At 45.6% G+C, this 117511-nt stretch overlaps 3 protein-coding genes, 1 long non-coding RNA gene and 1 pseudogene across 15 annotated transcripts; 2 read left to right on the top strand and 3 right to left on the bottom strand.

Annotated features, from left to right (window-relative positions):
- Positions 1–18337: 18337 nt before the first annotated feature.
- Positions 18338–19384, bottom strand: LOC127058509 (uncharacterized). Its single transcript, XR_007776392.1, has 3 exons — positions 19319–19384; positions 18806–18904; positions 18338–18518 (listed from the first exon to the last, which is right to left on the bottom strand). It is a non-coding gene; the product is annotated as an uncharacterized LOC127058509 (long non-coding RNA).
- Positions 19385–20075: 691 nt separating this feature from the next.
- Positions 20076–35918, top strand: KDM8 (lysine demethylase 8). Of its 5 annotated transcripts, none has more exons than XM_050967650.1 (8): positions 20076–20221; positions 21025–21634; positions 22658–22824; positions 24659–24791; positions 26892–26933; positions 30517–30666; positions 35260–35352; positions 35449–35918. In XM_050967650.1, exons 2-8 carry the CDS (start codon positions 21098–21100, stop codon positions 35611–35613), a joined length of 1287 nt encoding a protein of 428 aa, XP_050823607.1. In that variant the 5' UTR covers positions 20076–20221; positions 21025–21097; the 3' UTR covers positions 35614–35918. The 5 variants fall into 5 exon arrangements, with proteins under 5 accessions (XP_050823607.1, XP_050823609.1, XP_050823610.1 ...); XM_050967652.1 differs by having other exon boundaries at positions 20076–20263; XM_050967653.1 differs by lacking the exon at positions 26892–26933.
- Positions 35919–37557: 1639 nt separating this feature from the next.
- On the bottom strand, positions 37558–65073 carry NSMCE1 (NSE1 homolog, SMC5-SMC6 complex component). Of its 4 annotated transcripts, none has more exons than XM_050967667.1 (8): positions 64960–65073; positions 58398–58541; positions 43659–43780; positions 42288–42365; positions 40642–40806; positions 39333–39449; positions 38315–38435; positions 37558–37844 (listed from the first exon to the last, which is right to left on the bottom strand). In XM_050967667.1, exons 2-8 carry the CDS (start codon positions 58513–58515, stop codon positions 37759–37761), a joined length of 807 nt encoding a protein of 268 aa, XP_050823624.1. In that variant the 5' UTR covers positions 58516–58541; positions 64960–65073; the 3' UTR covers positions 37558–37758. The 4 variants fall into 4 exon arrangements, with proteins under 4 accessions (XP_050823624.1, XP_050823622.1, XP_050823626.1 ...); XM_050967665.1 differs by lacking the exon at positions 64960–65073 and adding an exon at positions 63675–63815; XM_050967669.1 differs by lacking the exon at positions 64960–65073 and adding an exon at positions 63675–63813 and having other exon boundaries at positions 40642–40788.
- On the bottom strand, positions 45902–46049 carry LOC127058670 (uncharacterized; annotated as a pseudogene).
- Positions 65074–65100: 27 nt separating the features above from the next.
- Positions 65101–92252, top strand: IL4R (interleukin 4 receptor). Of its 5 annotated transcripts, XM_050967636.1 has the most exons (11): positions 65101–65208; positions 66175–66306; positions 75160–75273; positions 83205–83346; positions 84240–84409; positions 85314–85471; positions 86496–86655; positions 88036–88135; positions 89035–89113; positions 89904–89989; positions 90087–92252. In XM_050967636.1, exons 3-11 carry the CDS (start codon positions 75201–75203, stop codon positions 91480–91482), a joined length of 2364 nt encoding a protein of 787 aa, XP_050823593.1. In that variant the 5' UTR covers positions 65101–65208; positions 66175–66306; positions 75160–75200; the 3' UTR covers positions 91483–92252. The 5 variants fall into 5 exon arrangements, with proteins under 5 accessions (XP_050823593.1, XP_050823594.1, XP_050823591.1 ...); XM_050967637.1 differs by lacking the exon at positions 66175–66306; XM_050967635.1 differs by lacking the exon at positions 65101–65208 and having other exon boundaries at positions 65784–66306.
- Positions 92253–117511: the final 25259 nt, after the last annotated feature.

The following is a 117511-nucleotide window of genomic DNA, read 5'->3' as shown; positions in this document are numbered from 1 at the left end:
TTACATTGGAATTATCAACTATTGACAAATGTGGCTTAACAAAAGAAGTGTCCCTTTCCAAGGCAATAAATGTTCAAATAGCAGTCTGCATACAAAGCATCAGCACACATTTAACATTCAATGACTGAAAGTGGTCAGCCAAGTTCTAGATAAATGGGCCAGAATGAAAACAGCAAAAGCTCCAATCCTTTCGAGGAGACTCAGAGACAGAGAAAGGGAGAGGGGAAACCAAGAATGGACCACCAAAACAAGCAAGTGAACCAAATCTACAGAGTACTGAAAAAAGATCAATTTTGTATTGGATTTTACAAATGGATAGATAGGGAGCCAGTCAAGGTAGAACAGGAGTGGGAGGGATAACCATGGCAAGGCTGGCTCACAGGCAAGCAAAGAGAACAAAATGAGGAGATGCTTCCAGAGTAGTCAGGGAATGGCATTTTTAGGAAAAAATTGTGACTGAGTGAGCTTGTTGACAACAAGAGAATGAATCAATCTTACAAGGGGTCTCTTCCTGGGTTCATTCCTGGTATCACCTGATGGCTCCCCCCCTTAAAAATAAAGTTATTGTTCAATTGTTAAAAAGAAGGGGATTGGCATTTAAGCAGAGGTATCTGACTCAGGATTTGGGATCCCCTTTATCAACCCGGAGAGCCCCTACCTGACACAAGGTATCTATTTATCTTAGGGGTTTGTACTGGTACGGTCAACCACAGTATCTGAGCAACTCCCATATTAATTAGATTAGCATAGGAAGGTCCATAGTAGACTTTGCTTTATTGCTGCACATGATAGTCTGCAATCCAAAAATAGCTAAGCCTTTCAGCACTCATCTGTAGTTTTTATCAATATATTAACCCATTTTCAAAACAAAAAAAAGGTTCAAAGTGCAGAATAGCCATCTGTCATAAACAGATAGCTAAGGGTTAATGTCTCTTTCACCTGGAAAGGGTTAACAAACACCTGACCAGAGGACCAATCAGGAAACAAGACTTTTTCAAATCTGGGTGGAGGGAAGTTTGGGTGTGAGTCCTTTGTTCTTGGGCTGTTCTCTCTCTGGCCTCTGAGAGGGACCACACGAATCTCCGGGCTCTCCAATCTTCTGTTTCCAATTTGTAAGTACAATGGTAGAAAGACAATATAGGCTTTTACATTGTTTTTCTGTATTTGCAAATGTGTAGTCTGCTGGAAATAGTTTAAATTGTATTTTTTCTGGATAAGGCTGTTTATCCATTTTCTATAAGCTAAAAGACCCTGTACTGTTTACCATCTAAACTGCAGAGATAAACCTTTTACATTTTTCTTTCTTTTTTTATTAAAAGCTTTGCTTTAAGACCTGTTTGGTTTTTTTTCTCCTAGTTAAGGCTCAAAGGACTTGAGTCTGTGTACTCACCAGGGAATTGGTGGGAGAAAGGAAAGGGAGGAGGGAAGAAAAGCCTGCTCTCGGCTTTTATCTGTGTATCTCTCTCCGGGGAAGAAGGGAGGGGAAGTGGTGATTCAAGAATTTGAATCACGGTGGTCTCCTAGTGTAACCAGGGAGGAAGAAAGGAGGGGGGAAGGGAAATGGCTTATTCCCCTTTGTTGTGAGACTCAAGGAATCTGGGTCTTGGGGTCCCCAGGGAAGGTTTTGGGGACACCAGAGTCTATCAGGCGCTCTACTTAAGTCCTGATTGGTGGCAGCCTATCAGATCTAAGCTGGTAATTAAGCTTAGGGGAATTCATGCTAGTACCCATATTTTGGACGCTAAGGTCCAGATTTCGGAATTATACTATGACACCATCTTCTTCATATCATCATTCTACTCCACCACTACTATTCACATGTAATCAAGTCACCCCTTAACCTTGTTAAGCTAAATAGATTGAGCTCCTCGAGTCAATCACCATAAGGCAGGTTTTCCAATCCTTTAATTATTCTTGTGGCTGTTCCTTGAATCCTCTCTAATTTACCAACATCCTTCTTGAACTGTGGACACCACAACTGGATACAGTATTTCTGGTTGCACCAGTTCCAGTACAGAAGTAATATAGTCTACTTTTAATCAAGATTCTCCTCTTTTATGCATGCCAGGGTCACATTAGCTCTTTTTGACACTGCATTGCACTGGGAGCTCACGTTCAGCTGATTATCCACCATGATCCCCAGTCTTTTTCAAGTCACTGCTTCCCAGGATAGAGTCTCTCATCCTATAAATATGGCCGACATTATTTGTCATTAGTGCATATGGATGTAGATATAGTTTATGAGTAGATAAGGCTTCCCTACTGGTTCCTTTATTTCTCTCTCCAGATGTTCAGTTTCTTTTTGGTTTACTCAAATGGGCCAGTTCTGTGCATGTTGAATTTTGAGAGAATATAATCAAAGATTCTGGAGGTAACAGAATGCATCGTGAAAATCTAGTCTGAAATGTTATCATAAAATTAATGTAAGACGACGTCTGGTAATCACCTTATTAGCTGGTAAGGCTGAAGGAAGAAAAAGAATAAGAGGCATTAAAGGAAAATCAAGACCTGCATCTCTGAAATGCTTCAAGGAGTCAAAGTCCTCTACCAACATCATATTCTTTTGTCTTGTGTCAAAGCCCTAATGAGGATCCAGGAAGACTGTAACTTGCAATTTCCACTTACTGATATCCAGGCTGGGGGTGGCATCCAATGTGAAAGGTGCCTACTGGTGGAATCTCTCAGGCAGCAGGTAGGAGAGCTACAGGAGGAGGTGGCTAGGCTGAGGAACATCCGTATCCATGAGCAATTCCTGGACAGTATCCATGTGGAGACAGCTGACGTAGCTGTCCCAGGTCACAGGACTACTGACACACCAGTGGAGGAGGAGATGGCTAAGGGTGGACACTGGAAGCTGGTTACTTCTGGCAGCAGGCAGTGCTCCACCCCTGCTGCAAACCCTCCTGCTGTGGTAATAGATAACCGTTATGCTCTTCTTGATACAGGAGAGAAGGAATCACCCCCAACAGTTAAGGAGGCAAAGCCTCGTACCCCTAAGGCTGGGAGGTCTGCTGCCACCACTGATAATAAGAAACGTAGGGTAGTGGTGGTTGGGGACTCTCTGCTGAGGGGGACGGAGACATCCATCTGTCGCCCTGACCGTTCATCCCGGGAGGTATGCTGCCTGCCAGGGGCCCGTATCCAAGATGTTACAGAGGCATTGTCGAGGATTATCCGGCCTTCTGACTACTACCCCATGCTACTCATTCATGTGGGCACAAGTGATACTGTGAGGTGTGACACTGAGCAGATCAAGAGTGACTACAGGGCTCTGGGAGTACGGGTTAAGGAGTTTGGAGCGCAGGTGGTATTCTCTTCAATTCTTCCTGTCGAAGGTAGGGGCCCGGGCAGAGACAGATGCATCGTGGAGGTGAATGCCTGGCTGCGAAGATGGTGTCGCCAGGAGGGCTTTGGCTTCCTCGACCACGGGATGCTATTCGAGGAAGGACTGCTAGGCACAGATGGCGTTCACCTTTCGAGAAGGGGAAAGGCCTTATTTGCGCACAGACTGGCTAACCTAGTAAAGAGGGCTTTAAACTAGGTTAGCCGGGGACAGGTGAGCAAACCCCACAGGTAAGTGGGGAACAAGACCTGGGAGATGGGTTGGAAACAGGAGGGAGCACAGGCTATAATGGCAGAGAGAAAGGAGGGTCAGGGCAAAGCTGGGAGGCAAGATCAAACCAGTATCTTAGATGCCTATATACAAATGCAAGAAGTATGGGTAATAAGCAGGAAGAACTGGAAGTGCTAATAAATAAATACAACTATGACATTGTTGGCATTATTGAAACTTGGTGGGATAATACACACGACTGGAATGTTGGTATGGATGGGTACAGTTTGCTCAGGAAGGATAGACAGGGGAAAAAGGGAGGAGGTGTTGCCTTATATATTAAAAACGCACACACTTGGACTGAGGTGGAGATGGACATAGGAGACGGAAGTGTTGAGAGTCTCTGGGTTAGGCTAAAAGGGGTAAAAAACACAGGTGATGTCGTGCTGGGAGTCTACTACAGGCCACCTAATCAGGTGGAAGAGGTGGATGCGGCTTTTTTCAAACAACTAACAAAATCATCCAAAGCCCAAGATTTGGTGGCGATGGGGGACTTCAACTATCCAGATATATGTTGGGAAAATAACACCACGGGGCACAGACTATCCAATAAGTTCCTGGACTGCATTGCAGACAACTTTTTATTTCAGAAAGTTGAAAAAGCTACTAGGGGGGAAGCTGTTCTAGACTTGATTTTAACAAATAGGGAGGAACTTGTTGAGAATTTGAAAGTAGAAGGAAGCTTGGGTGAAAGTGATCATGAAATCATAGAGTTTGCAATTCTAAGGAAGGGTAGAAGGGAGTACAGCAAAATAGAGACAATGGATTTCAGGAAGGCGGATTTTGGTAAGCTCAGAGAGCTGATAGGTAAGGTCCCATGGGAATCAAGACTGAGGAGAAAAACAACTGAGGAGAGTTGGCAGTTTTTCAAAGGGACGCTATTAAGGGCCCAAAAGCAAGCTATTCCGATGGTTAGGAAAGATAGAAAATGTGGCAAAAGACCATCTTGGCTTAACCACGAGATCTTGCGTGACCTACAAAATAAAAAGGCGTCATATAAAAAATGGAAATTAGGTCAGATCACAAAGGACGAATATAGGCAAATAACACAGGAATGCAGAGGCAAGATTAGAAAGGCAAAGGCACAAAATGAGCTCAAACTAGCTATGGGAATAAAGGGAAACAAGAAGACTTTTTATCAATACATTAGAAGCAAGAGGAAGACCAAGGACAGGGTAGGCCCACTGCTCAGTGAGGAGGGGGAAACAGTAACGGGAGACTTGGAAATGGCAGAGATGCTTAATGACTTCTTTGTTTCGGTCTTCACTGAGAAGTCTGAAGGAATGTCTAGTATAGTGAATGCTTACGGGAAGAGGGTAGGATTAGAAGATAAAATAAAAAAAGAGCAAGTAAAAAAATCACTTAGAAAAGTTAGATGCCTGCAAGTCACCAGGGCCTGATGAAATGCATCCTAGAATACTCAAGGAGTTAATAGAGGAGGTATCTGAGCCTCTAGCTATTATCTTTGGGAAATCATGGGAGACGGGGAGATTCCAGAAGACTGGAAGGGGGCAAATATAGTGCCCATCTATAAAAAGGGAAATAAAAACAACCCAGGAAACTACAGACCAGTTAGTTTAACTTCTGTGCCAGGGAAGATAATGGAGCAGGTAATTAAAGAAATCATCTGCAAACACTTGGAAGGTGGTAAGGTGATAGGGAATAGCCAGCATGGATTTGTAAAGAACAAATCGTGTCAAACTAATCTGATAACATTCTTTGATAGGATAACGAGCCTTGTGGATAAGGGAGAAGCGGTGGATGTGATATACCTAGACTTTAGTAAGGCATTTGATACGGTCTCGCATGATATTCTTATAGATAAACTAGGAAAGTACAATTTAGATGGGGCTACTATAAGGTAGGTGCATAACTGGCTGGATAACCGTACTCAGAGAGTAGTTATTAATGGCTCCCAATCCTCCTGGAAAGGTATAACAAGTGGGGTTCCGCAGGGCTCTGTTTTGGGACTGGCTCTGTTCAATATCTTCATCAACGATTTAGATGTTGGCATAGAAAGTACGCTTATTAAGTTTGCGGACGATACCAAACTGGGAGGGATTGCAACTGCTTTGGAGGACAGGGTCAAAATTCAAAATGATCTGGACAAATTGGAGAAATGGTCTGAGGTAAACAGGATGAAGTTCAATAAAGATAAATGCAAAGTGCTCCACTTAGGAAGGAACAATCAGTTTCACACATACAGAATGGGAAGAGACTGTCTAGGAAGGAGTATGGCAGAAAGAGATCTAGGGGTCATAGTAGACCACAAGCTTAATATGAGTCAACAGTGTGATACTGTTGCAAAAAAAGCAAACGTGATTCTGGGATGCATTAACAGGTGTGTTGTAAACAAGACACGAGAAGTCATTCTTCCGCTTTACTCTGCGCTGGTTAGGCCTCAACTGGAGTATTGTGTCCAGTTCTGGGCACCGCATTTCAAGAAAGATGTGCAAAAATTGGAGAGGGTCCAGAGAAGAGCAACAAGAATGATTAAAGGTCTTGAGAACATGACCTATGCAGGAAGGCTGAAGGAATTGGGTTTGTTTAGTTTGGAAAAGAGAAGACTGAGAGGGGACATGATAGCAGTTTTCAGGTATCTAAAAGGGTGTCATCAAGAGGAGAGAGAAAACTTGTTCACCTTAGCCTCCAATGATAGAACAAGAAGCAATAGACAAACTGCAGCAAGGGAGATTCAGGTTGGACATTAGGAAAAAGTTCCTAACTGTCAGGGTAGTTAAACATTGGAATAGATTGCCTAGGGAAGTTGTGGAATCTCCATCTCTGGAGATATTTAAGAGTAGGTTAGATAAATATCTATTAGGGATGGTCTAGACAGTATTTGGTCCTGCCATGAGGGCAGGGGACTGGACTCGATGACCTCTCGAGGTTCCTTCCAGTCCTAGAGTCTATGAGTCTATAAGGTGCTCAGTAGATAAATGCTGTATATTGTGCCACTTTCAACCTCCTGTGTGTGTGTCTCTCTCTCTGACACACAAGCAACATCACATAATGATACTCAGTTTTATCGGAAAGTTTCCTCAGCATGGTCATATTAAGTGACAAATGAATAAGAGGAAGGACCTGACTCAGAACAAATTGTATCAGAAGATGTAGCTGTCTCAAAGAAAATGAGAATGAGGCAGATGAATCCCAATACTGTGCTCTGCCCAGCAACTAGTGTATCTATCCCTGTATTCTTACATTATGAGCACTAATTATGATGGATTTCTTCAGCATATAAGGTTGGGTCTATGCTACAGCCTGAATCATTTTTTAAATCAGTTACTAGATCCAGCTCCACCCCAAACTCCCCATCCAATACTAGTTGAACAGCGATGAACCCGTTTTGTGCAGCACCAAGTTCTGTTCATGTCAAATGTGAGAAGTGTTGACATTCATATCAGTTTCCATACTATAAATGCAGACAAAAGGGATTCTTTTCATCTTTTTCACACCTCTCATTTCAGCTGCTGGTGTGGCAAATAGTCACTGTGCTGAAATTAAGGTGAACTGTGATCTAGGGATTTTGCTTAGAAATAAATATAGTTCAGTATTATTTTACAATACCCACAAGGCATACTATATCACAAGAGCAAGTCAGTCTTATATAGAGATATTTCCCATCACACATGGATTTAATGAGATTAACCTTGGACAATTGTAAGTTCTGCTCTTTAATATGTACGGTAATTTATGTCCCTATTACTTAAAATACGAAGAGCCTACTTCTTATGCAATGTACTATTTCTGAGCTATGCCACATTTTAGAGACAAGCTATATTCAGCACGTATTTGGTAACAACTTGATTTTTCCCAACAGTAACTTTGTATAGACTGGAATAAATACAAAGTAAAAAGATTCTTGTTTTATCTATTTTCTAAACCATTTCATGTATATTGATGAGGAGGAGAATGGAAAAGAAACAAAGATGTCATACATATTTCAATGGAATGTGCTTCAGTGAGTTGTACAAAAGAGCAAAGATGCCTGTGAGTAGGAGGAAGGTAGGGGACTATCCATGATGACTCCTGACTTGTTGTAGCTAAATTAGCCCCCATCATATTGTACGTACAGTTGAGGTTATTTTTTCCAATGTGCATTACTTTACATTTATTCACATTACATTTCATTTGCCATTTTGTTGCCCAATCACTTAGTTTTGTGAGATCTTTTTGAAGTTCTTCACAGTCTGCTCTGGTCTTAACTATCTTGAGCAGTTTAGTATCATCTGCAAACTTTGCCACCTCACTTTTTACCCCTTGCTCCAGATCATTTATGAATAAGTTGAATAGGATTGGTCCTAGGACTGACCCTTGGGGAATACCACTAGTTACTCCTCTCCATTCTGAGAATTTACCATTAATTCCTACCCTTTGATCCCTGTCTTTTAACCAGTTCTCAATCCATGAAAGGACCTTCTCTGTTATCCCATGACAACTTAATTTATGTAAGAGCCTTTGGTGAGGGATCTTGTCAAAGGCTTTCTGGAAATCTAAGTACACTATGTCCACTGGATCCCCCTTGTCCACATGTTTGTTGACCCGTTCAAAGAACTCTAATAGATTAGTAAGACACGATTTCTCTTTACAGAAAACATGATGACTTTTGCCCAACAATTTATGTTCTTCTATGTGTCTGACAATTTTATTCTTTACTACTGTTTCAACAAATTTGCCCAGTACCAATGTTAAACTTATCAGTCTGTAATTGCCAGGATCACCTCTAGAGCCTTTTTTAAATATTGGCGTTACATTAGCTATCTTCCAGTTGTTGGGTACAGAGGCCGATTTAAAGGACAGGTTACAAATCCTAGTTAATAGTTCCACAACTTTACATTTGAGTTATGTCAGAACTCTTGGGTGAATGCCATCCGGTCCTGGTGACTTGTTAATGTTAAGCTTATCAATTAATTCCAAAACCTCCTCTAGTGACACTTGAATCGGTGACAGTTCCTCAGATTTGTGACCTACAAAAGCCTGCTCAGGTTTGGGACTCTCCCTAACATCCTCAGCCATGAAGACTGAAGCAAAGAATCCATTTAGTTTCTCCACAATGACTTTATCGCCCCTTTTGTATGTCAATCATCGCGGGGCCCACTGGTTGTTTAGCAGGCTTCCTGCTTCTGATGTACTTAAAAAACATTTTATTACCTTTTGAGTTTTTGGCTAGCCATTCTTCAAACTCCTCTTTGGCTTTTCTTATTACATTTTCACACTCAATTTGGCAGTGTTATGCTCCTTTCTATTTACCTCACTAGGATTTCACTTCCACTTTTTAAAGGAAGTCTTCTATCTCTCACTCCTTCTTTTATATGCTTGTTAAGCCACGGTGGCTCTTTTAGTTCTTTTACTGTGTTTCTTAATTTGGGGTAAACATTTAAGTTGGGCCTCTATTATGGTGTCTTTAAAAAGCACCCATGCAGCTTGCAGGGATTTCACTTTAGTCACTGTACCTTTCACTAAACATCTGAAAGGTAACAGTCATGAGACATAAACAGCACTGGGGGATTATAAAATATAAATGTTGCCAGACAAATGTGATTGCTCTTTTCTGACAGAATTGCAAAAATTAATGGTTGATGGGATCAGAGATGACGTAATATATTTGGATTTTAGAAAAGAATTTGGGACTGTGCCTCATAAAATCTTAATAGAAAAATAATTGGAATCAGTTTGGATATTTCAAACATGAAGACTGAAAACTTACAGAACTATAAACACAAGGAAATAATAAATGGTCATGTATGAAGTATGAAGCAGATATCTGGTGATTCTACCAGGATGAGTGCCAGGTCTCATTTTGTTTAACATTTTCACTGCTGATCTGGAAGATGGAGAAATCAGCACATTACTAAAAGTCACAGCTATATTGGAAGAGCTGCAAATACAATACAGGCACACAGAGGAACCTACTACTTTCTTCATGGCCACATCATAAGCAAAATCATGGCCATAGCCTATTAATCTATTCTGAGTGACAAAATAGTTTTCCAAACCAAAATGCCTTCTACCAAATCCAGATCCCAGTACAACTTGTGGCAAACAGCTCTCTTTATATTTTGCAGAAATGATTTTCCAGATCAGAGGTGGTGGTGTCTTCTCCAAACAATCCTACATCAAAGGGATACAAAGGAGATTAAGAAAAAGCTGGATTTTTCTTTTTTTGCAAACCCAGTGACTTCTTTTGGTTTTTTTACGTGGTTTGAATTTCTCTGTTGCTCTAAAGTATTTACATGGACATAATATGCATGTCAGTTTTTTTTAATTCTACAGCATTATGTTCAAATTTCAATCTGTAAATGCGTATTTTAACTATTCCAATGGCTAAAAGGGAAGTGATGACACATCAAGGTTCTGCTAGTGCCTTTTAGGGAACATTACCATATGGCACAGCCCATAAGGGGGATGGAAATAAGTGGTTATTAGTGCCTGGAGAGAAGGGCATGGCTAATGAAATTTTGGAGGTACTTGATTGATTATGGACTAATGCCATTATTATTATTATTATTATTTATATTGCTCTAAAATCTAGAGGCCTGCAGTCCCTGAAAATTAGGCCTGATATAAATAACTAACTGAAACCACACAAGGATAAATATGTGAAATAATTCAGAGAAGGTATGGATCCTTTCTATTACTTAACCAAGATAACTGATCCTCCACAGATATCATAGACTGAGCTCAGAAAGAGAGGCCAAAACATGGCTGATGGAAGCAATCCCAAGCTCCTTCCTACTCTTCTAACATTTAAAATGGTCAGAATTCTACCCAAAACCTGTTTAGGATGTTGTGTCACACACAGTGTGTTACACTGAGAAGATAAAATCATAGGGCAGGAAAGGCCCTCACGCTGTTGTCATAAACAGATAGCTAAGGGTTAATGTCTCTTTCACCTGAAAAAGTAACCTGAAGCACCTGAACAGAGGACCAATCAGGAAACAGGAGTTTTTTCAACTCTGGGTGGAGGGAAGTTTGTGTCTGAGTTCTTTGTCTTCTGCCAGTATGCTCTCTCAGATGAGGAGTGATTTCTATTTCCTGCTTTCTAATCTTCTGTTTCCCAGTTGTGAGTACAAAAGATCAGATAGGATTTATATGTTTTTTTTTGTATTTACATGTCTATACTTGCTGGAGTGCTTTGAATTGTATTCTTTTGAATAAGGCTGTTTATTCATATTTCTTTTAAGCAATTGACCCTGTATTTGTCACCTTAATACAGAGAGACCATTTGTATGTATTTTTCTTTCTTTTTTATATAAAGCTTTCTTTTAAGACCTGTTGGAGTTTTTCTTTAGTGAGGAACTCCAGGGAACTGGGTCTGCAGCTCACCAGGGAATTGGTGGGAGGAAGAAGTCAGGGGAAAACCTGTGTGTGTTAGATGTACTAGCCTGACTTTGCATTCACTCAGGGTGAGGGGGGAAGAGAGATTGACTCTCGGTAATTCTGTTCTCCAGGCTGGGAACGGGGAGGGTGGAATCCCTCTGTTTAGATTCACGGAGGTTGCTTCTGTGTATCTCTCCAGGAACACCTGGAGGGGGGGAAGGGAAAAGGTTTATTTCCCTTTGTTGTGAGACTCAAGGGATTTGGGTCTTGGGGTCCCCAGGGAAGGTTTTTGGGGGGATCAAAGTGCCCCAAAACACTCTAATTTTTTGGGTGATGGCAGCAGTACCAGGTCCAAGCTGGTAACTAAGCTTGCAGGTTTTTCATGCTAACCCCCATATTTTGGACGCTAAGGTCCAAATCTGGGACTAGGTTATTGACATGGTGGCAGTAGTGGGATAGATAGAATCCAGAAGCCAGTAGGAATATTATATTTTTCTTTTCTCTGCTAGGGGCTTTTTAGCAGAGAGGGTTTGGTTTTAAAGGGAACCAGAGAGAATTTTTTTTTCTGCTCTCTCTGGCAGTTGTGGCTTGCATATTAAGCAAGAAACCATTAAGAGACTATTTCGGGTCTTTTGTCAGACAACAGAACTCCCATTAGGAGGCAAATACCAGCACTATATACATGCAAATAAAGTGGTTTTTCTGGTTTACTTAACATTGAAAAGATTAGCTAAAGGAAGAAAGGGAAAAAGGCACTGTTGCTAGGCAGACCCCAGGAGGCAACAGAGAACCTGCAGTTCAGACAATAAACACCGGAGGGCACCCCAATACAAGGAAACAAGATGTCACGAAAACCAGAGGCAGTACAGCTCGAGGCCATGGAAAAACAGATAGAACTGCTCAGAACACAGATGGCCAGAGATGAGGCAACTCACAAACAAGTGATGGAAAGGCTACAAAAACAAGAAGAAGCCAAAAATGCAGCCCACCACAGAAAACTACAAGAAGAAGAAGTGGCCCACAAAATGAAACAAGCAGAGGAAGAGGTAGCCTACCGCCGAGAAATGGAAAAACAACAAAAAGAAATGGAGAAACAACAAAAAGAAAGTGAAGAGAAGGAAAAACAGAGAAAACATGAACTGGACTTAGCGCAAGCTGGGCTGAATGCGCCAGCCAATCCTAACAACCCTTCGCCAATTATGGTTCCACATCACAGAAAATTTCCCACCTACAAGGCAGGTGATGACACCGAGGCCTTCTTGGAAAATTTTGAAAGAGCCTGTCTTGGGTACAGCATCCCTGAAGACCAGTACATGGTAGAATTGAGGCCACAGCTCAGTGAGGTGGCAGCTGAAATGCCTAAGCAGCAAATGAATGACTATAAACTTTTTCAAACCAAAGCCAGATACAGAATGGGGATAACCCCAGATCATGCCCGTCGGCGTTTCAGAACCCAAAAGTGGAAACCAGATGAGTCATTTCCCAAACACGCCTACTATGTTGGGAAAAATTATGAGGCCTGGATATCAGGACACAATGTTAAAACCTTGGAAGAACTGCACCTCCTCATACAAATGGAGCAGCTCTTGGATGGTGTTCCTGAGGACATCACCCGATACATACAAGATGGAAAACCCAAAAATCTCGCTGAGGCGGGGGAGATTGGAGCCAGATGGATGGAAGTGGCAGAAAGCAAGAAAGCTACTGTCAAGGGGAACGAATACCCCAGGGGGCACACCGACCATAAACCCTACAACCGAGGACAGCCAAAGACCCCACATACAACCCAAGGAAAGCCACAGATGCCCTATTCTTCCACCTCACCAGTCTCCAGTAACTCACCTCGGCCCAGTGACCCATCAGATGGAAGATGCTTTAAGTGTAATGAACTGGGACATATCAAGGCCAACTGTCCAAAAAACGCCATCCGAGTGCAGTTCATTACACCACCATCACCCACAAGATCCCCAGGCCCAAATGCCTCTCAAATACCCTTGGAGCGAAGGGAAAATTTGAGAGTGGGCGGAAAGAAGGTTACTGCGTGGAGAGACATGGGGGCACAAGTGTCAGCTATCCACCAATCCTTTGTAGACCCCAAATTCATCAACCCAAAGGCCAAAGTGACAATTTACCCCTTCATGTCACAAGCTGTAGACTTGCCTACAGCTGAACTGCCTGTCCAGTACAAAGGCTGGTCAGGAATGTGTACTTTTGCAGTCTATGACAATTACCCTATCCCCATGCTACTGGGGGAAGACTTGGCCAACCAGGTGAAGCGGGCCAAGCGAGTGGGAATGGTTACACGTAGCCAAACCAGGCAAGCTTCCAGACCCATTCCTGTTCCTGAGCCGTCCACAGATGCCCCGTCTGTGTTACCAGAGACCCAGACAGAGGTAGTGGACCCGGATTCCATGCCAACCACTGAAGCAGCCACAGCACCTCCAGTCCCAGGCCCGGAACTGGAACAGCAACCAGCACCAGCAAGTGCAACCACATCTTCAAACTCAATGCCAGAGGGCGCCAGCGAGCCAGAACTGGCAGAAGCAACAGACAGCCATACCCAAAAGGCTCAGCCCGAGCCTGAAATACCCTCAGGTGCACCAGCGGAGAGCGGTTCACCAGCAACGGAAACAACCCCATCACCTACATCGCTTCCAGAGGGACCAAGCCGAAGTCCACAGTCTGAGGAAGAACTGGTAACCCCAGCCTCCAGGGAACAGTTCCAGACTGAGCAGGAAGCAGATAACAGCCTTCAAAAAGCTTGGGTGGCGGCACAGAGCACCCCACCGCCTCTCAGCTCTTCTAATCGATCCCGGTTTGTTATAGACCAAGGACTTTTATATAAGGAGATTCTTTCTGGTGGACACCAGGAAAAATGGCAGCCGCAAAAACAGTTGGTGGTTCCAACTAAGTACCGGGGGAAGCTCTTAAGCTTAGCCCATGATCATCCCAGTGGCCATGCTGGGGTGAACAGAACCAAGGACCGGTTGGGGAAGTCCTTCCACTGGGAGGGGATGGGCAAGGACGTTGCCAAGTATGTCCGGTCTTGTGAGGTATGCCAAAGAGTGGGAAAGCCTCAAGACCAGGTCAAGGCCCCTCTCCAGCCACTCCCCATAATTGAGGTCCCATTTCAGCAAGTAGCTGTGGATATTCTGGGTCCTTTCCCAAAAAAGACACCCAGAGGAAAGCAGTAAGTACTGACTTTAGTGGACTTTGCTACCCGATGGCCGGAAGCAGTAGCTCTAGGCAACACCAGGGCTAACACTATGTGCCTGGCCCTAACAGACATCTTTGCCAGGGTAGGTTGGCCCTCCGACATCCTTACTGATTCAGGATCTAATTTCCTGGCAGGGACCATGGAAAAACTGGGGGAAACTCATGGGGTGAATCACTTGGTTGCCACCCCATACCATCATCAAAACAATGGCCTGGTGGAAAGGTTTAATGGAACTTTGGGGGCTATGATACGTAAATTCGTCAACGAATACTCCAATAATTGGGACCTAGTGTTCCAGCAGTTGCTGTTTGCCTACAGGGCTGTACCACATCCCAGTTTAGGGTTTTCACCATTTGAACTTGTGTATGGTCATGAGGTTAAGGGGCCATTACAGTTGGTGAAGCAGCATTGGGAGGGGTTTACGCCTTCTCCAGGGACTAACATTCTGGACTTTGTAAGCAACCTACAAAGCACCCTCCGACACTCCTTAGCCCTTGCTAAAGAGAACCTAAAGGATGCTCAGGAAGAGCAGAAGGCCTGGTATGACAGACATGCCAGAGAACGTTCCTTCAAGGTAGGAGACCAGGTTATGGTCTTGAAGGCGCAACAGGCCCATAAGATGGAAGCATCATGGGAAGGGCCATTCACGGTTCAAGAGCGCCTGGGAACTGTAAACTACCTCATAGCATTTCCAAATTCCTCACTAAAGCCCAGAGTGTACCATGTTAATTCTCTCAAGCCTTTCTATTCCAGAGACTTACAGGTTTGTCAGTTTACAGTCCAGGGAGATGATGCTGAGTGGCCTGACGGTGTCTACTACGACGGGAAAAAAGACGGTGGCGTAGAAGAGGTGAACCTCTCAACCACCCTGGAACGTCTGCAGCGGCGACAAATCAAGGAGCTGTGCACTAGCTTCGCCCCATTGTTCTAAGCCACCCCAGGATGGACTGAACGGGCATACCACTCCATTGACACAGGTAATGCTCACCCCATTAGAACCCCACCCTACCGGGTGTCTCCTCATGCCCAAGCTGCTATAGAACGGGAGATCCAGAACATGCTACAGATGGGTATAATCCGCTCATCTACCAGTGCATGGGCATCTCCAGTGGTTCTGGTACCCAAACCAGATGGGGAAATACGCTTTTGCGTGGACTACCGTAAGCTAAATGCGGTAACTCGTCCGGACAACTATCCAATGCCACGCACCGATGAGCTATTGGAGAAGTTGGGACGTGCTCAATTCATCTCTACAATAGACTTAACCAAGGGGTACTGGCAAGTACCACTAGATGAACCTGCCAAGGAGAGGTCAGCATTCGTCACCCATGCGGGGGTGTATGAATTCAATGTCCTTCCTTTCGGCCTTCGAAATGCACCCGCCACCTTCCAGAGGCTGGTAGATGGTCTACTAGCAGGACTGGGAGAATTTGCAGTTGCCTACCTTGATGATGTCGCCATTTTTTCAGACTCCTGGCCCGAACACCTACTACACCTGGAAAAGGTCTTTGAGCGCATCAGGCAGGCCGGACTAACTGTTAAGGCCAAAAAGTGTCAAATAGGCCAAAACAGAGTGACTTACCTGGGGCACCAGGTGGGTCGATGAACCATAAACCCAGAACAGGCCAAGGTGGATGCTATCCAAAAGTGGCCTGTCCCAAGGTCAAAGAAACAGGTCCAATCCTTCTTAGGCTTGGCCAGGTACTACAGGCGATTTATACCACACTACAGCCAAATCGCTGCCCCACTGACCGACCTGACCAAAAAGACCCAGCCAAATGCAGTTAACTGGACTGATGAGCGTCAAAAGGCCTTTACCCAACTTAAGGCAACGTTCATGTCTGACCCTGTGCTCAGGGCCCCGGACTTTGACAAGCCATTCCTAGTAACCACGGATGCATCTGAGCGTGGTATAGGAGCAGTGCTCATGCAGGAAGCAACAGATCACAACTTTCATCCTGTCGTGTTTCTCAGCAAAAAACTGTCTGAAAGGGAAAGTCACTGGTCAGTCAGCGAAAAGGAATGCTATGCCATTGTGTACGCCCTGGAAAAGCTACGCCCATATGTTTGGGGACGGCGGTTCCAACTACAAACTGACCATGCTGCACTAAAGTGGCTTCATACTGCCAAGGGGAACAACAAGAAACTTCTTCGTTGGAGTTTAGCTCTCCAAGATTTTGATTTTGAAATTCAGCACATCACAGGAGCTTCTAACAAAATAGCTGATGCACTCTCCCGTGAGAGTTTCCCAGAATCCTGTAGTTAAAAAGTGTTCTTAAAATGTAGAAGTCTGTTAGTTATATACTTAGTGGTATATGTAAAGGTGCATGTGTTGTATTAATGTTTATTTTAAAGTTCTAGAAGGAAATCGCCGCCAGTGAGCTTCCCCACTGTCTGCAATTTGGGGGGCGTGTCATAAACAGATAGCTAAGGGTTAATGTCTCTTTCACCTGAAAAAGTAACCTGAAGCACCTGAACAGAGGACCAATCAGGAAACAGGAGTTTTTTCAACTCTGGGTGGAGGGAAGTTTGTGTCTGAGTTCTTTGTCTTCTGCCAGTATGCTCTCTCGGATGAGAAGTGATTTCTATTTCCTGCTTTCTAATCTTCTGTTTCCCAGTTGTTAGTACAAAAGATCAGATAGGATTTATATGTTTTTTTTGTATTTACATGTCTATAGTTGCTGGAGTGCTTTGAATTGTATTCTTTTGAATAAGGCTGTTTATTCATATTTCTTTTAAGCAACTGACCCTGTATTTGTCACCTTAATACAGAGAGACCATTTGTATGTATTTTTCTTTCTTTTTTATATAAAGCTTTCTTTTAAGACCTGTTGGAGTTTTTCTTTAGTGAGGAACTCCAGGGAACTGGGTCTGCAGCTCACCAGGGAATTGGTGGGAGGAAGAAGTCAGGGGAAAACCTGTGTGTGTTAGATGTACTAGCCTGACTTTGCATTCACTCAGGGTGAGGGGGGAAGAGAGATTGACTCTCGGTAATTCTGTTCTCCAGGCTGGGAACGGGGAGGGTGGAATCCCTCTGTTTAGATTCACGGAGGTTGCTTCTGTGTATCTCTCCAGGAACACCTGGAGGGGGGGAAGGGAAAAGGTTTATTTCCCTTTGTTGTGAGACTCAAGGGATTTGGGTCTTGGGGTCCCCAGGGAAGGTTTTTGGGGGGATCAGAGTGCCCCAAAACACTCTAATTTTTTGGGTGGTGGCAGCAGTACCAGGTCCAAGCTGGTAACTAAGCTTGCAGGTTTTTCATTCTAACCCCCATATTTTGGACGCTAAGATCCAAATCTGGGACTAGGTTACTGATCCTCCACAGATATCATAGACTGAGCTCAGAAAGAGAGGCCAAAACATGGCTGATGGAAGCAATCCCAAGCTCCTTCCTACTCTTCTAACATTTAAAATGGTCAGAATTCTACCCAAAACCTGTTTAGGATGTTGTGTCACACACAGTGTGTTACACTGAGAAGATAAAATCATAGGGCAGGAAAGGCCCTCACGCTGTGCCTCCTCTTGCTGAGGCAGAATTAAGTATACACAGACCATTTCTAACAAATGTTTGTCTAACCTGAACTTAAAAATCTCCAAGACAGTAACCTGTTCCAGTGCTTAGCTCCCCTTATAGTTAGAAACCTTTCCCTTACATTGAAAATAAATCTCACTTGCTGCAAATTAAGCCAACTACTTCTTGCCCTACCTCATTCCAACCACCGTAACATATTTGAAGATGGTTATAATGTCCCCATCCACCTCCTCTAAACATGCCTAATTCTTTTATCTTTCCTTACAGATCATGCTTTCTAAACCTCTGATTTCTTTGCTCTCCTTTGGACGTTCTCCAATCCATCCACATCTTTATTAAAGTAGCACCAAACCTGGACAAAGTAGCACCAAACCTGGACATATTAGCCCAGCTAAGGCCTTAGCAGCACCAACTGGAGCGGAGTAATTACACCTGCAGCCTACGCTGATACTCCTATTAATTCCGCGCTCCCACCCCGGAATCGCATTTGCCTCTTCTGCACCCACACCACATTGTTCCCTCACAATCAATGTGCAGTGCCGAGAACCGGACTCGCTCCCGCAACATGGCAGCTGCCCCACCCATCCCCGCTTCCCAGGGTGGGTTTGGTATGTCCCACCCCGATAAACCCCGATGCCCATTAACTTCACCTCAAGTGCGTTGGGTACATCCCGCCCCTCTGTGGTCATTACACTTCATCTCGGGTGGGTTTGGTACGTCCCGCCCCCCATCTCCACTACACTTCACCGCAGGTGCATTGGGTATGTACCACCCCCGGCCCCATTAACTTCACCTCAGGTGGGATTGGTACGTCCCACCCCTGGTCCCCATTACACTTCAACTCAGGTGGGATTGGTACGTCCTGCCCCCCGTCCCCAGTAACTTCACCTCAGGTGGGTTGGGTACGTCCCACCCACCATCTCCATTAACTTCACTGCGAGTGCATTGGGTACATACCGCCCCCTGTCGCCATTAACTTCACCTCGGGTGCGTTGGGTACGTCCCGCTCCCCTCTCCCCATTAACTTTACCTCAGGTGGGATTGGTACGTCCCGCCCACCCATCTCCATTACACTTCACGGCTGGTGGGTTTGGTACGTCCCACCCCTGGTCCCCATTACACTTCACCTCGGGTGGGTTTGGTACGTCCTGCCCCCCGTCCCCAGTAACTTCACACCGGGTGGGTTGGGTACATCCCACCTACCATCCCCATTAACTTCACCTCGGGTGGGTTTGGTACGTCCTGCCCCCCGTCCCCATTAACTTCCCCTCGTGCGCGTTGGGTACGTCCCGACCCCCTGTCCCCATTAACTTCACCGCGGGTGGGTTTGCTACGTCCCACCCCCCATTACACTTCACCGCGGGTGGGTTTGGTACGTCCCGCCGCGCCCCTCCGTCCCCATTAACTTCACGGCGGGTAGGTTTGGTACGTCCCCATTAACTTCACCGCGGGTGGGTTTGGTACGTCCCCCCCCCCCCCATTAACTTCACCGCGGGTGGGTTTGGTACGTCCCAACCCTGGTCTCCATTAGACTTCACGGCGGGTGGGATGGGTACGTCCTGGCCCCCGTACCTATTACACTTCACGGCGGGTGGGTTTGGTACGTCCCGCCCCCCCCGTCCCCATTAACTTCACCGCGGGTGGGTTTGGTACGTCCCAACTCTGGTCCCCATTACACTTCACACCGGGTGGGTTGGGTACATCCCACCTACCATCCCCATTAACTTCACCTCGGGTGGGTTTGGTACGTGCCACCCCCCCCCGTCCCCATTACACTTCACCTCGGGTGGGTTTGGTACGTCCTGCCCCCCGTCCCCATTAACTTCCCCTCGTGTGCGTTAGGTACGTCCCGACCCCCTGTCCCCATTAACTTTACCGCGGGTGGGTTTGGTACGTCCCCCCCCCCCCCCCGTCCCCATTACACTTCACCGCGGGTGGGTTTGGTACGTCCCGCCGCGCCCCTCCGTCCCCATTAACTTCACCGCGGGTGGGTTTGGTACGTCCCAACCCTGGTCTCCATTAGACTTCACGGCGGGTGGGTTGGGTACGTCCCGCCCCGATACTCCCCTCCCCCGTCACCTCGCCGGTCTGAGAACGTTTCTGCGACCGGTCTTGGTCCTTTGTCGCTCGGACCCCGCCCCCGCCGCTTTCCGGCCCAGCCCCCCATGCAGTGACGGGCCGGGGAGCGCCGCTCACGGGCAGGGCGTGGGGCGGGTTCACACCCACCGGCGTGTCAGTGACGGGACCAGAGGGACCTGCCGGGCTCGGCCTAACACGGGCCGAGCCGAAGCAGCGCAGAGCCTGAGGCGGGCAGACACTGCGCTCCCCACAGGCCGCGGGCGGCTGCTCCGGCCAGGCCCCGCCCCCAGCTGGGCCCGCGCGCCGCCGGGAAGCGGGAGGACGGCAGGAGGCGCCGTCTCCGCGCTGTCAGCTGAGGTGGGAGCGGGGCTGCGCAGGCCCAGTGGATGCGGAACTCGGAGCGCCGAGTGGTGCGCGGGGCGCTGGCTGCAGGGCTCCGATAGGCGGCGCTGCTGAGAGGTGCGAGGCGGTTCCCCGCGGGCTGCAGGGGGCGCTCTAGGGGTGAGGGGATGCATAGGGTGGGGCACTGAGGGGGGTGCATGGGGGAAGGGTGCTCTAAGGGAGTTGGGTGGCACTCTCAGAGGGAGGGGTGCATGGAGGTGGGGCACTGAGGGGGTGCATGGGGTGAGGGGGTGGGGCGCTCTCAGAGGGAAGGGTGCACAAGGCGAGGAGGGTGCTCATGGGGTGAGGGGATGCCCAGGGTGGGGCACTGAGGGAAGGGTGCATGGGGGAAGGGTGCTCTAAGGGAGTTGGGTGGCACTCTCAGAGGGAGGGGTGCATGGAGGTGGGGCACTGAGGGGGGGTGCATGGGGCGAGGGAATGCGGCACTCTCAGAGGGAGGGGTCACAAGGCTTTTGGGGTGAGGGGATGCATGGGGTGGGGCACTGAGGGAAGGGTGCATGGGAGTGGGGTACTTTCAGAGGGAGGGGTGCATGAGGTGAGGAGGATGCTCTTGGGGTGACAAGATGCACGAGGTGGGGCACTGAGGAAGGGGTACATGGGGCGAGGGGGTGGGGCACTCCCAGAGGGAGGAGTGCATGAGGTGAGGGGATGCACAGGGTGGAGCACTGAGGGAGGGGTGCATGGGGCGAGGGGTGCATGGGGGTGGGGCACGCTCAGATAGTGGGGTGCACGAGGCGAGGAGGGTGCTCTTGGGGCAAGTGGCTGAATGGGGCAAGGTGCTCTCAATCTGGGACTGTGACTTCCTGGCTTCCACATTGGGCCCCTTTGGCTCTGCTCGTAGCATTTGTGTTTGTTTACAGAAGGTGGCGAGGCAAGAGAACCAGCCCCTAATCCCAGCTGTCCAGTAGCAGTAGTCAGCCTCTGGGAGGCCTCATGTCCCGACCCAGCTCTCCTGAGGGCCTAGCCACAAGCTCCTGCCCCACTGCAGATCAGGTCTCAGCAGGGAACACCGTGTGGGTGGACATCAGGGCATTGCTGCCCAACACTAAGGAAGACCTGAAATTGGACTTCAGTGAGAAAGTGGAGGAAAGTGTCATCTCACTACTCCAGCAAGCTAGAGACCTCCTCTATGGAGCTGAAAGCCTCTGCTCTGGAAGCGCAAGGGAAACGTGCTTACAAGTCAGTGAAATAATAATAGATTACTCTTGGGAAAAGCTTAATATTGGGACTTGGAGAGATGTGGAGAAGGACTGGCGACGAGTCTATTCTTATGGCTGCCTTTTCAAAGCGCTGTGTATGTGCAGTGAGCAAGGCACCATAGCAGATATAATTCGGGTCTGTGACATGGGACTGCTGATGGGAGCATCCATATTGGATAACATCCTGGTTAGGATAATTAATGTCCTTCAGAAGCATCTGACGTATGGGAAACGGTGTGCTGAAGAAGACGCAAAGGAGTCACAAAGAAAGGTAGCAGCTCTCAGTGTTCTTGCCCACCACTGCATTACACACAGAATAGGAACTGGTGATTCCAGCAAACAGCTAGATCCCAAAATCCGGGTTGGGTCAAGGAGCCACTGATCTTGGGGCGGTAAATCATGTAACCGGGCCTCTGTCATTCGTGAGTAAAAGCAGAAATCTCAGCTCTCTGTACATTTTCCTTTTTTTTTTTAATTTGGTGACCAGCTGAAATCTCTCTTCCTTTTCTGCTTTTGTTCCTATTCTATATCCTGCTGCTGAGAAAAGAACTGATAATTGCAGCCTCCATAAGTCAGTCCACCAGCTACTCATTGTGAGATTTTTGTGAGACACTGCAGGCTGTTCCACTGACATGCAATACAAAGAGGCTGGGCAAGCAACACAAAGGGGAAGTCAACTTCCCCACACACTCACTAGTATGCCTGAGGGAATCTGTAAATCTGTCTTCTCCATCCATATGCGCTTAGGATATAAGAGCAGTTTACTTCAGACTCTTGGGTATTTTGGGAAGTCTTTGCAGGTTGGAGGAGTGCTGACGATTTTATCCCCATTCTGCTTAAGAACATAATAACGGCCATACTGGGTCAGATCAAAGGTCCACCTAGCTCAGTATCCTGTCTTCTGAAAGTGGCCAATGTCGGGTGTCCCAAAGAGAATGAACAGAACAGGTAACCATCAAGTGATCCATCCTGTCACCCATTCCCAGCTTCTGGCAAATAGAGGCTTGGGACACCATCCCTGCCCAACCTGGCTAATAGCCATTGGTGGCCCCATCCTCCATGAATTTATCTAGTTCTTTTCTTAACCCTGTTGTAGTCCTGTCCTTCACAACATCCTTTGGCATGGAGTTCCACAGGTTGACAGTAGCTTTTCCCTGTTTATGTTACATCCTCAGTTCAAGTGATTTCAGCATCTCCTTTGCTGGGAGAGACTAACGCTGTTTTTAACATACATGTTTTCTGATGTAATAAAGGGCCAGTTACTTTGTTGTGCTAAAAAATCCCTGTGTTTCAGAAAATCCGGAATGACCACACTACCGTTCCATCAATAAAATCAGAAGCAGTTATTCCACGGCTTCACTGCCCTTCTCTAGAGCATTTCAGAGAAAATTATATGATTCCACAAAAGCCTGTCATCCTGGAGGGTATTGTTGACCACTGGCCATGTATGAAGAAATGGAGGTGAGGACAAGAGCTTAAAAACAGCTTCGTCTGTTGCCCTGATTAAGAAAGCATGTTTTCTGCACCAATTAACTCAAGCCCAGAATAACATATGCCTCTGTAAGGTATGAAATGCCAGCTCCAGTGATTCCTGCTAGGAGCATCATCTTGCTGCATAATTTGCTCTACTTCTGAAATATTTTTCATTGCTAATAGTACTTGGCTGTAACAGATCCAGTTCAGAAACTTGCATCCTAATAGAGTCTGCCTTGCTAATGATAGAATAATAGAAATCAGATGTTGGAAGAGAGCTGGTTTCTCATCAAGGCCATCTTTTCGGAGGCCAATGCAGGGAACCTCTCTTTGGTGCATTTTCTAGTGCTATATGTCAGAGCTGGGCATGTATTGCCAAAGATTCTCATGGTTATTTATTTGAATTTGCCTCAGCCATGTCTCTTGTTTCTGCAAACATTCACACAATCAGAATTTACTGAGAAATATTTGATGAAAGTGAATTTAAAAGTTGCATGTACAAGAATGATTGGAAATGAAATATTTCATTGACGAGCACAAATATTAACACTGGAAGTACTTTAAGGCTCAGCCTAATGATGTCGTGTGACTTACCTTAACATTCAACTAAGAATGCACCTAAAATCTCAATATTGTATAGTGAATATTTGTAGCCAAAAGCCCCTGATTAATCTATAGAGTAAATAAATTTACAAAATACTCTCAAATTAATTTGAGGAAACTCTTACCTGCTTGCTGATATCCACAAGCACAAATAGAAGCAACATTCATTGAATAAATGATGGTTCATTATTCACTCAGTACTCTTATAAACCCTTTTTCTCTTCTCAAAGATGTGTTCAAATAGGAAATGGGGTTTTTTTAACTGAAGAAAAATTGTGGTATTAAAATGCATACAAACCTCACTGCTCACTCCTTTGGTGCCTGCATCCTTGGTCTTTCTGGTTGGCTGGCTTTTGAGAGCAGAGGCCTTCTCTGCATGTTAGTCTTGTAAATTGCCTACCAGACTTCAGGGGCTGTGTAAATAGAAAATAATTAATAATAATATTCCAAGCAATGCAGCTTCCACCTTTTCGCATGGGGATACTCTTTCTGGAAAATGGGTGTCTCAGGAAGTGTTGTTTACATGCCATCAGGCATGAGTGGTGCATCCGATAGGCTGGGGACGGTTGTGCCCCCCACAAACAGCCCCACGTGGCCCCACCCACACTTATTGCCAAAGCCCCCTCCTGCTTGCCCTTTTCCCCCTTGGCCCCAGCCCAGACAGGCTGCTCCTCTTCAATGCTGCTGGGGCTGCCCAGCGCGCTTGGGGCGGGGGGGGGGCGTTGCTGGAGGCTCTGGAGCTGCCCACTCTGTGGTTGCGGGGACTCGGGGGGGGGGGGCCATGCACAGCCCACTCTGCGCTCGGGGGAGGGGGCCTACCCTACGCTTGGAGGGACCCTGCGCTGCCTGCCCGCCCTGCGCTCGGGGGCAGGCGGCTGCCCGCTGCCCACCTGATGCTTGGGATTGAGGGGGGGGGCTCTGGTGAGAGAAGGGGACCAGGGCCACAGGGCATGGCAGAGCTGGCTAGGGGCTAGCCTCCCATAGCCAGCAGTTCACCCGCCACCCATGCCATCAGGCAAATGCTCCACTGGAGTACTCAGGATGTTTCCATAATCTTCTTAGTCAGGGCAAAGGACAGAGGCAGCTGCTCTGTGATACTAATGTTCTGTGTTCACAAAACTCTCTCAGAAAATGGATTTTCCATCTGACATCCAAGCCAGGAAAAATAATGAAAATGTTAAAGCTAAGATTGAAAATAATGGAACCTGTTTTCTTCCAGTCTGGATTATCTCCGTCAAATCGCTGGCTGCCGCACCGTTCCTGTGGAAGTGGGTTCCCGGTATACCGATGAGGAATGGTCTCAGACACTCATGATGGTCAATGACTTCATTGATCAGTATATCGTGAACAAGGTCTGTTACTTTCACATTGTTTTATCTCCAGACAAAGTCTGGTATTGGACTGGGGAATTCTGTCCTAGACACACTTGGCAAAGGGTATTTGAACAGAGCTGCTTGCACAATACTTTACACCAGAGGTCCCAAACTGTGGGGCGTGCCCCCTTGGGGGCCCCAGAGGAACATTTGGAGGCCCCGGCTGACAGCCACATGCCCAGCTGAGGCCTTGCCCCTGCTCCCAGCTGTGGCTCCAACCTCAGCCTCTTTACCTCTATCCGCTACAGGGGGAGGGAGGAGGAGGACAGGAGTAAGGAGGGGCACAAGGTAAAAAGTTTGGGGACAGCTGTCTCACACGAGTCATGGTGCCTGAAATATTTTTAGGAATTGGAAGTCCCCAATTTGCACCAGTGACTTGTTTTCTCCTCATCTAGATGTTAGTGGACTGGAATTTTAGGAGCTTTTCTAAGCATTGAGCAGGTGACTTAAGACCACCCCTCTTCTGGAATGCCCCATGTGGGAGGGATAGTTCAGTGGTTTGAGCTTTGGCTTGCTAAACCCAGGTTTGTGAGTTCAATCCTTGAGGGGGCCATTTAAGGAATTGGGGTAAAAATCTGTCTGGGGATTGTCCTGCTTTCATAGATTCATAGATTCTAAGAATTGAAGAGACCTCGAGAGGTCATCAAGTCCAGTCCCCTGCCCTCATGGCAGGACCAAATACTGTCTAGATCATCCCTGATAGACATTTATCTAACCTACTCTTAAATATCTCCAGAGATGGAGATTCCACAACCTCCCTAGGCAACTTATTCCAGTTTTTAACCACCCTGACAGTTAGGAACTTTTTCCTAATGTCCAACCTAACGCTCCCTTGCTGCAGTTTAAGCCCATTGCTTCTTGTTCTATCATTAGAGGCTAAGGTGAACAAGTTTTCTCCTTCCTCCTTATGACACCCTTTTAGATACCTGAAAACTGCTATCATGTCCCCTCTGTCTTCTCTTTTCCAAACTAAACAAACCCAATTCTTTCAGCCTTCCTTCATAGGTCATGTTCTCAAGACCTTTAATCATTCTTGTTGCTCTTCTCTGGACCCTCTCCAGTTTCTCCACATCTTTCTTGAAATGCGGTGCCTAGAACTGGACACAATACTCCAGTTGAGGCCTAACCAGCGCAGAGTAGAGCGGAAGAAAGACTTCTCGTGTCTTTGAGCAGGGGGTTGGACTAGATACCTCCTGAGGTCCCTTCCAGCTCTGATATTCTATGATTCTAGTTACGTATATATTGATCTACGTGTGAGACTGTCAATGAACAATCTAAAACTTTGCCTGTTTCAAAGGGGACTCCCTGGCCATAGAAGGGATTTTACAGGCCTGCTGGTTTGGATGGTTGCACAGATGCCATCAGGAGACTCATCCCGCGAATGTTCTTTGTGCTCTTCACAGCATATTTGCTCCTCCATTTTCCCATGAGTCTTATATGTGACTCACTGAAACTGTGAAGATGTTAGTGTGACTAGAAAACAAACTCATCCCTTGGTCATGTTCACTGATATTACAGACAATATGGGTGTGGAGCTGTAGAGGCCTCATCCTGCTATTGCATAGATCCCTTCTCTGAAGCTTCTGTTACAGGTAGAACAAGGACTCTAGAAAATCTCTGACCTTTTCTTCCCCTTTTTGCCCTCCATTTCTGGAGCAGTCATTCTGTCCCAGATGATGACTATATCTGTCTGGCCTGACCCTGTCTAGTGAAGGCCAGGTGCCTGAGACCAAGCCCCATAGTCACCAGTACTGTTCCTCTAATTGATTATGGTGCTCTGTGAGGTCTCATAAGATCCAATTTCACTGCAACCTGTAACAAGGGATGTGAAGAAATGGGACATCAGATTAGATACTAAACATCCCTGCACTGTGGCACAAGCATCAGGATCAGAAGTATCTGAGCTGGCAGGACCACATGGCATCATATCTCCAGCAAAAGGAGCATTTACAGCCAAAATAGTTATTATTCAGAATAAATTATGCCAGTAATTAACTTTATTTATATGTAACTTTCATAAATGTGAAGCCAGACCCTATACACTGTTATTCATTTTCTTTTTCTCTCCTGTAATTCCAGAATAGCATTGGATACCTTGCCCAGCATCAACTTTTTGATCAGGTAAATCTAAAAGTGAATTTTTTTCAGCTTGCTGTAGAGACAAGGTAATATCTTTCACTGGATCAACTTCTGTTGGTACGGGCTAGTCTACACTAAAAGCTTCATCAGCGCAGCTGCACCGCTGGAGCATGTCTGGTGAAGATGCTCTATGCCAGCGGGAGAGACTTCTCCTGTTAGCATAATAAATCCACTTCTGTGAGAGGCAGTGGCTGTCGTGCTGACAAAGCACTGTCCACACTGGCGCTTAGGTCGTTGTAACTTACGTCACTCAGGGGGATGGCTTTCACACCCCCTAGCACCGGCTTCAGCCCGCAGCCAGACCCCAAGACCCGCTACCCAACCCCTCCTCAGCCAGAGTTGTTGCGGGCTGACCAAAGCCCTTAGGCCTCTCCCCACCTGCCTGGAGGAGTCTCGGTCCAGCTGCAGCCACACCATGCCTCCCCAACCCAGACCCCAAGCCACCCGGGGAAAAGTGTCTCTAAGGTCCAGAAGATTTTGATATGCCCCAGGCAGGTTCTGAGGCTGCTGAGAAGGCAGTATGTGTTACTGAGCTTTCCGGGTTCATCAGTAATCTCCCTGGAGTCCAGGGAGATTACTAATGAACCCAGGAAGCTGAATAGAATTGCCTCTCCCCTTCTGAGTTAAAGGACTGGCTGCTCCAAGAATCAGTCATTAATGGCATCTAAAAAGTTTATCCCTGCATCCCTTCCTGAGGTGACAATACAGGACTAGTTGAAATCCCCCATTTATTACTGGAGTTTCTGTTTTTATAGCCTCTCTAATCTCCCTGGAGATTTCACAATCACCATCCTGGTCAGGTGGGCAGTAATATATTCCTACTGCTGTACTCTTACTATGCAAGCATGGAATTTCTACCCCTAGAGATTCTATGGTACAGTTTGATTCATTTAAGATTTTTAGTATATTTGACTCTACTTTCTTTCACATATAGTGCCACCGCCCCTCCCCCAGTGTGGCCTGCTCTATCATTTCTGTATATTTCATACCCTGGTATTATTGTATCCCATTGATTATCATCATTCCACCAAGTTTCTGTGATGCCTGTTGCCTCATTTAATACCAGGCACTCAAGTTCACCCATTTTAATATTTAGACTTGTAGCATTTATTTACAAGCATTTATAAAATGTGTCAGTATTTAGTTGTTTGCCTTCATGTGATGTAATTGAATGGGATTTTTTGTCCTTTGACTGTTTTTCTTCAGATCTTATTGTTCTTTTTATCAACTTCTATCCTATCCTCTTTATTAGGATATAGAGTATCCCCTTTAATAAATCCTCCACTAAGGAAGGTCTCTGTCCAAACCATGTGGTCCTCTGCACCAGTCAGCTTTCTCCCAGCACATGGGTCATCCTGAGGATTTCAGTTGCAGCCTGGACACTCTGTTAATTGGAAGGAGACTCTGTATTCTCCATAATATTTTGGGATTTCCCACCTGCACCGTAACTTGAAGGGATAGGAAGTGTCTGTAACTCTACCCTGGATCTATCCTGTTTAGTGTGGTGGTACCTTTTCAGTGGTGAGAAAATCCAGCCTTTGTAATGCTTTGTGACCATGTCATGCTGCTTATGTGTGTGAATATAACTTGAGCAGCAGCTCTGCACCCAGGAAATAACTGTCGGAAATTTGGGCAGGGAACAGTCTTTACAAGCAATCAGTTCAGTTGCACCACAGTAGGCAACAAGCTTAATTTCATCATCTACTCCCTGGGTGTTCAGATAAACAGAACTGGTAGCAGTCTGTAGTAATGTCACCTAGTGACCTCCCTGGTGCTACAGTCTCATTTACAGTGATCTTTCTCTGCTCTTGGCGAGACTAGATAAGAGGGTTGAAATGACTCTAGACTGTGTATGGATTTAAAATAAGCCAGGGATCACTTTCTGTTGCTGATCACACGTCCCTGATCATTATCACCGTTGCAGGACAAGTGAATTGTCTTCTGAAACTCCAGTGACTGTGGCCCCACTTCTAGGGGCTGCTGTCCCTACTCTCTACACATCTTCAGAAAGTAAACTGTTCCTCTCTCCGCTTGTGCAGTTACTTCTGAACCTTCCTTCCAGTTTGCTGGAGGGGAGATGTGTCTGGTGAGGGGTGTAAACTGGGGTGACAAGGGTCAGACTGAAGGATGGGGAGGAGGGGTTAATTTCATAGTTCAAGAGCAATCTGCTCCTCTGCCAAGACACATGCATTACCACCATGCTGACTCATTCTTGTAATTCTCATTCCCGTTTCCTCTACCTTCTCTCTCTATTTTGGCTTCCTTCATCTTGTCATGTCTCCACTTACATTGTAAATTCTCTGGCCAGGGACACGGTCTCTGTCTGCACAGTGCCCAGCAGCATGGTGTCTTGATCCAGAAGACAGCCTTTGTATGCCATCACAATACAAAGAGCTACTGAACAGGTCTCAGCCCATGAGTAAAGACACTTGTAACAATTATGCGAAAGGAGGAGGTGGGAACAGAGGAAGAAGGAAAAATAATTAAATAGTAACAATAAAAAAAATCCTAACTGCCCCAGGGGAAGTAGGAAGAAAAACTAAATCTTTGGTGTTCAGATATTGTAATGATGGGAAGGGTATGAAGCCCTGGGCAGACTGAGGAAGAAGAGAATGGGGCAAGAGTGTATTGTGATTAGGAGAAAGCGAGTGGGAATAGCAGAACATTTTTTTAAAAGTAGATTAAATATGTTAATTTTATTTCAGAGTTCTATTAAGATGCAAAAGATTTTAATAAACTTAATCAACATGCTATTAATATAGTCAATTCACTAATAAAACAATATTTTCATTAGTGTTTCTTACTGTGTTTTGAGTTTAACTACCAAAGAAGAAAATTTCTCTGCAGAATTAAAAACATTCCTGTAGATTTTAGCTTTATATTACAGTAGTTTGGGGACATTTCCTACAGATCTTCAGTGGCCCTACTCTTCTGCCGACCCTGTTGAATAATCCAACTTTTGTGGTTTATTTAACCAGCTGGTTTATAATTTTGGAAATATGATTTACATGGGCTATCTCACTTCTCTCCATTGTATTGATCTAAGTGACATTGTCCGCACTTTGAGATAAGGTAAGGCCTAGTCGTCTATTCTGCACATGCCATCCATATTTACGCTGCTCTGCACATCAGCACATGCACGTGGTCATTGTGTACTTTTACATAAGAACCTAAGAACAGCCACACTGGGTCAGACCTAAGGTCCATCTAGCCCAGTATCCTGTCTTCCAACAGTGGCCAATGCCAGGTGCCCCAAAGGAAATTAATAGAACTGGCAGTCATCGAGTGATCCATCCACTGCTGTCCAGTATCAGCTCCTGGCAAACAGAGGCTAGGGACACCATCACTGCCCATCTTGGCTAATAGCCATTGATGGACCTATCCTCCATGAACTTACCTAGTTCTTTTTTTTTAACCCTGTTATAGTCTTGGCTTTCACAACATCCTCTGGCAATGAGCTCCACAGGTTGGCTGTGTGTTGTGTGAAGTAATACTTCCTTTTGCTTGTTTTAAACCTGCTGCCTATTAATTTCATTTCTGTGTTGTTGTTGGTTATTGAGAGTAGATCCCAGAACTGAAGCAGGATATTTGCATCCCTGATTACTGCAGCCTGGGGGAAGGGGAAGAAGATAGCATCACCATTAATGCTTGGTTTGGCCCAGAGGGAACCATCTCACCTCTTCATCAAGATCCACAGCAAAATTTCTTAGTCCAGGTCTGTACTCTATTTTTTTTTTTTTTATAACTGCATAACCCGCATGTAACTTTAACAATACAGCTAGAACGTACATAAATACTAGAGACAAGGGTAGCTAAAGGCTCGATTGACAGGAGTGGCATGTCTGAATAGTTTACTATGTCTCTGTGTTCACCACCTTTGCATATCAGCATCTGACAGATGTTAACAGATTTATGCTATCGACATCCGGTGAGGCAGGGAAGTATTATTTATCTCCATTTTACACATGAGGAACCCAGGCACAGAAAGGAGAAGTGAGTTTCCCAAGGTCACACCTGGAGTCCATAGCAGAGCTGGGAAGAACCCATTTCTCCAGATTCCCTGCATGGGGCATTATCCATAAAACCTTCCTTTTCCTCAGCAGCAGAGTTTTGTGTGAATTTATAGCCGAGGCGCCAAGTGCGTGCCTGAGGTGGCAAACCACAGGGGGTGGCCTGCTGGTCACCGTGAGGGTGGCAGTCAGGCTGCCTTCAGTGGCATTTCTGCAGGATGTCCACCGGTCCCGCGATTTCAGTGGCGGGAACGCCGAAGGTGCATGACTGGCGGACCTCCCGCAGGCGCGCCACCGAAAGCCTCCTGACTGCCGTGCTTGGGGCGGCAAAATACATAGAGCCCCCCCTGTTTATAGCACAAGGGCAAATAACACCATCAGCCCTGATTAACTTATGAAATAGCTCTTTGTACTTCCATGAAAATTCAGAGTTTAAACTGTGTTCTCACCTCAGCCAAATTAGTGCTGGTAGTTTTTTTAATGTTTACATTACAGAAGCACCCAGAGGCTCCGATCAGGATTGGGGCTATTTGGTACTAGCGCAGCACAAACCCATGAAGGTTGCCTGCCCAGAGTTTACAACGTAAGATGTTCAACTGTGAGCTTGTGTACAGGCTGGAGCCCTCAGAGTTGCTCTTTTCTCCCCTTCAGACTCTTGACAGACACGTCAGTCAATGCACTAAGACAAATATAGCTAGTGCATGCTCTCAGCTGAGCCGTATAACTGAGGCCCTGGCTATGTGTGCTTGTTAATGAGAAGGGGTGTTAGCCCTACTTACCTAAGTACACTACATTTCAATTAAAGATTGTATTCTTTATCACTGACTTTTCTAAAACTGGCTGTTTAGAATTGCCATGCAGTTAAACAGTTGCCATGTTCCACCCAGTGGTGACTGCATTTTGATAGGAAGAATTCCCTAATGTATACAGATTGCAAAGCAAACTGGAAACTTTCTGGAGGAAAGGCCTTGCATAGGGTAGTATTATAAGGGAAAATCCCTTGTCCTGCTCCAACTAGCCTTGTGACACTTGTGCCTTGAGAAGAGGTGATTCTCAGTCAGTGAATGGGGAGTGGAGTATTGTGGGCAGCAGGGGACCTCATAGGCCCAGTTTTAGTTCAACTGCTTCTCTTTTTCCAGTGTTGCCTAAGGCCTGGCTATGAATTTCCAGATCACATCAAGGCATTGTAAGCAGGCAAAATCAATATGAAAAAAATTCAGTGTCAAGTCTCTTCAAGATATAGTGACTCAGGTTTGATACTGCTGAAGTTTCTCCTTTCTTGGAGACCACCATACTAACACTCAATGATGATAATGAAAATTTCTAGAAGGGATTAAAGGCTGCAACTCTTTCAACATGTGCTGAGTCCATTGACTATGTCACCTGCCATCACCAAGATTGGTTTGATGAAAATGATGCTGATATTCAGGGCCCGCTCAACCAGAAAAGAAAAGCTCATTGCATATGGCAAAACGATGTATCACAATCAAAAGAAGAAAGAGTCCTACCAGCAACTCAAGGCTGAAGCTCAAAGGAAAATCCGTGACATCAAAAACAAATGGTGGTGAGAAAAGGCCAAGATTGAGATTTGCTCTCGTATACCTTGCATGAGGAGCTTTTTTCAGGCAATAGGGGCCATTTATGGTCCATGCCCCCATACTCCTTTACCGCTCTGAGCCCAAGATGGGTCAGTGTATTTTAAAAACAGCTAAGCCATCAAAGCCAGTTGGAAGGAACATTTTGAGTTACTCCTGAATCAACTGTTTGATGCCACTATGAATTCATACCTCAAGACATGAAAGAGAATCTCTTGCTGATCTTCCCCCATGCTCAGAGAAGTACCACGAGCCCACATGCAAACCAAGAACAAGAAGGCAAGAGGACCAGATGGCATACCAGCTGAAGTCTACAAGTTTGGAGGTGAGGAACTGGTAAAGAAGGTCCACAAACTTTTTATTCAAATCTGGTATGAGAAGATTCCGGAAGACTTGAGAAATGCCAACCTTGTTACAATCTTTAAGAAAGGAGATAAGTTGGAGGGTGAAAATTATCGAGGCATTGCCTTGCTATCTACAGCAGGGAAAATTCTCACCAGTATCCTCTTAAACCAATTACTTCCCTTTGCTGAGGAAATATTGCCAGAATCTCAGTGTGGTTTCAGACCATCCTGCAGGACAACCGACATGATCTTCATTGCCCGCCACATCCAGAAAAAGTCTCAGGAGCAAAATCAGGACCTGTACATGGCCTTCAACTCCATCAGTCACAAAGTCGTGTGGAAGGTGCTGGCCAGATTTGGCTGCCCTCCCAATATTTTTACGGTCATAAGACTTCTTCATGATCAGATGACTACCACCATTTTCTATAAGGGCCTGGAGACGGACCCTTTTGTCATCAAAACTGGTAAACAAGGATGTGTTATCGCACCAACCCTGTTCTCCATCTATTTAGTAGTCATTTTGGTCCTCATTAAAGACCACCTCCCTAATGGAGTTGACATTCAATACAGAATGGATGGGCAGCTGTTTAGACTTTGAGTGGAGATGTTGAAGATTAAAGTCCTCCGGGCATCCATTAGTGATCTTCAGTATGCTGCTGACTGTGCCATCCTCGCGCGCACACACAGGATGACTTTCAGTCCACACTGGATTTTTTTTTGCACAAGCTTACCAAAGCCTAGGACTCTCACTTAATCTCAAAAAGACTAAAGTGCACCATCAGCCTGCCTCAGGCCTTGTACATGACCCACCACAAATCACCATTGAGGGACAGACTTTGGAGACAGTCGAGCACTTCTGCTACCTCGGTAGCGAACTCTCTCAAAATGCAAAAATTGATAGCGAGATCCAGCACAGGATACGGGGCACAAGTGCTTTCTTTGGGAAAGTGCTCCAACATGTTTTTTATGGACCATTACCTACATAAGGACACCAAGATCCAGGTCTATAAGACAACAGTTATTCCTATACTCCTTTATGGATGCAAAACTTGGGTGTCCTATCAACAGCACCTCAAGAGTCTGCAGAGGTACCACCAGCAATGGCTCTGGAAGATCCTTCGCATCAAGTGGGAAGATAGCTGCACTAATGCCAGCATCGTCACTGAAGCCAGTGTTACCAGCATTGAAGCAATGATCCTCATGCAGAGTTCGCTAGGCTGGACATTGTGTATGGATGCCAGACTCTCGCCTCCCAAAACAAGCGCTCTACTCTCAGCTCACCCATGATCAGAGATCCTGTGGTGGTGAAGGAAATGCTACAAAGAAAACTAATGTGGACATAAGCTGGGAGGAGCAAGCCACCAACCAGCCTCAGTGGCGCCATGTCAAGGAGAAGTGCCTTGCCCTCGAAGCTGAGAAGAGAGAGAGAGAGAAGGAATTTAAAAAGAAGAAATCTTTTTTCCCAGCAGGCAGCTGATCCACCAGAAAATATCTGTACCTACTGCAGGCGGATCTGTGGTTCCCAGATCGGACGCAAGAGACCTCTCAGGACCTGTATTTAAATCTGTGGTAGAGATCATCCTCAGATTGAGGGGTCGCTAGTGATGGAGGCATTATTCTATTGCTAACAGAGAGCACAAGCGCCTGTGACGTTGCATAGCCTAGCAACTTCAGTTTTAGTCTGCCAGTTAATTTAACATCACCTATCTGCAACTCAGAGAAGTGCAGGTCAATCAGTCCAGCTGCCTTTCTAATTCTACTCTCCCAATTACACATCACAACGTAGAGAACAAATTTAATGGTGGTGGAAAAATTAGACCTTGTAGAGTCTGAGCAAGCTCAATATCAGCTGGCTGCTACCTGGAAATATCACGTTTACCGTCTTGAATGTAGCAATGCTCAGCTCAGCAGGCACAGCTAACTCAATACTTCTTTTATTCACCATCCTTTCACCATTGTTTCCTTCTAGCAATGTTTGGCCCCACCAGCACTGTGGAGACTGGGTGCCATATAATTAAAAATGAATTTCAAGAGGAAGAGTTGCCTTCCCTTCCTTAAAAGCATGTCCCCGGTATTCTGGACATCTTACCTGTTCCATGAAGCCAGGTATATAGTTTACAACCCAATCTGATCAGATTTCGTTCTTCATTATAGAGTACTTGTTCCTCAGTAGCAAAAATCATGACTACCTGTTTTGCGGAGAATCTGGCAATCCGCTGTATTCTACTGTTAAGTGCTTGTCATGATACAGAGGGATAGAGCATTAGACTGATCACTAAGTAACTGAAATAAAACCCTATTTCAGCAGGTAGTGTGCAGATTAATGACAGATGGGAAATTTATATCCTTCCACCTGCAGGTAATTGGAAGAAAATACATCCATCTGTACTCTCCACAGGAATCAGAAAATTTATATCCACATGAAACCCAATTTCTTCACAACACCAGCCAGGTAAATAGCTGCCGAAAGTCTAAAAATTTGATAATTTAATTTTAAATAACCAAATCATCTTTGGACCTGAAAACAAATTGTGTGTTTGCTTTATAGGTGGACGTGGAGGATCCCAATTTAGTTAAGTTCCCCAAGTTTGAACGGGCTGCATTTCAAGCTTGTATTCTGACACCAGGACAGGTTCTGTTTATTCCAGTTAAATACTGGCATTATGTACGATCTCTCGATGTCAGCTTCTCTGTCAGTTTCTGGTGGTTATAAACCATTATTTGATGTGGATAAATCTCTGTTGTGCAATTTAAAGTAATATAAAAAATGCAGCATGCTGTACTCTTGATTAGTGAAAGAATTTTCAGACCTTCAACAGAGGAACGTTTTTTCTTAACATGAGAATGTTCTCATTATCTTCTGCTTAAAGTGCAGAGCTGAGTTAAGAAATCAATTTTTTCTGCTTCCTGACGTAGCGAGAAATCTAAACAAAGAATCAGAAATGAGAGAGCTGCAGCAGCCACTGTTTTGTAGATATTTCCAATACAAATTCCTAATAAAGAGCATCTGTCAAATGATCAGCTCAAGTATACATACCAAAACAAGACTATATATGAGCATTATCAAGAGACTGGGCCCCAAATGGTATGATTGTCAAAATGGAACTGAAGGGAGCATGTGATCCATTGTAAGTTTACCATCCATCTGAATTTAATAATAGTTGCATAGCCATGACTTCCATTATGGTGGATAACATTTATACAAAATCTCTGATAATAAAAAGGAGCCTAGCCCGCAGTAAAGTCTATTGCTAATGAGGGCTGAAAGAGCAGTACCCAGGATTATTATATAATTCAGTTATAGAGCTCAGATGTAGTACTTGTTCCCTTTGTGGGGAGATGGATTGTATTCCTTTCATTCTCACCAGCAGTTAATTCATTACCATCCTCGCTGTTGCAGCTGGCAGGGTCTGGTGCCTCTCTCCCTTCCAAGCCATTGTAAGGAAACAGACAATTCTAAAATGATTTTTTAAAAATAGCTGCTGAAGAAATACATTAATATGTAACTGCAGTGACTTCTCATCTGCTGATCTAACAAAAAGCCCATTTGCTCACGGGGGAAATATGAAATGAAGATTTCATTTTCTTGATTAAAGCTCTGATATTACTAATCATTGCAAACACAGAGTTCTCTCTCACTGTTATGCAAACCCCAAGTGCGTATTTGCTTAGAATGAAGCTTCAACATGAGCTCTGGTGCAGTGAACCAGTGAAGGAATCAGCACGTGGTGTTTGGAGACTGCTCCTTCATCTGGTGCTCACTCCCATTAGGCTCCTCTCTCCCACACTAAACCACTTTCTGAGGTATTATGTAAAAACAATTATAAAGAAGGAACTGTGAAAGAGATGCTCAACTTCTACTCTCTGGCATTCTGGGCTGATAAGACTACCCACCTGCTTCTGTGCCTGCGAAACGGAGACTGAAGGTGCTTAGAGCCAAGAAGTGAAGGTGCGGCAGAAGTGCTAACTTAGCATTATTTATTATAACCAACAATTATCACGAAATTGTGGTATTAAAAGGAGACTTAATAGATGCTCTTAAATCTTGGGAAACTCTGAGATGTGCTTCTGGCACCACCTCTTTGTCAGAGTTGCAGCAATGAAGAATGAATGTGTATGTGAATACTCAGACTGTGTTTAAAAGCATCCTTTCAGAGAAGGGCTGGACCTAGGTGGAGATGAGATGTTAATACTGAGCCCTGTCAGAGGCACCTTCACTGAATTCAAGCAGAATGACAGAATGGTTGACAAATCTCATTGATTTGACAGATTTTAAAACAGTTTAAAATGGAAGTCTAAATAGGTCTTGTCTATTTGTGCAAATCCTCCAAAAATAAAACTTTTAAAAACTCCTCTGCACTGAGCTCTCCTGTCCCAGTTGCACGTTCAGACCTGTGCAGATGGACCCCTGGCACCTGGGCAGAGCCCCATTTAATTTAACAAGACTGGGCACAGTATAAAGGTCTGTCTATGTGGCTCAGCTTACACAACTGAGGCAGCAGCAGTCAAATCTCCCATTCCTACGCAGATGTAATGCCCCCCTGTCCCCCTTTGGCAATAACAATAGGTATGTACACATACCATGACAGCCTCCACTGTAGCTATGCTGACCTTCTTAACAGTGCTGGAACTAAGCAGGACCTTTGAGCAGGGAGGCCAAAGTCACAACAGTTTTATTTTCAAACTTCTAGCAAGATTTTAGCCAAGTAAAAACAAACCATAAAAAGAAAGTTGACTTTGTTCCCTAGGCATTCCTGGTTTCAGAATGACACATTTTACACTAACGCTGAAGTAAACTGCAATTGGGCATCCGTAAGACAGCGAAAGAAAATGTCTGCTCTAACTGAAACTGGTCTTTCTAACGCCGCCTTGTTCCTGAGGATGGGGTTCTTCTCCTCTCCCTCGGGGCACTTGAAGGCAACTCGGAATCTGGCCGATTTATTTCTGTGTTAAGAAACAATGCAATGTTAGTGAACAAAAATTGTTTTGTGTTGTTACTGTGACAATACACTTTCATGAGCTCCAAATTTGCTCTAAAGGGCTAAAAATGTGTAAACTCATATTTGCTTGTGACTTCCATTAGAACTGTTCCACTTCATTAGTTAAATTGAGGAATTCCAAGAAGCTTCTGCTTCAGTGTAACTGAATGTTTCCAGATTTTTTTTCACTCAACATACTGCTGGTAGCAGAGAGAGTGTAGGACTCCAGGAGTAAAGGCACAACCGTGATAGCTATAGGTGCACAAAATTACCAAAAAAAAGATCCACCAGCTGAAATACTTGAAGTTTCCAGTAAGAAAGTTCAATCCACTGTCACCTCTTCATGACTACAGTAACTTAAGTATCACCATTAAATATCTCAGTCCATGCCCAACTATTATTATACAAGAGTTTTTAAATGGTTTTGCTTGCTACCTGGAATCTCATGTGGCCAAAACTCATTGCAGTGGGGACAGTGTGGTTCCGTCTGAGCTTTGAAATATTTCCCAGCACAAGGCAAGTGCATTCCAATTCCACAGGTTTCACATACTTGACTCTGAAATGAGAAATGTTACTGTTAATAGAAAGCATTTCTGGTCTCCCTCTCAGTGCTACAAAGCATGTCATCTTTGGAAAAAGTCTGCCTTACTGACCCAAAGTAAGAGCATTAACTTGAGAGAATTTTACTTCATTGCCAGCTGGAGGAGCCTTGTAAACAGGCTGGTGTAGGTTACAGGGAAATACGTACTTGGGAGCTGGGAAATGGGCATTTGTTGGAGTGATGGAAAGAATCATAGCAAGAAGGCTTGGGAGCCACAAGTGGGTGGGAAAAGGAGTGTCAGAACAGCGTGCCTGTTGGGGAAGCCTTGGAGAAGAGAACGAGCTGCAGGAGGCAGGGAATGAGTAATGGGGAATCGGCAGCTGAGAAGAGTTCTAATCCCCCTGATAAGAGGCTGGAACAAGACTGGGCGCTTGTGGGAGTGCCACTACCCAGCTCCTCAAGGCAGCTTATTCTAGAGCTCTTGATGCTAGCAATTCCAAAGCGTCCACCACCAAGAGTGAAGATGGATGCACGTGCCAGACAGGGAAATCACCATGTGCAGAGCCCAGTGGTTTAGAATAGCTAACAACAGTTATGCCCATGTAAAAAAGGGAAAGATTCACTCCCAGCTCAGCTGACTGGGACAGGAGCCAACATGATGGATGCAGGGTTCTCCTGGCTGAGCTCACTTTCTCCAAGTTCACATAGTGTTTTTTCAGTGACAGCAAGCAGCAACAGAATAGGTCAGAATAGGTATTTTGTGTACTGTGGACACCACTGCCAGGTTACAACAGCAGTCTGAACATAGAACAAATGCTCAGAAAGAAAAATATCATATACTTTAGTTACCATCATGCAAGAGTGTTTCTCAATAGCAGACACCTACTGAGGAAGCCCAGCCTAATTTGTTACCTGGATGGCGAGGCTGTGACAGATGTTACATTTCCTCACCAGGTCTTGGTAGTTGCTGAGGATGTATTGCTCCATCTCCATTATGCAGCGAGTATGCAACGTGTACTCCCCATCTCGCTAAGGGAACAACACCACCAACTGTGAGACTATAATATTGTTTCTTACAATTCACTCTTGATCTTTTTCTGACCTCACTCTCTGTCTTTTAGCAAAAGCAAAGCTTGACGTTCATTTCTTTTCAGCATCCAGCAGAGCCCAATCACTGACTAATCCAAAGACAATATCCAAATTCCACTCAAAGCACTGCACCTAGTTAACATAAAACAGCAGGAAAAAGCTCCCTTATCTTTAATAAATATGCATACCATGGAAGCTACAGGTCCCTGCAAGCATTTGCCCATCCTCCATCAAAGACCACAGAGGTTAAAGAGATTATTCTTAACAAAATGTAGGATTCCATGCAACAACATACACCTTTGCGACAGGACTTCTCTTTGGCACAGCTCTAAAATACCTAGATTACTGAGAAATATCAAGAAAGAAAATCTGGCACCATTTCTTAACACATGTAATAAAGGGAGAGATTTTCAAAGGCACAAATGGGAGTTGCCTCCTGACTTTCAGTAGGAATTGGGCACTTACCTGTCCTTTACATTTCTGAAAGTCTCTCCCAGACCAAGGGAGCCTGTTGCAGAGGACGGTGTAGAGATTCAAGGTGAAACACCTCCAAGAGCAGAGCGTGAGCACAGCAACAGCACCACTTACAGACATGGTCACTTCTGCTTGCCAACATAAGGGGTAGAACTATCACTCCAGCTCTTTTCTGGTGGGGCTAACACCAGCACTGGCACAACCACTTCCCTAATTCAGTATTTAAAGGAGAGCTGCAAGTGTCCAGAGCATCCCAGGCATGGAGACTATGGGAGTGTTTCGGCATGTTTCTCAGTTACACCTATGGAACCGTGCTGCCTTGCATGAGATCCTAGATGTAACCGTATTGTTTGGCTTGTAGAACCTTTGCTACTAGTGATGATACATGAGAAGGAAAGAGCTCTGTCCTAGTCAACTCCTAGGGTGAGCTTACAGAACAGCCAGATGCAAAGACTTGTAAAGTTAGTACATTTTATATGGAATCATTGAGACAATAAAAATGGGCTCACCCAATACTATTTTTACAGTCACTCTTTAGAGTAGAGCTGCACTTTTGGCTGTCAAAGCAGTAAGAAAGAACAGTCAAAGCTACTAAAATGCCTGTCTCTACAAGTACAAAGCTACTAAAATGACTGTCTCTACAAGATAAAGCAATTACTTCAGAGAGCCACTTATCCTGCACCAAATTTTGCAGCACTTGCTCTGCTTCCTTTTTCTTCATTTTCTTTGTTTTAAGTTGGTCAGCCAGGTTTAAAATATCTGTGGAAGATGCAAAGCCACTTTCTGATATGATGATCACATCCATCTGCAGAAAGAAAAATATCTGATGAGAAAAAACATACAATTGGCTAGCCCCAGTTCTGGGTTAATGGCAACGTGGAGGTTTTTTTCAGCACCTAGCACTATAAAATGCAACATATAGTGCAAATAGTTCAGGAAACTAAACCAATTAAGAGGCTGTTGACAGTGTTAACCTGCCACAGGGGAGATAATTCCTCAACTCAAACTGCAAGATAGGGGCTTGCAGGAAGCAATGTTGAAGCCCCTTTAATACACTGTAATTATGCTGAATATATGATACATCCTCCACATCAGGGAGGAATCTGTGTCTTGACTTGGCCTGAGATCCATATTTCCTTGATGAAAGATCTTTATCCATCAGGAAGCCATCTGTTCCAACTGGATTCATGTGCACAAGTAAATGTACTTGACATTCTTAGGCTGAATTGGTACTGCCAGTTTTCAGCAATACTATCGTCTTTAGTTTAGCTTCAGTGCAAAATCTGTGATGGCAACAAATCTTGGGAGTACTAGTGAAAGCAGGACACATGCACTTTCAGCACACTCTATCTCGGCTCAGCGCAGCTCTAGATGAGAGTGGTAGTAACCTATGCCTGGTCTACACTGTTGATCTCATCAATGAAGCTGCTCCAGTTTTAGACCAACAATGTAAGTATTTCTGAAAGCTGTCAGTGTAGATGAAACTTTGGACAAACTTCACACTGAGGCAAGTGAGGATTTTCTTCTAGGCAAGCAACACATCACCCTTGCAGTCCATAAAGAACATGTATTTTTAGCACTGGTAGGCTCAAAACATACACAGTCTCCAAGCGATCACAGAAACTCACTATACTCTTTATGAACAGAACCGAACAACGTTATAACAAGAAACCAACAAAAAGCAAGATACTGAATTCTTATCATGGGAAATGCTAGTGATGACACCGTTGGTTCACATGAAGCAGGACATTGCATATGGACCCAATGGAGGAGTCTGGAGCTTTGAAAACTGTTCAAGAGCTGTCTGCCTGTCTTGTTAGGTGGCATTGTCAATTGCTATCAGTGCATATGATTCACTGACTAAAAGTGGATTGCATATTGTTGGTTATCACAATCTTCAAATCCAAGTACTAGATTATTTATGTCAAAATCTACTGTATATTAAAGGGGTCCTGAAACCTTCTATTTCCAGACAGAATTATCCAGTCATTGCTGGGAATGCTGGGACAGTGCTGCTGCAGAAATATGATTATTAAACTAAAAGCAGGTCTGCCAAGTCTTGCTCTGAGAAGCACTTTCTCATTATTGATTTCGATTTAACAGTAATTTATCCCCAAGAGGGAATAGATTTATGCCACACTTCTATTTTTCCAATTGATTTGTGGTACAACTAAAAATTATAAACTAAACCAATATGGTAGCTTATTCTTCAAGATTTCACAGATTATTCCTTTTATTTTAAAGAGGAGACCATTCCCCCAACAGTCTGATTTGCTGAATAATGAGATGACATACAGTACTTACAGTTTTTCTGAACAATTCTAACTCATTTTCTGTATAGTCAGATGCCATCTTAGTTATTTCAGTTTCTGCCAGATTCACCTATAAAATAACAATTATTGAACTCAAACTACCTTTGTACTTCCAGCCAGAACAAAGCATGAATTATTTTAGCATAACACAAAGGTCACTTGTTGCAACAGCATGAAGGGGAACATTCTTTCTTGAGACAAAACCTTTTATCAACAAAAACACATCAATCCTGCCCTTGCAGCACCCCCTGTATTCCAGTCCTGGGCCTCTCCTGAGCAAACACTCCCCAGTGTGCGCAAATGGAGACTAAGTTGAGACTGAATTTTTCACTTATACTAAGCCAGTACTTCAGATAAAGGTTTAGCATCTGAGGTAAGTTGAGATGAAAGGGATACAATAGAACAGCATTCAAAAAATCATGAAAATACCTAATAGCAAATAGTAATTTACTATGGTTAATAGGTGGCACTACTTGATTATTAAAAATAACAATACTTTGTATTGTTCTTGCATCTTCCACCATTATATATTATTAGCCCTATTTTACACAAGAGAAAATAGGAACCAGGAGCTAACGGCATTGGTCAAGGTTGCACAGAGCACATGATTCCCAGTCCTGTGAAATCACCAGACAATGCTCTCTCTCACTGACATTTACAATCCAGAAATTCCAGGGAAATCATTTCCTAGCAAATCTTTTATATTGGATGAATTTTTGATTAGCAGGTGCAAAAAAAACATGTTGGGGAGGTTTGAGACCTTTCCAGATGAAGTTACATATAGAGAAAAAAAAAGTTCCTTTTTATCTTATTGCAACACCACCTCTTAATATTTATGCTAAACAAATCAGACACTACTACAGTCCTCGCTGCCATGTTCCGTTCCCTCGTGTCTATCATGTGAACAGTTTATCCTCACACTTCCCTGTTCTACATGTAGATTCTAGAGCAGCTGTCAGCATAAGACTGAAGGAGCCCTAAGTGTGAGAAGCGTGCTGGCAGACACATCCTCATTCATAAGAGTCTGAATATTTGCTCTAAATAACATTGCTATTATAATCTTTTGTTTCAGTACTTCTGTTGATACCTCACACTCAAGGATGGCATTTGGAGCACAGAGAGAAATAGTAGCTGTATTTGTTAAGCACTGGCAAAAATACAGTCCCTGCCTGAATGAGCTTACCAGTCTAAAAGTATTAGGAGGAATGTGCACTTTTCATTGATATGTTACGCATGACATTAATTTTATGTTAAGTATAGAGATGACTCTCCCCTGCTGCTGCATCTTTGAAATGTGACATTGGTTAGCAGTACTAGTAGTTAGAAATTAAATCCACAAGGTGGCAGCATATCACACACTTACCAATGCGTAATATGTTCTCCCATCGTCTTCAGACATTCCTTTCCGGATCTGCATAAAGAAAGGCTGCAGATGGATGTTAACAACATTGATGAAGTCATCTGGTTTATCATGAGCATAGTAGACTGGAAATTTAAAAAAAGGATGGTTAGCTAGTCAGACAGCCAATCTCACACTACTGAAAACCAAGCCTTAGGCAACAAAGTTTGAGACACCCAGGCAGTTTTGAACATGTCTTTTACATTTAGCTGGCATGTACTTCTCCTGTACACCTTTCATATCACTGCTGATTACACACACAACACCCGATTTCAGAAGAGTCCAGCCCTTGGGACTTCAATAGCTGTGCTCACGTTATGTTTGTTGCTTGGCTCTTTGGGATCCACAACATTATCCATTCCAGCTGGTCAACTTGAATGGAGTTTTTCAATTGAATAAAAAGTTACCATATAGGATCAAATCTTGTGTATAATGAACAAATATATCCATGCTCTCTTCTGTTTATGTGGTTTCCTGGCTTCTTTTCCTGCTCCGCTTTTCACAATCTAGCAGCAGCTTTGCTACCTGCATACCATGGATTGATGATAAATTCTGACTTCAGGGACCTGCCATTGTAGTATTTGGTGCCACATCTTATAAGCAAGAAATTCAGCAGCAGAAATTACATCACAGACATCACTGGGTCATGGAAGACAGCAGATGAACCAGTCCTGGTCCCCACAAAGCTCCAAGCAAAGATTCCGCCAGAACTCCCATTGGCTTCAGTGGGACTAGGATTTCACCCTAAATCTGAAATACTACTTAATGCTGATTCTAAAGAACTTTTTGAACTAATAAAGTTTTTTCTTGCAAGCTCTCTCAGAAGTATTAAGAATGGTCACTAAAAGGGCATTAGACTGTCTCAGTTACAAGAGATATTATCCGGATCACAGGAGCACCTGGAGGCCTCAGGCAGGGCACTAGACCTTCTGTGCTAAGTACTGTACACCTGTGTAATACAAAGGCAGTCCCTGCCCCAGCGAGCTCACAATCTAGGTTTACGACAGGACTCCAAAGGTGGGTGAAACTGACAAATGAGGAAGAACAAGGTAAGAGTAAAATAAGCATGTGTTTGCATTATTAATTTGCCTGACCATGGTAAGGTGGTATCATGGCAGAGATGAGTTTTAAGGAGAGGTCACTAGAGAAATATTTCTTTTGGGTGACAACTGTACCATTTGAATTTTAGATAAAAGTCTGCACTAGCAGATCCTCTCCCCATGGAGGGAAATCAAATGCTGTGGTCAATAATTTTAACATCCGTAAAATTAGTCTGCACAGCTACTGGTGGTGGTGTAGGAGAAATAAAGGGTGCCACACTTAAACTATTTATAAATTTTTATTAAAGCTATTGTTAAAAAATTATATAGTACACAGTTTAAGAAAAGAGTGTCTGTACATCTGCATACAGTGCTTAGATTATCCACAAATACAAAGTTTGTTTTTAAAAAGTCATCAGATACATATAGTGCATAATCAGCAATAACCCAAAATTTAGGTGAACAAATTTAAGAATTGAGTTTAGATATTAGCAGCAAATACAGCAATTGCCCCTCAGCAATTGAGAATTTAGGGTAGGTTGTCCATTTAGAAAATACACCTCTACCCCGATATAATGCTGTCCTCGGGAGCCAAAAAATCTTACTGCGTTATAGGTGAAACTGCTTTAATCCACCAAAGTGCGTAGCCCCGCCCCCGAGCACTGCTTTTACCGCGTTATATCCGAATTCATGTGATATCAGGTTGCGTTATATTGGGGTAGAGGTGTACAATCCATGTGGAAAGTATTTCAAATCTTACTCCTCTTCTACTCCTATAAACTATTCCTAGTCTGGGGAAAACATTTACAGAGACTACTCTCTAAGCTAAAACAGTGACATTTTCTCAAGGAGAAAGGAATGGAAAAATTCTCTCCTGTGGGGACACAGATGAAAGACTGATCCAAACCACACACTTTTAGAAGGTACACTAATGAGAGCAGGGGAGCACCTACATGAAATAGACTAAGAAACGAGCCACTTAAATGACCTATAAACAACAGTAAAGTAAAATTAAGAAAAGCAGCCCACCCTCCCCGAAGCACCTCAACTAAAACCAAAATACAAATAACTAACCCAAAATAAATGAGAAATATATTAACATTAGAAATGAGACAGTAACACAACATTTTTTTTCCACTTTCTGTTAACCAGAACATTCTCCCAGATGGGAGGTGCACCATTCCTGGAAGCACTGCAATACCAAGTTGATGCACGGAGTGGATGGAGTAAGCTCCTATTCCAGCTCCCTGTTTCAAAAATCCATTCAATACACAGTTTTTTACATCTGTATCTGTGCAAAGGTACTGGAAGTAGCTGCAGCAAAACTCATAACCTTCCTCTGTGCTACATGACTAGTATTGGAATGCTTTCTATCCATAATCCACAATCTAACTGAATGGGCAGAAATTGATCATATATTATTTTTGTACTGACTTACACTGGGTCTGAGCAAAAAATTGGATAGGATTGATCTTATATTATCAAGATGTGACCATTCACTCACTACCTTTACCACTCTTCTTAGAGGCTGTACACTTTCCTCTACCATCTGTCTGCAGATTGTAAAATCCTTGGAGAAGGGATCATGCCCTCTTTTCTCTTTGTCAAATAGCTAGAAATAACGAGTGCTCTGGGAAATACATTATTTATACTGCTTAACTGCAGTCTTCTGGAGGTATCAAAGGATGCCTTGTGGCATCACACAATCCAGGTTGGTGTAAGATATGTACCTAAGCCAAGACACCCTTTTATCCAAGATGTCAAACTATAACCAGTTTCCAGCCCAGTTGCATTTTTACATTTTTTAATTAAACTACATCAGTTTGGTAAAAAGTTGCAGTTTACCAAAAGTGATTGTGGATGATCTTTCTGTAACAATAATACATTGTCTCTTTCTTTAAGGTGTAGAACACAGTCTCAACTAATGCCATATCAGAGATGTAGCTATTTATTGTGCTTTCAGTTGAGGAGAAAGGGAGGAGAACGCTGTTCCAAGACATGGCTAATAGATAAAGCAAAATCGTTCACAGCATAGAAAACGAAGCATATGCTAGAACCAACTAGTGTTCTTTATCCTCTCTGTAAATAAGTCCCAGCCCTGAACATTCAGTAGATATGCACATGGACAATAACGTGGCAGCATTAGAAGCAAGCTCATTATCTACAAGCATAGGGCGTATATTGGAGCATTTGGTTTGGCAGGAATTATCTGAGTTCAAGGGCAGTTTACAGACTAGTAACTAAATGGAACATTGTAAACAAACAAAATCTGATTTTATTTTAAGTCTGAGACCAACTCTCAATAATAAACCAGATCAACACACCCCTGGCCAGAACACAAGCTGGAAGTCCCCTCTGGAACGAAGGACTGTATCTGTACTGGAGGTCTCTGTGCCTCTCTTAGGTACTGAGAGTATAAAGCAAACTAAATGCGGCTTTGCCTTTTGGTTAATGATCATTCTGACTCAGACACTGGGCTGAATATTCATCCCCTTTTAGACAAGGAAAGTAATAGCAAAGTAATGACAGAGATAAAGACCAGGGAGTCTTTACCACAGGATTGGTCAGAGAAACCATAGCTTCCTAGTAAGTTTCAGAATACATACAAGGGCAGATACAAACCTCGGGATCCCTTATTTAGGACAAAAGACTATATAAAAAAATGTTAGTAAGGACTTTAAGAAATATGACAGGCCCTTTATTTACAAATCTTACTTGACATAGCCTAAGCATATGGTATATTACACTATTTTGTGTACTTAATCTCCAGCTATGCAGATGTCAGTTACAAAGGAGAGAAAAGTGAAGTTCTACTCTGAAAAGTGACAATGTAAAAACAGCACCTTGCATCTTTCCACTTTGACTCAGAACAGATTTAATGCAAAAGTCATTGAGAAACGATATAATATTCACTTTTCAGAGTACAACCACGCTAAGAAAAATGACACCTATACCATAATCTTCAATGTTGATAATTTTTTAGGGTTTAGCATTAAACAAAAATCAGAATGAACCATGAAACTATAAGATTACTTTGGATTTTAAATCTATGGTGCTCAGTTTTGATTTCACAGCAGACTAACTAAAGGTGAGTGTCACTGAGAAATGCTTAACTTCTCCATTTCATCTAATTATTCCTCAAATACAAACTTAAAAAAAAAACCCTTCTGTGAAAAGCGCCCCATCATACTTGGAAATCTTGCCAAATCATGTAATTATTACATGTAAAAAAAAGCAAAACAAAACGAAAAAAAAGCATTTACAAGAAAACCCAGAGTTGCTTGTAAATCTGACAGAATTGTATTATTGTTAGGTGCACTTCACATTAAGAAGACTTAATATTTCACAGGTTACAACTGCATTTACCATATTGACTGATTCACAGGGTTATACTTGAGAACATCTTTTTCATTAGCTTTCCTGCATTTTTCAGATTCAGCATTCACACATGCAAAGAGACCAGAACAAGTCTGTGTTTTTGTTTGGTTGGTTGGGATTTTTGAGGACGACTGGGCATTTGGCTTTGATTTTGTTTTGTTTTTCAAATGTATCATGTTCATTATGGTGGTGCCTAGGGACCAACCAAGAACAGGCCCCATCCTCCGTACTCCACCCCCATGGTGAAATTCAGGGTTTGTACAGTGCCTAAGAGATAGTCCTTGCCTCAAAGAGCTTACAATCTAAACTGTGTTTGACTTCTGACCAGACTTTACCATTAGCTGTTAATCCTTAGGATGTGTATCCTGTTTTTCATTATTAGTAATAAATGTTATTCTACATGTATACAGTTCCCCCAAACCCATTACACACAGATCTGCAGTGCAGATTTATCCAAAACACTGTTGCTTGTAACACCACACAACAGTTTAGAAAAAGAAGAAGGTATCCAACTGCAGGAGGAATTTAGGAAGGCAAAACAGAATTACTCGGGTTGGAATTGGGTCAGAATAACAGGGTTAACACTCTTATAAAAGTGCCATGCCATTTTACTGATCATGAGTGACCAGGACTTTGGGCTTACAATGAACCTAAAAACACCACCAACGTACTACCGTGCTATACTGATGGTTCAGCATTGACTAACTGGAACTGAGACACAGATTTTTAAGTGTGGGTAATTAACAATTGGATTGATTTTAAATCAAAACTGGATGAATGTCTTTCTATAATATTCTCTAGTTCAACCACAAATCATCAGGCTCAAAGCAAGTATCACTGGGTAGCCTGTGGTACGTAGGACACCAAAATAGATTATCACAATGATCCTGTCTGGCCTTAAACTCCAGGAATCTATAGATAAAAGTTTGCTTTGAAAATAAGATGGTCCTTGCATATCACTGATCTGCAAACTGCTCGGAATGGCAGGAAGGAGGCTCCCACAACCAGTGATGGGTGCCAGCATGACTCGGGGGGGGGGGGGGTGAGGGGGGGGAAGACAACTGTTCACAAAGCCACTAAACCCTCCTCTTTCAGACCCCTCCTTCAGACTCCTTCTGTCCCAACAGCTATGAGAACTAAGTCAAAGTGGATTATGCAGAACACCACAAAGGCACTCTAATGCAGAATAAAGGGGAACTTGGGCAGAACAGCTACTCCAGGTTCTGGGCTTTTTCCCCTTACAGACAAGCCCTAAATTAGTTCATAATCTCATTGCTGAAAACCCTGTGCATCTTCAGCACATCCCTACTGTTGTGACACCCTTCCTTGTGTCATGTCTAAAATTAGATAGTTCTTCCCTGAAGAACTAGCTATGTATGTTTATTTGCACTTATGGAGGGACCTAGCACACTCTTGGGCACTGTAAAATAAGACATCATCATTGTAGCATAATGTTCTCTTCAAACAGATAGGTATATGCAAATTCCACCACAGATAACAAACATCCTACAAAACTCTAGCTGAGCTTGGCAGACAAGATTTTAGTATAATTAACACACTGGGTCCCACACAGAAGCAGCTGCTGGGGCTTTTTCCAAGAAAACCACATATTAAAAAAAGCACAAGATGAAGTTCTGCAAAAATGCTCCTGAAGCTGATGATCTGAAACTCCTCTGTCTCATATATAATTTCTTTAATGATACTATAGATCTCACCACAAAAAAGCACAAAATTTGTGGTGCTTAAGAAATGTAGGGCTGTAGCGTAACACTGCTGCTCTTGGGTAGTTCCTTCCGAGCCCTACCCACCATATCCGGTTAGATAAAACACTTGTAGTGTAATTTACATTAGTCTTTCTTTAAGCTAAGACATTTCCTTTTGAACATCAAATAGGGAAAAGGAGCAATTTTCTCTAATCCCTTCTCTCCTCTCATATCAAGGGCACTTCACGTGTATTTTATTTAAGTCATTTTTATATCAAACATAGCTAACTCAGTCTACACAGTTACTTTTCATAATGAATTATACAAACATTACACAGGATGGCTGCTTATTAGCACTTGCCATTGGCTTGAAATGCAACATGAATTTGCCTCCCCAAGTGTAAGGGGAGAAAAGGGGAAGTAAAGACTCTGACCTTTCAGTTTTCTTCACAGCTTAATGAGAACAGAGAAAATCCTCATGACTGGCCAAATCTTAGAAAGATAAAGAGGGAATCAGCAGTATGTACCAATACTGAAAATTTATTTTGAGAACATGTCAAATTCAAATACTTTAAAGCAAAGAATATGCTGGTCTGCTGGGTCAACAATCCTGAGATGGAGGGAGAAGTGTGTAAACCTCATTATTCAGTCCATGACCAATAGGATACTAATAGTATTATAGAGAAAGATGTGCTTTTCAAGGGGCAGGGAGAAGCTGTAGTAATTAAAGATGAAAGCTGCCCTGATATCTGTGCCCCCAGTTATTAAGGAAGCACAGAAAGGCTGGAGAAGAAAGGCGCTTGCTGGTATGTGAGAAGGCAGGGAGAAATGAATGAGTGACTGCTAGCTCAGTGATACAGTCCACAAAGTTGTTTCTATTCTGCCTACGGGCCCCACTCATGGGCCAGGACCCCATTGTGCTAGGTGCTGAACAAACAAAACAAAAAAAGACAGGCCTGCCCCCCAAAAGAGCTTACAATCTAAGGATAAGACAAGACGTGACATATGGATACAGACAGGGCATGCAAAGAAACAGTGAGACAATACCGGTCAGCACGATAGTCCTACACCAGCAGATTAATTATGATCTGGTTTTGTAGGCATCATGGCAAAGGAGAGTTTTGAAGGAGGATGAGTTAGTTTTACAGATGTTTATGGGGAGTTCCTCCCAAGCATGAGGGGCAACATGGGGAAAAAAAGCACCAATGCGCTTGCAAGAAAACCTAGTAAGTGGGCGATGGAGGCTGCCACCAGGGGCTGATCAGAGGCGAGGATCAAAATCAGGATAGCAAATTGGAGACGATAGTTGAGGAGGTTAGACCGCAAAGGGCCTAGAAAATGACGACAAGCACCTTATGTTTGATGTGAGAGAGAAGGGGGAAAAACAGTGGAGGGATGCAAAGAGAGGGACGACATGGTCAAAGCAATGGCCTAGGAAAGTGATCTTTACAGCAGCATTTGGAATGGATATGGGTAGGGCAAGATTGAATTTGTCAAGGCTAGAAAGAGGGATGTTGCAGAAATCCAGAGATGGGGTGATGAGAGCTTGGCCAAGAATTTTAGCTGTGTGGGTGGATAAGAAAGGTCATATCTTAGAGATGTGATGCGTAAAGAATAGATAAGGTTTAGACAAAGCCCAGAGGTGAGGACTTAGAGAGATTTCCAAGTCAAAGACAACAGCCAAGTTATGGGTCTAAGTTACAGGCAGGATGACAGTATTGTCCACAGTGATTAAGAAAGGAGGCAACTAGATTTGCAGAGGAGAGAGAAAAGCAGCTCTGTTTTAGCCAATTTGAGCTTAAATGTTAAATGTCCACAAGGAGATGTCAGAGACAGGATGAAATTTTAGTTTAGACAGAAGGGAGTAAAGAGATAGATCTGACTGTCATTAGCATAGAGATGGTTATTGAATTTGTATTTGTGGACGAATTTACCCAGAGATAAGATGTAGAAGGAGAAGAGTAGGGGACAAAGAACACAGGCTTGTGGAACATCCACACAAAGGTGAAGGGAGGACAAGAAAGATCCTCCAAAGAACATTCTGAAGGGGAGATTAAAGAGGTAGTAGGAGAACCAGAAGAGGACAGAGGCATGGAAGCCAAGAAAGGACATGATTTCAAGAAGATCATTGTCAACACTGTCAAACAGGGCTTTGGAGCGGAACCCGGAGCTGGAGTGCAGAGCAGTAGGTTTGTGCCCGGAGCTGGAGTGGAGCAATTGAAAAATTTGATTGCTCCAAATCCCTGCTGTCAAAGGCAGCTAACAGATCAAGGAAGATGAGGCTGCAGTACAGGTTCTAAGCAATGGCTAAAAAGAGGTCATTAGAGAATTTGGCAAGAGAGGTTTCAGTGGAGTGCAAGGAGTGGAAGCTTGATTGGGGAATGTCTAGGAAGGAATTGGAGAGGAAAGCCAAACAGTGATTGTAGTCAGTGCACTTAATGAACTTAGAAATTAAACAGAAATGGGGCAGTAGTTGAAGACGCTAGTGGGGCCAAGGGTAGGTTAAAATAGTGGTTCTCAAGCAGGGTATGTGTACCCTTGGGGGTACATCAACTCATCTAGAGATTTGCCTAGTTTTACAACAGGCTACATAAAAAGCACTAGCAAAGTCAATACAAACTAAAATTTCATATAGACAATGACTTGTTTATACTGTTCTGCATAATTTACACTGAAATGTAATATTTATATCCCAATTGATTTATTTTATAGTTATATGGTAAAAATGAGAAAGTAAGCAATTTTTCAGTAATAGTGTTCTGTGACACTTGTATTTTTATGTCTGCAAGTAGTTTTTAAGTGAAATGAAACTTGGGGTACACAAAACAAATCAGACTCCTGAAAGAGGTACAGTAGTCTGGAAAGGTTGAAGACACTGGCTTAAAAAACCCCAGCCCAAAATGAGGAAACAGCAGGTGGGAGGATCACAGTTCTTTTCAGAAAAGAATGCCATTCCCCTCAGTCTCCTACCAACGCAAGCCCCTTAAGAAGGGTTCATGCTAGGCTCTATCACACGATGACAATACAAATACAGGTTTTTAGATTTTTAGAAAGAGGAGAGGGTATTACAGAGGTGACCAGGAGTGATAAAAGCTTCCCCCACAAACTGATAAGGACATCATAGGAATAGTAAGAGCACAGCTTGAATCATGTTTGCCGTTGTTTGCCTTGCTCTCTCAGGTTTGCTATAATGTGTTTTATCCACAGGGGAGACTTACACCACAGCTTGATCAGCAAAAGGCATTTTAACAGAATCGGATATAAAACAATTCTATCCTGAACAATCCTGCATGTTTGTGTTTTAACTGAAGTTTTAAAATAGTCAGTCATTCTGAGCACCGCTGTGACGGGTGCTGGAAGTGAGTCCAGAGATACATCACTAGACATGTAGAGCACTTTCTCTCATATGTTCCAATCCTATTGATGAAGATACTATAAAAGCACTTCTGGTGTTATTGATTCACGGTAGTGATCTAAGGCCCAATCAGGATCTCAGCCCCACTAAGAGAAGTGGTGTACATACATACAAAAAGATGCCCCCTAACTCCAAAAGCTTACAAAATAATTTGAAATATGATGGAAGAAGTGAGCGTGACAAACATTAGAAAGGAATGTGATCACTTCATCTAGCTATGGTGTTCCATAGGTCAGCTATTACACAACTGTGATGGCGTATTTGCCCCGCACAAGCCTTAACTGGGTTAACTGTATATGCTGCACCTGGAGGGAGGCCAGGGCTTGATAAGCGCTACTTACAGATGAACCTCACCTGTTGGAGAAGCAGGGCTAGGAGTACAGAGCCAGGAAGTGAGAGCAGTAAATGGCTGTGCAGTCATTACCTAGATGGAAAGGCAATTGTCCAGGGACAAGGAGGAAATCCAGGGGGAGAGTAAGCCCTAGAATCCTATCCTGCACTAGAGAGGCTGGGAAGGGTGAAGTAGCCATGGGATGCACAGGATGCTTCAGTGATCAACCCAGAGATAAGCCAGGAGATAAAAAGATGAGGTAGGATGGAGCCCAGGGAAACACCAACAGGTCTCTGATTGAGCAGACCTAGGTTGCTAGGCATAAGATCCGGAACTTGAAGTAGTGGGTAGACCTGGGTTCCCTTACCAGCCACTGGGAAAATGGCACTGGACCTATCTTGGAATAGAAGACTGCCTAAGATAGCATATGGACAGCTTGTCTAGTGGAATTATATTGAAGAAGAGGGAGTACGATACAGTGACTGGGCCAGAGGGCTACGTTATGAAGAGGAAGTACCCTAAGTTATTGGGAGAGAGAGAGAGGTCACACTGTGAGCAACTGATGGAAGGGGGAGCAAGACCAGGTGAAAGCTAATTCCAGACTCAGCCACAAGGTGCACCTATGGTGGGTAGAACCCCATTACAACTTGCTTCCTAATAATTTGAAAGGGGCTGTTTTTGTGTCCTCTTACACTTAAAACCAATTTCACACTCTAATGTCCTAGCACTTGGAATACAACCATCTGATGATATAGATGTGGGGGTATCTTAATTGAACTGAATTATGCTAATTGTATAGCATGTTAGATTTGATGTGATCATAAGGATATTATGCTACTACTTTAATGACATTGAGTGCATCTGGACACACTGCTTCAATAAAGAAGTCCATATCCAGGAATATAGAGAACTTTGAAGAACTACATTAAATGCTACACTTCCTAGTTTAGTACACATCAGTAATGCTACAATAAATCATATACTGACTAGGTCTATTTAGAGGCTGTTAGAAAACAAGGAAGAGCATGATGTATTTGCCCTTGGAAGCAAAGCTCAGTCACATTGCTCAGTGTTTGCTCAAGAAATAAATGTAAAGAAAGTAAAATCATATTCTATTGAATGAGTCAAGTTCAGGATCCTTTTGTCCACAAAATCTCCTGACTTGGCACATGGCCTTTAAGGTAGAGTATTTATTGTGGTTATAACATTTGAAAACTCCAACACATCTGAGTAATTTCACAACCTTTTTGCATCCCACACAGGCTGTATATATATACACACTGAATACACTGTACTTAGAAGGTGGGAGTTTTATGATGTGCTACTCTGTTTTCAGGAAATCTTCTGATAAATTATTTCACTAACTTTTATTTAACTAGACTTTAAGGCCAGAAGGTACCATAGTGATCATCCTTCTAGTGTGACCTTCTGCACATTACAGGCCATAGAACCTCACATACCCACTCCTCTAATAGTCCCATAACCTCTTGAGGACTTCAGTAACCACCAGTCCTGATTTAAAGACTTCAAGTTATGGAGAATCCACCATTTACTCTTGTTCAAACCAGCAAGTGACTCATGCCCCATGCTGCAGAGGAAGGTGGAAACCCCGGGGCCCCTGCCAATCTGACCAGGGGGAAATTCCTTCCTGATCCCAAATATGGCCATCAGTTAGACCCCAAATATGTTGGCAAGACCCACCAGCCAGACACCTGGGAAAGAATTCACTGCAGTAACTCAGAACTCTCCCCGTCTAATGTCCCATCTCCAGCCGTTGGGGATATTTGCTACTGTCAGTCACAGATGGGCTGCTTACCATTGTAAGCGATCTCATACCATTCTCTCCATAAACTTATGCAGCTGTGTTGTGAAACCAGTTAGATTTTTTGCCCCCATGGCTCCCCATTCCAGAACTTCACTCCCCTAATGGTTAGAAACCTTCATCTAATTTGTTGATGGCCAGTTTATATCCATAGAATATCAGGGTTGGAAGGGACCTCAGGAGGTCAACTGGTCCAACCCCCTGCTCAAAGCAGGGCCAATCCCCAACTAAATCCCCAAATGGCCCCCTCAGGGAGGGAACTCACAACTCTGGGTTTAGCAGGCCAATGCTCAAACCGCTGAGCTAACCCTCCTCCCCAAAGCTCAGTGGTTTGAGCATTAGCCTGCTAAACCCAGGGTTGTGAGTTCAATCCTTAAGGGGGCCATTTGGGGATTAGCCCTGCTTTGAGCAGGGGGTTGAACTAGATAACCTCCTGAGATCCCTTCCAATCCCGATATTCTACGATTCTGTATACTCCAAGTTATCCTATAAGTTTATATCCATGTGTGCCAACACTGGCGCTCAATTTAAATGCCAGGGAGGGAGAAGAGTTATTTATCCCTCTGATGTATTTATAGAGAGCAATCAATCTCCCCTCAACCTTTGTTATGTTAGGCTAAACAAGCCAAATTCCTTAAGTCTCCTCTCATAAGGTAGATTTGCCATTCCTCTGATCCTATTAGCCCTTCTCTGCACCTGGTCCAGTTTGAATCCATCTTTCTTGAACACAGGAGACCAAAATTGCACACAGTATTCCAGATGAAGTCTCCTGTATAGTGGTAATGACACTTTCTTATCTCTAGTGGAAAGACCAGAACTGGGAACAAGCTGTACAGTTTGCCGTAATGTTCAATGTTGCTCTGATCCAGACCTCTGGTTCAGGACTTCTCTGCTAATTACAATACATATCTTTATCAAACAAGGCACAATGACGTTTGTGTTTTCAGGAAAACACTTAAGCCAGTTTTGAATTTGAGGGGGCTCAGAGGAAGCAGTGGTACTCTTCCCATGTTTTACTCATGTTAGTCACCACAATACGATATTGCTCATGGGAAATTGCACATCTGTTTAAAATAGGATTGTTCCTGCTCTCTGAGCTTCTTCAGAGGGGATTGAATATGCCCACTGGCTTTACTAGGCTCATTCTGATTAAGGAACAAAAATAAGTAGTGGTATCTCCCAAACGCCACCCTACCAATGGTGCTAAAATAAAATGTAGTTCACAGTAGATTGAGCAGTTCTGTGATCTTTCCTTCTCCTTTCTCACATGAGGAATGGAATAGTTAACAATGGTGACAAATAAACTCTCATTGGGCATCTGAGTTATGGCTTGCCTACATGGGGAAATAGACTGGAATAGATTTTAATTTGAAAATGGATTATGTTAAACCACAAAATAGCACACTTACCCCTGGTCTACACTGGGGATGGGGGGGGGGGGCGGGAAATCGATCTAAGATATGCAACTTCCACTACAAGAATAGCATAGCTGAAGTCGACATATCTTAGACTGACGTACCTCCCGTCCTCACGGCGCGGGATCGATGGCCACGGCTCCCCCGTCGACTACACTTCCGCCCCTCACCCTGGTGAAGTTCCAGAGTCGACAGGGAGCACGTTCGGGGATCTATTTATCACTTCTAGACGAGAAGCGATAAATCGATCCCCGATAGATCGATCGCTACCCGCCAATCCGGCAGGTAGTGTGGACGTACCCTTAGTGCAGAATAACTCCCCATGGGGCATTAGCATGCTTTAAAAGTCATACCCTAGCTCAGGGATCGGCAACCTTTCAGAAGTGGTGTGCCAAGTCTTCATTTATACACTCTAATTTAAGGTTTCGCATGCCAGTAATACATTTTATCATTTTTAGAAGGTCTCTTTCTATAAGTCCGTAAAATATAACTAAACTATTGTTGTATGTAAAGTAAACAAAGTTTTTAAAATTTTTAAGAAGCTTCATTTAAAATTAAATTTAAAATGCAGAGCCCTCCGGACCGGTGGCCAGGACCCAGGCAGTGTGAGTGCCAATGAAAATCAGCTTGCGTGTCGCAGGTTGCCTACCCCTGCCCTAGCTGATTCTACGATGTCTCCTCCATGTTGACAAACCCATACCCCTCATTGAGATGAAAGGGGAAGTTCACCCTCTGAGCTATTGTTCCAGGCTCTCTGCAGACTCATGTAGGTATTTCTGCACTGGTTATATTCAGTTCACAGTGCTGAGGTTTTCTTTGCAATCATAACAGCTAAAGAGTTACTTTTTCCCATTAAATCTGAGATTCTGAAGAACAAGAAAGTAGCTTAAGAGAGGCATTGGTATGATGTACTACTGCATACCAGCTTAATCTGAGCCATGATTTAAGACAACTAATATTCTAGAGATACCTGCACATCTGTTAGACAGTCAGATATAACACTGCAACCTGGAACTAGTGACATATTACTTCATGTGGGAAAGATCTACTCAGTTCCCCATTTAAAAAGCACACTTCTCTGAAATATTTCTGCCTACATAACACCCTGACTACTGTAGTTCAAAGAAATTAAAGAAAATCTCCTTTTCATTCAGCTGTTACTCTATGTATTTATAGTCAGTTTTGCTGTTTCCGCTTGTATAATTAGGCCCCACTCCTGAAATCAGATCTGTGCAAGTGAACCTCTGGTGCTTATGAAGAGTTCTAAAGTCCTGGATTAGAGCATTAAAACAAGATCCCCTCTGCCTGTCTCACTGGCTTCTGACCAGGAAAACGAGAGAGAGCTCAGTTTTAAATGGGTCAGTGTCAGCAACAACCTCAATGATCTGACCATTTTCCTGAGTAAAAGAGGTCTTGGTAAGGGTAGGTGTGTACTACTGCTTAGCACACAATTTGCCTACAAAGTCAACATGTTACCTGACTGGTAGCTCTGGAAAGCACTTTGGGATACCCAGAATATGATGGGTGCAATAGAAAACCCAGTTTTGCTCTGTTCTCTCATTCACTACACTGCTGTTTTTCTCAGGAAATGAGACTAACCTTTATGGATTTCACAGCAGTCCCTGTGTAATGTTCTAGCCACCGACCCTTCCATTATTCCATGAGACATCAGCACCTGCAGGAACCGTCGATGACCATCAGTCATCTGGGTAGCCATTGAAATGTTACACTAGGTTTAGAAAGCTGCAGAAGGAATAAACTGGAATTAGATGCACACATTCAAGCAAAATATTTATCTATACGCACATTTGTAAATACCTTCTATCAAATCAATCCAGATCTGATACTGAAGAAAGAAAAATAAGTTCCCAACAGCACAAATTATTTTGATCTTTATATAAGATTCCAAATGAGATTTCAATTTCACAGGTACCTTTAGGAGTTCCACACATAGCTTTAGTTTTAATCCTATCCCTTTCCTGGAAAAAGTGAACATACCAGCAAGACAAGAAATTATATTAGGGCAAACAAGCACATTCATGAAGTTTTAGCTCAGAATGCACATAGGACTTAACATCGATGTTCTAGGGCGGTGGTTCTCAAACTTTTGTACTGATGACCCTTTTCACGTAGCAATCCTCTGGGTGCAACCCAGACCCCCTTATAAATTAAAAACACTTGTTTATCTATTTAACACCATTATAAATGCTGGAGGCAAAGCAGGGTTTGGAGTGGAGGCGGTCAGCTCATGACCCCCCATGTAATAACCTCACGATCCCCTGAGGGATCCCAACCCCCCGTTTGAGAACCCCTGTTCTAAGGTATTTGTTATGAAGACACTATCACTACTTCACAGGACTCTTTCAGATATGAAATACAACATTGCATGCATTATGCCATTGTACTAGTCAAATGAAATAGTGGTATTACAGTTCTCAGTGTCTCAGTTTCCCCACCTGTAAAATGAGGGAAACGATACTGACATCCTTTAGAAAGCACTTTGAGATCCACTGAAGAAAAGTGTTATATAAAAGCTAGATATTATTATTACAATCAATAAAACAGTCGGTATAGTTTTGTGTTCAATTCATCTTCTGGTCATTTTATCAGAATAATATTGTCTTGTCTACTTAGCCCTAGTCTACACTAGGAGGGGGGATCAATCTAAGTTACGCAACTTCAGCTATGAGAATAACGTAGCTGAAATTGACGTACTTAGATCGACTTACCGTGGTGTCTTCACAGCTCTCCCATCAACTCTGCCTGCGCCTCTCACAGCGCTGGAGTACAGGAGTCAACAGGAGAGCACTCCGGGTCGATTTATCCCATCTAGACTAGACACGATAAATCAATCCTCGCTGTATCGATTGCTGCCCGGGATAGTGTAGACATAGCCTAGATAGTAAAAGGCCAAGCATGTGGTCTGTGTGCTAAATAAAAGCATCCCACTGAACACTTCTACACCTTTTGGGACACCATCCTCAGTGAGAGAAAACCCACAGCCAGATAAGAAAGAGGCAAGAAACAAATATTAGGGCAAAGTGATAAATACTAGTTATCCTAAGCTAGTGGCGCTCAACTTTTCAAGACTACTCTACTCTTTTCAGGAGTCTGATTTGTCTTAAGTACACCAAGTTTCACCACACTTAAAAACGACTTGCTTACAAAATCAGACACAAAAATACAAAACTGTCACAGCACACTATTACTGAAAAATTGCTTATTTTCTCATTTTTACCATATATTATAAAATAATTAATTGGAATATAAATATTGTACTTGCATTTCAGTGTCTAATATCTAGAGCAATATAAAACAAGTCACTGTCTATATGAAATTTTAGTTTGTACTGACTTCACTAGTCCTTTTTATGTAGCTTGTGGTAAAATGAGGCAAATATCTAAATGAGTTGATGTACCCCACGGAAGATCTCTGCATACCCCCAGGGATACACATAACCCTGGCTGAGAATCACTACCCTAAGCCCTTCTGTGAACTGAACAATTCTGCCCACATTTGTCAGTCATACTAGCACATAATAAATGATGTTAAAATCCTGAACTGTTTACTTTTCTTTAGCATTGGCACATGGAATACTGTTTCTACTCTCTGGCCTTTCTAACTAATGCCAAATGCCACCACAGGAAACAATATGCTGTAAGACTGAAGTAGCCTTTGCACCAGAAACAGAACTTGTAACTTCTCTATTCACACCACACAGATGTAAGAGCTCAGTTACTCCCCAAACTCTCAAAGCTATCACCAGCCAGAGGGTATACTGCCAGGGGCAGTGTCTTACCAATAGCTTCAGGGACTGGATGAAAAGAAAATTCACAAAAAGTTTACAGTGTGTTTGGGGCTCATTCTCTCTTTAAAGTATCAGAGGGGTAGCTCTGTTAATCTGAATCTGTAAAAGCAGCAAAGAGTCCTGCGGCACCTTGTAGACTAACAGACGTATTGGAATATGAGCTTTCGTGGATGGCGACAAAGTGCGTATTCACCCACAAAAGCTCATGCTCCACTATGTCTGTTAGTCTATAAGGTGCCACAAGACCCTTGACTGCTCTCTCTTTAAAGTGAATTGACCAAAACCTACTGAAGCCCACTCTGTTCATAGCTTCATCTGCCCCTGCCAATGGGCCACTGTGCTCTCCTGGAGATTCAGTCAGAGGAAGCAATTCAGACTCTGTGATCTTTGGCCTCTTGACTGACTGGGCACCCACTTACAGCCAGTTGTGACATGGTTGCTTTCCATGCTGTGAAATGATTTGAGATCCACCAAATTCACGTCACCGTTGGCAAAAAGAGAGTCCTCCAATGGAGGTAACTTTCAGCCACTACAGCCCGGGGCTGGAGTGTTACTAAGATGGCCTGCTAGGCCCAGCCCCAGGCAGGCAGCTGGCATGGGAAATGCTGAGGTTCCTCTTGCTCACTAGGTAGTTCAAGTCTCATAAACATGTGCCCTTGCCTTTAAATTGCAAATCAGGGAATTAATTTTACCCTGAACCTACCTCCTCCAAATCCCTCGAAATCTACTCTACCCCCTCCAATGCCCTCGCCACAACTTACCCTGCCCCCAACCTGCCTACTCCACCTCCTCCCACTCCACACAACCTACCCTCCCAACTTACCCTGCCACCTACCTACCTACCCCACCCCCTCCCAAAGCCTTCCAAATAACATACCCTGCTACCTACCTACCTACCCCACCACCTCCCACTCCCCACAACCTACCCTACCCACAACTTACCCTGCCACCTACCTACCCCCCCGCCTCCCACTCCGCACAATCTACCCTACCCCCTCCCAACTTACCCTGCCACCTACCTACCCCACCTCCTCCCACTCCCCACAACCTACCCTCCCCCCAACTTACCCTGCCACCTACCTACCCCACCTCCTCCCACTCCCCACAACCTACCCTACCCACAACTTACCCTGCCACCTACCTACCCACTGCCTCCCACTCCCCACAACCTACCCTATCCCCTCCCAACTTACCCTGCCACCAACCTACCTACCTCACCTCCACCCACTTCCCACATCCTACCCTACCCCCTCCCAATACCTCCCAACTTACCCTGCCCCCAACCTACCGACCCCACCTCCTCCCACTCCCCACATCCTACCCTTCCCACAACTTACCCTGCCACCTACCTACCCACTGCCTCCCACTCCCCACAACCTACCCTATCCCCTCCCAACTTACCCTGCCACCAACCTACCTACCCCACCTCCACTCACTTCCCACATGCTACCCTACCCCCTCCTAATACCCTCCCAACTTACCCTGCCCCAACCTACCTACCCCACCTCCTCCCAGTCCACACAATCTACCCTCCCCACAATTTACCCTGCCACCTACCTAGCTACCCTACCTCCTCCCAATGCTTTCCAAATAACTTACCCTGCCATCTACCTACCCCACTGCCTCCCACTCCCCACAACCTACCCTACCCACAACTTACCCTGCCACCTACCTACCCCACCGCCTCCCACTCTGCACAATCTACCCTACCCCCTCCCAACTTACCCTGCCACCTACCTACCCCACCTCCTCCCACTCCCCACAACCTACCCTCCCCCCAACTTACCCTGCTACCTACCTACCCACTGCCTCCCACTCCACACAACCTACCCTACCCCCTCCCAACTTACCCTGCCACCAACCTACCTATCCCACCTTCTCCCACTCCCCACAACCTACACTACCCCCTCCCAACTTACCCTGCCACCTACCTACCTACCCCACCTCCTCCCACTCCACACAACCTACCCTTCCCATAACTTACCCTGCCCCCAACCTACCTACCTACCCCACCTCCTCCCACTTCCCACATCCTACCCTACCCCCTCCCAATACCCTCCCAACTTACCCTGCCACCTACCTACCTACCCCACCTCCTCCCAATGCCTTCCAAATAACTTACCCTGCCATCTACCTACCCCACTACCTCCCACTCCCCACAACCTACCCTACCCACAACTTACCCTGCCACCTACCTACCCCACCGCCTCCCACTCTGCACAATCTACCCTACCCCCTCCCAACTTACCCTGCCACCTACCTACCTACCCGACCTCCTCCCACTCCTCACAACCTAACCTCCCCCCAACTTACCCTGCCACCTACCTACCCCACCTCCTCCCACTCCCCACATCCTACCCCACCCCCTCCCAATACCCTCTCAACTTACCCTGCCACCTACCTACCTACCCCACCTCCTCCCACTCCCCACAACTTAACCTACCTACCTACCCCACCTCCTCCCACTCCCCACAACCTACCCTCCCCCCAACTTACCCTGCTACCTACCTACCCCACTGCCTCCCACTCCACACAACCTACCCTACCCCCTCCCAACTTACCCTGCCACCAACCTACCTATCCCACCTTCTCCCACTCCCCACAACCTACACTACCCCCTCCCAACTTACCCTGCCACCTACCTACCTACCCCACCTCCTCCCACTCCACACAACCTACCTTTCCCATAACTTACCCTGCCCCCAACCTACCTACCTACCCCACCTCCTCCCACTCCCCACATCCTACCCTACCCCCTCCCAATACCCTACCAACTTACCTGCCCTCAGCCTACCTACCCCACCTCCTCCCACTCCACACAACCTACCCTATCCCCTCCCAACTTACCCTGCCACCTACCTACCTACCCTACCCCCTCCGCCCACTTCCCACATCCTACCCTACCCCCTCCCAATACCCTCCCAAATTACCCTGCCACCTACCTACCCCACCGCCTCCCACTCTGCACAATCTACCCTCCCCCCTCCCAACTTACCCTGCCCCCCGCCTACCTACCCCACTGCCTATCCTGCCCCACAAAACAACCTTCCGCCTGCCCCCTCGCTCACCCCTTCCTGCCCTGATTGGCCCGGCGCTCCTCCTTTTTCGGGCGGGACTCGAGGAGTGGGCGCTTGCCGCTGTCGCCTGCTGACATCGATAACTCGGCTGATCCGCGTCCGCCTCGTCCCCTCCAACAACCCCGCCCGCTGCCCCTCCCCCAACACCCCCCCGCCTCGCGCGCTGCCCCTCCCCCTCCAATAACCCCGCCCGCGCCGTTATCCCTCCCCCTGCCTCGCGCGCTGCTCCTCCCCCGCCTCCCCCCGCCCCGCGCGCGCCCCTCCCCTCCAATAACCCCGCCCGCGCCGTTATCCCTCCCCCTGCCTCGCGCGCTGCTCCTCCCCCGCCTCCCCCAACATCCCCCCGCCCCGCGCGCGCCCCTCCCCCTCCAATAACCCCGCCCGCGCGCTGCTCCTCCCCCGCCTCCCCCAACATCCCCCCACTCCGCGCGCTGCCCCTCCCCTCCAATAACCCCGCCCGCGCCGTTATCCCTCCTTCCGCCTCCCCCAACATCCCCCCACTCCGCGCGCGCCCCTCCCCTCCAATAACCCCGCCCGCGCCGTTATCCCTCCCCCCGCCCCGCGCGCTGCTCCTCCCCCGCATCCCCCAACATCCCCCCGCCCCGCGCGCCCCTCCCCTCCAATAACCCCGCCCGCGCCGTTAACCCTCCCCGCGCTCTGCCCCTCCCCTTTCAACAACCCGGCCCGCGCCGCTACTCCCCCCAGCGCGACCCCTCCCCTCTAACAACCCCCCCATCCTGCTCTGCCCCTCCCCTTGCCCCGTACTCTCCTGCGTCCCCCTCAGTTCCTGACATTGCCAGTCCCCTTGAGCTTCCTACAGCTGCCAGCCCCCTGGCGCAAACAGCCCCTGGGGTATGTCCCACAGCTCCCCCTCCTGGGGTTCCCTGCGGCCCGTGTCCCGGCAGCTGGGCAGGGGGGTGGACTGCATGAGCTCTCCAGGCTTTTCATGTCCCGCACTTGCCTCGCCTGCTGCCGGCCGTTGGGGTGCTGTGTGCCATCATGGGCACTGTGTGCTAGTGTGGCTGTGGGCGCCTCAGGCCATCAGTGTGCTGCTCTGGGCATTACTGCAGGCCATCACAATCATGGTTGCTATGAGGCAACCCAGCTATCAAGATCAGTTGGAATATTTTTGCTTACAATGTACTCTGCTTTCTCTTCAGTTCGCATAAATTTTTGGCCTTTTACTAAAGATTCCTAGCTCTGAACATTGGGTGAAGGCCCTTGGCTGAAATTCACCCCTCACTGTTATTGGTCCTAGGGAATTAGAGTCTGTTACCTTGAGGGAGCGTGAAAGTTGAAAACCTTTTCTCTTGAGGAGTCAGTTGATTCTCCCAGCACCTTTCTAGGAGCACAGGATCAGATCATGCACTGAGCCATGCTGCCCACTTTTTGGCTCTTGAGTGCCTATGGCCTCCATCTGCACTGCAAAGTGGTCACATTAGCAGCTCGAGTTTCACCTGCACTTCACCCTTAGTAACTCCTGACTGGCCAGCCTACTTGAGTTAAAAGCTCCACCAAGGTCAAGGTAAGGGGTTTGTGTGTAGATTGGACTTGAATTGGGGCAATGCTCGGGGTGTAACATAAGTTAACTTTGCATTGAAGAAAAGCCCATTGTTAGAGTGTAGTTTAAGTCAATGGACTTTGGGGAGGCTAATGCTGTATTGTAACTGTCTACAGCCAAACATATATTTTCTTCAGACTTTCTAATAAGTAATATCTCAGGGCTGAGAATATGCGTCAGAAAGTTCAGCCCCAAAAGGCTTATCTGAGAATGGTATAGACCACTGAACACACCGGCTTACAATGGGAAGTGCTGTGTCTGATTTACAGAATCATAAAACCATAGGGCTAGCAGGGACCACAAGGGTAATCTAGTCTACCCCTCTGCCAAGATGCAGGATTTGTTTAATATAAGAATAAGTGAATTCTGCAATAATAAACAGAAATTGCAAAGCCTGGTGTGAAGAGTGCTGAGTAAAGCTGAATATCCAATTTGTACACTGAAAATCTCAAAAAGTGTTGCATGGGTTTTAGCGGTCTGACATCTACAAAGGTAAGGGTGTCACATGGCTTCTGCTCACCATTTTGAGAATATGGCGTTAGTTTCCAGGGCACTGATTGTAAATGAAATGCCACAGGTCTGTGAGCTGCTTTTTAAAATCACAAAACGTATTTAACTTGTCTAGGGCCATGCTCCTGAAGGGGAAGGAAAGAGGGAATGCTAGCGTTGGTGAGAACTGAGCCCCACGTGGGAAGGAGAATAAAAGAAGGAAGCTGCCTGCTCTGTGGGTGTTTCCATTGAGTCACAAATTATTTCCTTCTGCCTGCTGTGTAGTGTCATTGCTGGGAACTCTGTTGAGTAGGACTGTACCATGTAAAAGAAGACGTTTGTTTGCCAAAGGTAAATGAGTGGGCTGGGAATGCAAATTCCACTCTGTTTAGGAGAGTGCGTGTAATAAGGAAATGTGCAATAATTTTTACCCACTGAAAGAAACAAGTTTGTACAGTGCCTGCTGTGAAAATGAAGAACGGAGTAGAACAGTGCTTCCCACTCACTGGCTTAGGACAAAGTTACCTGATAACAAAATTCACTCTCCAGTCCTGAAAATGAAGATTGGTTCAGGCAAGTTATACCAAAAAGGTTCCACCTCAATCTGTCTCTGTCTCTCTCTGTCTTATATTTAACTGAAGAAAATTTTTACCCTTATCTGATTATTTGCTAAGGAGAGTTGTGTTGTGAACTGTATGTTTTACTGGCTTGACTTGTATTTACATTTATCTTCGCTGAAAGTATAGAAAGCTGTTCATTTTTCCTCTACATGTTGAATGCCCAACCTTCCTCTACTGGTAACTGGAGGAGTCATCATATTTGTCTTTCTTATCAGCACTTTGATCAATATGCTGTAGCTGGAATTGTTTGAAAAAGGTTTCATTACTTGCTTGTTAGAACTGGATACAAGTACCACAGGAAAGAATTAATAGAATTCCAGTTACTTTTACTGAACGTTCCCTTATCTTTCCTAGGGCTTATACAGCAATACTGATCACATCTGAGAACAGGAGATATATCGGAATATGAAAGGTGTAAATGCAGAAGAGCACTTTTAGATGACTGACTAAGGAAGCTTCATGTAGTCTAAATACTGAAAACTTCTCGCAGATGTTAATGAAATTCAGCTTTATCTCCAACTCCTGTCAGAATTAAACTATTTAAAAAGGAAATTTTGAGGTTAGACTACATGTGTCAGTACAAACTTGGCTGTTGGCAGAAACCAATTTTTCTTTCTTGTTATTTAACCCAGAGAAGCCTGTTGATATCTTTTCTATTCCATATCAAAACTGAAAATTCAAGAAGATGTGTCACCATGAAAACCTCCTCACAGATACCTCCTGCAAGTTCCCCTACGTGAGACCACTCTACCCAGGGTCCTGAGTATTCAGCAATCATAGAATTTGCTGTAGAATTCACCCCTTACTGCAGAATGGTTTCCAGAATCTCAGATTTCATTTTTTAAAGAATTACATTTCTAGTCCTTATGACTGCGAAGAAAACATCAAAAGTGTGAATGGATGCCTGTCTGAGCCAGCAGCAATAGCTCTGAGAGGAGTGAATTGTCCTAGTTATTTCAGTCAGGGACCTTTGGACTCAGAGATTGTGCAGAAATGGAATATAGCATTTGTCATGCTGTGTGCCGTGGTTCACAATGGTGAGTGTCAACCTCTGTGTAGATGGTCAAAAAGCAGGGTAGGGACCCCAAACTGGTGTTATGGTCCATAATGAGATTTCACCAACCCAGTAACAAATGTGAACTCCTGAAGCACTATAACAGTCTGACCATGGAGTCACAGACAGTCCCCTTGGGCACTCCAGTCTATCTTGCTACCAAGGCAAGCTTAACTCTGTGATAAATGGTTGCTTTACTCCAAAAATCACAAAATATTCAGGTTTCTTCAGTCCTGGAGACTGGTCATTTACCACAGATCAATTTGTACCTCAGATCTCACACCAAAGACAGTGCTTGTAGCTAATCCCATAGTAAACAAACTAAGGATTTATTAACCAGGAAAAAGAAATGAAAGAGTTGTGACACTGCATGCCATAGTTGTCATAGCAGTATTATTATGATATGATTATAGCATAATTATGGTGTATTTTATGTAAGATGAGTTCTGTAAAGTATAATTGGAAATGTTTTGATTTGCTGAATATGATTATCCTATTTATATGCATGGATCATTTTTGTATCTGAAGTTATAAATCTTGACTATTTATCTGTACTTCAATTGTAGTTACGCATGGGTAATGCCCACTAGACAAGATGTTTTTAGTCTAAAAAGCTGGTTGGAAAGGGCTAGTCTGGACCAGTTCTGTCCAGTTCTGGGCGCCAGATTTCAGGAAGGGTGTGGACAAATTGGAGAGAGTCCAAAGAAGAGTGACAAAAATGATTAAAGGTCTAGGAAACGTGACCTATGCGGGAAGATTGAAAAAATTGGGTTTGTTTGGTCTGAAAAAGAGAAGACTGAGAGGGGACAGGATAACAATTTTCAAGTATGTAAAAGGTTGTTACAAGGAGGAGGAAGAAAAATTGTTTTTCTTAACCTCTGAGGATAAGACAAGAAGCAATGGACTTAAATTGCAGCAAATAGGTTTGACATTAAGAAGTTTTTCCTAACTGTCAGGGTGGTTAAGCACTGGAATAAATTGCCTAGAGAGATTGTGGAATCTCCATCATTGGAGATTTTTAAGAGCAGGTTAGACAAACACCTGTCAGGAACGGTCTAGATAATACTTAGTCCTGCCACGAGTGCAGGGGACTGAACTAGATGACTTCCCAAGGTCCCTTCCAGTTCTATGATTCTGTTCAGGGCAATGAGCTATTAGGAAAAACAATAGACCTTAGGAGAAGCTTACCTCCCACCTGGTGAGCCTTCCTGAAAACACTCCAGACAGCCTGTAAGTAATGGCTGCTATGACTCTACAAGGACATTTGACCTGGCCACATGATTCTGGACTCCATCTTGGGATGTCAGTATTTTTCCACAAACCGGTCTGGGAACTAAGTTTTGAAACAAAGGGTTCCCACCATAAGTTAAAGCTATATAAGGCAGGGAGTGACCTTGTCTGTTCTTCACTCCCCACACAAGACTCCTGGAAACACCTGAGGAACAAAGATGAAAGTGGGGAAGTGCTGGACCCAGTCTAAAGTGATTTCTAGCCTGTCTATGAAGAGCTGAGAAACCTAAGCTGTAAAGCTAATGCAGCTTGTGCCTTAAGAATCTACAAGTCTGCCTGTACCATCAGTTAGAGTGAGACTCTGCTCTTCATACCCAATCTATCTAGAATATTAAGCTTAGTTTGCTTTTTTTGTTTATTTGCTAGGTAATCTGCTTTGATCTGTTTGCCATCACTTATAATAACTTAAAATCTATCTTTTGTAGTTAATTTATTTTATGTTTTAATCTAAACCAGTGAGTTTGGAGTGCAGTGTGTGAGAATCTTAGCTCAGAGAGGCTGTTGCATTTCCTCTCCACATTACGGGAGGTGGGACTCTATGAGCTTACTCAGTACAGTTCCCTGTGCCACGCAGGACAGTATAATTTTGGGTTTATGCTCCAGAGGGAGTGCGTGCCTGGGAGCTGAGTTACCTCAGGTTTAGCTTTTCCAGTGTTGTTCGTGCAGTAGCTAGTCAGAGAGCCTGCATGTAACTGCAGCTGGGTGTGTCCCGAACTGTGTGTATGCTGGTGGAAGTGTAAGATCTTGAGCATGTCTTCAGCTTGTCACAGCAGCACAGTGTGAGAGGGAGCCCAGGCTGGTGGATCAGAGGGCTCAGTGATACCCCAGTTCCAGGTGGCACCCCGTGGGGAACCAGTCACAAGAGTTATTTACGGGTTAAAGCAGGCAACATATATACACATATGAGTTACAGTCTGTGGTTCCAAAAGGTGACAAGTGTAGTAATGTCAGCACTGAATGCCTTTTAGGGGGATAGCTGCGTTTGTTTCCTAGCTCCGTCCCTGTGAGAGTCCAAACTGCAAAGAGATGGAAAAATTTTGTCAGCTGTTTTAATTTCTCTCTTCCAAAATTAAAGAGAGAGGGGCCCTTCTGCACGTAACCTGTGTAGGGGCAATTAGCAAAGTCTTTGTATAATGATTAAAGCTAAGATTTTGTCATAGGTATTTTTAATAAGTCACAGGCAGGATGCAGGCAATAAACAATAAATCATGAAAGATTGAGCCCTGCCACCGGAGGCTGATAGCCGGAGCCCTGCTGCCAGAGGCTGAAGACATAGAGGTCATGTAAAATCACAGAATCGGTGACCAACTCGTAGCCTTAATCATTTGTTTCATAATGGCCCACTTTGTTCTAATAGTTCTCCTTGGTGGGCAAGGTAGGCACTTCTCCTGCCAAGGGTGCTCGAACAATTTGTACAGTGGGGGTGCTGGGAGCCAATTAACCAAACTGTAAACCCTGTAAATGATGGAAACCACTTCAAGCCAGGGGGCAGCACCCCTAGTTCCAGCACCTATGCCACCTGCCTGTGCTCACAAGTTCAGAGCAGACATTTTTACTGTTATAAAGCAAAACGTACATATTATAGCATGGGATACAGACATCATAAGTAAGATTGATGCATGCAGCAACTTACAAGCATTTTATAGAGTCTAAAAACTAAACACATCCTTGCAAGTTAACACTTGTCTTGAACAATACTAACATGCATATGGGCTGGGCTGGTTTCCAGCTCTGGATTTGTCAGTGCTTAGCTGATGGCTACAGCATTGGCAGGAGATGGTACCTGGTCTACCAGTGTCACAGCATTTTTCCAAGATACCACAGAAATAATATTTTTGCTACATAATGAGAATGTTCCACTTTGAGCCATAGTCGTAGGGCGGGGGGGAGAGGATAGGAATGAAAGATATGTCATGGAGATACAGAGTTTTGGATTTTTTGCTGCAGATTTTGTTCAGTTGTGCCCTGGATTATACTGGGCCCTGCCTATAGGTATAATTTATGACATCTGCTGTTACTATATGTGCCTGACAGCTGTCACCCATTAGAACTCCATAGCTGTGGGCCTGAAATGATTTTACAGTTCTTATAGTTGGTAAAAAGTAAAGACAAATAACATAATTGGTGAAAAGTAAAGACAACTGCTAGACACTTGCAGTTTCTTCCAGACCAAGATTATCTAAGAAAATACCTTGTTGCTTGCAGACAAGGTTAGTGGATGGGTCATAGATCCAGATGACATGTCAGGACACTCTTTGCCTTTTCCTCTTCCCCTTCATGAACGCTCATCTTGGAATGCACAAATCTGATTATATCTTCAGTAAAACGACAACAACAAAAATTACCTGTTCAGGTTTTACTGGAGAGAAACTGTCTGCCCTCTTTTGATTATAAGCTTTTTTCCCCTATTGATTTAGAGAGCTTTGTTTCAATGAGTCTTGTCATCTGCTGGGGACACACTTCATTTTATGTAATCAAGCACTAGGACACTGGCAGTTAGGACATGTAAAATGTCATGTGTTGTGAACAGCCAAAGTGGCGGCGGCTGGACAAGGAGAGTGGTACTGAAGAAGTCAGAAGGAATGGTTCATTTACAAACAGCATATACAAATAATGTTTTGTTCCTTGTTCTGAAGTAAAAGGCCTTCTTTTATGCAGTGGCCAAACTTAAAATGAGGCGGGAACTATTGTTGTTTATATATCACCATGGATGTGCACAACAGATATAAAATAAGACATGGCCACTGCCTTGTGACCCTACAGTCTAAGGCCTTGATACTGCAACTAACCGTCTGCAAGTCGAGAAAACAATAACACAAAGGGGGATTAGTGGGATGACAAAACAAGGGAAAAGAGTCTAACAGAACATTTTATGTTTATTGTATATATTGCAACCCAAAGCTCTCATACTTGCAATAATTTGAGCTGTCATGTACATGAATAACCCTGGAAATAATAAAATACAGAGAATTAATTCACCCTTTTCATTCTTCTCAGTGGCCCTCAACACGCACACTCTTCCCTTCATTCTCCCAGTGTCACTAGTCTCATCTTCTTTCACTCTCACCTTTAGACCTTCTACATCACCCTGTTCCAGAAATGACATCCCTGGCTCTCTTCCTCTCATCATTCAAATTCTTTCCAAAACCCACTTCTTCCAGGAGGCCTTTGCCAAATCTTTTAAGGGTTTCTTGGAACACTAGTCATGAGACAGCATTACGCAGCAGTTGACTGGAAATCAACCATTTCCTCTCTTGAGAAATCCAGACAGAGAAGGAATAATTTGTATTTGGAGAATTTGTACTTATTTTTCAGATGCAGCTGTTCAAATCCAAAGGCAGCTGTGTCCTTTTGGGAATATTTCTTACTCTTTGGTCAGTCATTTTTTGTCTGTTTGCAAATGCTGGTAAGTCAGTTCTCAAGGAGTGTGTATGAGATTGTCAGGGACTCTAACCCCTGTCATAAACAGATAGCTAAGGGTTAATGTTCTTTTACCTGTAAAGGGTTAACACAGGGAACCAAACACCTGACCAGAGGACCAATCAGGAAACAAGACTTTTTCAGATCTGGGCGGAGGGAAGTTTTGGGTGTGAGTCCTTTGGTCTTGTGTCTGTGCCCTCTCGGCTCTGAGAGTGATTTTTCTACCTCCAGGCTTTCTAATCTTCTGTTTCCAAGTTGTAAGTACAAGGATAGTAAGACAATAGGTTTATATTGGTTTTTTTTGTACTTACATGTGTGTAGTTGCTGGAATGTGTTAAATTGTATTCCTTTTGGATAAGGCTGTTTATTCATTTTTTTTCCTTTAAGCAATTGACCTTGTATATTGTCACCTTAATACAGAGACTATATTTTATGTCCTTTTTTCATTCTTTTTATATAAAGCTTTCTTTTTAAGACCTGTTGGAGTTTTTCTTTAGTGGGGACTCCAGGGAATTGAGTCTGCAGCTCACCAGGGAATTGGTGGGAGGAAGAAGTCAGGGGGAAAATCTCTTTGTGTTAGATTTACTAAGCCTGACTGCAGACCCTCTGGGTGAGGGGGGAAGAGAGATTAGCTCTCTCGGTACTTGTGTTTCCAGGACTGGAAACAGGGAGGGTAGAATCCTTTTGTTTAGATTCACGGAGCTTGCTTCTGTATATCTCTCCAGGAACCCAGGGAGGGAACACCGGGAGGGGAGGAGGGGGAAGGGAAATGGTTTATTCCCCTTTGTTGTGAGACTCAAGGAATCTGAGTCTTGGGGTCCCCCAGGGAAGGTTTTGGGGAGACCACAGTGAGCTAGGCACTGTATAATTCCTGGCTGGTGGCAGCAATTATCAGGTCCAAGCTGGTAACTAAGCTTGGAGGTTTTCATGCCAACACCCATATTTTGGACGCTAAGGTCCAGATCTGGGAAGAAATGTTATGACAACCCCTAGACGGCAAAGTTCGTTGTCTGACCGCGAGAGAGACAGGCAACACCAGCAAGGTCCGATCAAAAGCTCTTTATTGACAAGTGCACGCATCAATAGAGAGCAGCTCATCTCCAGAGAGAATCAGCCTGCTCTTTACATCTCAGCATAAGCCTATATAGACAGTTCCGTCGCGTCATAAATTATTCACTGGAGCAACCCACCCCCTTCTTCTAACAGCTAGAAACTAGACACTTTTAGTATACATGTTTTACAGCATTAGGTGATTAACAATATCTTAGCAAGCACCAGAAGTTAGGAATGTAGAGGAGTTAAAACAGACAGAGAACTGAACCAAGGAGTGAAAACAGGGAGGCTGGGATGGATTTCTTATCAGTTCTTTAAAGGAACTGTTCCTAACACAGCATGGTTGGTACTATACCAGGAATGCAGCCCCTCCCTTATTTCACTTTTTCCCAGCTCTTCGTGAGACATGCTGCTTCTCAGTTCTTTTCCACTCAGGGATTACCCACAAGCCTCTGTTAGCCTGACTTTGGTCAGGTTGGCATACCTGGTTTTGTCTGCAATATCTTTATTCAGGCCTAACAAGATCAATAGAAATGCATTTCACTTTATAGTTTCCATCTTAACTCCTTATTCTCAGTCACTCAAAACTTTGTGAAACCTTAATCTTTAAGGTTAAAATTTTCCAATGCTTTCACTGGGTTTTTTTCATATGAGGATAGTGGAAAACAATACACCATTTAAAAAAATTTGTGACCATTTTGAATAGCTCAGCAACTAAAATAGCTTGGGAAATAAAATAGTAAATAGGAGGGGAATAGCACAGTGGAACCTGCCTGATAGTGGAGTGAAGCTTCATTACAGGAGAAGTCCTTTGAAATGTATTTAAGCAGTTCCGGTCCTTTCATTCCATTTCACTGTAACTGGGTTTTTGTATGTGTGTAGACATTTACACACATACAAAACCCAAGACACTGTCTTCTGTGTTCTCATAATTTATAACCAATATAGGAGCAACTCAGCTTGCAACTCTTCCCAACACTTGATAAAAGGCAATGTCTCGAACAGTAGACAGGACCATATGCAGCAGAGGAAGGGACTAGCGTTTGCTTGTAACCAGCTGACATAATGCTGAACAAGACTTGTCTCTGTCTACACTGCCTACAGTGTCATGATCAACACTGTATTAGTTAACACAACTCTTCAAAGTTGTGTTCTAACTATACTTTTCTAGTGAAGACAAGACCTTAGCCATTTCTAATCCAAGACAGTATTTTCACTGCATGACCACTTAGTTTCTTTAATAGCTTTTTTAAGGGACTTTGTCAACAGATTTTTGAAAGTCCAAATAATGTCATTTGGAGCTATTTTATCCACTATGTGCTTGATATGCCCAAAGAATTCTAGTATATTAAAGAGGCACAATTTTCCTTTTTAGAAGTTGTGTTAGTTTGTCCCTGTTATAGCATGGTCATATAGGTGCTTTATAACTCTATATTACTGTTTTAACAAATTTGCCTGGAAATGAAGTAAGGCTCAGTGATCTGTAATTCCCAGGATCTTCCCAGCGCCTTATGTTAAAGGTTTATATGGTATTTTCTAGCCTCTAGTTCGCTGAGATAGTAGCTGATTTTAATGAGAAATTGCATATGTTTGTTAGCAAGTCAGCTGCTTCAATCTTACATTCCTTCAGGACATTGGGTTGAGCCATCTGGGCTTGGTGACTTGTTGCTCTTAAATGTTTCAGTTTGTTCCTGTACATCCTCTTTTGGGACCTCAGTTTCTGGCAGTTCCTCATGTTTAGTACCTGAGAAAAGTAAGTCTGGTGTAGGTATCTCTCCAGCAGTCTCTGGGGTGAAGACTTTTGCAAAGAACTCATTTAACTCTTTTGTAATATCCTTATCTGCCTTAATTGTTCTCTTTACTCCATGGCAAAGCTTCAGGGAATTTGGAATACACTGAATGTGCTAACATCTGGCACTGGGGGAAATATGAAGGGTCTTTTGACTAGTTTGTATACTAATCTAAGCTTTTAATGTTTTCTATTGGCAGGATCTCAGCACAGCTTCTCCTACCGAAACTGACAAGTGCTAATGATGGCTGACAGCCTGAAGGCTGCCGTGCTTGCCTTATGGACCCTTTTCTTTTCATGTGCAACATATCACAGTGAGTTTGCTAATGCTGTGATGTAATTCATTTAAAAGTAATTTATCAACAACACTTTAGAGTGACTAGAACAATTAACAAGCAACATTTTTACCATAATTCAGTAGCCATAATATGTCTGATTGCAAATATCAACAATATTTATATGTTAGACTATAGTCACAGTTCTTGTATATTTTTTCCACTAATATTTTCAGCGTGCAAAAAAAAACCCACTCAAGAATTGATAAAGAGCTGAAACGGATGTTTGGAGAAACTGTCTTTCTGTTCCCCTGTTGTTGCAACTGCAGCACTGTCCCCTGCTGGCCCAAAGCTATCCAGTGGATTTCTGCTCTGGAGAGACAGAGTATTAAACTCTTAGTGGGTCCTCTCATGACTACCACTGCCCACCATGCTGAGACTCAGCCAACAGCAACATGGTTCTTGAGAAAGCTGTGCTGACAGAGAGGAGGGGGAACCAACAGACCAGTGCATATATGCTTCAGAATGTGTAGGGGTTGCTCTGCTACAGGCTGTGAGGCTGTGGTCCCTTTCAAATCCCACTGTGTGAGAGAAAATTTCTTGTAAAATGTGAAATAAACCTTGCAGAGTTTCCTGGTGCTGCCCAGCCCTTTTGGTGCCTCCATAGGGAAAGATGATTGAGGCCCATATACGTGATATCTCCTATGTGCCCTTTGCCCACTAATTCTCTCCTTTTTTAAGTAATCAAGTTTTTCTGGTAAGATTTAACCTTTATAAACCGCAGGTGCTGCTCATTGCTCTTGGTTACCCTCTGGAGACCACTGAAGTGCAGTTTATCTAATAGGAGTAGCATTGGGCCCTAGATGTTTGGGGACTTTTTTCTTAATATCTTTTCCAATATTTCCTTGGGAATAGAAGGTAGTTTTATAGGAAGATGATTGCCAGGATCCCTCCTTTAACCTCTTGAGAATCAGTTCTACATTTTACTTTTGGAGCAGTCTTTTGTTAGCACCTCAGTTGTCCATGGTTTAAAAAAAAAAACCAAAACTGTCTGTGGTACAAAAATTGCATTAGCTAATTTCCTTACTACCTACAGTCCCAGTTCTACTTCCAATGATATCAGTGGGAATTTTGCAATAGAATCAAGCCCCACTGGTGTATATCGGCTAAGTCATCTAATTTGAATATGCTTAGATTTTCCAAAATTTTCTTACCCGCTGTTTGTCAATGTTTGGTTTTACAGATTTGTTCCTTCCTTATGAATTGCATGTTTCAAGCTTCTTTGTTGTATTTTTCTTGTTGAAGATAAAAAAAAGTTCAGTATCTCAGTTCTCCTTTTCAACTATACAAACTGAAAATAAACTTTGTATTGTATGTGGTTTCAAAAGGAAATTCTCAAAGATCTGAGATTTAAAAAACTGTGCTAGAAATGAAAAAGAGAGATAGTAAAAGAAATACAACAGGACTCCACCGGCCATCACATACAGCCCCCAGCTAAAACCCCTCCAACGCATCATCAAGGATCTACAACCCATCCTGGACAATGATCCCACACTTTGACAGGCCTTGGGTGGCAGGCCAGTCCTTGCCCACAGACAACCTGCCATCCTGAAACATATTCTCACCAGAGCAGCGAAGAATCCTGTGGCACCTTATAGACTAACAGACGTTTTGGAGCATGAGCTTTCGTGGGTGAATACCCACTTCTTCAGATGCATGTGGTGGAAATTTCCAGGGGCAGTATATATATGCTAGCAAGCAAGCTAGAGATAACGAGGTCAGTTCAATCAGGGAGGATGAGGCCCTGTTCTAGCAGTTGAGGTGTGAAAACCAAGAGAGGAGAAACTGGTTCTGTAGTTGGCAAGCCATTCACAGTCTTTGTTCAATCCTGAGCTGATGGTGTCAAATTTGCAGATGAACTGAAGCTCAGCAGTTTCTCTTTGAAGTCTGGTCCTGAAGTTTTTTTGCTGCAGGATGGCCACCTTAAGGTCTGCAATAGTGTGGCCAGGGAGGTTGAAGTGCTCCCCTACAGGTTTTTGTATATTGCCATTCCTAATGTCTGATTTGTGTCTATTTATCCTTTTCTATAGAGACTGTCCAGTTTGGCCAATGTACATAGCAGAGGGGCATTGCTGGCATATGATGGCGTATATTACATTGGTGGATGTGCAGGTGAATGAACCGGTGATGGTGTGGCTGATCTGGTTAGGTCCTGTGATGGTGTCGCTGGTGTAGATATGTGGGCAGAGTTGGCATCGAGGTTTGTTGCATGGATTGGTTCCTGAGCTAGAGTTATTATGGTGCGGTGTGCAGATACTGGTGAGAATATGTTTCAGGTTGGCAGGTTGTCTGTGGGCAAGGACTGGCCTGCCACCCAAGGCCTGTGAAAGTGTGGGATCATTGTCCAGGATGGGTTGTAGATCCTTGATGATGCGTTGGAGGGGTTTTAGCTGGGGGCTGTATGTGATGGCCAGTGGAGTCCTGTTGGTTTCTTTCTTGGGTTTGTCTTGCAGTAGGAGGCTTCTGGGTACACGTCTGGCTCTGTTGATCTGTTTTCTTATTTCCTCGTGCGGGTATTGTAGTTTTGAGAATGCTTGGTGGAGATTTTGTAGGTGTTGGTCTCTGTCTGAGAGGTTAGGGCAGATGCGGTTGTACCTCAGTGCTTGGCTGTAGACAATGGATCTTGTGATGTGTCCGGGATGGAAGCTGGAGGCATGAAGGTAGGGATAACGGTCAGTAGGTTTTCGATATAGGGTGGTGTTAATGTGACCATCACTTATTTGCACTGTGGTGTCAAGAAAGTGGACCTCCCGTGTAGATTGGTCCAGGCTGAGGTTGATGGTGGGGTGGAAGCTGTTGAAATCGTGGTGGAATTTTTCCAGAGTCTCCTTCCCATGGGTCCAGATGATGAAGATGTCATCAATGTAGCGTAGGTAGAGAAGGGGCGTGAGTGGACGAGAGCTGAGGAAGCGTTGTTCCAGGTCGGCCATAAAGATATTGGCTTATTGTGGGGCCATGCGGGTGCCCATAGCAGTGCCACTGATCTGGAGATATATATTGTCATCAAATTTGAAATAGTTGTGTGTAAGTATAAAGGCACAGAGCTCAGCAGCCAGTTGTGCTGTGGCATTGTCAGGGATAGTGTTCCTGACAGCTTGTATTCCATCTGTGTGTGGGATGTTTGTGTAGAGAGCCTCTACATCCATGGTGGCCTGTAGGAAAGCACTTCAACCTCCCTGGCCACACTATAGCAGACCTTAAGGTGGCCATCCTGCAGCACAGAAACTTCAGGACCAGACTTCAAAGAGAAACTACTGAGCTTCAGTTCATCTGCAAATTTGACACCATCAGCTCAGGATTGAACAAAGACTGTGAATGGCTTGCCAATTACAGAACCAGTTTCTCCTCTCTTGGTTTTCACACCTCAACTGCTAGAACAGGGCCTCATCCTCCCTGATTGAACTGACCTCATTATCTCTAGCTTGCTTGCTAGCATATACATACCTGCCCCTGGAAATTTCCATTACATGCATCTGAGGAAGTGGGTATTCACCCACGAAAGCTCATGCTCCAAAACGTCTGTTAGTCTATAAGGTGCCACAGGATTCTTTGCTGCTTTTAAAAGAAATACAGAGCATGTTAAAAGTTGTAGGGAAAAGATACGGGAAGTAAAAGGCCAAATGAATGAATGCTGCTAGTCAAAGTAGTTTAGGAGACTAGAGAGAGCTTTTTACATCTCAAGGGAGAAAGTAAGTCCATTAAAAATTAGGCGGGAGTGAAATTAATGCTGATTCAAAAATGGCTGATACACTGAACTCTTCTTTTAAAATCTGCCTTTAAGAGGAAAAATAAATAAAAGTTTGACTAATAAAAAGTAAGAAAGGCCTTGTAAAAATCACAATGGATAAAGAGTAGCTAAAGAGTACTTTGAAATTGTAAACCTATACAGATTAGCAATATGCATTGTAAGGTATTGAAGGAAATTTATCCTTAATTGACTAAACCACTGATAATTGTTTTTGAAAAAAACATGGACAGTGGGGAGATACCAGAAGATGAGGAAAGCAAATGTGGTACTGATGTTCAGAAAAGGAAAGAAGAAAGAACATGGCAATTATTTACCTATAAGATTATGTTTATCCTCAGTAAAATAAAACACAAGCAAAACAGTCTAGACATTTAGATGATGATGGAACCATGAGCAGCTGGAAGTGTTGGGGTTTATAAAGAGTAAATCATACCAAACATACTAAATTATTTATTTTATAGAGGTAAAAAAAATGGTTCCTGAAGCTTCAATTCATACACATGCTAGTAGTACTAGTCAAGTAAGTGAGTCCCAGTGATAAAGCACTGGAGTGGGTTACTGAGGGAGGTGGCGGAATCTCCATCCTTAGAGATTTTTAAAGCCCGGCTTGACAAAGCCCTATGTGGGATGATTTAGTTGGGGTTGGTCCTGCTTTGAGCAGAGGATTGGACTAGATGACCTCCTGAGGTCTCTTTCAACCCTAATCTTCTATGATTTCTATGATGATTTCTAAAGTAAATGGAATTACTCAAGTGAATAAGGACTGCTGGTGATTAAGACTAGAAGGGCTGGGCATTTAGAAGAGGAAGTGAAAGTAACAGATGTAATATATATGGATTTTAATGAGGATTAGACTCATAGACTCTAGGGCTGGAAGGGACCTCGAGAGGTCATCGAGTCCAGTCCCCTGCCCTCATGGCAGGACCAAATACTGTCTAGACCATCCCTAATAGACATTTATCTAACCTACTCTTAAATATCTCCAGAGATGGAGATTCCACAACCTCCCTAGGCAATCTATTCCAGTGTTTAACTACCCTGACAGTTAGGAACTTTTTCCTAATGTCTAATCTAAATCTCCCTTGCTGCAGTTTAAGCCCATTGCTTCTTGTTCTATCATTGGAGTCTAAGGTGAACAAGTTTTCTCCCTCCTCCTGATGACACCCTTTTAGATACCTGAAAACTGCTATCATGTCCCCTCTCAGTCTTCTCTTTTCCAAACTAAACAAACCCAATTCCTTCAGCCTTCCTTCATAGGTCATGTTCTCAAGACCTTTAATCATTCTTGTTGCTCTTCTCTGGACCCTCTCCAATTTCTCCACATCTTTCTTGAAATGTGGTGCCCAGAACTGGACACAATACTCCAGTTGAGGCCTAACCAACGCAGAGTAAAGCGGAAGAATGACTTCTCGTGTCTTGTTTACAACACACCTGTTAATGCATCCCAGAATCATGTTTGCTTTTTTTGCAACAGTATCACACTGTTGACTCATATTAAGCTTGTGGTCCACTATGACCCCTAGATCTCTTTCTGCCATACTCCTTCCTAGACAGTCTCTTCCCATTCTGTATGTGTGAAACTGATTGTTCCTTCCTAAGTGGAGCACTTTGCATTTATCTTTATTGAATTTCATCCTGTTTACCTCAGACCATTTCTCCAATTTGTCCAGATCATTTTGAATTTTGACCCTGTCCTCCAAAGCAGTTGCAATCCCTCCCAGTTTGGTATCGTCCGCAAACTTAATAAGCGTACTTTCTATGCCAACATCTAAATAGTTGATGAAGATATTGAACAGAACCGGTCCCAAAATAGACCCCTGTGGAACCCCACTTGTTATACCTTTCCAGCAGGATTGGGAGCCATTAACAACTACTCTCTGAGTACGGTTATCCAGCCAGTTATGCACCCACCTTATAGTAGCCCCATCTAAACCTGATGGTGATGACAGACCATAAACAAATGACAGTGGTAAGCAGCAAAGTATTTTGTTGGCTCAAGTTTCTAGTGAAGTACCACAGGGATCAGTGTTAGATCCAGTCTTCTTTAACAACTTCATTAATGCTCTTGAAGAAGGAGTGAACAGCATGTTCATGACATTTTTCAGATTATACTTCATAAGGAGTAGGTGGAAATACCGATCATATCTGAGAAATGATACAAAGGAACCTAGGGAGATTAGAAACATGGGCAAGAAGTTACCAAGCGAAACTCATCCTGGAGAAAATGCAAGCTGACATATTGGAGAAATAATCCAAGCCCAAATGCTGAATGGGAGAGAGGAACCTGGGAAGCAGGAGCGGCTGAAAGAACCCTAAGGGGTGGGACTTCCTAGCAAATTCATTTTCAGTTTTCATGATATGACAGCAAGTAAAGGACTAATAGAGTTTTGGGCTGCATATGCAGAATCATCCTGTCCTGGAGCAGAGGAGGAATCCTTTCTCTATCTAACCCTTGTGTAATTTCAGCTGGAGTACTGCCAGCAGGCTCTGTCCTGAGAACCTCATTACTAGAAAGAAAGATGTTGACAAGTTTGGCAGAGTTCTGACATCAGCAACAAAAAATAACTAGGGATGTGGAGGAAACTGACATGAAAAGAAGGACTGGAAGAGTTAGATCTGCATAGCTTGTATAAGAGAGGACTAGGGGGATGTGACAAACATCTACAAATACCCAAAGAGTCAAGCTCCAGAGAGGGAGAGGAATTATCTAGGACAGGAAACATGAGTGGTATTTACTGACTTTTTTTAAAAGTTCACATTTCAGAACTTCACGGCATGTTGTTAGCCTTTGTAACTACATGAGTTTATTGTCACACATGCCCTTCCACCCTCTTCCCTTCTGCTGTTCAGTATAGTCACATGGTATCTTGTTTCAAAGTAGATTGTAAATTCTTTGGAGTAGAGAGCAGGTCTTGCTGGGTATCTTTACACTGCAATTAAAAATCTGTGGCTGACCTTCCAGCTAACTCAGGTTCCCGTGACTCGAGCTAAAGAACTGTTTAGTTGTGGTGCAGATGTTCAAGCTCAGGCTAGAACCTGGGCGTTGGGACCCTGTGAGTGGGAAGGGTCCCAGAGCCCAGGTTCCTGCCCAAGCTTGAACATCTGCACCACAATTAAACAGCCACTTAGCCTGAGCCCAAATCAACTGGCACAGTCCAGCTATGGGGGTTTAACTGCAGTGTAGACATGCCCACTTTGTTTATGTAACATCCAGCATGACATGGTCCTGATCTTGACTGAGGCCTCGGGGCCCTACTACAACGCACATTAATAATAATAATAATAATTAATAAATAAATAATGGGCATAACTAGGAATAAGGTAATGAAATATCAGGAGAAAACTTCTTTTAAACAGGGAACTTGATCAGGCTATGGGGAAGCCTGTCGCAGGGAATGAGGGAAGCCTGCTTGCTTGGAACGTTTGCAGCTAGATTTGACAAAACACTAGAAAAAGCCCTGTAGGCAGGAACCTTATTCTGATTCCTAGGAGAGTGCACTGTGGCCTAATTAATCTTTTTCTGTCATTAATATCTATGATTCTGTTGTTCTCTGATTAATCTTTAATAACCTTTACACAGAACTTGAGATAAACTAATTTCCCAATGATAATGTTTCGGGCTTGAAAGTAGGTGAGCTGGGAGCTGTTTTGGGGTCTTTGACCCAAATTCCGATTGTACAGGCTTTTCGTTTTGTGCCATAGAATTTCGAGGGTGCACTCTGTAGTGGGCCAAGTTTAGTTTTTCTTCCCATTTAATCTGAACAAGTGAAACGATTGAGCTTTCACACTCCCTTTAAGAGATTTTAATAGTTCGCCTTAATTGAATTGGCCCGTTAGTGCTGACCCGCCACTTGGTAAGGCGAATACCGTCTTTTCATGTGCTGTGTATTTATACCTGTCTACAGTATTTTCCACTGCATGCATCTGATGAAGTGGGTTCTAGCCCACGAAAGCTTATGCCCAAATAAATTGTTAGTCTCTAAGGTGCCACAAGTACTCCTCATTGTTTTTGCTGACACAGACTAACACAGCTACCACTCTGAAACCTTTAATAGTTCTGTTTCAAAAGAAGAATTTTATACTTCTAAGTACCAGACCCTGTTCTGGCTGATTTTGTTTCCTGTTGCTGTCACTGCTCAGTGTTGTGTTGGTTTTTCCTTAGTTATGGCAACAGGGAGCATACAGATGTTTGACTGCTTCACTGACTATGCCAGGGAGCTGACTTGTCATTGGGGAGTGGCTCCACAAACAAACTGCTCCAAGGAATTCCGACTCTATTACAAGAAGGAATATTTCTCAACAGTGTAAGTGTTTAATGCCACTTTCTGAGTTCATTGTTAAAATGTTAAATATGCTGCAATTAACAGCCCTGCCCCACCTCTCTATGGCCATTGCAAGGAGGTTGAAGCACAGCAGAATCAATGTAGTCCTGCTGCATGGGGAAGGGCACAATGCTCGGGGTCCTCACCCCCTGTGTTTGGTAGAGCACAACTCTACAGGCCTCCCTGCACCCCTGGTGCAGAGGGGATCGTTAGCTGTTAACTGGGAAAGTGTCAGGGCCAATGGATCTGCAGCTACCTTCACTGGACATAAAGCTCCACGTGGGGAGTATACAGCAGTAGCTGCATGACCTAGAAGGGGTTGTATTCCCTGTCTTCAGCTTGGGGGAAAGGATCCTCTCCCCTGGAGCCCAGTGGCTCTCCTGCGTATAGCACAAGAACATAGGGCCAAGTCCTTATTCCTGGCCTTATTGTGCAGACGTCTGTTGGCACTCCCACAACAGAAGCCAGTTCCAGCCTGCTTTCCCCAGCTGATTATAATTTCTCCCCAGAGACATGCAAGTGGCATCACTTTGGACAGGTTAGCTGACTCCTCTTCCTTTTCCAGACTTAAAGGCTTTCCATCACAAATATGCTCTCTCTGATGCAGCCGTGTGAGGAACAGGTCCTCACTGTGTTAATTTTCTCCTTTACAGACTAGGCCATAGCTTTCTCAATTGAGTTTTTCACTGGGGGACACACAGATAGCTGAGACTTTTGTACCAAATGCTTTCTGGGAACTAAGTTTGTGCATCTTAGATTCAGCTTACCCACTGGGAGCCTTCTCTGATGACACTGAATGGGGGGGGGGGGCTTAGTTTAAATGAACTGAGTGCTTAATCCTATGTAAACATTACATCAATTTTGATATTTTTCAGATACAATGCATGCATCCCTGAGAATAGAAAAGGCAGCAGCATGAATTCCATTTCCAACTGCATTTGCATAATTCTGTCCGAATATTTCACGACAGGCCTCACATATCATTTAGCACTACAGGCCAATGGGACAGTGCTGTGGAATGACACTGTAATACCAGCACACATTGGTGAGATACAGTTTGTTACAGATTTGTCATTGATATATCACATTCCACATCCCCAGCCAACAACGTCCCCAGCATCACACAGTCAGCACCTTCTTATTCTCTGAGAGAAACGCACCTGTAGTGTATTCTTCATGTGGCAACAGAATTCAGGGATGAGGAGTGAGATGTCATTGCCTATTTCTGAGAGAGGACAAAGGTCTCTAGCCACGATTCTTGGTCCCCAAAACATCTCATGACAGTTTAATTACCACCCTGAGTGTCTGAATGGGCTGAACAGGGTTTCTAGAACTAAATCTTGGTAGATTGCAACAGCCTTTGGTAAGATAGTCACTGTCTCTCTCATGTCACAGGATAAAGTCAGCATAGATATACCTATTACAACACACGTGTGCCCACGTACTTTCCTGGTATTAAAATAGTTTGTATGGATAAATCTGTCTCACCTCAGATATTAGTAGAAATATTTCAAGAAACCTGTGTAGTGATTAACCTGCAGCCATGATCTCAGCCCTTCTTTAATGTCATTATTGCTCACTAGCAGGATGAGTATGAATCTGCACCTTGGCATCCCATCCCCAGAGCACAGGCACCAGAGAGAGGTTGACCAAGAAGATGCCACAAGCAAATCCCCATCTTCAGAGCACAAGCTAGGAAGCAACTCTATGCATTTTCACCGTGTTGGGAGCAGGCCACTGATAACATGTATTTGAGACCTACAACTAATACCACTGACTCAAAAATCCCATTTCAATAAGGAGTATTCTGTTTTTGGCTTTTACATCCCTGTGCCAGAGCACAGGGAAACAAGGCTGAATGCACTGCCCACATCTGTAACTACAGCATTGTCTATGACTGAATAGCCCTCTTCTGTCCATTCCTCTGAGTCAATGTTTCTCCCTTACAGTTAAACCAAGGCCCCCAAAAAATCTTACCATTGAGAAGAGTGAAAATGATAACTTCTACGTCTTGAAGTGGATCGAGAGCTACAGCACAGGGGACATGCTCTATGGAGAGGAAGTAAACTATGAAGTCAAATACTGGAACAAGCAGAATCCGGAAGAGGTAGAGAACTGTTTTTCTTTGCTTTCTTGAGCTGGTATCCATGGTATGAAAAGTCCTTCAGAAAATCTTGAGGCTCTTTCAACCAGATGGTTAATAATGGTGATGAGATGCTGGGTGCCATTTCCCCTATCATTCATGCATAAGGGACAGCAAGCACTATGGCCACAGGTAACATTGCTTCAGTGACATCACCAGGAGTGGAACTGATGGTAATCTTCCAACCTTCACCCACAGAATAAGCTCTCCCCACGAAAGTCATCAAATTGAGGCGCCTCTCATAGTAGATTGTGCTGAGATTCAGAATATGATTGTTCTTGCTCTCAGGGCTCCACTGGACTTGGGTCCCCTTGGTGGGGCTTGAATCTCCCTATAGGCTCTGCTGGGCTCCTCAGGCGTGGCTTCCCCTCCTGTATGACAAAACACACTATGGAACTGTTTGTGTGCTGTAACAGTTGCCACACAAGACATTAGTGCACGGCAGACTAGTGATGTGGAAATTCACATTCTGGTTTGCCATGTGCTAATGTCCCATGCACACCAGCCCGTACTCTCTGTTTTAAAATGAAAGGTGAGATTCTGTAGCACAGTATAGCAGCTTTGAAGAGGTGTCAGGACACGGTACTACTGTATACTGCCTCAGTTTGAGCCCTGGATGCCACTGAATTCATATTTCATTAAACTCAAGTCTTTAACAACAAACTTAACATATTGAAGTTCAACAGTCATAGGCTGATTCTCAGAATAAATTAGCCAGGTTCTGTGTTTATTTAGATTATTCCTGATATTTTTTTAATTGTGTGCTAAAAATGGATTTAATCCACCTTAAATTATACAGCAAAGGAGTTTATTTCTCTTCAAATATATCTTGAGCCTTTGGTTTGTTAGCAGGTATCAATTAGATGGTTACAGTAGTGAAATCAGTAAAACACATTTATATGAACTGAATGTCACTCCTAACACTGTCCAGGAAACTAAACATATATTCCGTACAGAATCTAAGTGGGTTACTTCCCTTTTTATTCAGAAGTTTGTAAAACAGCTTCCCTACCAAACGACACACTTAGAAATTGTTGCAACGCAGTTGAAGCGAGGATATGACTACCTTGTAAGCGTACGGCGTAATTATACAGGCATCTATTCCACCAAATGGAGTGACTGGAGCAATGCAGTTGAATTTCACAATGGTAAGTATCAGTAACAGATGCAACTTAGTGGAAGAATCTTACAGGATTTTAAAGCATATGGTGTACATCGCACTGTTTCTTCTGCCTTTCTGTATCAATTAGAGAGACGTAGCCAGTGAGTCCCAGGGCTGCTAATACAATCATCATCATCCTCAGACTTTTACTTATTGTAGATCGATGCCCAAAGACTTCAAAGAGAACAAAAAGCATATCACCAAAAGGACCAACCACACAGTAATCAACTCCACTGTTCCCACCATTCTTTAGGTCCATCAGTGGCTACTAGCCAGGATGGGCAGGGACGCAAAACCATGCTCTGAAGTGTCCCTAGCCTCTGTGGAGTGGGTGACAGGGGATGATCACTTGATGATGACCTGTTCTGTTCATTTCTTCTGGGGCACCTGTCATGAGCCACTGTCGGAAGATATGTTACTGGCTAAATGGACCATTGGTCTGACCCAGTGTGGCCACTGTTATGTTCTTATGTTCTAGAATGCCTCACATACCATAAGTGTAGGTCCCCATGCGCATATATATATATATATATTGTTACAAAGTTCCTCCTCTACCTTGGTGGGTCCTGCGCTTATTGGCGGATTTGCTCACCTCAGTGATCTTCCCCTCTTGTGGAACTCACAGTCTGGGTCATCTCTTCCTGTGTCTGATCAGGAATTGGGAGGTTTGGGGGGGGACCTGGGCCCACCCTCTACTTCGAGTTCCAGCCCAGGGCCCTGTGGATCACAGCTGTCTATAGTGCCTCGTGTAACAGCTGCATGACAGCTAGAACTCCCTAGGCTACTTCCCCATGGCCTCCTCCAAACACCTTCTTTATCCTCACCACAGGACCTTCCTCCTGGTGTCTGATAATGCTTGTCCTCCTCAGTCCTCCAGCAGTACACTCACACACTCTCTCTCTCTCTCTCTCTCTCTCTCTCTCTCTCACTCTAGCTCCTTGCCTTCTTGCTCCCAGCTCCTCACACACTCTCCTTCTCCTCTAGCTCCTCCCTGCCCGACTGGAGTGAGCTCCTTTTTTAAACCCAGGTGCCCTGATTAGCCTGCCTTGATTGGCTGCAGGTGTTCTAATTAAAGTAGCTATCTCCACTGCCTTCTGGAAAGATCTTAATTGGCTCCAGGTTCCTTGATTAACCTGGAGCAACTGCCATTTGGTTACCAGGGTCCTAGGGATTTGTTTGGCCTGGGGCTAACAAACCTGTTTCTCAGTACTTTACTGTAGCCATCTGGCCTTGCCCCATCACAATATATGTATATATAAAATATGGGCTTTATTTTAAATCCTTTAAGTGGCATTATTTCAAGGTGCACAGAAGATCAGTGACATGACTATGCTTATTGACTGTGCTTTTATTTCTGAATATATAGATTATGGAGTAACTTTAGAAGATAGTCTGCAGAAGATTGTTCTCATATCCTGCATGTTGATCCCAGCTCTGATTTTAATCTGTTACTTCAGCTTTGCCATGTATGTATTATACTGCACAAGGGTTTATAGAGCAGCAGTTTGCCAAATATTCGGTTTCATATAGCATAATGGCATATACAGTAGTATAGTAACCTAATACTCTGTAATCGTGAAGGATCTTTTATCTGAAGATCTACTAGCAACCTCTTTACAAACATTAATTAATTAACCTTCATATCACCTCTCTGAACCAGGCCCATAAAGAGATTAGATTACAGCACTTTTCTCCACTAAACCATCTGTATTATAGTGCCAGGACTACATAGGCACCTGCTGAGGTTTAATTAATGAATGTTTGTAAAGTACCATGAGACCCACTGTTGAAAGGCTAATACACATTTTTAAGGGCTGCATCTGAGGTCCTTACTCCAATTTTACTCAGTCCTTGCTCAGGCTAAATTCTCATTGATTTCAATGGACCTGAGTAAAATCCTCAGTATTTGGCCCATATATTTTGAAGACAGCAAATGCAGCTAATATAATGTTAAAACATTAATAGAGCCAACCTCCTCATCTTTATAAAGTATTCCTCTTGTCAGAGCAGTGTCTGTCATCTTTGGGTTCCCAGCTCGGCAAATATCTCAATAGTGCTGGTTATATCTTACTGCAGTATTTCATTTTTGAGGAGTAATTTGCTGGACTTGATTCACATTAATAGATTTTCCTGTTTTTCTCACAATCTCAAATAATATTCTGATGACGTGACGGTGCTCAGGCCAGTTAATCATTAATATATGCACAAATGTTTACACTAGTGTTGTTACTCCTGGACATACACAGAATAAGTGCTCCCAGTTGCTGGAGCATACAGACTGGTTGAGGGGAGAGAGCAGAGGTGGTGAAAATGGGGAATTGAGGCCAAACACAGCTAAGAGTAAGCAACGATTCTTGCATTACAGAGTTAAGAGAGAATGGTGGGATCAAATCCCAAATCCAGCCAAGAGCCATCTGGTTGTAAAGAATGTCAAGGCAGCTCAGGTACGTGATTTAAAGATTTTACAAAAAAAATATTTCCCATTTGTTTAAAAAATGAAAGCTGTAATATGTTCTGATGCTGACTGTGATGCTGAGAAATATCAAGTTTAATTCAACCATACCTGTAGTGAGGCAGTTACCCCGTGCCTGAAAAGGGTGGACTGATTGGGTTGTGGCTGCAGCTGTGGCTACTTCCCCAATTAGGCCACAGCTGGCCCTATAAAAGGGCTGTGAGGCAAGGGCTGAGTCAGTCTCTCTCCAGCTTTGGAGGGAGAAGGACTGGGCTACCTGGGTACAGGGAGCAGAGCAGAGCAGGGCTGGGGAAAGGCAGGAGGAGCTGGAGAGCTCCAGCCTGGTAAATCCCCAGGCTGCAGGCCTTGCTAAAAGGCCAAAACAGGTACTGGGGTTGCAGAGGCTGCAGCCTGGGGTTAGGCAGAGGCAGCTGGTCTGACCCCCTTGCCAATGATGAGTTTCCTTTTACAGACTGTAGTTTTCCCTCGTGAGTGGGGGATAGATGACGACTGACAGTAGTCACTGAGGCAAGGTGGGTGTAGAGGGTGGGGGTTCCCTTGGGAGGGGAGACCCAGAGTGGGGGTACTGCAAGGGCAGAACCCTGAGGTAAAGGGCACCAGGGTCCAGGAAGGACATGGGGCCCGAGGCAGGTGAGCCACTGGCCTGCAGAGGGCGCTCTGGGCTGGAATAGAGCTAATTCCCAGGGTAACCAGCAGGAGGCGCCACGCCAGTGAGTCTCACCTCGCTACAATACCCTAAATCTGTTTTATGCCTCTGTTAGATTTCAGTCTGGAGGAAAATGCTGTCCACTGATGAAATTAAGGCACCTTTCCGTGATGTGAAACAGACTCACGTTGAACACCAACTGTAAGTAAAATAAAGAACATTTCTCTGGTTTACAGCATAAAATATTTTGCTATCAAGTTAGCATTAATTGTGCCTTCCTTTTGATCCCCAAAAACAGAAGCTGTAAGAACTGTCTTGCAAAATATGCTCAAGGCCAAACCTTGAAGGGGAAAGATAACATCAAAAGTGGTGAGAAACCCGACAGTTGCCTGAATAAATGTGGAGAGTGGTTCCCAGAAGAGTATGAGGCTGTTCTAATTCCAGAGATCACTTTGGTTGAAGATTCTCTTGAAGTCTGTGAGTATTCAACAAACACTGAAACTGAGAGCCATGAGGACAACCTGGGTCATATCGTCTTGTGCTCACCTGGTGAGAGCAGTGCTAATAGCTTTATCGAACACACTCAACACAATGATGCACTTGCAGACATGTTTATTAAGCTACTAGAATGTGGAACCGGTATTCTTGACACAGAAGTTCCAGACTTCATCATAGAAGAGCATAAAATCTTTGAGAACGGTGAATCAGAAAATTCATCACAGCAAACACCAAAAGAAAATGTAGTCCAGGATCAACAGTCATGTGATACTTCACACACTTGCTCCTTTCCCACTACAGCCTCTCAGGATGACTACAACTGTAGGGCAGCTAGCACCAAGTCAATGCGATCAGAAGAATCGTTTGAATCTGGTTATCAAAGTTCTAACACAGACACTGCTTCTCCCCAGGCAAAGAATCCTCCAGACGTGTTGCATCAAAGCCACTTTCTTTGCAGTTCTGAAACTCAGCATGACTCGTTGGACTTGATTAAAAAATCACCAAATGCTCCTTCCTCTGAGATAATCAAAGATGGAATAAATAGTCCAGCGTATCAGAGCTTCGACAGCCTAATGTCTCAGTCCACAGAGTCTTCTACCACAGCATATAAGAGCTTTGACAGCCTCATGTCTCAGTCCACAGAGTCTTGTAGCACAGCATATAAGAGTTTCAGCAGCCTCCTGTCTCAGTCCACGGTTAGCAATAGCCTGACACAGTGTTTGGAAAACCCAGGTTCTTCACTGTCCTTAGAGTTTCCAGAGAATCAAATACTTCCCTGCAGACAAGAACAAGCCCATCGACCCCATGGTGATCAAAGTTGTTATACTGACCACAAGGGTGACTGCACTGAGACTGCTTTTCAAATCACCTGTTCAGAAGACATAGACTTTCCATGGTTTTCCTCCCATGCTCATGACAGACTTTCATTTTTCCTGCCAGAGAAAGAAATACACAAGCAAATAACATGTCAAAATCTTCCAGAAAAAGCAGCTGCAATTTCCAGCCCCTCTGTTTCTAATCCATCTAGTTACCAGCCTTTTGATATTGCTCTTAAACACAATAATACACACTGTGACAATAACAGTGAGGCTATTTCTGAGTCGCCTTATAAACCCTTTATCAACCTTTTAAACAACAACCTTAGAGAAACACTTCCAGCTATCATCTGTGAATCTGACCTGCAGATAGACTTGTAAGACTTTCTATAGCATTGACTCAGATGTTATCACAGGCTTTGCCTTTGGTCTGAGTTCAGGATAAGGATCTCACACAAAACAGCAGGGACAGTCCTTGGATTATCGGCTTTAATGAACCTTGTAGTGATGGTGAAGATGAAGATACTGTGGGCAAGAAAAAGTTGCTGTGGTCTTTAGATTCTAGCTCTCAGGGGAAGACTGGGAGGACCATACAGGAGACAAAAAATTGTACTTCTGACTACTACTGACTGTGCAGATGAAAGGATACAAGAGAATATAAATAACATGCCATGTCCTTTTCTAATATGTTATACACATGACCATTTGAGGACGTCTGTAAATGCGGAAGAAAGGGAAGCGCAGTTACAGAATATTGTGAGCACAGGAAGGGACCGTGCAGTTAATTTATCAGATGAGTCACTGAACCACAACACTATTGTATCTAAACCATCCTTAGAAAGAAATCAAACTTCAAAGCCCCCGAACTCAGCCAAGTTGCCACTGGGTGGCCCCTTTGTGGATAGCTCCTGTTTAGGAACCTGTCCTTTAGATTATTGCTCCGTTCCGGGTGAGGGATCAAAAATGTCACTTTTCATAAAAACAGGCCAAATGGACCTAATGAGTGAGAGCATCAGGATGAACCAGAAAACAGTGAAACTTACCTTTATGAACAGGGTCTTGTGTAACTGCTATATGAACATGACTTAGATTAATTTCATGCGGTTGTAATCAAGATAGCCTTTGGGAATAAACTGTGTGGAAAATGGAAATGTTGCTTGTTTTCCCACACTCCCTCCAGAAGAACAAGCTGTCACTATGCAGACAACGGGTGGGCTCTGGAACAGATCAGAATAGATTTGCTGGGATGTCATGGTCACACTTGCTCCAGCTGTTGATTGGTAAATGGCTTGGACTCTTGGGGTTCAAGGATCCCAGCAGTGGCTCTCCCAATGAAAAGATGGTGACAAGCTACAGACTGAGCTAGAGTCTGTGATGAGGACTGACTCTACCCCCACAACTAGTAGCAGCTGCATAGGGCATGAACCCGTGTTCATTTTGGCTTCCCCAGTATTGGTCTGGCCCCACTACCCTTGCATGGGAAACCCGTTGACCCTGCAGCACAGATTCAGAGGTGCTATATAAGCTGGTTCACGTCCCAAGGACCTGAAGAAGGTGCAAGTTAAAGCAGGAGGTTGCTGATTTCAAGGACACTTTTGCACAGCCTCTCATTAGCTACTTTCAGGAGAGTGCAGGGACTGTAACTGGGGCTGGCCCTGGCATGGATGATGTGAGAAGGGAAGGTGTAGCTCCCTCATGGCCAGAGGTTGCTTTGCATCACCCTGCTGAATTTCCCTTTATGGACTCCTCAAAAACTCCAGATCAGAGCCCAAAAGTAATTAGAACACTCCCCTGTTTGGGTCCAATTTATTTAGTCCTGATACACACTGGCCTTCCAGGCCTTAAACCCAGTTCAGCATCTCTCTCTCCTTTGGGTAGGGAGTCCCACTCCCAAACACTCCTTCTTGGAGCTGGGTCACTGTGCAATGTCTCTCTGCAGGCCTCCAAGCTCCCCTGGTGTCTCAGAGTCTTCCCTGCTGTAGTAAGCTACTCCCAGCCCTTCTTACCTGGGGCAGCCCCTCTGGTCTCAGGGTTTTCCCTGCAGGAACCTTTCTCACGCTCTGCATTCCATTTCCTGCAGACACACCCCTTTCTTTTTCCTGCAGCTTCCTGCTGCTCTCATAGGGGACTTGTCTGATCCCTGCTCAGGTGTGCCTACTTAGTTACTAAGGTTAGTTGGTCCCAAACCTCTAGCCCTTAAATGGGCAAGCCACCCTTTTACAGGAGGCTCCTGAGTCTGCCCCCCTCACAGCTGCATGCAAAGGCCAGCACTGTCTAGCCCTCAGTAACTGTATTCATGAGGATCAGTTTCTGATCTGTTATCTTAGTGTGACTGCAATAACTCTGTGGAAGTTAGTGGTGTTACTCCACACTAGTATCAGTGTAACTGAGATCAGACGTTTTTAAACTGTGTATGCCTAAAAAGCCTGACTAGTGTAGGATCAAACTCCCTAAACTGCGTGTGCATTCCACCAGGTTTCTGTATGTGTCCAGGGTATAGACTGGAAATGACTCCCACAGCTGAATTCATGACTCCCACAGCTGAATGTGCCCCAGCCCCTTGTGATAATACGTCCAAAGGTTTTCCCTCAAACTCTGAACTAGTTGAGCGCAGAAGTAATGCCACAGTAAGGTGGTGAGTCCAGATAGTTAAATGGCCACTGCAAATTCTTTACATTTCAAGCCAGCTCATATTATTCAGAAATGCCTGTTCCCATTTCTAGCCATAAACAGAGAGGCCTAGGCCAGTTCAAAGAATGCATCTGTGGTCACTGTTCAGCTACTGCGTTAGCATCTTCTATAAGGGAGGTTTTTCACTGCAGCAGCTCTACCTACAAAACTCAGATGGGCAGGCAGATAAGGGGTTTTGTGCCCCATGTAGACTTTTGCAGCCATACAAAGGAAGTGAATAACCGCAGAGCAAGTGCATGGCTGAGCCACATTTTGCCCCTGCTGGTACATTGTATTGGGACGTGATTCTGGTTTTACACTTGTCTCTTTACGTGAAGTATGGCATTTCCCAGGGACTTTCTTTGCCTCTATGTAGCTCATGTTCCCAAGCTTAGTGTCACTCCCCCTCGGCTGGATGATGATGGCAAAGAACTGTGAGTAAATACTATTAAGGGTACAACACAAAGACGGGAACACTGCAAGGCAGAACGTCAAGGCCAAACTCACCCTCAGTAACAGGAACTCCTGGGGTTTTCTGATTGCTGCAGGCCAGTGCCTGTACTGCCAGTGGGGCTGATTTCTCTGCTTGCTGCACTTCCTTACTCAGTCACAAGTAGAGGGCAGGGTGTCCCTAACATCACATTAGCAGAGTGACCTGTGAGATAAGCTGCCTGCACCTCTCTAACAGAGCAGGGTGTGACTGTGTTGTTCACAGAGCTGTACTTTCTCCATCACACTCTGTTATCTGTGCACATAGCATGCAGTGCTGCAGACTGGGCGGGGTGGGAAGCTAGCATACGGTTTTTCTAAATTCTGTTTGAACAGCAGCCAGCCTGGGATGAGATTCAGGCTGGATTCTGTCTGGGTGTGTCTGGTGCAGGCAGCACGTCTCTGAAGCCGTAATCTGATCTTTCACACTCTTTTGCAAATATTTATAATTAAATTCTGTGGAGCAGTTCCATCTTCAGCAGTGTAACTTCACTGAATGGAATTCTATTAGGGATTAAATTGGACCAGTCCACAAGAAGAGTCACTAGAGCAATACTTACTGCATTTGAGTAAGTTGCCTCTGAAAGCTTGAGCAGTTCAGCAGCATTACCTTTAGTTGAGTGACCAAGTGTGGCATCAAACCAAGACAAAGCAGCTCCCTTCACCAACAGACACATGGCGTTGGAAACACCCTCTATAACCTATCTTTGGTTGGGGCTGCTCAAGCCAACCACTAGCATTCTCTGGGGTAAAAGCAAGGACTCCGTGCATAGGGATCCCTATTTCTGGCCTCCACACACAAACCACCCATTTAGCACCCAGTGTGGATGTTCTTAAATCCCATTTCAAGCACATAAAATCAGTTTCTCTGTATTTGATTTGTTACTGAATTGAGCTACACTGATTTCAAAAACTTTTAAATGTTTCAGAGTATCCACTCCAAGGGGTTACAGATTACACTGCACTGATTTAGTTAAATGGGTGCCATTTCTGCAGGTCGACTGAGCAGAAGAAATAGCTGTGTGACGCTAAAGAAAAGCAGTGGCTTTGCAGGACAACCCAAAATGCCATGAAAACAATGAAAAGGGAACAGGAAAAGAGACGATGCCCAGCCTCATGCCTCCCTTTGCAGATGAGTCACTTCCCTAAAGCCAGTCAAGTTCAAGGTTAGATCAAGATTACAGGATACAGGCCAAACAAATCGCACAGAAAAGACATTGACTGTGTTATGGCAGCAGGCAGGCTAGCAGTGCATAGACTACCACTACCAGGCCCAGTGTGCACCATTTAACACTCTCTGGCTGAGAAGGGCAAGTGGGAACTTGGGTCTGACAGTCTTGCCATAAGCTTCCTGGCACAGTTTGCGTGTTCCTGTTTCACTGAAACAGGGGATTGGCTGTTTACCTTCTCTGGAGATCAGGCCGCTCCTCGCCTCCCCCATTTGTTGTCCTACATTGTAGTGACCGGGGATTCTCTCTGTGCTCATGTGCCCCATTGGAGAAAATATCCAGCTGGTTGAAGGAGCTCTGAGGAGGACATGTAGAAGTGGGGTTTGGTTCCAGGTGCACTAGTGTGCTGTGCTGGGCCTAAATCAAACGGCATTACTGGCCTGCATGGAGAGGTCTGTATTTGAAAAGATAAAGAACAAAGTTGAGTGTTGCTGCAGAGGGTTTTCAGCAAGCCTACCCTTGTTAACACTAACCCTGCTACCCCTTAACCCCCTACCCTTGTGAACAAGCACAGGGCTCCTGCATCCTGCTTTACACATTTGCAGTGTATTTCATTCCTGGTTTGAGAGGACATTGCAGAGCAGGTGCTTGTGCCTAGTTTTGTTTCTCAGACCCATGTGTCCTTTGGACCCAGTGCTAGTTCCAAAGTCATTATTCCTTGTTCACATATTCTGTCTGACTTCAGCTCCTTCCCTTCCAAACATCCCCATTCCAATTTATCATTCTTATGTTTCAGTGAAACAGGAACACGCAAAGCTGGTTCTGCAGAAAACAGGTGAGTTTCTCCAGGTAGGCGCTGCCTCTCCCCACTGCTGGGAGGCTGTAGTTCTCACAAACTACTTTGCCTTGGCAAAGGTAATACCCAGGCCTTTTATTTCCATTCGTTGACACAGTCTCTTCAAAAAAGTCACCTGCAGTGCCAGCTCTGCTCAGCCATTGTGCTGCTCTCTCCCTCAACAATGTTGCTTCATTAGAAATTCACACCTGTGATGAACATCTGCCAGCAGAAGCCTCCTTAGTCACAGGTCATTCCCTTTGTTCCTGGATTTGCTCTGCAGAATGTACAGAGACATTTCTGAAGTGTATATTTTGAAGGCATTGGGATTGCACAAGGGCCGGGTGTTTCCAGCCATTTCCAGGGAAATGATATTCCTGCAATAAACACACACACAAACATGTACATGCACTGAGGGATGGTTCACCCACCCCTGCAGATTGATGCAGCATTTGAACTGAACATATGACCATTTACTGCCCAGAATTTTGCAACAGAAAAGCTTCAAAAACAGACTCCAACGAGAAACTGCTGAACCTGAATTGATATGCAAACTAGATACAATCAATTTAGGCTTAAAAAGAGACTCAGAATGGCTGAGCCATTACACACATTGACTCTGTTTCCCCATGGTAAGTACCCTCACAGCTTCTTGTCAAACTGTCTTAAATGGGCTATCTTGATTATCACTACAAAAGATTATCACTACAAAAAGATTTTTTCTCCTGCTGACAACAGTTCATCTTAATTAGCCTCTTAGAATTGGTTGGGTAACTCCCACCTTTTCATGTTCTGTATGTATATCTCCTCACTATATGTTCCATTCTATGCATCTGATGAAGTGGGCTGTAGCCCACGAAAGCTTATGCTCAAATAAATGTGTTAGTCTCTAAGGTTCCACAAGTACTCCTGTTCTTCCTGAAACCTGCCCAGAATTCTATCTCTTCTCCTCCTCTGCAGCGTCACTAGCCATACGTCAGTTCCTCCTCTTGTCACACACTACCCAGAAACCACGGCTTTCTGCTCTGTGGAGGCAGGGAGGGAAGTGGGGTTGAAGCTGTGCGTGAGCTTGCTGACACTAAGCATGTGGCATGAGCACAGTCAAGCAGTCCGGATGTCAGCAGCAGGGTCTACTTCTCAAAGCAGATTTTGCAGAAACAAAGGAAAGAGATTCGGCAGATATGGGGAGGGACGTGCCTCCATGCACTCATTGTCTCCCTCCTACTCTCAGGCTCACTTGGACCCTCAGACCAGTATCCCTGTACCAGCATTATACATGAGTCAGAAGGGCTGGGAAGTGTACAGTTGTGTTAATTCACTAGACGTTAACAGCTCGTACTCCGTTAGGTCTGCTGAGGTAGGGACTCTGAACTCATAGTCTGTTTGCATATGTCTTTGCTCTGCTCTTCTGTGGGTATCAGTGCTCTACTTCTCCAGGTGACAGGAGGCTGTGGTCTCCACACCTGCCCTGCTCTGCTCTTTCTCTGTTAGAGATTCTCTCATCCAAAAACTACACCCTGCTTCCCTATTTCAGATGAAGTCTCTAATCTGCGAGAGAGGGGGAAAGGAGAGGACAGGAGCTGATTTTCTTAGCCATTGTGCTGCTCTCTCCCTCCACATCACGAGTTCATTGTTACCTTCCACACACAGAGAGTAATAACCAGCCAGCCCCTGAGTCCAGGCACCCTTACTCAGGCCATATTCACTGACACCAGCAGGAGCTTAGCCTGAGGGATGCTGTGTAAAGGCATCAGGATATGGCTGTACACACGAAGCACACCCACCTCTCCAGGGGCTGCCTAGGCAGGTGCTTTAACAGAGACCCCGTTTCTCCGCAGACTCCATGTAGCTTCTCTTTACAGATTGTGAAAGGGACAGGAGCCATACTGAGTGGAAGACCCCTGCCATGTGGACGGCCTTGGAGAAAAGAAACAGCTTTTGGGTCCTGACCGTGGGGGCTGACAGCTGGGGCTCATTAAGGAGAAGCCAGAAGTTGTGCAGTAGGTGAACTAGCTCCTCTGGGCTGTCCTCTCCCCCATGCTGCAAGGAGGAGCATGGCCTGTGAGCCCCCCGCTGTACAGGGAGCTGTCAGTGGGCAATGGCCCTGCTGGCCATTCTTTACACTATGAAAGAAGATTGTAACAACACTGGATGCTGCTGCCAACCTGTCTTTAAAGGGGCACCACTGTGGTCCTATTGCAGCCCTATCTTTGTGTCCCCCTGTGTGATAGGCCCTGTGGTGCACAGATCTGGCCAGGCTTTTGCAGGGCAGCGTAGCTGCCTGAGAGCACATGCCCATTCCCCCACTCCTTCCTGTGCTCCCATGCACACGTGCACAGCCTCTAGGAGAGCATGTGGGGTTTCTTCCCTGGGCTGGAAGGGGACGGAGCCAGTGATTAACGTGCAGCTGGGACTTTCCCACATGCTGCTATTTCCCCAGCTCTGAGGCATGGGGAATTTACCGTGGGCTGGGGGCGATGGGTGGAGGCAGCCTCTCACCACTTCAAGCATGGCTGGTTTTGTTTGTACTAAGCCACCCACCTGGCAGCAGGGGTTACAACATGCTGTAAGGAAAGCACAAAGGTGCCTGTTGTGGGGAGAATTTCCATACCTGGCTCAATATTGTAACTGGGTCCTGGCCATCTGGCGCATGCTGGCTCTCCCCAGGGTCGTGCAGCAATTCACCATGACAGCAGGGCGAACCTCCGCTCCTCCTGCCACAGCAGCACAACACCTGGCCCTGGCCAAGTTAGAACCTCCCAGCAGAGGGCACTAGGCGTCTGCGTCTCTAGCAGGCTCACTCTTGCACAAGCTTTCGGGGCATCTAAAAGCAGGATGCCAGGGAGCCCTGGGGGGATGCACAGGGGGTCTCAGTGCAGGCCATAGCCCTACAAGAACATCAAGGGGCCCATGCTGGGGTGGGGGGAAATGTGCGGAACATGCTCCGTGTTCTCTTCAGCCCAGAGGGAATGGGCCACACTAGGGCGACAGCTTCAGTGAGCGAAGGACTTGTTTCCCCCGGCCGGGAGGGTAGGGGTTTGGGCTCATAGTTCGACTCTGTGCTCCCTACAAACCCAGTCTGTGGCCTGATCCTGAGAGATGCTGAGTACTCATCACTAACGCGTCTTCCGAACTCCTGCTCAGTCCAGAGATGGCAGCAGCAGACTCCCCACCTACCACAGTTCAGCCCTTGCAGTTACCTGCATCACTAAATACTGTCTTAGCTCTTCTCCCTGAGGCTTGGAGAGCCTAGATCTTGTACCTTGTACCTGTAGCGTCCCTACACATACTCACCTGCAAAGCTGGCCTCTTCCTTAGCTGCATCACACCTCATGTATGTGTGTCATTTTCCATTTCGGAATGCTTGGATCATGTGGGGAGGGGAAGGGATGTGAAAGCTGAGCTGTATGGAGCCACTTTTGTCCCAGCCACAAGCCAGCAAAGAGCCCATCCAGACCTCTTCCTTATTCCACTGAGGCCCTTGTTCAGAGCCCATGTCAATGCTGCATATGGATTCCTAGCCCCTGATTTCTGTATGGTCAGGAGACTGACCATATCCACTGCTGGCACTGAGGGGTAAGGACTACTTTCCCTCATGCTAGGTAATGACTAGCACCATTCTACACCATACAATGACATGAATTATTTAGACTATTCCAACAGTTTGACAGTTTCATACCTTTCAGGCTCTTGCCCGTTCTGACTTCCTCTCCACTGAGGCAGCTGCAGCAACACTGAAGTGACTGGATTTTACTGCTCAGTGTAATACGCTTTCCCTAGAGCAACAGTTCCATGTGTAAACTGTTCTCTGTCTTTACTCAATGAAACCTGCTCATCTCCAACCAGCTCCAGCGACGGCCTCACAAATAATCACCTTCGGAAATCAATACTGTCTGGCGAGGTTTGAAAGCTGCAGTTGACACAGCAAATGGTCATGTAGCCAGCCTACCCTGCAGAAGTCTGCCTCCAGGCTGCAGGTTGCTGCAGGGCAGGCTCAGCATAAACAGTTCTTCAAGTGACTGCACACAGCCATTCCACTGGAAGTCTGTCCACTAGTGTGCTCCTGTCCACCATTGTCAGAGTTTGCCCCCTAGTGGTACCCATAGGGGCAGCAGGTGTGCCCCCGTCCCCCACTGCCTTGCACACTCAGCACAGGTATAAAGGGTAGAGCCGTCCCGGCTTCCCTCAGTTCCTTCCTACTGCCCGTGACAGTTGTTAGAGCTCCCATTCTACAGTGTGAGTGCCGCCTTTCTCCAGGAGCTACTGTAGCTCGTCCCCGGCGTTGTTACAGAGGAGTCGGTGTTGTTTAATTAGCTTAGTTTTTAAAAGAAAATTGTTTGTTTGTCACAAGCTCTCGTCTGGGTATCGGTGTCACTGCCAGAGTTAGGCCCGTTCTCTGGGCTTCAAGCCCTGTCACTCTTTAAGCAAACCTATGCTGATTAGTGACTTGCACCTCAGCTGCCTTACGGGCGTGGCGAAGGCTACGTGAAGGACACATGCAGTATCTGTAAGGGGTTCAAGCCCTGATCCAAAAAGGGCAGGGCGCCCAGACTTAAGTACCTGCTATTGGAATTGGCTTTCGGCCCTCCATTGGAGCCATCCGGCTCAGTCTGGTGCCAAGTGCCTCTGCATCGTTCAGTCGTGCTCCTCTGGCCCTGTCAGTACCATGAGGCAGACCAGTTTCATCGGTGCCAAAGAAGAGGTACCGCAAGTCATCTAAGGACTCCGTACAGGGCATATCAACATCAGAGGTGAAGAGGTCAAGTTCTACCAAGGACTCAAGGATGCACTCAGAAAGGAGGCATCCCCAGAGCACACCTCAAAACCAGGGAGTTTGTTGACTCCAGACCCTACTTCAGGTCTGTTGAAACCAACTCCCGAAGGGCCAGCTCTATCCTGTCACCTCAGGTCCGATGTCACAGGAGCAGAACATTGCCCCAGCACCCTCTGCTTGTGAAGCATCTGCAACTGTGAAAATGTTGCTGAATCTCTTGGTACCACCTTCCCCAGGAATTCAAGATTCTCATCTGGCATTAGCACTGAACGTAACAATGCTCACAGCTTCACCTCTGCGCTGTGTGGGACCCTTGGGTTCTGCTATTAATGTACCGATTAAAACAGTACCATCCAGGGGAAAGCCACAGATGGTCTTGCCAGTACCCCTTTCTTTGGCATTGGGGCCACCTCTCTGGTACTGATGGGGATGGCTCCTCCATGGTCTGAAGAAGCAGACTCTTCTCCTCTGCAGTCCAAAGTGGGTTTCTAGGGGTCTCAGCCTGAACACACTTGGCAACCTGTGAACGGTGCCTGCCCCCCTTGGTTTCAGCCTCAATTCCAGAATGGAGCATACCACAGGGACCCAGGATCCATATTCAGTTGGAGACAAGGGCCTTTTCAGTGGCCCTGTGGGAACCAGTGAGGGTTCCCCTTCAGTCAAGAGCATCCCCACAGCCTGCTCTCTCTGCTGGTCATCAGGAACATCGACTCCATGAGCAGCTAACCCTCGGTACTGAGCTCAGCATTGTGCAGGATCAGGACCCGTCTCACAAGCTACCCACAGAGGAATTGGAACAGGATCAGCCCTGAGAACCATTGGCATCCTCTTCCTCATCCTGATGAAGCTGTTGTGGTGGCGCCTATGTCCTCGCCACCAGATGATTACAAAGCCTGTCAGGAGCTCTTAGGAAGGATGGCTGTAGCTCTGGACATCCATCCAGAGGAGGGCCAGGAAAAGTCCCACGGGCTTGTGGACATTTTGACATCAACAGTTCAGCTGAGCGTAGCTCTGCTTATTAACAAGGTTATTCTAGAACCTACCAAAGTTCTTTGCAGACCCCAGCAAACCTGCCACCTCCTGCGAAAGGGGCAGAAAGGAGGTACTATGTCCCTTTTCAGGGTTCAAACCTTTTTCCAACCATCCCCCTTGGAGCTCTCTGGTAGTACCTGCAGCTAATGAAAGGGAAAGGCAGAATCATCAGGCATCAACACTGAAGAACAAGGAAGCTACGAAACTTGACCTGTTCAGAAGGAAGTTATTCCACAAGAGGGTTACAGATTTGTATTGTGAATCAGCTGCCATGATTCTACCCTGTGGGATGCAATTTCAGAGTTAAAGGACAGCTCCTAGATGACATACATTGGTTTCTCTGCAGGCTGGTCTAATCACAGCTGACTCTGCAGCTTGCTGCATGGCCTCTGCCATTGCTATGCAACGGTCTACATGGTTGCAATCTTCTGGTCTCCCTGCAGAGGTAAAACAAACAATCCAAGACCTCCCCTTTGAAGGGCCATTGCTTTTCTCAGGAAAGACTGACAAGACTATGCATAGTCTAAAGGACTCCAGAGTGACTCTGAATACCCTGGGAATTTACACTTCAGCAGCAAAAAGGAAGGCCTTCTATCCTCACCAGACCCAGGGATTCCTAGAGTTTGTTCCTTGAGACAAGGACCTACCAAGGAGGGGTAGAGGTTACAAGAGACATCCACCACCCCACTGTGCCCCTGCAGCTGCTAGTTCATCAAGGCAGGCTGCATCCTCCAAGAGCATATTATGATGGACTGGTCGAGGACAGAGTACTCGTTCCATGAGTTCCAGATTTCCCTTCACCAGTTTTTGCAAACCACTTGTCTTACTTCTGATATGCTTGGGCTCACATCACCACTGATCAGTGTGGTCTAAGCCCAGTGGAAGTGGGATGCAATCTTCAGTTTCTTTCCATCTCCACTCCCATCCCCCTTCCCTGTCCCTTTTCAGGGACACCTCTCATGAAGCTGTGTTGCTGAGAGAAATACAATCACTTCTTCCTATAGGAGCTATAGAAGAGGTCCCTCCATTGCTCAGAGAAAAGAGGTTTTATACTTCCTGTACTTTCTGATCCTGTTACTTCCTGATCCTGGGAGCAAAGGGGGATCTCAGGCCTATTTTAGACCTGAAAGAGTTAAATGAGTCCCTAAAAAAGATCAAAATTCTGGATGGTCACTCTAGCTTCCATTACTCCTTCCCTGGAGTCAGGGCACTGGTATGCTGCTCTCACCTTAACGGACACTTACTTCCACTTGGCAATTCATCAGAGCCACAGAAAGTTTCTAAGATTCACAGTCACTGGGTTCCCATGATCAGTTCACAGTGCTGCCCTTTGATCTGACAGCTGCCCCTCCTGTATTCACAAAGTGTCTGCTGGGGCTAGCAGCAGGAGGTCATATCTTCCCTTACCTGGATGACTGGCTAATAAGAGGTCCTTCAAGGGCACAGGTGTTGTCCAGAGTAGATATAATCTGATCCACATTCAGTGTATTCAGCCTGCTGATCAACACAGAGAAATCTATCCTGTCTCTGGTACAGAAAATAGAGTTTATTGGAGCAGTTCTGGGTTCCATGACAGCCAAGGCCTTCCTTCCACCAGAAAAGTTTCAGACAGTGCAAAGCATCATTATAGACATAAAGACTTATCACCTCACAAATCCTGAATCTTGGCAGGGGTTAGGCGCGATTACCCTTGCTGTTCTTCCTGCCCCTGTGGTTCTATCGTTTTATGGTTCTATGATAAGAAGCTGTTTGAGGGCACATGGCAGCATGAATTTATGTAGTCCAATATGACAGACTATGTTTCAGAGAGCTCAGGGCTGGCCAGCCAAGGTGTATTCACTGAGGAAGCACCATATGGATGTGATAGTCCAGATTATTAGTCGAGTCTTACCCTCCCTAGACTGGTGGTCAGATCCTGCCACTCTTAGCAAGAGAGTTCCCCTCACCCTGCCTCAACTATTTCTCATCTTAGTCACAGATGCCTCTGAATTGGGCTAGGAGGCTCACTTGGGTCTCAGGCAGACTCAAGGTTTCTGGTCTCCCCAAGATCTCAGCCTGCATATAAACGTCAGGGAATTGCGAGCAATCTGATTAGCTTGCATGTTTTTTTTCCATACAGCAAGAGAAGGGGCTTGTTGGTTCTGACTGACAATACAATGGCTGTGTTTTATGTAAACAAATGAGGAGAAGCCCAGTATTTGCTGCTGTGCTGGAAAACAATTCTATTTTGGGACTTCTGCATTGGCAATTCTATACCTCTGAAAGCAGCTTACCTTCCAGGGATCCAGAATACTCTGGCAAACTGCCTAAGAAGACTGTTTATCAATCACTATGACTGATCCCTTCAGCTGGACATAGCAAGGTCCATTTTCTAGCTCTGGGAAACTCCCCAAGTGGATGTATTTGCAAGAAAACACAACAGAAAGAGTCACCGGTTTTGTTCCCAAGCAGGCCAAAGCCTGGCTTCATTAATGGATGTTTTTCAACTGACATCGTCTGTATGCTTTTCCTGCTACCCATCTCCTGCCCAGAGTTCTGTGCAAAATAAAGCAGGACAAGGCACAAGCAGAGTCCTGCACTTAGGTCCGCTACAGGCTGGGGACCCACTGGCTAAGCAGCAGTTCTGCAGAAAAGGACCTGGGGATTACAGTGGACGAGAAGCTGGATATGAGTCAGCAGTGTTCCCTCGTTGCCAAGAAGGCCAATGGCGTGTTGGGCTGTATTAGTAGGAACATTGCCAGCAGATCAAGGGAAGTGATTATTGCCCTCTGTTCGACACTGGTGAGGCCACACCTGGAGAATTGCGTCCAGTTTGGTCCCCCCACTACAGAAGGGTTGTGGATAAATTGGAGAGAGTCCAGCGGAGGGCAACAAAAATGATCAGAGGGCTGGGGCACATGACTTACAAGGAGAGACTGAGGAAACTACTGGGGTTATTTAGTCTGCAGAAGAGAAGAGTGAGGGGGGATTTGATAGCAGCCTTCAACTACCTGAAGGGGGATTCCTAAGAGGATGGAGCTTGGCTGTTCTCAGTGGTGCCAGATGACAGAAAAAGGAGCAATGGTCTCAAGTTGCAGTAGGGGAGATCTAGGCTGGATATTAGGAAACACTATTTCACTAGAAGGGTGGTGAAGCACTGGAATGGGATACCAAGGGAGGTGGTGGAATCCCCTTCCTAAGAGGTTTTTAAGGTCAGGCTTGACAAAGCCCTGGCTGGGATGATTTAGTTGGTGTTGGTCCTGCTTTGAGCAGGGGGTTGGACTAGATGACCTCCTGAGGCCTCTTCCAACCCTAATCTTCTATGATTCTACGGCTTACCATATACTCAGTGCCTAGCCAGCCACTCAGCACTAGTTCTCAGAATTGTTATCCCTGTCAATCAGCCCCATCTATTGCTCCAGCTACATGCAGACTTGATTTCACAAATTGTGGTCACCTCCTCCAGCCCAATTTACAAATCTTTCATCTGATGGCCTGGAGGCTTCATGGCTGATGTCTGCAGAGGAGTCCAGCTCTAGAGAAGTCCAGGAAATGCTGCTGAATAGTAGAAAACCATCAACTAGAAATACTTAGCTGGCTAAATGGAAGAGGTTCCCCATCTGGTCCAGACTGAGAGGAATTTCCCCAGCCCTCACATCTATTCATCATGTATTGGACCATTTTCTGTCCCTAAAGCATCAAGGGTTAGCAATTACTTCAATCAGAGCACACCTAGTGGCTATCTTGGCCTTCCTACTGATAACTGCTTGTTTTTTTTCCCAACCCAATGTCCATGAGATTTCTGAAGGGCCTGGATAGACTTTTTCCACGGGTGTAGGATTCTGTCTCCCCATGGAACTTGAATCTAGTCTTAGCAAAACTAATTCCCCCCCCACACACACCCCGCTTTAAACCTCTAGTGACCTTCTCCCTGCTTCACCTTTCTATGAAGGTGGCATTTCTGGTGGCTATTACATAAGCTAGGAGAGTGAGAACATTGAGGGCACTAGTATCCGAGCCACTATATAGTTTTCTTCACAGATAAACTTTATCTTCATCCTCACCCAAGATTTCTTGCTAAGGTGGTCTCCAGTTTTCATATTAACCAAGCAATCTCCTTACCAACCTTCTTTCCAAAGACTCCTGGTCATAAGGGTGAGGAGATGCTTCACACTTAGACATTAAAAGAGCATTAGCTTTTTAGCTGGAACAGGCAAAGCCTTTGACATAACTGTTCATCACATTTGCGGACAGAATGAAAGGCTGCCCAGTATCCACTCAGAGGATCTCAGCTTACATTTCCAGTTGTATTCAGTTGTGCTACCAGTTGTTGGCTAATGTGACACCTCCAGACTGAGTGCTGGTTCTTCAACTAGGTCCTAAACAGCTTTTGTGGCCTTTCTAGCTCGCATCCTCATATTTGACATTTGCAAAGCGGAAGCCTGATCTTCATGTCATTTGTTTGCCTCTAACTATGCAATCCCCCAACAATCTAGAGACAATGCCAAATTTTAACCAGTGGTTCTCCAATGCCTGTGCAATTAGACTCCAATCCCTATTCAATTAGACTCCAAGCCCTCCAGTTTGTATGTCACCCACACTGAAATGGAGATGTGCAATCACTCCAAGAAGAAAATCAGTTACTAATCTTTCCATAACTGTTGTTCTTCGAGAAGTGTTGCACATGTCAATTCCATGACTAGCCCTCCTTCCCCTCTCTATCGGTGTCTATCTGGCAGGAAGGAACTGAGGGAGATCGGGGCAGCTCCCCCACTTGATGGCTGCATGCAGGGCACAAGGCAGTGGGGGGCCCTTGCCCCACCCCAATAGGTACTGCTGAAGGAAAAACTCACCAACAACTGTGCACACATCTCAAAGAATAATATTTACGGAAAGGTTAGTAACTGGTTTTTGGTGGTAAGATGCAATTCCAGGAGACATAGGGTACGTCTTCACTACTGGCTGTATCGGCGGGTAGCAATCGATTTCTCGGGGATCGATATATCGCATCTCATCTAGACGCGATATATCGATCCCCAAACGCACTCCTGTCGACTCCGGAACTCCACCAACTCGAACAGCGGTAGCGGGGTCGACAGGGGGAGCCATGGATGTCGATCCCGCACCGTGAGGACGGTAGGTAACTCAATCTAAGATACTTCGACTTCAGCTACGTTATTCACGTAGCTGAAGTTGCTTATCTTAGATCGATCCCCTCCCCTAGTGTAGACCAGCCCATAGATAGCAGTTATAATGGGCAGCAAACCCAATACTTGCTTGCAACATGATACCGGCAGAGTGGGCAGCCTAGACTTAGGCGTAGGAGCAGGCTAGGGCCCACTGGTGCCAGAACAAGCAGGTCTGTGCTGATCTGCATGAGTTTAGAGCTGTGCAGGGGCAGCAGAAAGCAGCTCATTGTTACCACCTCCATTGGCTGAGGCAAGTACAGCTGGGAATATTCTATGGGTTGCTGTCCTCACTCAGCATCCGAGGGGCAGTGTGAGGATGGGGGTGGGGTGAAGGCCTGGGTGGGCACCAATCTAGAAATCACAAACCCAAGTCGACGACAGTCTGAAATCAATCACTGAGGTGGGGGAGGGATGCTTGGGAGGGGAGCAGGAGGCACCAAGAGAACAACAGCGTTGAAGTAAATGAAGGAAAACATGAGTTGAACAGGATGGGAAAGTTTCTGATGTTGAGTCTGTAAGGCTGTGCTATGGCCCCCCTGGGGAAGGGGTGGGAGCAGACATGCTGAAGATCAGTCCTGCTCTGTGAGACTGGGTTAAGTGAGATCCAACAGGTTTCTTCCATCCTGTGATTCAGAGCTAGTGGGCCACACTGCCTGATTGTGGAGAAGGCTGAATTAGCCTGCATCAAAAGGAGGGCAAGGTTTCTCTGCTCTGAAGGAGTGTACATGGCTGGGTATCAGGCAGCAGCATGGGTCACATTTCACTGCTCACAGGCTTCACTCACCAGCAAGATCGGGATGGTACAGCAGCCACATGTGTAGACGGGGCAATAGGGATAACTCTGAGCCAGGCCAGGGGGTTTCTGTTCCATATGGCCCTGGGGACACAATTACTCAGTCATTCCTGTTTCTGTTTACTAGTTTGTGACATGGTGCTTTCCTAAGAGAAAATGAAAGTGTCTCCATGTGATCCCCTCAGAAGCTGCCAGAGCGAGGCAATCACTGCTCTGCTAAGGTAAGTCCTCTTCCCGCCAGTGTGAGCGGAAGTGTAACCCCCTCCCCCACCCCCAAGATCCTGGGCTTCAGTCAGGGTGAATTCAGGCCTAATGCACATTCAGAAAAGAAATGCATTACCCAGGGGCTGGACCCGAACTCGCAGTGTCATGCTGGGATCTAGCCAGAACGAGAGGTGGGGGAGGAGGGGAGGCTGCTCGGGTTACTGGGGGGCTGGGTGGAGACACTTGCTTTACCAGTTTGAATTTTCACTCTTAAAAGGGTTTTGGATGAAGAAATGCAGGTTTGGTGCAGGGAAAGAAACAGGGCCTTGGTGATGGACACATCATGTTGGGTAGGCTTGGTGCTGTGCAGGGAGCCGCCCTGCATTGTGGTCACCAAATGGGCCACCTTGTCCACCTCTCACTCTGGGACTGGGAGCTTTACTTTGAATGAAGCCCATGGTACCAGGCTTGGTACCTGCAGTCCCTCCCCAAGTCCAAGGCTGATTTTCAGGGGTAAATCCAGGTCTCACCATTTTCTGCCGCAGTTTTCCCAGCTGGCTGGAATCCCACAGGAGCTGTTGTCCATGAGCCATGCAGGGTGAACCTCCTCTTAGCATTTGGTCTATATTAACTAGTCTCCCTGCCTGGCTTTGTTGTTCTCTTGCATGTGCTTTGCTGACTAACACCTCCACATTCTGCAAGGCTCATTCATATTTTACCATACTTCCTGGCCTTTCAAGTGGTTTCTTCTCTTGCTGTTTCCATCCGGTGGAAGGATGTTACTTAGCTCTCAGCTGTTCTGTTGTCACTTTATCTCATTATTTTTGGTAATATGCAGATTAACTTCCTCACAAATGTAGAGATGGTTTGACTCTAGGGAGGTAGTTCTAGGGGTGTAACATTTAGAAACATGATGGTTGCTTAGCTGATGGTTTTATGTTCATTGTTACAGGCAGGAAATATGGAGAGCTATTGTTTTTCCATATCATGAGCTTAATAGTTAGAAGCATTAACTGCAAAACACTGTAAAGCAGGTTTTCTCAAACGGGGGTCGCCGCTTGTGTAGGGAAAGCTCCTGGCAGGCTGGGCTGGTGTGTTTACCTGCCCCATTCGCAGGTCCGGCCAATCGCAGCTCCCACTGGAGGCGGATTGCTGCTCCGGGGCAATGGGGGCTGGTGAAGCGGCAGCCAGTAAGTCCCTCGGCCCGCTCCGCTCCGCTTCCAGCAGCTCCCATTGGCCCGTTGCAGCCATCTGCGGCCAGTGGGAGCCGTGATCAGCTGGACCTGCGGCCACGGCAGGTAAACACACCAGCCCAGCCTGCCAGGGGCTTTCCCTACACAAGCGGCGACCCCCGTTTGAGAAACCCTGCTGTAGAGCAAGAAATGGTCAAAGGCATGATTGCACTATTTATTGTACATATTTGTGTTGGTTTTGACGTCTGTCTCCCAGTTAAGAGGCCTCTGCCAAGACTCATAGAGCCAGCTACTCTACTAATACATGTCCAGCAATCCCCCAAACCTTCCCTTTCCCCTGGAAATAGATACTACAGCACAGAGGTTACAGCCCAGGGTAGTTTGGGGCACAGGAATGTTTTCTTGTCTTGCGTCTCAGCTGCCACAAACTAATATTAGGGAAACAGCCTGACATCCCAACCCATCGCACATGGAGGCTTAGGTCTGTATTTCTGAGCCTCATGCACCTTTTCCTCTGTTGAGTGTATTTTTGACTATGGAAACTCTGATGCCTTTGGGGCAGAATAGTCGGCGACACCCACAAGTGCAGTGATGAGTCTCTCTAGACTGGTGTGTGCTGTGGTGACAGATGCAGTGTCACAGACACAGAGTGGAGCTGGACATTAGGTTTCACTAGACTTGCCGTGTACAAGGTACCTCTGCTATTTCACACAGCACGGGCAGTGGCAGAAATAGGGGCTCTGAGAGAAGTTATATATTTGTCCCTGGTCCCAGCCCCTCGTGGGCTTGGAGAGTGAGATGCTTTGTGTGGAATGCTACAGACAGAAACTCTGCAGCGTTAGTGCGCCCCAGGCTGATCCTTGTGTTAAGATGCAATGTTTCTGGCACTAACGGTCCCGAGCCACTCACTGGCAGCCTCAGGGCTCAGCTGCCTTTGTTGCTGTCCCCTCTTCAGCATTCACATGGGCTACTCCCATATAGGCAGCAGAGACACAACCCATGAGCCTCACCATGCCACAGAGATGCACAATACACACCAAGGGTATTTCCCTCCCTCTGCCCTGGGCCTGGTCCCTTATGCTGTTTTTCCCTGCTCCGGCCTGGCAACAGGAAAACCCCCACCATGTGAGTGTTCAGCAATTGCTAAAAAACAAAATACACACAACTGTTCAGCCAGCCCGTCCTCATCCTGTCCTGCCCCAACAACAACCCCACCACCAGCACAGGCACACCACTATCCCAACCCCCTAACTTCCCATCCTTCCTCACTCTGTCCTCCCCCAGCCATCAGCAACAGCTCCACCACTATCCCAACCCCACAACTTACCCCATCCTCACCCAACCCTAGCCCAGCCACCAGCAACAGCCCCACCACTATCCCTAACCTCACCCTGTCCTCCCCCAGCCACCAGCAACAGCTACACCACTATCCCAACCCCACAACTTACCCTATCCTCACCCTGTCCTGCCCCAGCCACCAGCAACAGCTCCACCACTATCCCAACCCCACAACTAACTCCATCCTCACCCAACCCTGGCCCAGCTACCAGCAAAACCTCCACCACTATCCCAACCCCACAACTAACCCCATCCTCACCCTTTCCTGCCCCAGCCACCAGCAACAGCTCTACCACTATCCCAACCCCACAACTAACCCCATCCTCACCCTGTCCTGCCCAAGCCACCAGCAACAGCTTCACCACTATTCCAACCCCACAACTAACCCCATCCTCACCTTGTCCTGCCCCAGCCACCAGCAACAGCCCCACCACTATCCAACCCCACAACTAACCTCATCCTCACCTTGTCCTGCCCCAGCCACCAGCAACAGCTCCACCACTATCCCAACCCCACAACTAACCCCATCCTCACCCAACCCTGGCCCAGCCACCAGCAACACCCCACCATTATCCCAACCCCACAACTAAATTCATCCTCACCCTGTCCTGCCCCACCACCAGCACAGCCCCACCACTATCCCAACCCCACACCTAACCCCATCTTCACCTTGTCCTACCCCAGCCACCAGCAACAGCTCCACCACTATCCTCACCCCACAACAAACCCCATCCTCACCCTGTCCTGCCCAAGCCACCAGCAACAGCTTCACCACTATTCCAACCCCACAACTAACCCCATCCTCACCCTGTCCTGCCCCACCACCAGCACAGCCCCACCACTATCCAACCCCACAACTAACCCCATCTTCACCTTGTCCTGCCCCAGCCACCAGCAACAGCTTCACCACAATCCCAACCCCACAACTAACCCCGTCCTCACCCTGTCCTGCCCTAGCCACCAGCAACAGCTCCACCACTATCCCAACCCCACAACTAACCCTATCCTCACTCAACCCTTCCCCAGCCACCAGCAACATCTCCACCAATATCCCAACCCCACAACTAACCCCATCCTCACCCTGTCCTGCCCCAGCCGCCAGCAACACCTCCACCACAATCCCAACCCCACAACTAACCCCATCCTCACCCAACCCTGGCCCAGGCACAAGCAAAACCTCCACCACTATCCCAACCCAACAACTAACCCCATCCTCACCCTGTCCTGCCCCAACCACCAGCAACAGCTCCAACACTACCCCAACCTGACAACGAATCCCATCCTCACCCTGTCCTGCCCCACCACCAGCACAACCCCACCACTATCCCAACCCTACAACTAACCCCATCCTCACCTTGTCCTGCCCCAGCCAGCAGCAACAGCTCCACCACTATCCCAACCCCACAACTAACCCCGTCCTCACCCTGTCCTGCCCCAGCCACCAGCAACAGCTCCACCACTATCCCAACCCCATCTTCACCCTGTCCTGCCCCAGCCACCAGCAATAGCTCCACCACTATCCCAACCCCACAACTAACCCAATCCTCACCCAACCCCGGCCCAGCCACCAGCAACAGCCCCACCACTATCCCAACCCCACAACTAAACTCATCCTCACCCTGTCCTGCCCCACCACCAGCACAGCCCCACCACTATCCCAACCCCACAACTAACCCCATCTTCACCCTGTCCTGCCCAAGCCACGAGCAACAGCTTCACCACTATCCGAACCCCACAACTAACCCCATCCTCACGCTGTCCTGCTCCAGCCACCAGCAACAGCTCCACCACTATCCCAACCCCACAACTCATAGACTCATAGACTTTAGGACTGGAAGGGACCTCGAGAGGTCATCGAGTCCAGTCCCCTGCCCTCATGGCAGGACCAAATACTGTCTAAACCATCCCTGATAGACATTTATCTAACCTACTCTTAAATATCTCCAGAGATGGAGATTCCACAACTTCCCTAGGCAATCTATTCCAGTGTTTAACTACCCTGACAGTTAGGAACTTTTTCCTAATGTCCAACCTAAATCTCCCTTGCTGCAGTTTAAGCCCATTGCTTCTTGTTCTATCATTGGAGGCTAAGGTGAACAAGTTTTCTCCCTCCTCCTGATGACAACCTTTTAGATACCTGAAAACTGCTATCATGTCCCCTCTCAGTCTTCTCTTTTCCAAACTAAACAAACCCAATTCCTTCAGCCTTCCTTCATAGGTCATGTTCTCAAGACCTTTAATCATTCTTGTTGCTCTTCTCTGGACCCTCTCCAATTTCTCCACATCTTTCTTGAAATGTGGTGCCCAGAACTGGACACAATACTCCAGTTGAGGCCTAACCAGCGCAGAGTAAAGTGGAAGAATGACTTCTAGTGTCTTGTTTACAACACACCTAACCCTATCCTCACCCAACCCTGCCCCAGCCACCAGCAACATCTCCACCAATATCCCAACCCCACAACTAACCCAATCCTCACCCTGTCCTGCCCCAGCCACCAGCAACAGCTCCACCACGATCCCAACCCCACAGCTAACCCCATCCTCACCCTATCCTGCCCCAGCCACCAGCAACTATCCCACCATTATCCCAACGCCCTAAGTAACTCCATCCTCACCCTGTCCTGCTCCAGCCACCAGCAACAGCTCCACCATGATCCCAACCCCACAACTAACCCCATCCTCACCCTGTCCTGCCCCAACCACCAGCAACTGCCCCACCATTATCCCAACCCCCTAAGTAACCCCATCCTCACCCTGTCCTGCCCCAACCACCAGCAACAGCTCCACCATTATTCCAACCCCACAACTAACCGCATCCTCACCCTGTCCTGCCCCAGCCACCAGCAACAGCCCCACTACTATCCCGAACCCACAACTAACCCCATTCTCACCCTCGCCTGTCCCAGCCACCAACAACAGCTCCAACACTATCCCAACCCCACAACGAACCCCATCCTCACCCTGTCCTGCCTCAGCCACCAGCAACAGCTCCACCACTATCCCAACCCCACAACTAACCCCATCCTCACCCTGTCCTGCCCCAGCCACCAGCAACAGCTCCACCACTATCCCAACCCAACTAATCCCATCATCACCCTGTCCTGCCCCAGCCACCAGCAACAGCTCCACCACTATTTTAACCCCACAACTAACCCCATCCTCACCCTATCCTGCCCCAGCCACCAGGAACAGCCCCACCACTATTCCAAGCCCACAACTAACCCCATCCTCACCCTGTCCTGCCCCAGCCACCAGCAACAGCTCCACCACCATCCCAACCCACAACCAACCCCATTCTCAACCTGTCCTCCCCTAGCCACCAGCCACAGCTCCACCACTATCCTAACCTCATCCTCAGCCTGTCTTGCCCCAGCCACAGCTCCTCCACTATCCCAACCCCACAACTAATCCCATCATCACCCTGTCCTGCCCCAGCTACCAGCAACTGCCCCACCATTATCCCAACCCCCTTAGTAACTCCATCCTCACCTTGTCCTGCCCCAGCCACCAGCCATAGCTCCACCACTATCCTAACCTCATCCTCACCCTGTCTTGCCCCAGCCACCAGCTACAGCCCCACCACTATCCCAACCCCACAACTAACCCCGTCCTCACCCTGTCCTGCCCCAGCCACCAGCAACAGCTCCACCACTATCCCAACCCCACAACTAACCCCATCCTCACCCTGTCCTGCCCCAGCCACCAGCAACAGCTCCACCACTATCCCAACCCCACAACTAACCCCATCCTCACCCTGTCCTGCCCCAGCCACCAGCAACAGCTCCACCAGTATCCTAACCCCATCCTCACCCTGTCCTGCCCCAGTCACCAGCAACAGCTCCACTACTATCCTAACCCCACAACTAACCCCATCCTCACCCTGTCCTACCCCAGCCACCAGCAGCAGCCCCAGCATTATCCCAACCCCTAAGTAACTCCATCCTCACCCTGTCCTACCCCAGCCACCAGCAACAGCTCCACCACTAACCTAACCCCACAACTAACCCCATCCTCACCCTGTCCTGCCCCAGCCACCGGCAACAGCTCCACCACTAACCTAACCCCACAACTAACCTCATCCTCACCCTGTCTTGCCCCAGCCACCAGCAACAGCCCCACCACTATCCCAACCCCACAACTAACCCCATCCTCACCCTGTCCTACCCCAGCCACCAGCAACAGCTCCACCACTAACCTAACCCCACAACTAACCCCATCCTCACCCTGTCCTGCCCCAGCCACCAGCAACAGCTCCACCACTAACCTAACCCCACAACTAACCTCATCCTCACCCTGTCTTGCCCCAGCCACCAGCAACAGCCCCACCATTATCCCAACCCCCTAAGTAACTCCATCCTCACCCTGTCCTGCCCCAGCCACCAGCAACAGCTCCACCACTAACCTAACCCCACAACTAACCCCATCCTCACCCTGTCCTGCCCCAGCCACCAGCAACAGCTCCACCAGTATCCTAACCCCATCCTCACCCTGTCCTGCCCCAGTCACCAGCAACAGCTCCACCACTATCCTAACCCCACAACTAACCCCATCCTCACCCTGTCCTACCCCAGCCACCAGCAACAGCCCCAGCATTATCCCAACCCCCTAACTCCATCCTCACCCTGTCCTGCCCCAGCCACCAGCACAGCCCCACCACTATCCCAACCCCACAAGTAACCCCATCCTCACTCTGTCCTTCCCCAGCCACCAGCAACAGCTCCACCACTATCCTAACCCCACAACTAACCCCATCCTCACCCTGTCCTGCCCCAGCCACCAGCAACAGCTCCACCACTATCCCAACCCCACAACTAACCTCATCTTCACCCTGTCTTGCCTCACCTCCAGCACAGCCCCACCATTATCCCAACCCCACAACTAACCCCATCCTCACCGAACCCTGCCCCAGCCACCAGCAACAGCTCCACCATTATCCCAACCCCACAACTAACCTGATCCTCACCCTGTCCTGCCCCAGCCGCCAGCAACAGCCCCACCATTATCCCAACCCCCTGAGTAACTCCCTCCTCACCCAATCCTGCCCCAGCCACCAGCAATAGCTCCACCACTATCCCAACCCCACAACTAACCCCATCCTCACCCTGTCCTGCCCCAGCCACCAGCAACAGCCCCACCATTATCCCAACCCCTAAGTAACTCCATCGTCACCCAACCCTGCCCCAGCCACCAGCAACAGCTCCACCACTGTCCCAACCCCAGAACTAACCCCATCCTCACCCTGTCCTGCCCCACCACCAGCAGAGCCCCACCACTATCCCAACCCACTAACTCTTCACCCACCCCAGTACCTACCACTCATCCTTCTCTCATGCCAATCACTACCCCAGCGCTGCCCATACCCCATCTCCATGACTACCCTCATCTTTCTCTACCCCATTCCTATAACTACGTTCCTGCCCCACCCAACAACTACCATGCAGCTATAGTGCAACCAGGGGGAGGGATGGCGATCAGCGGCTAAAAGGAAGAAATCAGTTCACATGCTTAAAGTGAGAGTGATGGGGTCCATCAGAGCTGGTCAAAAATTGTCTGCTAGTGGCTTCGAGTCAGTAAATGTTGCTTAAAATGTTTAGCAAGACCATAGGGCTGCATTACAAGTAAGGGAGAAAGGGGGTTGATCAGATAGGGGGCACATGCTCTGCTGTCCCTGCGCTGCTGGGACCTGCCAGTCCCCTGCCCCCCAGAACTGACTCTCAGCTGTCAAGATTCATAGAGTTTAAAGCAAGAAGAAACCATTAGCTCACCTAGTCTGACCTCCTGCATATCACAAGCCATTAAATATCACCCAGTTCCCTGGCACTGAGCCCAGTAACATGTGCTTGGCTAAAGCATCTCTTCCAGAAAGGCTTCTGGTCTGGATTTGAACCCTCAGGAGATGGAGAATGCACCACTTCCTTTGGTAGCTTGTTCCAATGGTTAATCACCCTTGCTTTCAAATCATCATGCCTAATTTCTTCTTTCAATTTGTCTAACTTCAGCTTCCAGCAGTTGGGGGTTTTATTCCTTTTTCTGCTAGATTAAAGCATCCTTAGTGCTCAGTATTTTCTCCTCATGAAAGTATTTATAGGGTGTAAGCAAGTCAATCCTCAATCATCTTTTTGATATGCTAAACAGACTGAACTCTCACTGTCAGGCATTTTCTCCGTTCCTTGAATCATTATGTGACTCGTTTCTACATCCTCTTCGGCTTTTCATCATCCCTTTTAAAATGTGGACAGCTGAACTGTACGTGGTACCAGTCTCACCAATGTCATACACAGAGATAAAATCACCTCCCTACTCATACCCACCGCTCTGTTTATACATCCAGGGATCACATTAATCCTTTGTGCCACTGTGTCACACTGGGAGCTCATTTTGAGTTGCTTGTCCATTATGACCTCTAAATCCAGAGGTGAAAATAAGCCAGTACGGCACGGTACGGCATACCGGTAAGAAAGTGGCTGCCAGTACACAGCCGATTGTACCGGCAGGGCCACTGATGGGGGACAAAAGGGTCAGCTGCCCAGGGGCCTGGCAATTTAAAAGGGTCCGGGACTCCTGGCAGTGGCTGGAGCCCCAGGCCCTTTAAATTGCCGCTGGAGCCCCGGGGCTCCTGGCTGCCAGTACCCGGGGCTCCAGTGGTGATTTAAAGGGCCCGGGGCTCCCAGCTGCTGCCACACCAGTGGCCAGAGCCCTCAGCCCTTTACATCATCACCAGATCCCTGGGCAACCCAGGCTGGGC

Source organism: Gopherus flavomarginatus, chromosome 9, assembly GCF_025201925.1.
Source record: "Gopherus flavomarginatus isolate rGopFla2 chromosome 9, rGopFla2.mat.asm, whole genome shotgun sequence".
NCBI lineage: Eukaryota > Metazoa > Chordata > Testudines > Testudinidae > Gopherus > Gopherus flavomarginatus.
This window is presented reverse-complemented; position numbering and strand designations above follow the sequence as displayed.

What these genes read in the sequence shown, in the direction of transcription:
- KDM8 (XM_050967650.1), top strand. Translation starts at nt 21,098, where the DNA reads ATGTCCCGACCCAGCTCTCCTGAGGGCCTAGCCACAAGCTCCTGCCCC. An exon ending in CCATGTATGAAGAAATGGAG is followed by an intron (nt 22,825 to 24,658) that starts GTGAGGACAAGA and finishes GTTTTCTTCCAG; the next exon opens with TCTGGATTATCTCCGTCAAA. An exon ending in AGCATCAACTTTTTGATCAG is followed by an intron (nt 26,934 to 30,516) that starts GTAAATCTAAAA and finishes TATTGAGAGTAG; the next exon opens with ATCCCAGAACTGAAGCAGGA.
- NSMCE1 (XM_050967667.1), bottom strand. Translation starts at nt 58,515, where the DNA reads ATGGCTACCCAGATGACTGATGGTCATCGACGGTTCCTGCAGGTGCTG. An exon ending in TAGAATTGTTCAGAAAAACT is followed by an intron (nt 40,807 to 42,287) that starts GTAAGTACTGTA and finishes TTTTCTCATCAG; the next exon opens with ATATTTTTCTTTCTGCAGAT. An exon ending in GTCACAGCCTCGCCATCCAG is followed by an intron (nt 38,436 to 39,332) that starts GTAACAAATTAG and finishes TTCTCATTTCAG; the next exon opens with AGTCAAGTATGTGAAACCTG.
- IL4R (XM_050967634.1), top strand. Translation starts at nt 66,147, where the DNA reads ATGTGCAATAATTTTTACCCACTGAAAGAAACAAGTTTGTACAGTGCC. An exon ending in GAAAATGAAGATTGGTTCAG is followed by an intron (nt 66,307 to 83,204) that starts GCAAGTTATACC and finishes GTTTTTCCTTAG; the next exon opens with TTATGGCAACAGGGAGCATA. An exon ending in TGTTACTTCAGCTTTGCCAT is followed by an intron (nt 88,136 to 89,034) that starts GTATGTATTATA and finishes CTTGCATTACAG; the next exon opens with AGTTAAGAGAGAATGGTGGG.